Source organism: Pipistrellus kuhlii, unplaced genomic scaffold (genome assembly GCF_014108245.1).
Source record: "Pipistrellus kuhlii isolate mPipKuh1 unplaced genomic scaffold, mPipKuh1.p scaffold_m20_p_4, whole genome shotgun sequence".
NCBI classification, from domain to species: Eukaryota; Metazoa; Chordata; class Mammalia; order Chiroptera; family Vespertilionidae; genus Pipistrellus; species Pipistrellus kuhlii.
The window spans coordinates 7,614,833-7,744,326 of record NW_023425540.1 but is presented as its reverse complement, the minus strand read 5'-3'; the positions used below and the strand labels follow the sequence as shown (position 1 = coordinate 7,744,326).

Genomic DNA, 129,494 nt, shown 5'->3' with positions numbered 1-129,494 from the left:
TCCCAGAATCCTGAGCGGCGGGCTCCAGGGGCCGGTGTGCCGTCGGGACACGCCTCCGCCCCGCCCTCCTCTAAGCCAATCGGAGGCGTCCATGCCCCCCGCCTGAGCCAATGGGAAGCCAGCTCTCCCCGCCGCCGGGTGCTGGGAGGAGGTTGGCAGCAGATGGCTGGTGGATGCGGGCAGGTGGTGCGCGGCCCCTGGCTCAGGCCTCCCTACCCGGAGCTGCAGCTGCACTCAGCAGGGCCCCTAGGGAAGCCTGGAGATGTTGGTCTGGCAGTGAGGAGGATGCCTAATCAGACAGAAACTGAAAACGAAGCAATAAAACATAATCCGGTCACAAACGGAAAGCCCGATGGCCCCGTGGGAGCGCATCCTAGTCTCCCAGAGGTACTTGGGTGAGGAGCTCCCAACCCTACTGGAGGTTGAGTGTCGCTTTTCTAAATCTTCATTTTAGCAGCGGGGGATGTTTCATTTCTGATCTGCACTGGCTAGTTGACATGCAAAGTTCTTTAGCCGTCTCGCGTTCAATTGCATTTGCAGATACTCATTGTTATAGGTTTAGATTCGTTGTTATACATTGAAAGCGCCCACTGTGTGCAAAGTTCACCCTCCACTGTGAGTTTCAAAGCCCTTAGTCAACGAGTCTTTCATTTGGCATCCCCTGTTTCCAAGCCTATGATCAAACAAATCTTTGTTTTTTTCGTTTTGCTGTTTGACACCGGCGTACACCTTGAAAAATCTCCATTCTACTTTATTTCTTATGGAAGGTAGCGTTTTTATTTATTTATACTAGAAATAAGGGAATGGTGTATTGTGGTTTATAAGTGAATCACCACAATGCCTTTCTAACTGATGTTTATAACCCCAGTTTCCTCCTCCCATTGACCCTAAACATAGGGGACAGGAATCCTGTATTAATTCTGTGTCCTCGGTGCCTGGGACAGAATGTGTACCAGGAAAATGTTTACTAATTGAATAAAAACTCAACATTATATTATCAATATATTACTCTAATCAGGAAGCTGAAGGCCAGGAAAGTTGCATTATATGACAATGTGGACTAAGGAGTCAAAATTAATGAGCATTTGACACCTCAAAATGTCAAACCTCACTGTATATTTTAAATAAAATTTACAATTGTACTGATTCAATGGTGAGCTTTCAGCAGGAAACACACTTGGCACTGGGAATTATTGCTCAACTGAAGGCTCAAGTGTGTGCCTGTCCTCGGAGAGCTGGCAGGGACCTGTGAGTGTACAGTACAGCCCTCATTTCCAGATGAAGAAACTGGACAGAATGCGACTATTTTCTAAGAAGAAATTAACTTCTCAGGATGTTTAGAAGACACAAAATCTTTTAAAAATGAAGTTTTTGGTTGTCTCTGAGTTACTAGTACTTATAGCTTATGTCATTCTTTTGGAAACTTCCTTTTACCGCTTTATATTTTTTGTGTGGGTCTTGTTTTCTCATATAAATTTGTCATCCTCCTGTGAACAGGAATTGAGTTCGATTTTTTTTTAATTGCCACCAGCAACTTGCATATAATAAGACCTCATTAAAGATTCACCGCTCTTTTCATTTAATGACCATTGTTGGGTCGGGCACTATAACAGGCACTGGGATTACATCAGTAAATAAACATGATCACTATCCTCCTAGAGCTTATTATCAAGGGGGCAAGGCAAAGGCATAATGTCACACAAATTCATATGTAATTTTAGAATTGTGGAAGATGTTATGAATAAAAAGGAGAGGGATATGATTTGAGATGTGAGAAAATGATATTAACACCTAAAGGATGAGCAAAATTAGCCAGGTGAAAGTGGGGGTGTGTATCAGTCTGGGAATCCAATCAGGAGAGAGGAACCACATGTAATTGAAAGAGGGAAATTTGATAAAAAGAATTATTAACTATACATGGCGGAGGGGGACTGGAGTCACAATGGATTGCCTAGTAAGAAGTGACAGAGGAATAGCAGAGATAAGGAATACCCTTGAGCTAGAGATCCAGACCCCCTGGGAAGAGAGCTCATGGCTGTGGGTGGCTGGATGGCAGGGAGGTCCCTGCACTCTATATCTGTGGAACTTGCTGGAACTCCACCCTCTGGAACTTTCCAGAAATCTGCATCTCCAAGGTTCTGGGAAAAGCTGCTCGAGGTGAGGAGGCACTCTGTACACAATTGCCCAGGGGGTGCCAGGAAGCAGCATGTGTGCAGGAAGGAGCCTGATGCCAGAGGAGCAGCCCACAGACAGGAGCCGCCAAGAAAGGAAACCAGACACAGGAAGACCTTTTGCCTCCTGCGGTGTCTCTCTAGTTCCCTCTACTGACAACGCTTAGCATGGTGTCTGCTGACAAAGGAAATTAATTTAAAGGAACAGATAGATTTTCATAAAACAAGCCAAATGATGATGATGATGACGACGATGATGTTGATGTTGACGATGATGACGATGATGATGATGATGATAATAATAATAACAATAATTGGGAGCTGAGAAGCATTAAGTCTATAATCAGCACAGTGGAGAAGAAAGAGTATAGCAGGCACCGTGAACAGCATGTGCGAAGACTGCGTTTGGGGAGAGCTAGGAATTTGCAGGAATGAAAGAAGGCCTAAGGCCGCTGCTGGTGTGTGTGTGGAGGGGAGGGGAGGCGGGGAATTAGAGCAAGGTGAGGCTGAAGAGCACAGGTTATCTCCAGAGGTGAGCACCTCACTCCCAACCATGGAAATGAATCCATAGGGGCAGGGTGAGTCCCCATTGGCCACGTCCATATTAACGGATCCTGTCTTCTGGCCATGGCCAATTCAGTTATCCAATTAGGTGGTCACAGGGACAGTGGGAATGGAGAGAAGTGAATCAGTCTGATGCACTGCATGGGTAGAGCCAATAGCACTCACACAGGATTTTTTTAAAACAATTTTTGTGATGAGTTATTTATTGATTGATTTTATTGATTTTTTTTTTTTTTTTTTTTTTTTTTTTTTTTTTTTTTTTTTTTACAGAGAGGACAGGAGAGAGATAGAGAGTTTGATGTGAGAGGCGAGGGAGAGAGAGTGAGGATAACTTCTAGGTTTCTGTCAAGAGCTACTTGGCCAATGGCAGTCCATTTACTGACCCAGAGGAATCTGGAGGAGGAACACACTGGTGAGGGAGACAAGAATTGAGCCTTGCCGAAGCCGGTTTGGCTCAGTGGTAGAGCATCGGTCTGCGAACTGAAAGGTCCCAGGTTTGATTCTGGTCAAGGGCATGTACCTTGGTTGCGGGCACATCCCCGGTAGGGGGTGTGCAAGAGGCAGCTGGTCGATGTTTCTCTCTCATCAACATTTCTGGCTCTCTATCTCTCTCTCTTCCTCTCTGTAAAAAATCAATAAAATATATTTAAAAAAATACTTAAAAAAAAAAAAGAAAAGAATTGAGCCTTGCTGATTTCTAGAGGTCTTCATGTAAACCCCAGCTGAACAAAACTTTTATCTAATGTGACTTTTTACACTCATCTGAAAAAGCAATTGGCAATCCAGTTTTAAAAAAAACAACATAATTCTTTTATTGATTTCAGAGAGGAAGGGAGAGGGAGAGACAGAAACATCAATGATGAAAGAAAATCATTGATTGGCTGCCTCCTGTACACCCCCCACTGGGGATCAAGCCAGCAACCTGGGCATGTGCCCTTAGCAGGAATCGAACCTGGGACCCGTCAGTCTGCAGGCTGATGCTCTATCCACTGAGCCAAACTGACTAGGGCAGCAATCCAGTTTTTTAGTTTGGAGAGAGGGAGAGGGAGAGGGAGATGGGAGGGGAAGGGAGGAAGATGGCAGGGGTGTCTGAACCCCTCTAGGCAGGATGGTAATTAAGAGCTGATCTGTGTAAAAAGAGCTCAAAAAAGTAAAGGCATGATAATCAGAGGAGCCTTAAATAATGAGAACTATATATTTAAGCTCTAGAATAAATTCATCCAGGAACAGAACAGAAAGACAGTTGTGTCATTTAGGTTTTCCTGGTCTCATTTTATCTTACAAGAAACTATTTCTCCTCCTCTGCATCCCAGGGTGATTCATCTTTTTCCTTATTCCATAGGCAGCGTTGTTTTACTATTTCCTTCAGCATTTTTAAAAAATATATATTTTATTGATTTTTTACAGAGAGGAAGAGAGAGGGATAGAGAGTTAGAAACATCGATGAGAATCATCGATCAGCTGCCTCTTGCACACCCCCCACCGGGGATGTACCCGTAACCAAGGCACATGCCCCTGACCGGAATTGAACCTGGGACCCCTCAGTCCGCAGGCCAATGCTCTATCCACTGAGCCAAACCAGCTTCAGCTCCTTTAGCATTTTAAATACTATCCATATTACCTGCAAGATGTATCTGCCAAATAAACCAGTTCTAATAAGCACGCACTATTGCTGCAATACTTCCAAGCTTCCAAGCTGTGTGCTATGTTGGGAACACGACATTTAAAGATAGAGTACATTATTAGAAGTTCCAATCATGCCAACCTATCTTAATAATCCTAATACAAATTAGCAAAAAACATTACAAGTAATTGCTACTTGACTTGCAAAGAATCCATTAAAAGCTACACTTTGATTTACATTACCGTTTTAAATCCCTGATAAGCAAACATTTTAAAACCATATCCACACAAAACCTGGATCACAACAGATCAGCTGCACTCGCTGTCTTAATGAAAAGTTTTGTGTCAGGGGAAAACATTTGGCTGCAACTTAAATTTTGGCTGTGGTCAGAAAACAACTGAAACAGGGAGGAAGAACATGCTGTGGAACACAAATCCCAGAGGCAGCACAGGCTCCAGGGCTGACGTGAACCAGTGGCCCAGCTGCATTTCCCAGCAAGGCTCTGGGCTTTTCGTCCCTGCTGTGCTGGCTTTGTCCTTGGTCTGACAGTGAAGGGACGGCAGCCGTTCCAGGCCTCCTGGCTGAGGATACGATGTGAGAGGAGCAGAGAGGCAGTGACTGCCAGAAGCCCTCCTAGATTCATTAGGAGACCTTGTCCAGAATCCCAGATCAAACGTTGGTTTAATCTGGTTGAACACACCTGGCCCCAAACCAATTACTGATCCTGGGTCAAAATTGCCTTATGCTAATCAAATCTGCACCAGGCAGGATTCTCCAGAGAAAGGAACCAGTGGAGTGATTTTATACACACACACACACACACACACACACACGGCTAGTACTTGATTAGATGACTGAATACTACCGCCTAGCTGAGTTGACACATAAAACTAGGATAACTAGTTCCAGTTCCATGTCCGAACCTGTGCAGAGTGTGCTGAAGAAGGTTGGATACGGAAATCTGCACAAAATTGGGGTTCTGTTAACAGGTAGAGAAGTGGATGCCAAGTAGGCAAGCAAAAATCCCCACTACAAATATGTTGTAAATAAGCCCCATTACCTGTTATCTCTACTGTTCACCCCCAAATTGGTGACTTATTTTTATAACAAAGAGCATTTTCTCATGTTCAAATTGTGACCACATTAGAGAGTTGAGTTTGGAAAACTGAACTTAAAGGAGGTGTAATGTTTTGAGAGGCAAACACACCTTAAAAGGAGTTTCTTTCAATTAAACACTCATCAGTGAATTCGGATTAGATTAAACTGAGTTATAGAAAAACAAAAACAAAAAACAACCACCCTGAGGCTTAAACACAGAAAATGCTCATTTCTCTCTCCAATTCAAGAAGTCTGGAGGTGGTCCATCCAGTCACACAGCACTCCAAGGTGTCTGTTCCATTCCCAACACTTACTCTTGACCTCTAAGCCTTAGAGTCTAAGGGCTGGTGGAGCCACCACATTCATGTTCCGGTCAATGGGAAAGAAGAGAGGGAGATCAGGTTCTCTCCTTTCATGGAAGTTTCCCGGAACCTCAGTGACCCTTTGTACTTCTATCCCCCTGATCAGAGCTTAATCACAGGCCGTTCCAGGCCGGAAAATGTAGGCTGTCCTCCAGGCATGCCTCCCAAGTCTGTCCCGCTTTTCCCAGAACTAAGGGCTCTCATAACACAACTGCTGTGAAGCAGTTGGTTAGGGCAGTTTTCTTACTCTGGGATAGTAATAGGCAAACTCATTAGTTCACAGAGCCAAATATCAACAGTACAACGACTGAAATTTCTTTTGAGAGCCCATCTTTTTAAACTTAAACTTCTTCTAATGTCACTTCTTCAAAATAGACTCGCCCAGGCCGTGGTATTTTGTGGAAGAGCCACACTCACGAGCCGCAGTTTGCCCACCATGGCTCTGGGGAGGAAACAAGAATAGATGTTGGCCATCTCTGCCACAATCACCTGGGCTCTTTTATTGTAACGGACAGGAAATTAGACCTAAAATAGCTTAGGCTAAAAATATATGTGTAATCATTTGTTAGCTGATGTCACTGTCAAACTGAGACCAAAATAAAGTCATTAGAACAAGGTCCCTCAGAACTCCCTTTCCCCTGCCTCTGGCTGCTTCATCCCCTAGCAGACTGGGCTCCCAAGCTCACTCTTAGAAATTGTCAAGAAGGAAGAGCCTTTTCTGCCCTAACAATCAGAACCAAACGGAAGAGCCTGACCCTCACTCATCTGAATCCAATCACAGGCTTATTCCTGAGCCCATCACTGTCCCCGAGGCCAGGCCGAGGTCACTCACACCCTTGGAGCAGGTGGGTCCATCCCACCCAAACTATTCGACATGTGAGAAGAGAAAGAAAGGTCTTATTTAAGAAGTTGTGGGTACTATTGTCAGGAAAAGGGTGATGGGAGGCTGCTCAGTCGCAATAACACAAATGTCTGCTGCAGATGGTATCTGCCTGTCCCTAATCCCTTCCCCGTGGCTACCATGTCTGCATGCAGCAGTTCTGCCTGGTGTCCAAAGGTGCATTGTGCCCTTACACACCCTCCCCCCCACACACACACACCAGAAACCAGTTCCAAAAAGCCCCCCTGCCTGCTTCCCTCCTTCAGCCCCTCCCACCCAGTCCAGATGAGAACTGCAGATTCTTTAAGTTTCTCAGAGACGATTATCTGAAAGGCCAACACACTGTTGCCTGGTTAATCTGGCCTCATTTTATACTCTAGCATTCATGGTACCGTGCGGACAGTCTCTGTTGCCTTTCTCAGTCTCAGCAAATTAAATGTAAGCTAAGATACATGTGTGCATACATACATGATATCTTCAGTTCTTGGCAGTGCTCACTCAGCACAAATCATATGGTGCAAAATTGACATTCATTTTATGGGATACGTTAATGTTCGCGGTTTCCTAGCACTGAAGTGATGCTATTTTCATAGGGTATGTTCATTTTTCACTACACAGGATGTTTTTGCCATACACAAAAAAGATATCAGACACAGGAATAAGTTAGTATCTTATATGCTGATGTGTTTCTTGAATTTTTAAAAAATCCTCACATAAGGACATGCTTAGAGAAAGGGAGAAAGGGAGGGAGAGAGGGATTGAGGGAGAGAGGGAGAGAAGAAGAGGGAGAAGGAGAGAGACATTGATGTGAGAGCTTTTTGCTTTTTGGTGTACAGGACAATGCTCAACCAACTGAGCCACTCTGGCCGAGCAACAGGCTGCTATGCTTCAGTGAGGTGTGCCAGAGGTTCTTAAGGACATTCTGTTGTAAAGTCATTAGCTGATTGCTGAGGTAATCCACTTTTATTGTTAAATCAATATTTACTTATACAAATAACCTGGACTATTAGACTCGCTTTATCACAAATGGCTCCAATCATTTCTTATCAAGGCAATTGTACTGACTTACCTGAAAGGTGCACCGCATGACTCTCCAGGAAGCCTGAGCACTACGAGGAGGCCAGGATGGCTTAGAAAGACACAGGCCCTAACTTTTTCTCTCAGGTATTTAGCTGGAGGTGAACATTTTTAGAAAATAGACTTATTGCCCTTGTAAAACGATTTGTGCTCAGAATAAAATAATTCTGAAATACACAAAAAGGAAAGCTATTTTCACTCAATGTCTTACCACTGACAGATAACCACTATTAGCATTTTACACACCCATACATACATAGTCATACATTTCAATACACATTTAAACACATCTTCATAAACCTTTGTGTATATATATATATATATATATATATATCTCCACAATTTACTAATTTGCATAAATGGACTCATACCATATATGCTCTCTATAACCCTTTCTTTACTCAGCATTGCAGAGTACACAATTTTATGTGTCAATAAATGTAGGTCGTCACTTTAATGGTGTTAATGAAGAAAACCACAAATAGATAATTTTATAAATATCACAACTGGAGTGATATTTTATAAAGTTCAAGTCTGATCAATTTACCCTTTGGTTCAAAACTTCAATAGCTTTTTTGTTTTGTTTTATTTTTAGGTAAAGGACAATTCTTCCCACATGTTTCAAGGTCCTATACCCAATCTGTCTTCGGACCACCTTTACTCATTCTGGATTTTATTGTCAAACTAGAGTTTTGCTTACGTTGTTCTCTCTACCTATGCTCTTCTCCCCCTTCCCCCCTCCCTCAACTAGCTAACCTCTGCTGATTCTTAAGGTCCCAATTTAAAGACAATTCCTACAGAAAGTCTTTCTCGACACCCCTCTCCCCTTTATGTCTATTATACACTCTCAAAACTGTACTTCTCACTGTGTAAGAATGGATGAATTCTTGTTCATTCTTAATCTCTACCAAGAGATAAACTCCATGACGTCAGGAACCATTCTGTCTGTCTTACTCACAACTGAATCACTAGCCCTTAGGCAGTGCCACATGGAAGGAAGCATTAATGAGTATCCACAGACTAATTAGTCCAGAGGCCGATGACATAGCCAAATTTTATAGAACAGTCCCCTACTGACACTGTATTGTGCTTGTTGTGTTATAAAAATCAGCTTTTAATTTATAAAGAAATAAACACACATGCATAACATGTATGTGTTTATTGACGTTCATGTGGTTTTCAACTTTAAAATTCATTCAGGTGGCCCTAACTGGTTTGGCTCGGTGGATAGAGCATCAGCCTGCAGACTGAAAGGTCCCAGGTTTGATTCCAGTCAAGGGCAAGTACCTTGGTTGCGGGCACATCCTCAGTGGGAGGTGTGCAGGAGGCAGCTGATTAAAGTTTCTCTCCCATCAATGTTTCTAACTCTCTAACCCTCTCCCCTCCTCTCTGTAAAATAAAATAAAATAAAATAAAATAAAATAAAATAAAATAAAATAAAATAAAATAAAATAAATAAAATATATTTAAAAAATAAAATAAAACTCATTCGGGTGAATCACACACACAAATAAGTCTGTAGACCACTACTTTGGAACATGCAGAAAATAAAGACAGTGGGAAATCATAATGATCACAAGATCTTGCTAGGAAAACCATTTTTCTCCAAGGTCCTTATCCAAATCGGGAACTGAAGCTTGCCTGTTCAAGTCTCCGTGCCTTTCCCTGACGTGGGGTAGGTGCTAAGAGAGTTCCTCGCAGTACTCTCCTGAGTGCATTCCAGCGAGCAGCACGTCAGGGCTTTTCCGAGTGGCTATGTTCTAGAACTGGGCACTAGAGGAGGCGGTTCTCCCGTCATGCCCTCAGTCAGGAGTGTTTGCTCAGGCATCCCCGAGGGCAGCCAGAGGGCACGCCTGAGCAGAAAGCCACAGGTGTACCAGAGGCTGGACAGCGCTGTGTTTCAAGTCACCGCGCTGCTGGCTCATGCCCATTAGTGATTCACAAGTGTAGAGGAAGTAAAATAGTATCTTGATTACTTTGTTTGCCAACTGAAGAGTTCTACTTTCACTCTCATTCATCTATGGGTAAGTACATATTCCACGATTATTAGGGCTGCACCATTCTGAGCAGCCAAAGGGAAATATTAGTATGTGGTGTCAAACCCGGTACCTGCCAGGTCTTCCGAAACACTTCCTGGATTCCCAGATTGAGATTGGGGGCTGGGGGATGCTTGCTATTTTTACAAAATATAAAATAGTAATATTTTATATAGAAAAACATATTTTCTATATGAAATATATTTATGTCTATTTTGTGGTAAGGACACTTAACATGAGATCTATGATCTACCACATTTTTAATTTCTCGATACATCGTTGTTAACTCTAGGTACAGTGTTGTATAGCAGATCTCTGGAATTTACTCATCATGCATAACTGAAACTTCATACCTGTTGGATGCCAACTCCTCATTCCTCCTCCCCTGAGCCCCTGGGAACCACCATGCTACTCTATTTCTATAAGTTTGACTTTAAACAAAATAAATGTATCAAAAAATCCTTTGTTTTATTATATACTAGAGGCTAAGTGCATAATTTTCAGACCTGAGGGGGATGTCCCACTGCAGGCTTAGATCCACTCCACTGCCGGGTTAGGCCCACTCTCCCTGGAGTAGGCCTAAGCCAGCAGTCGGAAATCCCCCAAGAGGTCCTTAGGAAGGCTGTGGAGGCAGGAGAGGCTCCCACCACCACTGCTGCGCTAACCAGCTAATCTGGCTGAGCTGTGATTCCCCTGTGAGAGTGCACTGACCACCAGGGGGCAGCTCCTGCATTGTCTGCCCCCTGGTTTTCAATGAGTTGTCTCCCTGGTTCAGTCATTTTGCATATTAGGGTTTTATTATATAGGATTAACTAATCAAAAGAGTTTCAGATTGAATTCCTGTTTGACTATTTTAGATACCTCATATAAATGGAATCATCCAGTTTCTGTCCTTCTGTGGCTGGTTTATTTCACTTAGCATAATGACCTCAAGGTTCATTCTTGTTGCAACCCATGACAGGATTGCCTTCTTTTGCAAGGTATGATTGATTATATCCCATTTTCTTTATCCATTCATCCATGGGTAGGCATTCAGGTTACTTTGACATTTGGCTATTGTGACTAATACTACAATGAATGGAAATACCTCTGAAATCCTTTGAACTCACACTAAAACTATGTGATACTTCTTTTTAAAAGTTAATTAAAAGTTGTACAATATTTTAAACAATGCAGGAAAATACCCAAAGTCCTGCCCTAGTCATAATTTTTTCCTCTCTCATTGTTTGAATGGTCTTTTTCAGTTTGGGCCTAATGTAAAAATACATAACACATAGCTGTGATCACTACATAGCACAATTTAAATTCTGCCTTTTACAATTATCCTAAACATTTCCACACATACTTATTTTTTTATTTTTCAATGGTGGCATAATAATCTTTTAAAATATATTTAGTAACTCAATCAACCTGGGTTGTCTTTTATATTTATCCTGATAAATAAAAATCTATTATTTTTTCAAATTTTACAGCAAATTATCATAACCCCAATTTAGGGAGTAATTCATCTTTTTCTACTGCTTAAAAAGCCCATCTTTGCCATAAATTATTCTGAGGTCTGTTTTCCACCTGCATCATCTGGTAATCTTTAATATGTTAAAAATCAGAGCTACACCACAATTGAGTATACATGCTACTGCTTTGTTAGAGTTGATAGAATAGTTGAAACATAATTTCAAAACATAATATTTGTGGAACCCTAAAGTACTTCGGAAGGCCCTCACAGTTAGATGGTTTGCTGAGCCTGGGTTAGAAAGCTCTTGTCTATAATCAGATGCTTGATTTTGACTTGTAGCCTATGAGATTTCTCAAAAAATTTTAGGAAAGCATCTGAGAAGAGATTTGGACCTGGCCGGGTAGTTCACTTGGTTGGAGTGTCTTTCCGATGGGACAAGGTTGTGGGTTTAATTCCTGGTCAGGGCACATATAAGATTCAACCAATTAATGCACAAGTGGAACAACAAGTAGATTTTTTTATTTAAAAAAATATACATATTTTATTGATTTTTTTTTTTTTTTACAGAGAAGAAGGGAGAGGGATAGAGATCTAAAAACATCAATGAGAGAGAATCATTGATCAGCTGCCTCCTGCACACCTGCCACTGGGGATGTGCCTGCAACCAAGGTACATGCCCTTGACCGAAATTGAACTTGGGACCCTTCAGTCAGCAGGCCAACACTCTATCCACCGAGCCAATCTGGTTATGGCAACAACAAATAGATGTTTCTTTCTCTGTCCCTCTAAAATTAATCAATCAACAAATAAAAAAAAGATAAAAAGAAGACCAGATCTGTATTTGTGGAAATGATAATTTTAAGAGTGGTTAACTTAGGGGAGAAAGACAGTTCACTTAGGAAGCAACTGCAATAATCCCAACAAGAGAAATAAGATTGATGTCCTACATTAGGGCAGAATGAGAGAAACTGGGGAGCCGGCCAGACACCCATAAAGAGGAAGGCGGAAAGGTAAAAGCAGTCTTTAAAACCATTCAGAGCAGGCTTTGAATCCTGATCTTTTCCAGTTTATAAAAATATAGAAAGCATCTCAGAAATATAGGTGTCCCAAAAAATGTATAGGTGTCACACACTTTGAATAATTATTAATTCCAATGAGTTAAATCTGAAAAGAAAGAAACATCAATTGAGCTCTCAGAAAAAGGTATGTATTCTGGGACACACTGTATATGTGTTCACAAGGTAAACTCTTTAAAAATATTTTCAATTGCAGTTGACATTCAATATTACACTAGCTTCAGGCGTACAGCTTAGTGGTTGGAGATTAATATAACCTACAAAGTGATCTCCGGGATAAGTCTAGTATCCACCTGGGACTGCTCATATTACAATATTATGGAACTCTTTTCCCTATGCTGTATTGCTATACTTTACATCCCATGACTATTTTGTAACTGCCAATTTATATTTATTAATCTCTTTAGTTTTTTTCACCAGCATCCCCCCACCCCTCCACCGCCCCTCAATCAGACAACTATCAGTTTGGTCTCCGTATCTATAAGCCTGTTTCTGTTTGGCTTGGATAAAGGAGATGTGATACATATATACCATGGAATATTGCTGAGCCATAAAAAAAAAAAAATCTTACCATTTACAACAACATGCATGGACCTAGAGAATATTATGCTAAGTGAAATAGTCAGAGAAAGACAAATACCATATGATTTCATATTTATGAATGTGGAATCTAAAAAGCAAAATAAATGGACATACAAGGAATACTCTTTGAACACCGGACTAGCCCAAATGGATAATGAATCAGACATGACCTCACCACTGGCCAATCACAGCTCTCCTGAATGCAGCATCGCAGGAGGTCACAGGGCAGGGGATGGCAGAGCTAAGACCTGAACCCAGCGGCCTAGCTCTGGAGCCCATGTTCTTGGCCATTTTGCTGTCAGTGTTTGATCTTGATGTTGGGTAAATTCATCCTGTGAAAGACAAGAGGCAAATATAATTTGGAATATAAAGGTGGTGTGCAGAGAGGAGGGAAACCGGAAGAGAGGGTCCCTTTCTATGCCAGCAGAGAAGCATGGGAGTTAGATCTCCAAGGCAGTGGGGAAACCACTGAGAAGTGTCAAGTAGAAGGAACATGACTGAGCATCCTTCAATGCCTACAATATCATGAGGGTGTTTTTGCTCCTGTAAGTTTCCTTGGAGCAATGTTTACTTTCATTCCTTAACACAATGTTCATTTTCATTCCTGGAGTGGAGCCTTCTCCAACAATCTCATGCCCTTATTTTACTCCCCCCCCCCTAAGGAAAATACACAAACAATTCACTTTTTAATCCACTGAACAAATATTAAAAACATATGTTTTCCATACAAGGCAGTGCTTCAAAGGACTTATGAAAATACAATAACAAGCTTACAAAATAGGTATATTAGGGGATGATGATTTGCATTATTAAACAAATGCTTACATTTAGATACATGTAAAATTTTAAATTTATGTCTTTCAAATCCACTAGAGAAACATTATTTGCCCAAAGAAATTTCTTTTCCATATATTAAAGGACCATATTATGAAAGGGAGCATTCATACATCTTTTTATGACTCAGTTAAAAACTCCTATTACTAATTAAACCAGTCAAACCACATTTGAGAAATAAGCCTTTATATATCCTCTAAATCAACCTGGAGGAACACTTCACCAAATGTGAAGGCAAGATGTCCTTTTTTCTTTCTTCTTTTTTTTTTATGTCCTATTTTTCAATAATGAGAGATGATGCTAATTCATCATATTTTAGGAGAATTTAAGTAAAAAAGCCCGCAAGTAGAGAATGACAATTTACAATTGTACTAACTCTGGCACATTGCCTGTATTCATTTGATATAAATATATGTATATGTTTATAAACATATAAATTTATGTACATGTAAATATATTAGATATGCCATAATACATGTTACATATAAAATAATAAAAAAAATAAACCTTCCTCCTTGTCTGTCTGGAATCAGACCTTTTGCTTAAAAGCTTTGAATTCAATTCAATCATCCCACTTTTTAAAAATGTGGAAGTTAAGCTCTACATGATTACATAAAGAAAAGCTTCCAGATTATGCTCTACTTGCCACAGATTACTCTTCCAAGCAAGGAGGAACTATTCTTGCTAGTTCAGAAATATTCAGACAATTTTTAAAAATAGGTGTGTACCCAGATTACAATGGAAATGGCTTTGAGAAGCCAGGAGGGACAGAATCTGTACAGAAGATCTGTGCTGCCATTTGTTCAAGGTGAAGATACTCACATTCTACTTTAAAAAAAAAAAAATACAAAAAGAACTCATGAAGTCATCTGAGAACAGCGCAGCGTGTTTTGGGCATAGCACAAAGAGCCTGATTTTTCCAGGAGGCTTAGTCACACGGAGGGAGTACAGGCTGCAAACCTGGGTCTTTCCCTCTGGAGGAGCACAGTCAGAGCAGCCAAGAGCCAGTCATCTGACCAGGACCGGGCTGCCAAGGATAGTTTCCATGTCACGAGCTCTCTCTTGGGAAGGGCGAGTGGAGAGCGGACCCAGTTGGGATCATCAGCTTGGTCCCACTCTGTGCTGCGCCACATCCCTTACATGCTGTGGGAGGCCTCGCAAGGGGACTTTAGTTCGAATACCCGGATTTCCCTTCTAGCCAACTTCTGTTGAAAATATAGGACATTACTAGGTTAACTTCTTCTTATGTAATTAGTCTATCTTGGCATTCTGCTCCCTTAAATTAGATTGGCGGGGGGGTTTAGGAGGGGGGAGGGTGGGAGAGATCCGAATTAAAAGAATACTGGGAAAGGGAAGTGCTTTGATGGACACTTTAAGCTGGACTGTGCTTGGCCACTGCCTCAGTTTACCTGCTAAGGACGCTAAGGTCGCATTGAATGATCTTATTTGCTTTGCTTTGGTTCAAAACGGACAGCCACATTCCCAGGACTTGGTCCCCTTAAATAGAACATTCTCTGCGTTTCCTCTCTGTCCTCCCACTCTGAGTGCACACACAGAGGGCCCTGCAGAAACCAGACCGGCTCCTGTCCTCAAGGCGCCAGCGGAAAGGGGAAGCCAGGAGAGAAGCAAGTGCCAGGCCCGGTCACCACCGCCCCTGAGGACTCTTAGCAAGACGCCTCGCATTTGCTCACTGAGTGTTTAGAACGGAGCGGAAGCTTTGCATGAATTACTTCCCGTAAATCTTAATGCCAGTACTGAGAATAATAAGCAATCCGAACTCGGCTTAGAAAAGTTAGAGATCAGAGGAATCCACACCTGTAGGTTTGCATCTGCTGAGTAATCCCTGGGCTTTCTGGGACTCCAGGTTGGAAGATTCTGGAAAAAAGGAATCCACACCTGTAGGTTTGCATCTGCTGAGTAATCCCTGGGCTTTCTGGGACTCCAGGTTGGAAGATTCTGGAAAAAATAAATAAATAAACACAGACGTGGATGATGGGGCAGGGTGGGGAGATGTGCCAAAGGCCCAGTCCTACTCTTGTCCCCCTCGCCCAGGCCCGCCTGGTCGCACCGCACGGCAGAGGCTCTGGCCAGGTCCTCGGAGCACACTGGCTGCACAGACCAGGGCCGGTGCGGGGAGAGGGAATGAGAAACGGAGGACTGGAGGACGCTGCACAGACGGGGGAGGGCAAGCAGGGGGGCAGGGGGAGGAGGGCAAGCAGCGGGGGATGAGCCAGGCACTGACTGGGAAAAGCAGCAAGTGACCGTCCTGCGCCGCCCTTAACCCTGACCTTGGGAAAGCGGACACCGTGCCCCCCTCCAGGCTACACGGTGCACCGGGGGCTGGGGTGGCGGAGCGCCCGCCAACGAGCTGCTCACCCGGAAAAGCGCGCCGGGCCCTCCCGCCGCCCGGGGGGCGAGGCCGCCGCGGGAGGACCCGGACGTCAGTGACGCGCGGCCGAGCCTCCAGCCCGCCCCCCGCCGCTCCCGCCTTCCTCCGGCTCCAGCCCCAGCCCCGGCCTCCGGCTCCAGCCCCGGCTCCGGCCTCCAGCTCCAGCCCCGGCTCCAGCTCCAGCTCCAGCCCCGGCCCCCGGCCGCGCCGCCGCCGCCTCCCGCCGCTCAGCATGGCCCCCCTCCGCCTCCTCCGCGCCTGCCCGCGGCTCTGCGCCCCGGCGCGCCGCTCCTGGGGCCCCCGGTCCAAGGTAGAGCTGCCCCCCGCGGGCACCCGCCTGCCCAGCCCGGGCTGGCACCGGGCGCCGTGCCCGGGCCCCGGGATGGGCCGGCGCCTCCCCCTCGCTGCTCCCCCGGCCCCGCGGCCGATCGGTCCCCGGGCGCCCCCCGAGGGCGCGGGAGGCGGGAACGGGGAGCCGGCGCGCACCTCTGCCCCCGGCATCCGCCCAGTGGGGTCCGGCCGCGGCGGCGGGGAGGGGTGCGCCCTGCACCGGGGATCTGGGGGCCCGGGGCCCAGGGCCCACTTGGCCCCGGCTCGCTCGGGCGACTCCCGGCCAAGGGGCGGGTGCTGGGCGCGGCGGGGAGCCCACCGAGCCCGCCCGCACCTCCCAGGCCGGCCGCGCCGCCCGCGCCGGGGAAGCGGAGCCGCGTGGAGCGTCTCCCTGCCGAGCGGGGAAGGCGCCGCCGTGGCCCCGCGCTCCTCCGCGGGGAGAGATTTCCGCCTTCAAAGCCCTTCGGCATCCTCGTTCCGCCTCGGGTGTCCCCGCTGTCGCCTCCGGTGTGTTCGGGCCCCGAGCTCCGTCCCCGCGGGGAAGCCCCCGCCCGGGTGGGTGACTCCCGTCTGGAGTCCGGAGAGGCGGGAACCGGGCTGAGCGCTGGGTCCCGGGGCGGCTTCCTTCGCTATCTGGTAACCATGGGAACCGCTTTCTAGGAAGGCCAAGGAGAAGTGAGGTTTTTACTTTGTAGCCTGTGGAGTGAGGGCTCTGAGCTGGAAAGCGCGCTTTGCGCACTGAGAAGTCCCGCCCGGCCCTCGCCTCCTCTATCCTTCTCGCTTCCAGTATCCCAGAGCAGTGACTGCAGAGGGCGCTTAGCTAGATGCTGGGGATGATACAGGTCTGGAACGTTCTACCCACTGGATTCTCCTTGGGAAGCATTTTGGTCAGTGTGGATAGTTTCCGCTGTGTGAGGCATCTTCAAAGGGGACTCGTTGTTCAAAGGGGACTGACCTTCAGCCAGAGGGCTGGTGCGCTTTTTGGGTTTTTCCCTGAAAGTTCTTCCAAATGGAGAGCATTTTCATTAAGTTCTGGAGAACTGAGTGGCAGGAAAAAGGAGAAATTTAGGGGCAAGAAATATGGCAGAAGTGGTTAGAGAGGAAAAAGATTCTAGATTGGGAAGTCATGTGATAACGTTTAGGTTCAGCAGTGGAATCAAATCTCAAAGGTCAAGTGTAAAAAGGTCTGTGATGTAGAGGGCAAGAATGCAAACCTCTATAGGGAGATGCCTTGGGCCAAGGTCAATCACATTCCCCTCTCGAGGCAATTACTTATCTACCTAAGTGTAACTTACTCATTTTCTCACCTTTAGGTCTATCATTAAACCATGCCCACGCCCAGGAACCTCTGCTTAGGCCGGGGTTTTGCAGTATGTCATTGACAGTTGCTATGGAGATTCAGACTCCCAAGGTCCCTTTGAGTATCATGTTCTGACAACACCCGCTTCCCAGTGTTCCTCCCTCGCCTGGCACTTAGGAAGTGCCCGTTCTGCTTAAATCCTTGCCTCCGACTTCAGTTAAATTGTTACACGTTTACTTGCATAACTTCAGATGTGTGCATCGGCTTACCCGGATGCAAGTTTCTTTTTGGCAAGGAACTTTCCATGGATGCTTTATTCCCCTCCGCTTCCTGGAGCAGCAGGCGGGAAGCATCACTTGGGCTGCGCTCCTTTCGAGTGCCGGGCCTCGCCCCTGCATTGGAGGAGAGCACGGGTGTCCCCTTGAAGGCCAGGGTGCCCTGCTGGGAGAATTGCCTGGTGTTCGTGTCCCCCTGTGCGCGCATGCCTTGTGATGTATTCGTGTCGTAAGTGCGAACTCGGTGGTGTCTTGGGCACACTGGTGTTGTGCTGGACACTTGAGAGGAAGGAGAGCTTGCCACCCCATGTATGCCTTTTTGGGATATTGATTATTTGAAGCTGGCTATTTTTAAGCAAGGACTCAGGAAAAACCTTTGGCCTCCCGGCTAACTGGACCTGCTCCCGGAAGGGAGACATCAGACACAGCTATAATGTGAGCCAGTGTGTGATAGACAGGGACGTGGCCAGGCCTGTTTGGTCAATGTCCTCTGTGGGTCTCACTGTTTAAAGATGGCCCAGCAAACATTTACTTACCAAATATATGCTTTTCCACCTCCACGTGAATTGCCTTCTTGCCCCTAAATTTCTCTTTTTCCTGCCACTCAGTACTTCAGTACTTAATGAAAATGCACTCCATTTGGAAGACCTGAAAGGTAAAAACCCAAAAAGCACACTGCTTTTTCATTTTACAATACACTTTATCTTAATGATATGGAACTAAACACCCAGCTATTTACCTTGGCACCTTCCAGTTAAATAAGTCGGGAGGACATAGGAACATTGATACTGCCCTCTTCACTATCAGAGTTTGATTAACAGAGGCAGGGAAGAGAGGCCACATGGAGAGGTGAGGAGAGGCCTGTTAGAAGGACAGGCAGGAACACGCAGGAATACACACGCCCACAGACCTTCAAGGATGAGGATGGCCCTCGCCAAAGGAGGAGCCGATGTGTGCTGACATGCTTTAGCTGTGCAGGGGAGGGAAAATAATTCTCCTCCTACCCTTTTAGGTTCTTTTGACTGCTCTGATCATCAAATTGACACGAGACAGGAAAAAATGATCAGATTTATCACGTACATATGGGGGTTCCACTAGAATATGGGGTCCAAGGAAAAATTGGGCAGCTGAGTTCTTTTGACTGCTCTGATCATCAAATGGCAGAAGTGATTAGAGAGAAAAAAGATTCTGGATTGGGAAGTTATGTGATAACATTTAAGTTCAACAGTGGAATCAAACCTCCAAGGTCAAGTGTAAAAAGGTCATGTGATGTAGAGGGCAAAAACACGAGTTTTGAAAATTTGTAGACAAAAGTTATGATAAAGAGAAATGGATTAAATATAAAAAGGTTGTCCTGTAAGGGTTTTGATTACTTCTTACACTTCAGTACTGAGTCATTATTATTTTGCTCCCCCAATAGTATCAGCAGAAATAGTGGTAATAGCATGGAAATTTGTCGAAGGTAAGAGAGTGGAAAAACAAAACAACATACATTATGGGAACGTAAAGAAGGACTTGGGGATGGGGAGGATTATCTCACAATAAATAGATGTCAAAGCTGAACAGCTTATTCTTCATTCTTTTAGGTAACTTATGCACACTCAAAGGTTCTTTGTCTATTTAGCAGATAGCGCTTGGGTCCTTTCATATCATTGCTTTGGTATTAAAAATATATTAGAAGGTAGAGGTCAATATGAGAACAGCTCAGAGCTAAGGGGAAAGATAGGTAGATATTATTAGAGGCCTCCTCCCCCCGCCTAATCTTAGAAGGTGCTGGCAGTTCTGCCTTGACTCAGAGATGGGGAGTGTGGCCCGTTATGCCACACCATTGGTCTCTCAACCATCAGGTATCAAATGTCAGCATAACATGGACAATAAATGACAACAAATGCTGTCAAATGAATGTATGAAAAATGAAGGGAAAAAAAAAAAAAAGCAGCCCACAAATTTGAGTGCCTGTAGAGTCGTCATTGTCCTGAGCTCTCCTCACAGTCCTTGGAAACAGGAGTCACTTTTACTGCTTTTAAACTCTTGGTTATCAGGATAAATGTGAAACTCTTGGGTCTTTTCTAAAATACTTTCCAGGGCCCAGCCGGTGTGGACTCACAGAGGTTGAGCTTTGACCTATGAGCCAGGAGGTCCTGGTTCGATCCCCACCGGGTCAGGGCACATGCCTGGGTTGTGGATTTGATCCCCAGGAATGACAGTTCTGGGTTGTGGGCTTGATCCCCAGAGGCAGCTGATCAATGATTATCTCTCATACTTGATGTTTATCTCTCTTTTCCTTCCTCTCTGAAATAATTTAAAAAAAAAAAGATAAAAAATTAAAATAAAATACTTCTGGGGATCTTTCTGGGGGTGTGGGCCCAGCTCCTCGGTGATTTCTGTCTGGCATGAAGACATGATTATCCGCTGGAAGAAGGGACCAGAGGCCCTGTCCAGTCTGTGCTGCGTGCATCTGAAGTGCTCTCTGGGCCTCAGAAGACTTGAGTTTTCTTCTGACTTCCTCTCCACAGGACTCGTGTTTCTGCCCTGGATAAATAGTTCAGGGCGATGTCACCCCCTGCAGACATGTCTTTCATCTCCTTCCTCCCAGCTGCTAAGGCCAGACTCCTCACTGGAGATTGTCAGCAGACTTCTCTGTGAGAAAGCAGGACACTCAGAAAGGTTTGTTTGCATAAAGAGTGAAATAGAAGTAGAAGATGATCAGGGACTTGGAAAGACCACGCACAGAGCATTGTGGTGGTGGAAGGACCTTGTGTGAGAAGACACAAACCTGGGGCCTGGGCCTGCTTCACAAGTGCTGGGCACGTGGCAAGATCTTCCTGAGTTTCGGAAGCATGACCCGCAAGACGAGTTGGTTGGATTACATATCTATGTATTTTTCTCTCATTTCTAGGAGATACCCTCAACTCTTTTGTGCTCTGTTCACCTATTTATTCAGGCTCCAAAGTTTTAATTTCCAAGATTAAAATATATATTTGTGTATGTGTGTGTTTAAAACAGAATAAAAAAATTCCTTGCTACTTGAAGATAAGGAAGATAAGAAAGCCCCTTCCTTTCTGTCTCTGCCTCTACTTGCTCCCCGAGTTGGGTGATGTGCCAGCTCTACCTCATGCCCTACCTGACCTTGACCACGGTTGAAATTTAAAGGGACAAAAGTCATCTGTGTGACCTCTACCTCTGCAAATCTCATTTGACTTTCAGTATAGTTCTCTTAAATAGGCTTTTGTACAATTGACACTTCTTCTAAAAGGAGTTTTTAGAGGATGAAGAGAATGCTTTTTATGCTGTTTCCTTACCCCACCAGGATGTCTGTCTGGGAGGCTGATTGGCAGTGGACTTGTTAAGGTGACCACATGTCAGGAGTCAGGTGTCATTTTCTCTCCTTCCTCTTTTTAGGTTGAGTATATGATGAGACTGAAGGAGATCTTTTATATAGATCTAAGAAGAGATGTTGAGTATGAGTGATAGCTTGCAACATATGGGCTTCCCAACTTTTCCTGTCCCTATTGTGGATGAAGTTTAGAGACAGAAACAGTTTAAAATGGATTTTGAAAGCTGACGAGGTGATAGTAATTCTAGCCATGCCTCCCTTGCAGGTAATCATTTGCTGCTTTTTAACAGCATCTGGCACTCCAAGCCCCAGAGGGGGAGGAGTCATTTTGTGTGCTGTTCTTTACCTGTTCCTTTAGGTGAAAATATCCTCAAGTGAGGATTAATGTTACCCAACATTGTTGGACCAGATGGTATTGGTCATGCTGTACTTCCCTGAGAACGGCAATCATGTCTTAATCCTGACTAGGTTGCAGTCAATGCCACAGTAGTTGGCCTGCAGTAGGCTCTCAGCAAGTATTTGTGGGTTGAATGGAGGGTTAGGTTACTATTAGAAATCAGTGCTTGATGATGCCATTATTGGGAATTTGAGTGCTACTATCTGGGCCATCTATTTTTTGTGTGGCCACACATATCACAGCATTGTCCCTTGTATAATAGAAGACATGGATCCTGAGGGGACTCTGATGATAATCTGGATAGAGTATGTCTAGTCCACTCCTTTTTATTTACCAGTATTTATTTTAATTTTTAATTTTTATTGATTTCAGGGAGAGGAAGAGAGAGAGGGAGAGAGAGAGAAAACATCAATAATGAGAATCATTAATGGGCTGCCTTCTGCACACCCCCAACTGGGGATGGAGCCTGCAACTTCAGCAGGTGCCCTTGACTGGAATTGAACCTGGACCCTTCAGTCCACAGGCCAGTGTTCTATCCACTGAGCAAAACCGGCTAGGGCTTCATTCCACTCTTAAGATGAGCTACTTACAGCCCCACTCTTTTAAAGAGGCCATAGTGAAACTGTTCTTGCATATATAAAAATTGAATAAATTGCTATGCATGTAAAGTGAAGACATAGCTCCAAATGGCAATTCACTTCAAACGTTCTTTAATGTTTTAGGGAGGTGTTTGCTATTTTTCAACCAGCACGTGTCGCCATACCAAGTTTTACAAAGATCCCGTGGAAGCTGTAAAAGATATCCCTGATGGTGCAAAGATCCTGGTTGGTGGTGAGTAATAGTGTTTTTTCCTGTTGATGGTGACACCCTGACTGTATAGGGTCATGTGATCAAGTGGGACAGTAGACCATACGCAGTTAAGTGCAAGAAGAATGATGTGTAGTCGTATGATCACATCATGCTTGGCTTTATACTCATGAATTGAGGGCCGGACAGTGATGCCTGGTGCTGTGAATTGGTGTCAAACACTTGGGAACAGCTTCATGTCTATTTATTGAGTTGTTGGGATACTGTGCATTTTGCTTAGTAGGTCTCATATGTGCTTAGAGAGTGTCTTTTTTTTTTTATTATTAAAAGAGAATAACACACATTTCTCTGAAACAACCTTCCTCTCTTCACAAACGGTTGACCTTTTTGGCTTCTTTCAGGTTTTGGGCTGTGTGGCATTCCAGAGAACCTCATCGGAGCTTTGCTGAAGACCGGGGTCAAAGGGCTCACCGCAGTCAGCAACAATGCAGGGTGAGCGCACGTTTAAGACCATTGATGTGAAGGGAATGACAGTTCTCCATGATATTTACACAGAGAGTCTGTCAGCGAAATTAAAGTTTTCCCATTTAAATGAGCAATAGGCTCCCACATCAAAAGATAGTGTTTAGCCCTAGCTGGTTTGGCTCAGTGGGTAGAGTATTGGTCTGTGGACTGACAGGTCCTAGGTTTGACTCCAATCAAGGGCACATACCTCAGCTGTAGGCTCCTCCCCAGCCTGGGCCCTGGGCTTGAGCTTGTGCAGGAGGCTATCAATCAAAGTGTCTCTTCTACTCTCTCTAAAAATCAATGGAAAAATATCCTCAGGTGAGGATTAAAATAATAATAATAAATAAAGTAAAAAAAAAAAGATAGTGTTTAATAAGCTCAGGAGTCATGGTTCCATCTATTCAAATACTTTTGGTGTCATACTTTTTTTGTTGTTGTTGTCAATCCTCACCCGAGGATATTTTTCCATTGATTTTTAGAGAGAGTGGAAGGGAAGGGGAGAGACAGAGAGAAACACTAATGTGAGAGAGACACATTGATTGAGTGCCTCCCACATGTACTCAACTGTGGCCAAGAATTGAACCTGAGACCCTTCAGTCCGAAGGCCAATGCTCTATCCACTGAGCGAAACTGGCTAGGACAGCACCATACCTCTTAATCATAAGTAAAGGAGATTTACATAATTTTTGTATCTTAATCTGATGTGCTCCTATTTTAATTTCAAACATACTGTAAAGTTGAAATATATATATTTTAAGTTGACTCTTGCATTTTAAAAATTAGAGATATTCCTTTATGTTGTATGTTATTATGTTGTATGAGATGTTCCTTTAGGTTGTATGTTATTGTATGTTGTATCAGGAAAGGTGGGTGTCAATTTGCAAACTGTGTTAAGTCTTTCCATTGGATTATGCCACTGCTCTAGATGATATGTAAGGAATAAATATCATTAACCATTAAAAAGGTTGCTGGTCTTGGTGGAAGAAGGAGTGTATGCAGCCAGCACTTAAGACAGTACGATCGCATATCAAAACTGTCCACCCTAAGCCATAACATTTTAATAATGAATGACATGCACTTAAGGTATATTTAGTTATAAAGGAAAAAAGTTATTTTTATACAAAATGACAAATCATCAGCTCTCTGTCCATCATGAAAGACTAAAGATCTTAAACAATTTTTTAAAATTAACTAAGTCTGCAGTTTAGCCTATTATCATAAAGGCAGCTTCGAGCAAATAGCACAGGTTATTTAGGATACAAAACTGGTCCTACATTTGTGCTCCTTTTTCCCTTGCTGAGTTTCTTTATGCCATTGTTTTCATCTAGAAGGTTCTCCTTCCTTTTCTCTGTGTATCCACATCTTCCCCATTTTTCAGAATTGGATTTAAGTTACATATCTTCAAAGAAGCCCTATGCAAGTATAAAACTTCTCTTGCCCCTTTCTGAATTCCTTTGGAAACGCTTAGCCTTTCTTTGTATCCTCAATTGTATTTATCCTCTCCGATACACATTGATCCTGTTACTCAGAGCGGTTTTCTGTCCCTACTGTGTGCTCAGAGTCATTGAATGTCAGAGTGGGGCAGGGTTGTAGAGCTCAACTGTTCAGTTCCCTCATGTACAAAGGGAACTCCTCGGTAAATAGGGAAGTAATATTCCCGGTAAATTGATATTTCTTAAGCACATCCAGTGCCCTTTGAGCTGACTTTGTATTTCTTAAACATACTTTTGGTGACCAGTACTTTGTGGGTTTTCCAGACAGCTCAGTGCTTACAAGGTTGGTGTAATATGTGAATTCTTTTAAAATATATTTTTATTGATTTCAGAGAGGAAGGGAGGGGGGGGAACAGAAACATTAATGATGAGGGGAAATCATTGATCTGCTGCCTCCTGCTCGCCCTCTACTGGGATCGAGCCCACAAAATGGGCATGTACCCTGACTAGGTATCGAAACGTGACTCCACCACTGACCCACACCAGCCAGGGATGAGTTCTTGATGCACATACAGTACGTACTGATCACCTAATTCGTGGAACACGGAAGGCACTTCGCCGGCGCTCATGCTCCTGATTAGGGAGTGTAAACCCTTAGTCTGTAGCTGGGAGGGCTTTGGGCCTGAGGAAAGCTTAGCATTGCTCCAACGAGAGCCAGTGACATTGTTTGAAATATTGGGTAAATGGAGAGAACTTGGAATTAGAAGTAATCACCATTTTCCCATTTAGAAAAAGGCTCTTTTTATGGAAAGATCTGCCCAAATTGGAAATCTTTGCAAAGCGCAGGCCTCCTGATGATTTTTGTTTCATTTGTTTGTTTTTAAGGATCAGGAAGACCTGTTGCCCTGAGGCACCACTCACCTATTAGTCTAGATAAGATAAACCCTCTTTTGGGATCGGTTTGATGTGGATTGATTAGGAAGACTGGAAAGACTGACCATGTGCCTTCCATTGATTTTTGGAAGACTTTAACATAGGCATTGCAGGCCCCTGTGAACCCAAAGTTTCACAACCAACTGTATCAACCAATGATATCACAGCACCAAGGAAAGAATGCATGTGTCTTATTAGTCATGCCCTTTTCTTCATGACAAGGCTGTTTACCTGATTATTGTTCTTTTTTTTTTTTTTAATAATACATTTTATTGATTTTTTTTTACAGAGAGGAAGGGAGAAGGATAGAGAGCTAGAAACGTCGATGAGAGAAAAATATCAATCAGCTGCCTCTTGCACACCTCCTACTGGGGATGTGCCCTCAACCAAGGTACATGCCCTTGACTGGAAGCGAACCCGGGATCTTTCAGTCCACAGGCCTACGCTCTATCCACTGAGCCAAACTAGTTAGGGATGATTATTGTTTTTGAGAGGGGGGGACGTTAGACAAGTCCCAGACCAGCCCCACTTCCACGTGGGAGACGAACAAACAGTGCCTGGCGATAGCTGTGCCTGTGCTGGGAGGACAGTGCTGTCACCTGGGCAGAGCGCTGTCCTGGCTAGGGCGGGTGTTCTGTGAGGGCCTCTGCAGATAAGACGGCTGGCTCTGCACTGCTGACTTTGAACCAGGAGACCAACAGTGGCTCCTTTGCTTTCCCGGATCTTCTTTGTTGAGTCAGCTGTGTCTTTGGGGGGCTGAAGAGAGGTCTAGACCCCACTGGCTCATTGGAGGCATTCCCCTGGGGTGTGCCCTTGAACTTGTGTGCTTTGCTCACAGAAGATTTTATGTTTCTCATATAACTATGTCATCAATCAACCTTCTGTCTGAAGACAGCACTTTCTTTTCCTTTAATACTCTTGGGATGATCAGAGCAAGAATAACTTGTGTAATGAGACTTAAGGATGTCGAAAATTAGAGTAAACTAGGAGTAGTTTGGTAAATGATTGCAATGTCTTTCTTATTAGAGTTTCATTTTGACCAGAATAGCCAGTTCAATGAGATTTCAGAAAAGGAAAACCGGTTTCATAAATGTTTGCAGAACATGAATGTATCCCTTTAATTCATTCTTGGATTTGGACTCCTTTAATCACTCACATGCTGGGACCTGAATGTGCTGTGCTGGAGAGAAAAGGTCCATTCCCTCTGGGAAGGTATGCTGCTGGTTGCTAAGGGCAAGCAAGAATCATTCTGACAGTTCACCAAAATTAATCTTTACTACCAAGCTGCAAAATGCTTTAATGCACGTTTCTCTAGGAAAAGTAGCATGTTCCTCATTTGCAAAAGATCACGTGTGTCTCTCTTCTCTCTTATATTGTGAGGAGGAGGGGTCTTGACTTTTTCACTTTGTATCATAGGCAAGAAAGACACTTTTCTTGGCTGCCTAGCAGCGGGGTGGAGGCATGCACTCCAACTGTGCGCCCGGTGGGCGGTGGCCTGGCTGAGTATCTTGTGACCTGCTTAGTTGCTATGCCAGGTCCTCATCCAGAAACAAAGTAAAGAAAAAAAGAAACCGAAAAAACCAAAAAACCAATCCAACAAATACACACGGTTTCCAGAGCCAGAGTCAACAAATACGGAGAGGTCATCTCCATACGGGGCCAAGTTCAAGTGTGTAATGCATTGAAAAGCCAAACAGAGACCCATGGAGAAGTGGTTAGGAAAATCCCCAGGTCAATGAATGACTCAGTGTATTCTGGTTTAAGGTGTGGAGTTATGCGCTGGGAGAGAGTTCAGGTATTTAATGCTGCAGGAAGCAAGTGGGTTATTTTATCTTATGATGTAATTCAGACAGGGCTCCAGAGGGTGTCAGTGGGACGCTCATAATGGGTAACTGAGGAAAGCTTCCCAAAGGGACTGTGTTTAGGGGAATGGTCAGGACTTGGAAAGCAGCCCAAGTACTAGCAGCCTAGGTCCCAGCAGCCTGGATACCAGCAGCCTGGGTCCCAGCAGCCTGGGTGCCAACACCCTGGGTGCCAGCAGCCTGGATAAGCAGCAGAGCTCAGCAGCCCTGTGCCTGGTGGGAGGAGGGGAGGGAGCTGTTAGGACGTGGAACAAAGCTCTAGGGCACATGTGTCAAACACAAGGCCCGAGGGCCAAATCCGTCCTGCCAGGCCTTGCAATGTGGCCCGCACCGCACTGTCATCACTGCACTCCGCTGCGTTTCCATCACAATGACAGTTTATGACTGTTCAGTAAACCATTCGGCCCGCGATTTAGGCTGGATTTTAGATTTTGGCCCCTTCTCTGATTGAGTTCGACACCCCTACTCTAGGGAGAGGGCTATCCAGGGTTCTGCAGCTTCACCAGAGTGTGAGCCAGGGGAATACAGAACCTGACATCCTTCTCCTCCCACCCCATCCTCCTGATGGTCAGCCTCCCATCGCCTGGACCCCATCAGCAGTGGCTGACCCCAACCTGAAGCCAGAGGGCAGGGCCCAGGACTCAGTCCCCACAGGTCAGCCAGCCCTGGCTCAGGGCAGAATAGAAAATATCTGGTGTAAGGACTTGATGACTCTCATTTTTTTTTTTTTTAGAGAGGAGCCAGGGAGGAGGGGGAAGTGAAGCAAGCCAGCCGTTCATTTGTCAGCCATTAACAGTTGTTGCTCTAGTGCCCGCTGTGTATTGTGCATGCAGCCAGGTGCTGGGGGTGCAGCCTTGAACCTCACAGGACAAGTTCTCTGCCTTTGTGGACCTGACCTTCCAACAGACAGAGGCAGGCAATAGTAGTAAACAAAGCAAAATAAGGAAGTTTCCAGTGAGTGAGAAGGTTATAGTGCTCTGCAAAGAACAAGAGCAGGGGGATCGGGAGTATGAAGGTGGAGGGCAGGTTTTGGTATAAGATAGGTGATCCAGGCAGGACGCATGGAGGGGCAGCTGGCCAGATTTGTGAAGGACGGGGGATGGGGAGCATGTGTGAGCCATGCAGCGATCTGGGGGAGCAGTTCGGAGACACAGACAGGCCAGCGTGGGATCTAGGGCAGGATGTGAGTATAAGGAGGCCAGCAGAGGCAGGGCAGGAAGGACCTGGGAGGAGTGAGGTTGAGACAGGACTGGGCATCTCATCACACGGGGACTGGCCACCCCAGAGACCTTTGCTTGTTCTCTGAATAAGTGAATACCGTTGCAGGGGTTGAGCAGAGCATGACTTGACTAGACATTTTATTTTATGCCTGCATTTTTTGTCTGTAATCGGTGAGTAGAATCCTAGGGGCCAGGAGTAGCTGCTGGGTAGGTCACTGCCGTGTGCAGAGAAGCAGCAACAGTGTAGGCCACAGAGGGGGGAGAGAGACAGGCTCAGATGCTGCATAGATTTTGAAGGTAGAGTCAGGATGTCCCCAAAGTGTGTGGAAGTCAAAGATCACCCCTTAGTTTGTGCTGAAAATCTCTAAGGATGGGGTACTGCCATTATGTGAGATGGGGAAGGCTGCAGGTGGAGCTGAGTTTAAGGGAACAGAATTGTTATGTGAGGGCCTATTTAGGTGTTAATTAGGAGTAGTTTAAAAATAAACCAACAGCCCTGACCGGTTAGGCTCAGTGGATAGAGCATTAGCCTGCAGACTAAAGGGTCCCAGGTTGGATTCCGGTCAAGGGCATGTATGTACCTTGTTTGCAGGCACATCCCCAGTGGGGGGTATGCAGGAGGCAGCTGATGAATGTTTCTCTCTCATCGATGTTTCTCTCTATCCTTTCCCCTTCTTCTCTGTAAAAATCAATAAAATATATTAAAAAATAAACCAACCAAACAGCCTTATGTGTATGTGTGCCAAAGAACTAATTTTTCCAAGAGACACCTACTCTTTAGTGTTTGGGCTCCCTCTAGTGGACAAGCATATTATTAATCTTAAGGGAATTCTCCCCATATGGCAAAAGTACACTTGAAAACACTTGTTATTTAGGCTCTCGTTTTCTTTTAAAACAAGTGAGAATAAATCATGCGGCTGTTTGTTACGCCCATGAGGGGCGTGGGGGAGAATGTTATTGGATTCTGTATTGGAAGGCTGGGACTATGACACACGTTAGAAGAAGGTTGGCAGTTTCCTGTCTCCTGGATTATTTTGAAGTATTCAGCTGTCAGAACTGCCTGGGGGAGGTTAGGAGCTTGGAAGGGATACATTTTGAAAACGAGGAAATTGTCACTGAGCAGAACCGCCACTTGTGTATGTGAGGATGGAGAATGGAGTGAAGATGTCAGTGGTTTGTCATACGGGTACCATACCTATCTACTTACCTCCTTTCAAACAAGTGGATGCCACTAATGACCGATCATCAGACCTGTGCCCTTCCACTGGTCCCCATGCCAGGCCAGGATTCTGGAGCGGGTCTTCACCATTCACTCTGTATCTGTGATACGAGGAAAATACTCATCGTTGGTTATATAATTGAGTCCATATTTCAAGAGCCTGAAGTTCTGTCTTTTAAATATGAGAATGCTCCTGACCCTGTTCTTGGACAGAAAGATTTTCTCCATCTGAGCCTTCCTTTGGGGCCAGTGCAGGTTAGGGATAGTGGCATTGTATTTATGCTGGGTCTGAAGCATAGGGCAGGGACCAGTCCATCTCTTGCTCATCTTCTGACCAGGATCACTTTGGGGTAATGTAAAGAATGGGAGGGGTGGGGTTGGACAGTAGGATTGATGTGGGTTTGAGGACTGGCTAGTGTCACTACCTGAGATCTTGGGGGGAAAAAATCACTTAACAGTTTGGGGCTTCAGTTTCCTCAAATGTAAAATAAGGAAAGAATAGCCACCTGGCAGGGCTCTTTGGGTGGTGGGCGGCTGAGAGAGAAGGTGGGTTCAGTGCCTCGTAGATAGGATTCCTTTAAATTAATGCGATTTCATGCTTTTCAATGTAAACGACATTAGTGCTCGATCAGATGGCCCTTTAGTTGTAAGCTGCTTGTATTTTCCTTCCAGGGTTGACAACTTTGGCCTGGGCCTTTTGCTCCGAAGCAAGCAGATAAAGCGCATGATCTCTTCGTACGTGGGAGAAAATGCAGAATTTGAGCGACAGTACTTATCTGGTGAATTAGAGGTAGAGCTGACACCTCAGGTAAGAAGATTCCCTGCTTTTCTTTTACAATACTAACTTGTTTTACAATGTATCTTTTTCTTCCTAGAAATGTCTTTATGCAAGACGGGTAAGGCAGAGAGAATGATATTTTGTAGGTCCCCACCTATTGATTGCTGGAATTGAATGTTTTCTGTTTCTGTGCAACAGAAAAAGGAGGAATTTCTGATGAAAATCTCTAGGCAACAGGATAAATGTTCAAGTTTGGCATTAGAATGTGAATTATACCGGAAGCATGCAAAAGGACTTGCTAAAATGTTTGAGGATTGTCATAAAGGTCAACTCATATGGATCTTTACCTTATAGGCTGAGATACCTTAGCCTTCATTATTTTGGAGCTATTGAAAATTAGCCTTGTATATCTTTTGCATTCCTCCTTATTTTATCAGAGGGCAGTTACCTTGGTGTCACTGGGAGGAATGACCTCCAGGCCAATTGGCTGTGAGGACCAGCTGTGACTTCAGTGGGAGAGCTGCTATGTAGGACTTGCTTCAGGGGGATTTGAGGCTCACTGAGTCTGCCCCTTGAGTATGTTGCTTATGGATGTGTAGAATTGTAATCTGGTATGGTCCAACACTGACCACTGGGTGCTCTGGCTCTTGGGTCTCCAGGGAGGAGAAAAGTCAGCTACTTCCTGGAGCCACTCAGCAGGAGCTACAGAGAGATCTGCATATACCTGCTCTTTGTATCAGATTTGGAAGTGCCCACATGAGGCCCAGACGTGAAGCAAGGCAGGCTGATGCTGTGCCAAGGCTTGGGCCTTTTATTGATAGGTTTGGGGCTCTCTGACCCAGCTGCAGCTTGTTTGAGAGATTTTAGCATGAGCAAAGACAAATCATTCAAGTGCAACAACTGCTGCAACAGCTTGGGTGGGGTTGTAAATTGGATGAGGCGAAGTCTCAGGGAATCAACAAGGTGGAACAAACAGAAGCTGACAGTCAGCCCTGTGACCAGGGAAGTCCCAGCATAGAAACATTGATATCTGTAACACCTCTCTCTGGAAAAAAGCCCCCCCCCCCCGCCGAGTTCCTGCCTCAGTGTCAGACAATCCAGTTCCTCCTCATATGTGTCTGTGTTCCTCAGTGCCTCACCCTGGCACTGGAACTCAGAAGAAGCAAGACTCCAGTTTGTGGTGCTGGTCTTTTAGGAGGAGCAGTTGGGTCTCCAGCAGCCTTTGTGTCACTGAGCCCCAATTCACACTGGTTTTTACAGCCCGTAGTTCTTACTGCTTGTAGGGATTTCTTTTTCCCAGCTCTGGGACCCTGGGATGGGGGTCTGGTATGGAGCTGGGACTCCTTGCTCCTCCTGGTGGCCTCCGCAGAGACAATCTCTCTCCCGATTAAAAAAGTGGCACACGCAGGTACCCTACCAGCCTGTTCCATGCTTCCCCACCTCCTACCAGTCTCAGTGCTTTCTTCCTTACTTTTCTAGTTGTAGGGCTTCCATTCAGGCAGCTTTCTAGATGGTTCTAGATGATGGTTGTTCTGTATTTTAGTTGTAATTTTAATGTGGTTGTGGGAGGCGGTGAGTACAGGTATTAGCCTACTCTATCATCTTGGTCTGAAGTTTCCTTAATATTTATTTTCCATTCTTTCTTTAAGCTGAAGAGGTCAGGGTCTCCTTCCTCAATGTAGTGGCAACTTGTTTGGTGGCCTGAGAGTTAGGAGGGAGTGTCAATGAAGTGTTGGGGATCAGGGCTCCCTCAGGGGTGGATGTGGGGCTTCGTGGATCCTGCAGAAGTCCTGCCTGCAGAAACTTTCTATTTTCAAGCTCTTGCCCAGTGGGACACGGAAGGAGTGAAGAATTCAGGGTGGGTGGACATAAAACACATTCTAAACTAGGGCTGGCTTGAGGATTGAATTTTTGTGCACATTGGTAACTTAAATTACTCGGAACACAGAGTAGAGTCATCTCAGTCCTTTGGATAGGGTAGAAAAGAGTCTTATCTGTAAATGTTTTCAGTGAAGTCCCAAGGCGCTCCCCCCTCCCCCCGAATAGGCTACGTGCTTGATTGCCTCAGTGTATCAAATGCTAGTCATTAGTCCCTTCTTTGAGGTTAGGCCCCAGTTAAAGTAGAACATTGGTTTCAGGTTGGGACAACATTAACACCCTGCCATTAATACCTAACCTCATTCTTACTACTGATTAGCCATTTAGCTGTCCAGCGTGACCAGGATGTAGCTGGACCGTAACCACAGCCCTCAGTGGGTGGAGAGATTGTTGGAATGTGCTGCTGGAGGTTATTGCCCTCTGGCATACTCGGTGGGAAGGCAGTTGGAGGTGGGAGGGAACTGGGAAATCAGGTTTGACATCACTGGTACCCACCAGAGGGATGAAGGTGACCAATGGAAGGTACAAAGAAACTTTGTCTATAGCTGTTTCTCCTCTGAAACAAAATTTGAAGGACTCTTGGCTTTTAAAAACCAGTTTACAGAATAAGACCTGAAGCAGGGAGGCATGGAACACACTGACATACCTCGATGTGGGGATGGGGGGATAAGAAGAGAGAAACCAAAGAACTTATATACTTACAGGAGTAGCCCATGGACACGGGCAATAGCATAGTGAAAACATGTGGGGGAGGGGTAAGGAGGTGGGAGGAAAGAGTAAAGTGTGGAAAAGGCATGATATCTGTAATACTATCAATAATAAAAAGTATATTAAAAAATAAAATTAAAAACTAATTTACCTATATGTTGTACTTTGGATAATTCCTTAATTAGATAATATTGTAGGTCAATACTTAATGAGAATGGTTTAGAATAAATTCTAGATAAATTTGATCATTTTATATTATTCTACAATAATTATTTATCATTACTGGTGATAAGATTCAGGCCATGCCTACATATAGCACACAGCAAAACCCAGAATTTGTTTTTGTGTTTTTTAATATATATATATAGTTGTTACATGTGTCATATTTGAAAACTCATTTAAAAAGAGTACAAATAGACTGATGCTGGACATGTTGTCAAGAAGCCAGCAGGCAACATGGAAGCCTAAAGCGTGATTATGCAAATAAGCAGTTAACATGCTGTAGATTAAGAATAGAGAGGCTGCCCTAGCTGGTGTGGCTCAGTTGGTTGGGTATTATCCTGTGCACTGAAAGGTTGCCATTTGATTCCCTTATTGGACACATGCCTGGGTAGCAGGTTCAGTCCCCAACTGGGGAGTGTATAGGAGGCAACCCACTGATGTTGCTCTCACATTGATGTTTTGCTCTCTTCCTCTCCCCTCCTTACTCTCTAAAAATCAATGAAAAAAACACAAAAAGAAAAAAATAGAATAGAAAGGTTGTTATCAAGAGAAGCAGTAATTGTTTTAAATTAATCTCCTAGCATACGTTGTTAGTGAAATACACCAATTTACTATGCTAGGTACCGCTTGGAATGGGAATCCTTTAGAGCAGTGTTTCCCAAACTTTTGACATATGTGTACCCCTTCTATAATTTTCGTAACGCTCAGTACCCCTCGTGAAAAAAAGAAAAGAAAAAAAAATGGATGGCCAAAACCAGTTTGGCTCAGTGGATAGAGCTTCAGCCTGTGGACTGAAAGGTCCCAGGTTCGATTCCGGTCAAGGGCATGTACCTTGGTTGTGGGCACATCCCCAGTGGGAGGTGTGCAGGAGGCAGCTGATTGATGTTTCTCTCTCATCGATGTTTCTAGCTCTCTATCTCTCTTCCTTCCTTTCTGTGAAAAATCAATAAATAAAAAAAAATGGATGTATTAGGCACAGCTAAGCACGGTGCAGTGCATATCCCCACCAAATTCTGGTGCATCGCGTACCCCCTCCAAACTCTTCCTGTACCCCTGGGGGTACACGTACCACACTTTGGGAAACACTGCTTAGAGGGTAGGCACCGTGTCTAAATGCTCCGTGTCCACCTGCAGAGGGTGGGTACTGACCTTGGGTGTTGCTTGCTCCGCGCAGGGCACACTGGCAGAGCGGATTCGTGCTGGCGGCGCCGGAGTTCCTGCCTTTTACACCAGCACAGGCTATGGGACGCTGGTGCAGGAAGGAGGGGCGCCGATCAAGTACAACAAGGATGGCAGCGTCGCCATTGCCAGTAAGCCACGAGAGGTAGGACGCGGTCCTCCCGGTGATCCCCGATCCCACTGTGAGCACAGGGTTCTGGTGGCTCATTGGGGAAATCAGTATAAATATAAAATCACCTCTATGTGAGAACAAGCACTGTCATTCATTAGCATAAATACGTTAGGTATGACTTCCAGCTAAAACTGAGCATCTGCTCCTCATTCAGCTCACACAGAGAAGCCAGATGAAGGACATGAGGAAAAGCTGCATAAGATGTGCGCATTAAGATTCCATTTTTACCAATGTAGGGGCCTTTGTAGTTACTGATTATGCTTATGTGGAAAGTAGGGTAGCTACCTGATATAAATGCTATTGCAGTCTTCATGCTCAGGCCTCTTCTGCAATTGAAGGATGAGAAAAAGCCAAGGAAATCACAAGTTTACCCTCAATGTCAAAATATGGAATTCTGCACTGGAATGAAAGGGGAACTCCCATTATCACCTTCATTTTGTATACTGGACACACTTGAGCTTTCGGCTGAATAACTTCGTTTTGTGTCTAGTGCTGGATGGGGGTAACTTCACTCACATATTAGGAAACCATAGAACTTGAACAGGCTCTTAGTCCCTCAAGAACTTAATAAACAAACAATAAATTAATAATGATAATAATTTGGGACTAGATGAGTGGCTAGGGCTGGAAAGCAGAAAGAGAGCATCTAGCTCGCATATAAAGGCAGAGAGAGAGAACACCCAGTTCACATATTAAGGTAGGGAAGAGGCCCTGAGGGAGCAGGAAAGAAGATTGGAAAAGGGTCTAGTGAGGGAAGCGGAAACCCAGGGGAGTCTGGGGATTCGAAAGACGGGACATTTTACGAAGGAGCGTGTGACCCACTGTGTCAGAGAGTGTGCTGGGGTTGGGTAATGGAGTATTGGGAAGTGACATTGGGTCTGGACACAGAGGTCGTTGGTGACTTTATAAAGAGTAATTCTGTCAGAGTAGAGGGTTTTTCTGGAGTGATGACAGTTTGACTGGAGTGCATTGAAGCAAGGACGGGAAGATGCAGTTGAGGCCATGAAATGAGTATTGTAGCCAGTTGGACAAAACCAGTTCCTTCCCTGTTTTAAAATTTTAGAATAATAGCTAAAACATACCAACAACTAGTACATAGATCCATCAGGAAATGATACAATTAGAATTTTAAAAAGCCAATTTTTAAAAAATTTACTTTTCCCTGGGTTAGTATATATTTAGATCTATATGCAGTTTTCTAGGTCTGTATGTAAAATGCTCCATATATAAACACTATCATTGATGTTCACAGAAATGACTCTTAAATACATAATATCCTTAAAAAAAAACAACACACCTAGATATTGATATGTGCAGCTTACAAATATCTCTTATATAACTTGCCTAAATTTGTATTAAATAAGATCCTCATTGATTACTGATTCCATAAATTCAATATTTTGTAGAAGGAAGGTGGGATAATGTCTTTAGGGAAGCTGTTGTATAAGAAAGAATTTCAGTTTTAAGCCATAGTATGGTTAAAGACGTTAATGTACCCAAACTTTCTACAAGCATGCTGCTTGTCCACTAGGGGGAGCAGTAGGAATGGGAATGAAGTGCTGCGTGTGAATGGCTCCCATCCTCTTAGTGAGGGATGGAGCACAGCTTCCAAGTTCCCAGGTCCCTGGCATAGTTTTGCTTTAAGCTTCTTCCTTTCCTCACCCCGACCCCTCCATTCATAGTAGGACTAACGGCAGTAAACACACAAATCAATAGCATTCCACTAGACCAGAAGAGAAGGTGTAATAGAATAAAATATCACATTCATAGTAGTATCAAGAAACTATGAAGTACAAAGTATTTTGGACTGAAAAATTGCAAAATGATTGAAAGAAGTAAAAGAGACTTCAAAAAATATTATGCTTGTGGGTGGGACCATGTAGTGCGTCAGTTCTCTCTAAATTCCTCTATAGATTCTAGAAATTCCAATTAAAATCTCAAATCTCAGGTGATTAAAGATTAATTAGGAGAGATGAATGGACTTTAAAAAGCATTTCACTTTTTTTTGTTGTTTTTTTAAAATATATTTTTATTGATTTCAGAAAGGAAGGAAGAGGGAGAGAGAGATTGAAACATCAATGATGAGAATCCTTGATTGGCTGCCTCCTGCACACCCCCTAATGGGGATTGAGCCTGCAACCCAGGCATGTACCCTTGACCAGAATTGAACCTGGGACTCTTTAGTCCATAGGTCAACGTTCTATCCACTGAGCCAAACCAGGTAAGGCAAAACCATTTCACTTATATAAACAGTGCATTGTATAGTTTTTTCCCCTGGGGAACAGGGAAAGAGGGACAAGTTTTCATGTTCATTACGTAACCTATGCACACAGGTAATAAAATGAACACTAACATACATAGACCTAGCTCAGTTCCTCAGGTGGACTGAACTCTCACTTGTCACTGAGCTGTGCCCTCAGGTCCCCCTTCCAGCACTTTCACTCAGCGCCAGTTGCCTACCATACTCATCCTCTGGGTCTCTTTTTAGATTCTTCTCTCTCTGAGACACTTTTCCAGCTAATCTTGTGCCCTTCTCATCTGCCTTTATCAGAGCTCGTATCACAACCAAACAGCAGCTGTGCAAATACCTGACAGCGCCCCCCTTTGTCTCCTGCAGGTGAGGGAGTTTAATGGTCAACATTTCATTCTGGAGGAAGCCATTACAGGGGATTTTGCCTTGGTGAAAGCTTGGAAGGCAGACCGTGCAGGAAACATAATTTTCAGGTAGTATGATGGCCTTAAAAAAAAAAAAGATTAATGTAGTGCATTTCAGCAACTTAATATTTCAATATTTCCTAAGTTATGATTACAAAATGGATATCTCGATGTGTTTGGTATTTAAAATTTTATTTTAAAATGGCTGAAAATAAACAGTGCACATGTGTGTGTGTACGTGTGTGTATGTGTGTCGGTGTGTGAATGGACAGCGGTCTCACTGGTATGGAGTACTGGTGGGAGTCTGTTCTGATTGGTGGATGACCACATTGATCTGCTTGTTGAGTATTTGCACCTATATACCCTTGAATTTAGTCCCAAACAAATTACGTTTTCCTCTGTGTGTTTTAGTTGCCAAGACCCGTTACAATATTGACATGCTTACAAAACATGAGAAAAGCACACAATCACATTGTATTTTGATACTAGGGGCCCGATGCATGAAATTCGTGCAAGACTAGGCCTTCCTTCCCCTGGCTGCCAGCTCCGGCTTCCTTCTCAGCCCAGGCTTCGTCCGGAAGGCTGTCAGGTCAAATTAGCATATTACACTTTTATTATTGTAGATTGTTATGTACATGCACTGTCTTTAAATGCCCAAGTTACTTTGATGTTCTGGAAAGATATTGCTAGTAATTACTTAAGTCAGTCCTTTTCCGGTCCTACTGAAGTCCATTAGAAGTCTAACCTTAATTGTGCTCTTTTTCTATTCTCATTAACTGCATAGCCAAAGATACGCTTAATAGATTTGAAGATCTTTTGATTACTATCAATCAAAAGATTACTATAGGCTTGCTTAATACTAAGTATTTAATATTTTGGATTTATAGATTATATAGGTTTTTAAAATTTTTTACCACCTTTAAATATATGCATAAAGTTAAAAAAAATTTTTAAAAAATATTTGGAATTAACATTTTCACCTATTGGGTTATAGAAATCATCCCCCCCCCCTCATAATATTGTCATTTACTGCTTTTAGTGAGCAATATTTTATCTTTATCAAATGCAGCTTTTGTGCGATCACAGCTAAAGTCTCAGTGACCACTCTCATATTGTTTTTGTTCATTTTTTAAGAACTTAAAATATTTATACTATGTTTGATTTCTTGAATCCAATCAGTTTTTGGAGTTACAGCTAATTTTGGCCATTATAGAAGACATTCTGCGTCATATCTATCACACTTGACGCTTTGGTGTAGTGTTTGCAAAATTCAGTTGCTATTTTAAAAAAATGTAATGAAACTGTATAGCAGCAAATGGAGATGAATTATTTAAAATATTTCCACTAATTTATCACGTGCTCCATTGCCTGGCTCCGGGATCTAATCCCTGCACAGAGCTATTTTAAAACAGACTTTATGCTTGTGGCTCAAGTAAACATTAAGCTCTGATGTGAAATGAGAGCGCATATCACCAACGGTCAAGTCACTTTGATTCTTAAGATACTGATTTCAGAATAGTGGACACCTGGTGCAGAGGTCTGTCTAGGCCGATGTTAAAGTAGGGGTGCCCAGCACGCCCCCATCTTCCGTCACTGCTATTGGAGTACACAAGGAAGCACCTGTCCTTACACCTGTCCTCGAATCCAAGTGAAATTGGCATCGGTGGCTTGAAAGCTCCAGTTAACCATAGTGTGACTTAATGCGCTTCATCAAAGATTTTCTATCAACTTATGCTCTCAGAAACAAACACATATTTACATTTTTATGGTTAGAGGAAGTACACTGATGTAGGAACTTGGGAATGCAAAACCATCAGCAAAATTGGCACCTTCGTGACATTTTGATGCCTCCGTGTCTGATGTGGGTGTTGTACTTTCATTGGAAATTTGCCTTCCAGGATGATCTTTGCAGGTGACTCACATGTTACCAATGGATGTTTCACTTAATTTCAGCAGCAGGCTTCTCCTTAATAGAGAACATAATTACTGTACCCTGTCCTGTAAAGTACTTGCTTCTTTCCCTTAATATTTTAATAGAGCAAGTTTAGTGAACTCTTCAACTATAGGAACAAAGTAGCATCCCAATTAAAAGATTTAGAGAAATTAGTTTTAAATAGATGTATTAATATCCATTTTATTTTCCTGTGTAAAATCTACATGTTGAATATGAAAAATAGCCCCTCAACCTTATAAAAAGCTATGTAATTGAATGAAGTGAAGTGTGTATCATATTGTTCTTATTTAGGAAATAATTATAAAACTTTAATTGAAGGTAAACTATAATTGAAAAGAAAATTAAAAAGCAAAAAAAAAAGAGCTTTGTCAACAGAAGATATGGTACACTCTTTCCGAAAATATTCGCAGGTTCTAGTTTATAGACATTCCTTTAGTCTGTAATTAAAGTTAAAGGAGACATTTCTGATTTTTGGTCTTCTCTCCCCATTTCCTTATTCCCTTTGCCCCTGGTGTAGGAAAAGTGCACGGAATTTCAACCTGCCCATGTGCAAAGCTGCAGGAACCACAGTGGTGGAGGTAAGCGTGGAGATGACCGCTGCTTCCCTGGTGTTCATTTTCCACTTGATGTTGTGTTATTAGTAGTTCCAGAAAAAGCACAACAGTTCATTTTGTTGTTTGGAGGACACACAGAGACAGCCTTTCCGTTTGGGATGTGGGAGGATTCGATGGGAATATACGATAGCTGGAAGTTTGCTGTGATGGTTGCTTTCCGGCTGTGAGTCTCACCAGAATCCTTTCCTTGGGAAGCAGGCTGATATGGGACCAGCTCTTGAACGTCTCTGGTCCTTGGGTAAAACACAGCTTCTCGGGAGCAATCCCAATGTGACTCTTTGTAGACGGAACTCCCAGAAAGTAGTTATTTGTATCAGGAGAAGTTCCTTCTTACTGTGTTAGAAACTGGATTCTTTAGGGAAGATGGTGGTATTGTGTGTGGCATTCTTTGATTCCTGCGTACAGTGGCCAGAATGGTACCTCCTGGAGGCAGTGGCACTGTGGTATTTTCGACACAGTCGAATGGTACAGTTGCATTCCTCTTTTAGAAAGTGAAGTGTATTGTTTTCAAAGTGCTGGGGGATGTGGTACTTTCATCCCAGGCATGGTGGTTTCTTTAGCAGTGGCTTTGGTACAGTTCCTTCATTTAAAATAGATAATGTGGTTTGCTCTCTCTGTGTAATGTGTTTTTTTTTGTTTTTTTAATTATTATTACTTATTGAGTCATTTCGATGACCTGCTGTTGTGGCACACATCTGTAAATTACTGAAGAAAGGCCTATTACACAGCTTACAATAATTGATGGCTTAACCCTCTTGACTTTATATACTTTTGTAAAACTGTCCAAAGTCGATATTTCTCCTCTAAGTACTGAGGGCCATTACGTATTATCCTGGGTAAAGTCCTTTCTTTTAAAAAATAATCTGGTTCTTTTCAGCCAATCTTATTTCTTCCACGTGCAGAACATGACATTCAAGTATCTGAGAACCACTGCAGATGTCAGAAAGAGAGTTTCCCTCTGGGGAAGGAGATAGGAGGGCAACCCCTGTGACCTCGACTGCAAATATGATTAAGGCCTGTCCCTGGTCCTGAACACGTCTGATCTATCAACCACTCTAGTAGCAATAACGCAGCATTCCGATGAAAAGATCTGGGGAAATTAGTTTGAAATAGATGTGTTATATCCATTTTATTTTTTCCTGTCAGCACCAGGCTTTCATTAGGATCCCTTTAATATAGCCCTACTGACAGCCACTGCCAGGTGATTGACTAGCCTGCACTGTCCAACATGGGAGCCCCTGGCCACATGTGACCATTTAAATGGATGACAATGAAATAAAGTAAAAATTGGGTGTCCCTTCAGCAGCCACATACGGCTCCTGACTACGGTGTTGATCAGCAGAGGTAGGGAAAGTTTGGTGGGACAGCGCTCAGTTAGAAGGATCAAGGTGAACTCTAACGTGTCACGGTGGTTTAGAAATGTGAACAAAACTGCTCCCCGGACAGTAGATTGTTGTCGGATCAGCCGCATGCTCATGGTAGGAGGTTCACGTGCCAGTGGTAGAATTGTAAGAACTTGAAAATCAGACATGGTTTGGAATCTGGAATGGTGAGTAGATTGGGGTGTTTTCTGATAGGAAAAGTCTATTTTGACTTTGTGACTTTGGATTATTCTGAGCGAAGTGAACATCTTGGACCCCGGCTCCTTTTCCGTGCTATGTCCTGTGCACCCCAGGGTCGGCCTCCGGGGGTTCCATAACCTTTCCCTCTGGCCCTGTCCTGCTCTCCTTCACAGTGGCCCCGGCATGACGGTGATTCTGACCGGGTCTCCGAAGTGTGGTGTTTAAGAGGAATCTTCAGAGAGCATCAATTATACACATGTTCTTCTGCCTGCTAAATAGTAACAACAATAACAGCTGCTATCAGCAAGTATTTAGTATAGATTAGGCACTACTGTACTTTTTTGTGTGTACATTGTTATTTTAATCCCCACAATAGTCCTGTGAGGTAGGAGCTATTATTATCCCCAATTTACAGATGAGGACTTGAAAACACAGGAAGATTAAGTTACATACCTGATGTCACACAGCTGCATAGAGCTTGGCTGGAACCCTAGAAAGATTGATCCCAGGGTGTCTGCTTTTTTCCCATTTCTTTATGACATACTCTCACATCATCACAAATGGGTGATGTTTCAAACTTTCAAAAGATCAAAAATCTGGAGGTAGCCCGTTTCAATGCTAACTGTTGAAATCAAGCTGAGAGGGAGTTGTTTTTTTTTTTTTTTTTTTTATTTTTTTTTTTTTTTTTTGTTTTTTTTTTTTTTTTTTTTTTTTTTTTTTTTACAGAGAGGAAGGGAGAGGGATAGAGAGCTAGAAACATCTATTAGCTGCCTCCTGCACACCTCCTACTGGGGATGTACCCACAACCACGGTACATCTCAGACAGGCTTTGTTGTAGAGCTCTTAGCAGCGTATCTCCTTTCTCTTAGAGAGGAGGCCATGGAGGACTCTCGGGAGCAGATCTGGGGTAGAGCCTGTCTCCTGAGTCACTGCCACTCCACAGTGCTGCACCTTCCCACCTGCCCCTGTCACATCCTGTCACTTGAGCCTTAAGAAGATTAGCACTATAAATATATGGATATTAGTGATGATTCCCTTAGACATCTTAAGATGTTTTGGACTTAGAAGTAGGGTGTCAAAGGAGTATACGCTCTGTCTCTTGCTTTCAAAACATTGTTTTTATTTTATTTTTAAAAAATATATTTTATTGATTTCAGAGAGGGAGGGAGAGAGAGAGAGAGAGAGAGAGAGAGAGAGAGAAGCATCAATGATGAGAGAGAATCATTGATTGGTTGCTTTCTGCATGCGCCCCCTCCTCCCCACACTTCCCTCTTTCAGGCTTGGGGATCAAGCCTGAAACCTGGGCATGTGCCCTTGGCTGGAATCAAACCTGGGACTCTTTAGTCCACAGGCCGTTGCTCTATCCACTGAGCCAAACTGGCTAGGGCTAAAAACATTGTTTTTATTGATTTTAGAAAGGGGAAGGGAGAAGGAGAGGGAGAGGGAGGGAGAGAGAGAAACATCAATCTGTTGCTTTCCACATTCACCCCAACCAGGGACTGAATCCACAACCTGGGCAGGTGCTGTGACCAGGAATAGAACCAATAACCTTAACCAACTGAGCCATAGCGACCAGGGCTGTCTCTTAAAACCCGAGCCATCCGCACGCCTCGCCACAAGGTTGTGACATAGCGGATGCTGGCTGTAACTACCCCCCCTTTAAGGAAGCGGGTAGTTACTTGGGAGAAATAATGACAAGTGGGTGGTGGATACACGCCAGAAAGACGCTTCTCTTTTTAGGCCAGACAGTGCTATTTCTGGACCTCCCTCTGTGTGGGTGAGGTGTGCTGATGAACCTCAAAAGGCGCGGGAGCCACTTGAGAGCGTCTGGGTGTGTGATAAGGAGAGCCAGAGAGCCAAGTCTGCCCAGGGGAGTTCATTTGGCTTCGGGAGGGCTCCTGTTACCTACCCTCACTTCCTGCCCGTCTCCTGGGTGCATATTCTATCCTCCCCGCTTTCTTGGAGAAGCGATCTGTGTCTACATTTTTTATTAAAAAAGCAACTTACAGTAGAAAGCCTGCAGGGAGGGACGGGGTGCTTCGCTCAGCAGACTGTGGACACTGTGTCTCTCCTAGCAGCCTGTCCTGCCTCTGCTGTCAGCGGAGGTCGTCTGACTCCGCCACCTGACGCTGCGGAGGGCGCCGGCCACCAAACCAGCCAGCGGCTTCCTCCAGCTTGGGCCTGGCGGGTGGGAGAAGACAGCAAGATTTCCCCAAAGCCTTTTCATCATGAAAGTCAAAATTTTCCCAAGAGAGACACTAAGAGGGGGAAAAAAGTATAAGCAGGAAAACATTTCAAGCTTCTTTCTATACACTTAAAAGAAATACTTCCAGCCATGTCAGTAAACAGATTCATTTTCAAGCACACACATCCATTTTCAGGCAACTGCTGCTCATACCAGTACGGGATTTATTCACACACACGGTTCTCTGATTGGCATGTGGAGACACGGTATTTAAGAACTTAGCTGAAATGTCAAATTTGACCAAACTCATGCGGTAAAGCCCAATATGTTGAACACCCTTCATCTGGTAAAGCTCTCCACGTCAGTTAGTTAGCTAGCTGGTTAGAATGAGGAAGACAGCCCAGAAACCGTTTGTCCCAGTTCTCTCTACTTCATCCATGCGGGCCTGTGGAGTTCAGCACTCCCCAGTGTGTGTATGTGCGTGTGTGCGTGCGTGTGTGTATGTGTGTTTTAAGGGGTGAGAGCACTGTTTGATACAACACAAAAGGAAGAACACCCTCTTCCCACTAACCTTGGGAGTCCTTGATCCTAAGGCAGAATAAAGTCACCTTTTCAAGTGTTACATGTTGGGTGAGTGATGGATTTCATTTATAGTCAGATTTTTAAATCTGTTAACTTACGTATAATAATACCTTTAATTTACATTTCTTTGTCTTACTGTTTACCAATTATAAGATTTTATTCATGCTTTTTATTTTTTATTTATTTATTTATTTTAAAAATATATTTTATTGATTTTTTTACAGAGAGAAAGGGAGAGAGATAGAGAGCTAGAAACGTCGATGAGAGAGAAACATTGACCAGCTGCCTCTTGCACACCCACTACCGGGGATGTGCCCGCAACCAGTGTACATGACCTTGACCGGAATCGAACCTGGGACCTTTCAGTCTGCAGACCGACGCTCTACCGCTGAGCCAAACCGGTTTCGGCATTTTATTCATGCTTTTTAATTAATTACTTTGAAAAAGCAATCTATACATTGCTGTGCTATAAAGTTAACCAGACATAGGATTCTTCGAAAGATGATAATATCCTTATACAACCTAAAACTACATGAAATGATTGATTCTACTTATTTCAAAGTCTTGAAGTATTTAAAGACAATTTATTTCCTTAAATTTCCCATCACATGCAACATTGGTTTAAAACTATTTGAATGCTAATGAAGATGTTTTTAATGAAGACACATTGTAGTTGAGTGTTTTGGCAAAATGACCATATCAGTCATCATATTACTATGGTGTTGATGTTTACTATTGCTAACAAACAGCAGTAAATATAAAAAACATGGGCTTGGCGAGTGTCCAGTGTTAATCTTACTGCATTTTTTGAATACTCTTGTCGATTACTCAGTATAATTCTTGGCTTAGTGACCTTTTACATCCTGAATAATAGCAGAATAGAAATACGGTTATTGGTGATAAAAGTATATCAAATTAAGTACTAATCCTGACATTTTATTTCTTGTTGCTTGGTAACAATGCAGCAACTGTGTGAGAGATTTCCATTATCTCAGGTACAATGGACTCATTGCATTGTGAAGCAGAAATACCAATTACAGCAAGTCATTTGTATGCCATTATCCTTACAGAATTTTGGTGCTATTTTTCATTGTTAGTTCAGAGAACCTAAAAGAAAGCCTTTTTAATAACATACATCCCTCTCTTTTGATGGATTGGTGAATTTGATTCTAGCTATTTTTGGCTTTTGGCTTTGTATCTATAATTTTTGAGGTTTCACACATTTGTGTTTTGTCAACCGAATTGTATTAATTGAGGCTTCTAAATGTCATTATAAATATACATTATAAGTGATGCTTCATTAGTTTTTAGTGAATATCTTTTATCCTTGACCACCCAGGTTTGGAGCAGGAAAAATATCTGAGCAGAATTTTTTGCCTCATGAAAAATAGGGCCTATTACCCAGTCTCCTTGATATAGGCATTCCTGGTTTAGTACCTGCTTCAGGGAGAGGAAGTCTGTGGAATCAGTGTGATTTATTTGGAATGAAAGGCTTTCATGTTGTATGCAGCTCTATGTTCTGTATGTACTATTAGCTTGCAGTTGTTATTATTTATGAAGATGTCGGTAAATTATACCCCATGGCCTGCTTTTGTACTGCTTAAGAGCTAAGACTATGCCTCAGTGGTTAAGCATCAGCCCATGAACCGAGAGATCACTGGTTTGATTCCTGGTCAGGGCACATGCCTGGGTTTGAGACTCAGTAGGGCGTGTGCAGGAGGTGTCCAAGTAATGTTTTTTTTTCCTCTCACTGATATTTCTATCTCTCTAACCCTCTCCCTTATTCTCTTTCTAAAAATCTATAAAAACATGTTTTTTAAAGAGAAAAAAAGTATATATATATATATATATATATATATATATACACACACACACACACACACACACACAAAATAAAGCAAGCATGTAGCTCAGAGAGCTTAAAATATCATCTGGACCTTTATACAAAAACTTTATAGGTCCTTGATTTAAAGCTTAATTTTTTTTTCTGCAGTCTGAATAGATTAGATGTCAAAGCAGTGTTATTTTCTTTAAAGAACCAATGCACTTAAGTAGAACCAAAACAAAATAAGTAGAACCAACATAAAGCAAGTCGTTTGAAGAGAATGAAAAACTAAACCGAATAATAAAAGAAGAAAGGCTATAACACAAGTGAAATGATTACAATTTGGCGGGCTGTTTTGGGGGCACCCTTGAAGAAAGGAAGATTGTAGATTGCAAGTCGTTTGTGCACTCACACTTTCTTTAACTTCTCAGTGCCTTTGTGAATCATTCTGATTTTAATATAACTGCCCATTGATGGACATTTTATTAGAAGCATATTGCTTTTTCTTGCCTATGGAACTGATCTTGTACTTGAGAGCCATTCTTTCCTGTACACAAATGCTCAGCCAGGTGATGGAGGGTACCTGTGTGATGTGGCTGCAGTGCCTACTGGCTGCCGATTTCCAGAGGCAGCGAAGGGGTTCAGTGTTGGAATCATCCTATGTCCCTGGGGTTCGGAAGGACCCTGCAGTCCCGGTTTTCCTGACCTCTGAAGCTGTCCACTCCACATCCTGGAGAGAGGGAGGAAGAAGAGGAGTAGAGAGACTTTGGATTTGGTGAGCCTTCTAGACCATGGCTTTTAGAGTCCTATTTTCTTTTCCATCAGAAACACATTTGTAAGATTTACCTGGTTATTTTTTATTTGTTTTTACGGTAAAGCCTAAAATCGGGAAGTTAGCCATGGTCCCCAACCTAGCATGGCCCTCTTTTAGCATCAGTCCTCATGAGCACTACAAACCAGCTGGATGTGATGAGGAACAAAAGCTGATTATTTCGGCTAGATGCATTTAACTCCTCTTGTAAACAAAGGCTCAGAAAACGCCATACTTGAGCACCCTTTCTACGGTAGCATGCATTTTCTATTACTTCGTATAATGTGTTTCAAAGCATTTTTTTTTGGTATTATATTAACTCACTTGATTCTCTTAATCCTAAGGTGAGATGTGAGGAGAATCAGTTTTATCACAATATGTCAAAGTGAGAAAACGGAGACCTGGGAGAGTTTCTGGGAATAGGTCACTAGGAACCTTGAGTGGCTTAATGACCAGGACACCCGGAAGACCTGGTCAAGTTCTAACTCCATCTGCAAATGACATGCGCAGACAGCACCAGGGCTTCGTAGCTATGATGCTCATCAGTAAGAATTGCAAAACTCTGAACACGCAGGTAGGTAGTTCAGTGGGCTGTTACAGAAGCTTGGACTTTTTTTAGTGCAAATGAAAGGGTCATGATTTTCCGTTAGGTGTCTTTTGTGGGATGGGTTTTATCCTGGCCTGAGGGAGGACAGATGGCCAGTGGTCCAGGCCAGTGGGAATGGTGGCTTGGACTCGAGTGGAGTGGAGGTGAGGAAGGGCTGGCATTGAGGCATGCAGTACTTTGGAAGAGGACTCCATCAAACTTGCCCATGCCTTGGATGTGGATGTAGGGGTGGAGGAAGGGCAGAGATTAAAACGACTCCCAGGCCTGACTTGAGCAGTGCAGTGTCACTTACTGAGACGAGACCTGGGAGGAAGAGCCTTGCAGGAGAAGGGTAAGGGGAGCTCTCAGATACTCAAGTGATGATTCTGCAGGCCTAGACAGACATGCATGTGCAGTGCCTGGAAGAGGGGTCTGAAAGGGGTTATATAATTGGGACCAATCTGCATGTGTTTGGTAAGTTAGGGTCATGGAAGGGAAAAGACCACCTAGAGAAAGAGGTCCCAGGAGTGAGTCTGTAGGTCACTATATTTCTTTTTTTGTAAATAGAACTTGAGATGAATAATACCATTTTATTCACTAGAATTGTGACCTTGGGCAAAGTACTTTACTTTAGAATCCCAGCTTCTTTGTAGCACCTCTTATTTGCTTTTACTTCCCAGGTCTATTTTGAGCACCAGTGAGATAGGGCGTTTGAATGCATTTTCTAAAGCTCTGGAGTGCTGTGTTCTCACCTTGATCCCTCCCGCTGCTTTGGTTAATAAACCTCCGAGGACTGCTGTGGTTCTCACTGACCCAATAAGGATGACTGCAGAATGATGTAATGGGTGGCAGCTAGCAAGGCACACTCTCCCCAGCCTTTCCTGTCTTCCAAAGTTCTCCAGGTGCAAGGGAATGGAGATTCTATTACCCCCCCAAAAAAAAAAATCTATAAAATCTTACTGTTTTATATAAAAACTAACCTACATTATGTTTTAATATATTGTCAGCATTGTCAGTAAATTACCTAATATTTAAAACCCATCAAAATCAACCTAAACACGTTGAATCCTTACATTCTGCAAAAACTATGATGAGTTTTGAGGGTAGCATTATGACACCTTGTTCCTTCTTATATACTACTAGTAGCCCTGCACACGAATCTGTGGGCCAGTAGCTCGCCAGTAGCTTATTGCTGCCTCCACTAGCTCTGCGCCCACTGCCGTGCTCTTCTGTAGCTCCCCCCTCCCCCTGGCCTCCCCTTATAGTTTGCTGCCCTACCCCCTCCTGTAGCTCTCCGCCTCCCACTTGTAGCTCGCTGCCCAACCCTCCTGCTGATCCATGATTACGCTTCAAGGCATAACAATTATTTGCATATTAATATTACTACATCTTTAAAATATAGAATTTTCTTATACTATATATAAGCCTATGATAAAATTTAATTTTTAAGTTAAGCACAGTAAGAAGTTATCTTACTATAGAACAGTTATAACACTATACTGTAACAATATAATGTGTATATGTCATTATTAAGTAAAATAAGGGTGGCTTGAACACAAGTAGTGCGATACTGTGACTGTAGATCTGATCACCAGGACAGATACTAAGTGACTAGCAGGCAGCCAGCATATAAGGTGTGAGATTTCCTCATGCTACACAGAATGGCACTCAATTTAAATTTATTAGTTGTTTATTTCTGGAATTTTCTATTTAATATCTTCAGACCATGTACCTTAAAAAAATTTAATACCTCTCTGTTGTTATATTTAAAATGGATCACTATGTATTGTTTTTTGTTTTGTTTTGTTTGTTTTTTTGTACTTTGGTTTGAAAAATTCAGAGATTCTGGTTTGGGATGAAAACCAAAGTTTGTCCCCTCATGAAACCTGCTCCTGCTGCATATCCATCTTGACTTTATTGGAGTGAAAATAACATTTGTTCTTCTTTTGGGAACAAGAGAAATAAATGAACAAAGAGAGCCTCAGATATTCATTGATGATTTATGTTTAACCATTGGCACACCACCACCTGCAAACAAAGGGTCTAAAAATAGGTATTTTTCCATATTTCCTTAGGATGAAGCTCACTGTTACCCATAAACATGATCAGTCTGCAGATATGTTTTCATTGCTTCCTTATAAAGGCTTTGTCCCACTGAGTGTTTAGACTCATGAAAAAGGATGTTTTATTTTGTTTGTTTTTAGATGAAATAGTTTGAAATATGTGGTTAATTTGGGGAAAACAGTGAAAGATTAGAAGCCAAGAATGACTTAACTGTTAGGAAGTCATGGTCTTTGACTCTGTGGTTCATTCTATGAAGAAACCAAGACCATTCATATCCAAGAATATAGGTCACTCCTCCGATTTGGCTTCTGAAGTTTACCATTAATGCAGTGTCTGTGTCACTGAATGCTCAAGTCCACATTCAATTTCTTTGAAGAGAATTTTAAATCCAAGTCTCATAGAAGGGAAATTAAACAGAAATGTGAAGAAATCTAGTGCCTTTTCTATGCTTTATGTGAAAAGGAGCTGAGTCGTTCAAAGCAAAAGGAGGAGGAGCAGAAGGAGGAGAGTTAAAGAAGCTATTTAGTTTCCCTAATTTGCGAAAGAGATTAAAGTTTTGCCTTGCGTTGTAAAAAGATTCTTTTCAATTTATAATTTCATTAAAAAATTTTAAGCTGTGCTGGCACAGATAAAACTCAGGGAAGAAAAACCCATCATTACCAAACTCTGATGACTACAGGTTGACTAAAAAGCTATAGGATTAAGGATGTTGAGTTTGAAAATTTTCATAATTTCCATTTCTCTCAATTTGAAGAATTTGCAAAGCTTATTAATTTTGAGAATTGGTAAAAAATTATTTTTTAGCTAGTTTTATTTATAGATTTTTTTTTCTTAATGCTTTGGCAATATGTTTGCACCCAAGAAGTTCTCAGTTATTTTTCTTCTTTGTTCATATTTTTAGTCTACCAACTATTTTATATATGTATTAAAGAGGAGTAGGCTTTATAAAGAGATAGGAAAACTTTTCATGAAATTAATTCCCAGAAAATGGCAGTAAAATGCTCCAAGAATAATGGATTCAACTAAAGTGTACCATATCTAGAGTGCAAGAGACTCTACAAATTGAAATATTGGCGAGGTGAAAGATAATGAAAATAACAACAACAGTGACAAATCCTATTTATACCATGCACTATTATGCAAAGCATTTTAAGTCACGAATTATAATAATCCATGAGGTAGGTTTTATGCAACCCAGGCATATGCCCTGACCTGGAATTGAACCCATAATCTCCAGATTCATAGATCAACACTCAACCACTGAGCCATGCCAGCTGGGCATCTACTGTTGGACTTTTATGTTTGTTTGTTGTTGTTTTTTTATCTTTCACTATTATTAATAATGTTTTAGTGAGAATCCTTATTTCTGTGCATGTCTATTTTCTGTGACAGAATTTCTAGAAGTGGATTTTGAGATGTGTAAATCAACATTTTACAAACTTTTACTAAATATTGCTAAATTTTTCTCCACGAAGGTAATTTTAATTATAACCCTATAATAAAATATGAAAGTATATGGTCATTATACTTAATTATTTTTGGATAATTTGCTAGGTGAAAAATGCTGTCCTATGGTTTTAATTTGCATATCTTTGATGACCAAGGAAGTTAAATATTTATTGGCTGTTTGCATTTCTTTTTAAAAAATGTATCTTATTAATTTTTTACAGAGAGGAAGGGAGAGGGATAGAGAGTTAGAAACTTCGATTGGCTGCCTCTTGCACACTCCCTACTGGGGATGTGCCTGCAACCAAGATACATGCCCCCGACTGGAATCGAACCTGGGACCCTTCAGTCCGCAGGCTGGACACTCCATTCACTAAGCCAAACGGTTCAGGGCTGTTTGCATTTCTTTTGTGGTTTTATATGTTGCTATTCCTATTATCCAGTTATTTTTATAGGAATCAATGTCTCTAGTATTCACTCCCAAGTGTTCTTGAGTCTTCCTTGTAGGTGAGCAGCTGTGTGAGAGGGAAGAGGAGGATGGTGGTGATGTGTGCTCTGGAGCTAGACTCTCTGAGTTCGAACCCAGCCTCCTGGGGGGTTCTCTACCCTGGGCATGAACTTGATCGGCTGTGCTAGTAGACTAGATAAGGAAGAGCATTTTGAAACCCTCAGCCGGAACCCAGTTGAGGAAGTAGAGATGGTGAGGCTGCCAGAGAGAAGGTAACCATGATTGGCAGCTGTCCTCACAGAACCCATTCCTAAAATAAGGCGTGAGTCAGTTGCTCTGTTGATTCACTGCTTTGAGACAGCTCTTTCAAACTTGTGGTCACGATTTCCCACAAAATCCTCTCATTGCAAATGGGGACATAGATTCTGTTGAAAAAGAGAAGGGAGGAAAGGGCCAGAGGGCGATTCTAAGATAATATAATGGTTTTGGATTCTTTATCTGTGGTATTCTCTCCTGAAAGGTTATTGGATAATAAGGCATAGTAGACTGACATAAACCAAGGGGATGCTCTCGGAACAAAATTGTCTTCCTGTAAAAAGGACAAAGATTCTGTTCACTAATTTTGCTTTCTCCTTCAGTTTAACTGCCAACTTTTGACCTACTATGGATTTAATCCATGTTGGTGTTAAGAATTTAGCTTGTGATTTTAAAGTCACTCCCATGAAAATAACAGTGGCTTTCCTCACTCCCTTCAGAGACCTTGTCAAAGTGTTATTTTTTCCACTTCAAATATAGAGCAGCTAGTCTACCAATGCTGAAACGATAATTAAGGCTTATATAAGACTGTTCATTTTAAAAATTAGCTGCTATTTTTTTCTTTTCTAGGAGTTATTCCCTAAATCTTTCTGGTTCAAGACTATAACTCATAAAAATAAGGCATTTTCAGGTCCTGGCTTACATAGTGATTTAAAAAAGAAATGTGTGAGAGGAAAAATGGTCAACATTAGTCATTGACCCCTTTTGTGTTATTGGCTCTATTTCTTTTTAATTAAAAAATATTTTTTATTGATTTCAGAGTGGGAGGGAAGAGGGAGAAAGAGAAACATCACTGATGAGAGAGAATCATTGATTGGCTGCCTCTTGCATGCCCCACACTGGGGATCAAGCCCGCAGCCCGGGCACGTGCCCTGCCTGGTTATTGAACTGTGATCTCCTGGTTCATAGGCGGGCACTCTGCCGTGCTGGCTGGACTGGTTATATTTCTTATAAACACATTTCTGTAGTTTGATCCTATAGCATATGGCAGCCTCCTAAAATTAGAATATATTCAAATTTCCCAGGGGCCTTTTATTAGACCTCTAGAAAATCCAGGTGCACAACCAAATTAATAATAGAGAGAGGCTGTAATTGCCAAGCTGTTAATAGTGTTCTTTCTGGAGAGGAGCCACCATAATCAAAAGAAACTGCCCTGATAGCATTCGGGAAGGTGAACTCTCTTGGGAGTTTTTTGAAGAATGAAGGAAATCGCATTTCTTTTTCGATCAGGGTAGCTGTGGCTATTTCGGATAGCTTTTCCAAAATTAGATTCCTCATGCCATAACATAAAAATTTCTAACTTCTCTCTGCCTGCACACCCCCCCCCCTGCGACACCTGACTCCCCCATCCCCACCACCCCATTTATGTGTATTCTAAGTCCTCTCATGGGGGCCATCGCTTTATCCTCTCCCATAGATCACATCCTTCCTTGACTTCAGGCCATTCCTGATGCCTGGCATGCCTTCCCCTCCCATCTTATCTCATTTTCTGCTCGGTGGAAGCATTTATTACCATGTTATATTGTGATCAGCTGTTTACCTATCTCTTCCATTCGACTGAGCACCTCATGGGACCTTGTTCCACTCATCTTTGTATTTGCAGCCCCTGGCACAATGCCTGGGACATAATAGATGCTCAATAAATGATGTTGGAGTCATCGAGAGCTAGTAATTTTAAAATACAAGCGTCCCTTTGCAGGCTTAGAAATGTTCTGCCCATTCTAGTTGATTGACATCATTATCCTGCTGTGGTCTAAGAAAGCAAAAAAAAAAAAAAAAATGCCTTGTGCTTGGTGCTTGTTCCTTTATAGTTGAAGCCTTTGTTGGGCCCTGCATCGAGAGACTTGATAATCTGCCACCAGCTGTTCTGTAATTCCCTTCCTTATTACTGTGCCTCACTGCCTCTGACTTCTCCAGGATCCTTTTATCTCAAGGTGTGCCTTTGAATGCTGGCTGAAATAGTGTGTCTCATTCAGGAGGCTCTTATTACTCAGCTAGAGCAGAGCAAACCATGCGGTAGTTAACTAGACATGCAGAGGATTATAAAATTGGTGGCAATTAAACTGGTTCAGCAAATGCAACAGCCTGGTTAGTCAGAAAAGCAATAGCCTAGCAAACGCACAAGTTCAGAAGGGTAGTGAAGATACTAAGTGGCATGGAATTAAAATCATGTGTTTCATTTACCAAAATACACCCAGCAGGAGGGAATTGATCTAGCGGTCCACAACCTAGAATAATTAGAAAGATGCATGAATGTGTGGACTCTTAAGGTCTTGTTATAAAGCATGCAAGTGTTACCCAACCAAAGTCAGAGTGCCTGATGCTGCGAAATACCAAGGCTTAAAATGGCCACGTTTGGAGTTAGGAAAGTTTTATTGACCAGAGGTGCCAACCAAGAAGATGGGAGAACGAATGGTCCTCCAGAGCCATCTTGCTCACTGGACCAGGGTTTTTAAGGGGCTGGGGGAACAGGTAGTGGAAGTGCTTGTGGGCAAGGTTTAATCGGAGGACCTTGACACTTGGCCACTACGGTAAAGAGATGCCAACAGCAGATCTTCCCTAGACAACAGGCCCTTGGCTTCTGGAAGGGTTTAGGTGTTCTAGCTTCAATTATGTCCTGGTCCTTTTGTTCCTTTGGGGGAAAGGCATACAAGACTTTGGTTTCTGGTGCATCGGGAGGTCCAAGTTCTCTCCTTTGCACTTGCTTCTGCTGCATGACTTGCGGTTTTGGTCTGTGGTTTCTGAAACACAACTCACTATATTATTAAACAAGACAGGGTCATTGTGAGCTCTTACACAATGGCTGGGACGAATATTGGGCATCATTTAAACTTCCACATGTTAGAGATGAAATGATTGTGATTCACATAGGAACACAGTTCTAGATGATAATTAGGGCTCAGTCCTAAATCCAGTTCTCTGAAGCATGTTCTGTTATCTCATCTACACTAATAAAAAGATGCAAATTGACTGTATCTTTGTGACATCCACCAGCCAATCAGGAGTAAGTATGCAAATTTACCTAATAAAGATGACAGGTTAATTTGCATATGCAGGTGCTGAGCAATTGGGGGTGGGGCAGGAAGCAGGTATTCCGCATCACCCCAGCCGCTCCAGGCCTCTGGGCAGTATGAAAGTATGGAAGAAGTCAGTATGCCATTAGATTCAAAAGGACAAAAGTTACTCTCTTACAACATATTGGCATCAATAAATTATCTTTTCTATCAACCCTGTAACTTTTCTGTAATGGATAAATTCTGACCAAAAGATCAGGGCGCTTCTCTTAACTGTTATTCTTAGTTTTTTAAAATGTGTTGAGTTTTGGGGATGAGGTGTAAATGGCAAGAAGATGTTCTAGATTTGGGACCTCAATCAATTCTCTTCTCTGTAGGTTTCCATCATTGCTGTGACTGAGGGCCTTCCAGTTAGGACTGGCTCTGGTTTCCTAGTGAGGACTAGAGGCTGAAATTCAATTTGTTTTGAAAATCAGGAACCAAGTGATTCCAGCCTGATTGTGTGTCTGGTATGATGGAAAGGGCCATTTTATCTCAATTCTAAAATCACAGCAGAAAATGTGATATCAGGTATGAATTTCTTTAGACTTAAAGGGCTAGTCTGTGAAACTGAAGCACAGAGAGAAGAAAGAGGATATTTTGTTTTGAAGTTTATTCTTTTGTGTTATGCCTACCTTTCTTAGACTAAATCAGGGAAAACCAACATGGCATTTTAATTTGTAATGAAATAAATAGGGTTAGGATTCTGCTTTGCTTACTGCTTCATAGAAATGAAAACATATGGAGATGAAGTGAAAAAGGAAGTTCTTATCTGTTGCACATGGGAAGTGATTTTAAATTTAGGAATCATTGAGTCATTCCCAAGCTGAATTTGAGTCAATTTCTATTAAAGAGCCATTATCTATGTTCTGGAGATGTTAGAGTTTAACACAGTTCTCTTTGCAGTTTGTGTTAACTACTGTGTTCTTGCATAAGACAGAGCAGTGAGGATGATTAACAGCCTAAAATGGAAGGAAACGAGTCTTAAAGGGTAGTGTAACCGAACCCAGGTTTGACTGTCTGCAGCATCAAAAGCCAAACTCGTGAGTCAGTGCTGGTAAGAAGGAAAGGGGTTTATTCAAGTTGCTGGTGATTTGAGAAGATGTGTGGACCCTGTTCTCAAAAACCTCTCTTCACATCCCAGTGCAGGCAGAGGTTTTTATAAAGAGGGAGAGGGAAAGCAGAACAAAGAGGTCAGTTGGAGGGACTGTGCGAGCAGGCAATGTCCCTGAGCTGGCCATCTGGTTTTTGTCGGTGAATTCCTGTGTCTCTGCCGTCTGTGCCAGCCAGGGACTTGAAGGTCAGGCTACTCCTTAGGTTCACGCAGGAACTCCAACTGCTGGGTTGTGACGAATACTAAAAAAACAAAAAACAAAACAAAAAACTTTTAACATGCAAGCTCTAGTTTTGAGAGAAAAAACCGAGATTGGAGTAACAAGCTGGGCTTAACATATACTAAGATTAATATGTGTAGTTTTATATAAATAAGTATGGCACATTCATTCTCTGCCACATAGTAACCTTCTAACATTTTAGTTGGCATCACTAAGAGGCTGGGGCTGTAAAACCCAACACAAACTTTTCTTTTCTCCCTGTTTCTCCATAACTCTTCATTGAAAAATGTTCCTAGTTTAATTCTATTAATTATATCATGTCTTCCTGCTTTCCTGGGGGCATGTGATAATGGTATAGTGGTTTTTTTTTTTTTCGTTTTTTTTCTCTTACTATTATAGATAAGACTGGTGCTTCGAATTAACATGTTAGAAGTATTTTAATTCATTTGGGTGGATGTACTCACTTTAATTACTTCTCTGGATTTGCTATAGTTCTAATAAAATTTTCTTTTAGAAAAAAGATATGACATAAAATTGTATATTTGTAATACTTCCTGAATGTTATTTGAAGATTGAAATTTTGGGTCAAAGAAAATGTGTTATCAAAATACCAGCATGGGATGAACTGTTTGGATGTGGTATTAGTCTGTGGAAATGAAAACAATATTTACAATAAGCTGCTTTTAAGTTTGTTTAAACACACACACACACAAAAGTTCCCCACATTATGGAAACCATTGGGATAGTCTCTGAGTAAAGTAATATTTCTATTTCTTAAGGGGGGGCGGGAAAATCAATCTGTCCTACTTATTTTGCTGCTGGTCATAGTTTTAATAAATTGAGTTATTTTAGGTAAAGCTTTTCTTCTAAAGAGTTTCAACTGCATCATCATCCATTTCCCTTCTTATCCAGTGTTTCTAAATGAGACAATGGAGGGAGGAAGAACTGTTTTCATTTAGGAATAAGGGATGTTTGGTTGAAGATGATTATTGTGAACTCTGAAGAAGATTCTTTTGGAGTTTTTGGAGTATCTTCTACATTATAGTCTTTGAGCTGGTAGTTAGCTAAACCCTTTTATTTCCTTTTTATTTATTTATTTTTAAAAATATATTTTATTGATTTTTTCCAGAGAGGAGGGAGAAGGATAGAGAGTTAGAAACATTGATGATAGAAAAACATCAACCAACTGCCTTCTGCACACACACACCCCCCCACCACCGGGGATGAGCCCGCAACCAAGGTACATGCCTTTGACTGGAATCAAACCTGGGACCTTTCAGTCCACAGGCTGACGCTCTATCCACTGAGCCAAACCGGTTTCGGCTTTTATTTCCTTTTTTTTTTTTTTCTCTTCAAAAAACCTATTATATTGATATTTTTGTATCTTGACACTTGGTTATAAAGACAATTTTATTTTATTTTTTCTCCTTATTTATTAATTAAATTATTATCTGTGTACATATCTTACCATTGCCCCCACCCCTCTCCCATACTACCCTCTCTCCCCAGAGTTTTGTGTCTATTGGTTGTACTTATATGCATGTATACAAGTCCTTCAGTTGATCTATTATCTCCCCCAGATCTCCCTTCCCTCCCCACTGTAATTTGACAGTCTGCTTGTTGCTTTACTGTCTCTATATCTATCTTTTGGTTCATCAGTTTCTAATGTTCTTTATTATCCATAAATGAGTGAGGTCATGTGGTGTTTCTCTTTCATTGACTGGCTTATTTCACTCAGCATGATGGTCTCCAATTCCATCCAGGTTGCTGCAAATGATGAGAATTCCTTCTTTTTTATGGCAGCATAGTATTCCATTGTGTAGATGTACCATAGTTTTTGGATCCAATCATCTGCTGACGAGCACCTTTTATTTACTTTTAAAAAAATTATTAGGTCAGGTATTTAATTACATCATTAATTTCATTCACTTAGTACTGGCCTATTTTATTCTCCTAGCCAGCAGAAACCATTTTGTACCTTCATATGTTTTCACATCATTCTCTTTGTCATCAGGATGATCTGTTTGCACATGTCCACATGGGGTATGAGAGCCTGGCCAGCCCCATGGGTCACTAAGAGTTTCTGAGCACTCAACTTTTTGAAATCTGCTTTTCTTCCAAGATCTGGGTCCATTTTTATGTATGTCCAGGATTCAGTTTCTGGTCTCCTGCAAATTTCAATTTTACTTTGTCACTTTCTCTCAGGGTTTCTATCATTTCTACTTTACCAAGCAATTATCCTCATTGGTTGGAAGTCCAGAATCATGGTTTCTCTCTCACTGTTTCATTCTGAGAGATAAAACTTGTCAGAGGACAATAGAGGATTTATCAGCAGAATATCATGAACAGAAGGTGTTCGAAAACTGGTGTCTCATGATAGGACTGTCTTATTTCTGAGCCGATTTTATCATTTCTATAAAATATGTTATCTACCTCTTTAGGTTAGTGAGCACTCTGATTCCATAGCCATTGGTGTGATATTCTTTCTTCTTTGAAATCGCTTTAAATACACTTTCTCCCATTTCCACCCAGGTCGTGGCTTCCCGGACTTGTGCCCATTTCCTTTTCCGATCACACCCTTGGGCAGCTTATTTTCACTGCATGTGGTGGAATGTCCATGGGCATCAGATCCAGTCAACCAGGTTTCAGTAACGACTGTGCCATGTTTTTAAGGCTGCGGATTCTTCAATAGCCATTCGTGTTTTCAGTTTCCATGCCTTCCTGTGTGGACCTCTAAGTCCACATGCATGTGCTCCAAGCCTTTTTAGCTTTCTGCCATCTTCTCCTGTGTTCTGTACCAGTCATCTCATTTTCTCTGGCTTACATGGACATCCAGAGCACCTCTGCATCCAACGTGTACCTGGTTCTGTTATCGCTCATCACCTTCCTCTTCCATTTTCCTAGTTTTCAGCTTTCGCTAATTTGAGTTGGTGTTTCATAGGATTACAGACATCATTGCTGCTGCTTGTCTGCTTTTTTATTTCTTGGCAAAAGATGAATGTTCATTCTGAACCTTTTTTTATTTTTTCAATCTTCACCTGAGAATATGTTTATTGCTTTTAGAGAGAGAGAGAAAGGAGAAACAGAGAGGGAGAGAAACTTCGACCCGTATGCTCCCCAACCGGGCATTGAATCTGCAACCTTTTGGTGAATGGGACAATGCTCCAACCAACTGAGCAACCCAGGCAGGGTCATGCTAAACCTTGTTGAAAGTTAGAATGACTCAGGGAAAAAGTCTGCCGTGTGACTCCTCCCTCTTCCCCTCCCCACAGCCCTCACTTTGTGTCATGAAACCTCCGGGTTTGCAGGTGCATCTCCTTCTCCACTAGCGGCCTCCAGGGCCCGGCCATTTCTGCAGCTGTAACGGATGGAGGTTGTCAGTAAAAAATAAATAAATAAATGGAATAAAAATAAGGAAGTTATTGCCTGGCAGCTCCGCTGTTCCTTTGCCTGCGATATAAATAGTACTTGCCAAGTGGAAACAAAAACATTGTCACCCAAGGATGAATTCTGATCTTCCTCCGCTGAGCTTTATTATAAAACTTTTCAGAATTATCAAGTAGGATACGTGCAGGGCAGAGAAAGCAACCTTGGAAAACAAAGTTCAAATCAATAATAATTAACATTTCCCAGCCTCTCTTTTCCTGCTAATGACTGGAGACAAGTACTAATTAGAGAAGCCTCAAGTGTCTGAGTTTTTGAGATGGACCAGATGGTGCCACAGAAGAACTATGCATAGCGCCAAGGAGAAGTCTGGGTGGCTCCTAGCTCCCTTGCTTCCAACCTGACCTTGTCGGAGGACACCTGCGCTCGCCCATTGCTTTGCACTGAGGCCTCTTCTTTGTTCCTTTTTCTCTGTCTCACCCACTTGTGACTTCAGGTGGTGTGTCTCTGCCATCGTTCGTGAGCGCTCTTATACACATTTATTATTACTTTTCCCTAACAAGTGCATTTTATTCATTTTTTTTCCAATCCCTTTGACTCTTATGTTATTGCCTGATCTCACTAGACTCCCTCCAACACACACACACACACACACACACACACACACACACACACACACACACTCACACACACACTAGTTCTTTCTTACTGATCTTTCTTGGGATCACACAAAACCAGCCCAGAGGCCTCAGCCCCTTCCGTGGGTAGCATTGAGATGGTCCTGCCTCTTCAGTTTTTTCAAAACTCTTTTCACAGGTTGTCTGAAAACATGTTTTCTCCTGTTGGTTTGTGCTTCGCATTTTTTTCCTTCCTTTGCTGTGGAAGTCAACCAACCAACTTGGAGAAAGCATCGATTGCTGTAGAGATGTTTTCCACACTGTTGAGTGTGGATGAAGTTTGAACAGATGCTGCACGTACAGTTTACTGTATAGAAATCATCTGACCCAGAGAGCAGAGGTGGGCCCGATGGGGTGGTACCTGAGGCACACCTTCATCTGAGCTGTTTCACCGGTGTCTTCCTCTCGATTGCTGGGAAAGTCATGATGCATTTACTCTCAGTGAAGACACGTTGTCTTAATTTGGTGTGTGTGTGTGTGTGTGTGTGTGTGTGTGTGTGTGTGTACCTTTCTTTGGTGAACCGGAAGAGAACAGTGATTGGTTGCTATCAGCATTTATGGCTTAAGTGAGAAGTACTATTTTGTGTCCCTTTCCCCTGTATTTCTTGCCCTTGCTGAAGCATAAAGTCAGGGAGACCAGTGAGGGAGCTGCAGCAATGATGCAAGCAGCAGACAGAAGGCCCTGAGTTTTGGGAAGAGTGTTAGACATGGGGAATAATTCACATTATTTTAAAAAATGGAAGCAAAAAGGTTTTCTTAATATATTTCATAACCTTGTAAGTGCCTCAGAATTTAGAAACCACTGCTTTTCTTAGTGCTACTATTTTCTTTTTCACATGTGCTAGTTGGTACCTATCTAACTAATTAAAGAACATATCACATTTCTCACTTATGTACTTTCTCGTTTTGGAAAATTACGTACTTGATGTCTATTGCATCTTAAAAAAAAAAAACTGGAACATTGTAGGTTTTCCTTCATTATAAAAGTAGAAGGGAAATAAAAATAACTTGTCCTATCACCCGGAGATGATAATTATTAGTATTTCAGTGTATTCCCTTTCAGTTTTTGGTAGGTATAGAAATAACTTACATATAGGACCAACGAGCCAACATTGAATTATGAGCTGTCATTAACTATTCATTATGTGGATGCACCTGATATTGTTTACATCTGTCCTGTCATTAACCATTTAGGTTGTTTCCAACTCCTTCATAATTTAGCAAATGCTGTGGTAAATATCTTCACCAATAGGAAGTCTTCATGTTTATCCCCAGGATGATGGATTCATGTACTCATGAATTTTTAAAGTCAGGGCTGTCTTCAAAGGGTTGAATGGAATAAGTGTAAAGGTGGGCAGGAGCCCTAATGGCTGAGAGTCCTGTGAGGGAGGAGGTGGCAGGTGCTCAGTGCCCTGTCTGCCCCACCTCCACCACCTGGTCACCAGCTGGGGAGGAAATGCTGGAGCGTGGAGAGGTTCAGAGCACAGAGATGGGGTCCCCATGCCCCCCCCCCCCCCCAACTCATTCTCAGGTGGAAGTCGGTGCACATCTGTATCCACTATTTCAGTTTAGATGCCCCCATGTTTCTTAACTCTTCCTGGGGGTTTTTGTATGATTTGGGTCAAGATCCGTGTGTTTATCAAGGAAGATATCTTGTGTCTCCCATGTCCTGTTCCTTCCCAGCTGCTGGGCAGCAGGTGCACTGGCACTAAACAGTCTCTTGTGATCCCTGGTGCTTTCCTTGTCCACGGAGTGTGAGCAGGAGGAGGGTTCAGTTACTAGTTTAGGAGACTCATTTCATAGAACTCTCCACATACAAGTCAGTTCCTTTAAGAAAATAGCTGTTTGCCTTGGGTATGGTATCTACTAAGACAACGGTCGGCAAACTCATTAGTCAACAGAGACAAATAGCAACAGTACAACGATTGAAATTTCTTTTGAGAGCCCATTTTTTAAGACTTAAACTTCTTCTCATGCCACTTCTTTAAAATAGACTTGCCAAGGCCATGGTATTTTGTGGAAGAGCCACGCTCAGGGGGCCAAAGAGCCTCATGTGGCTCGTGAGCCACAGTTTGCCTACCACGGTACTAAGATAAGCACTTGGAGTCTTCAAGGTAATATTTATTCTTGGCACCAGGAAGATAATTCTTTGACCAGAACAACATTGACCACAGTCTGTCTGTCTTTCTTTCTTTCTTTCTTTTTTTTTTTTAAATATGTTTTTATTGATTTTTAGAGAGAGGGAGGGGTATGGAGAGAGAGATAGAAACATCAATGATGAGAGAGAATCACTGATCAGATGCCTCCTGCACACCCCCTACTGGGGATCAAGCTTACAATGCAGGTATGTGCCCTGACCAGGAATCGAACCATGACCTCTTGGTTCAGGGTCAAGGCTCAACCACAGAGCCACACTGGGCGACCATAGTTTTTCTTAATCCTTGTTATTCTCATATTTTATGATGATATAAGAATAAACATTTTTTCCTTTTTAAAAAAATTCTAAAATAGCTGGTTTTCTTAGGTCACTTCTTATTTTCATAAAACGTCCTTTTACCTTGTGAATGACTTTAAGTATAATTACATTGGATATTTCTAGTTTTTAGTTAATATTTGTTTTTTGAAATTTCCATATTGAAATCAATAGTCTGTCTGTAAGTAAAATGATTTCTGTTGTTGCATGTTGATCACGATCCTAGGAAGCTAACAGGAATAATTAAAATGTGTTACAAATAGCATTTGTATCTGCATTTAGAAAGCTCTCCAATGGGTGAGCAGATGTTGACACAGATTCTTGCCTTTGATATGATAAATTTCCCTTTACGTTTGGAAATCTGGTCTTGAGGGAGATGCTTTCAAGTGTGCAGAGTTGCGCTGCAGTGTGTGAGCGTGCAAGCGGTTGCACTGACAAACCATTTGACAGATTTGCAACTGAGTCTGTTTTAGGCGAAGACCGAGTTCTAGAGCTTTATGTTCTGTATTTTATGCTCAGACATGCATTTGAATTCTTTCTTTTGTATTTCCAGAAGGTCTGATAATAAATTACACACACACACACACACACACACACACACACACACACTCTCTTTTATTATTTTTATATATTTGAAAAATATATTTTTATTGATTTTAGAGAAGAAGTGAGAGGGAGAAAGAGGTAGAAACCTCAATGATGATAGGAATCATTGATCAGCTTCCTCCTGCATGCCCCCAACTGGGGATGGAGCCTGCAACCTGGCATGTGCCCTGACTAGGAATCAAACTTCCTAGATTATAGTTCAATGTTCAATGCTCAACCACTGAGCAACATGGGCCAGGCTACACACATATTCTCTTTTAGATGTAGGGTGCGCAAAAGTAGATTTGCAATTGTTTGTATGGAAAACAATACAATAATGAATAAATAATAAAACAAGAACAAACTGTTTTTGCATATTCACAACTGTAAACCTATTTTTGCCCATCCACCTGTGTGTGGTGTTATTACATTGTGTATGCAACCTAAGTTGGAAGTGAAAATGCATATACTTCTTTTTTTAAAAAAAAAATAAAAAGGATTCATTTTAAGCTTTCACTATTGAATTAAAAATTCTTTCTCTCTTTGTACAGGTTGAAGAAATTGTAGATGTTGGATCCTTCGCCCCAGAAGACATCCATATTCCTAAGATTTATGTCCATCGCCTTATAAAGGGAGAAAAATATGAGAAGAGAATTGAGGTAGTTGACTTAGCTTCATCATCAATATTTCAGAGACGTGTCCCTGGGCTCATTCCAGATAAGAGGGAATTAAAGCCTCGCAGAAACATCGCTTTGGATCTTAGGATGAGCTTCTCATGTATCCATCGTGAAGGGATATGGTCATCTGTGCTGTTGTCCAGCCCAGCAGTGCCTGGTGACCCTGGTTTCCAGGCTTCTGGAATGTTCTGACCTAAGATGCGTACCTTTCCACCTCCCCTGTCCCTGGGGTAGAGAAGGATAATCAGGTCTCCAAGGCTGTCCCCCTGCTGGACTGTCCATGTTTGATCATGCAGCAATGTCCGTCTATCTTAAAGTTGCTTTACAATTTACAGCGTCTGGCAAGAATGCCACTGCCCATTAGTGTTAGGCATCAGGCTCTAGGCAGCTGGTGGGTAGGAGATTGTGGCAAGGCATGGCTTACAGGAGCATTGGAGGTATTTCACATATACTCAGAGCTAGAAGAGTGACCATCTGGACCAGAATGGATACCAAGATTCGTAAGTGTCAAGGAATCAGCCGCAGAATAGACATGTATTGGGGGTATCAGGGAATCAGAGATAGGCTGTATCCTTTGAACAACAACAACAACAACAACAAAAAGTCATGCTGCGATTCACAGCTGGTGTCAGCCAGCTCGGGAGAAGTGATGGAGCATTTGAAAATAGGAACCAGAGTCTGTGTTAGGAGAATCAGCCTTGGAAATACTTTTCTGGCTACTTGCTGGATACGTCTGTGAGCCTGTGATGTGCTGGAAGCAAAACCAGCCCAGACTCTGCGGGTGGAAATAGGCTGTTGAGAGCAGCAACACCTGGTAAACACACTCTGGCAGCCCTGCGAAAGCAGAGGCCAAGTCTGTTCCTCTTCCTTTCGTTCTGCCTCAGCCCCGAGCACTGGAGGGGAAAGCAGTTGCCGGAGTCTTGGGAGGTGGCGGTAGGAGCAGTCAGCATGACCGTAGCAGGGGGATTAATTGCTTCAAAGAGACAGAGCAAGCATATCTTGCCCTTCAGAGAAATCTGACCTCTTTCCCTCATTTTCTAAAGAGCTGTTTGTGCCCTGGCCAGGTGGCTCTAGTGGCTGGAGTGTTGTCCTGTGCACCAAAAGGTTGTGGGTTCGATTTTGGGTCAGGGTTGGTTTGGTCCTTGCCGGGGTGCATAAGAGAGGCAGCCGATTGATGTTTCTCTCTCATATCAAAGTTTCTCTTGTTCTCTCTCTCCCTTCCTCTCTAAAAAAAAAAATCAATAACCATGTCCATGGGTGAGGATTAAAAAAAATGATTTCTGGGTATTGTCTTTTTAACACTGTTATATTGTAGATTTGCCTCATAATAGTAGTAGGAGAGAGTTTACATTTTTTTTTTTAGTAAACTTTTGTGCTTTTCCATGATAAAAATCCAAGGTGTACTTCAATGACGAATAATTTTTTCCCCTGTTTATCTTAAAGCGTTTATCAACCCGGAAGCCGGAAGATGTAAAAGCCAAATCCGGGAAAGCTGGAGATAATGTGAGGGAGCGCATCATCAAGCGGGCAGCTCTTGAATTTGAGGATGGCATGTATGGTATCCTTTATCTTTGTGGGGGCAAAGATGAGGCCCTTGCTTTTCCCATATTCCCAGGCTACCAGGCCTGCTGCATGGCGATTCTTTTATAGGCCTTTATAACTTTTAATGCAGCTGATCAGTTTTTACAAAATGTGGCACATAATCTACAGATATCAAACTATATGAAGTTGGCCTGCCCAAATCTGAGTTGATTAAAGTGTCGTCTTTATATGCCAAGGTTGCGGGTTTGATCCCCAGTCAGGGCACACACAAGAAGCAACCAATGAATGCATACAGTGGAATAACAAATTGATGTCTCTCTCCTCTCTCTCCCCCTCTTTTTCTCTCTCTCAAATCAATAAATAAAAATTATAAAAAAAGAAAGGATATATGAAATTGGAATTATAGTCCTTTTGCTTTCTTGAACAAAATGGTGACCAAAATTTTATTTAGCTATGTTCTCATATATTATAGACTTCAGTGCAATTTGTGGCATTTGGCTAAATATTGGGATTGGAGCTTACCCAAGATGAAGGTTTTAAACCTCAGAAGTACTAGTTATAGCCAGTGCTATTTACTTTCTCTATATTCTGATATTTACATATTCATTGAAACATAAAATCCAACTTTTTTTTAAAAGTCCAATCTCCTGTCACCATATATTTGACCCTGTCAAACTTTACCACCCTCCTTCTCCTTCCCCTCCTGTAACCACAATACTGTTGTCTGTGTTTATGAGTTTTTGTCTGCATATCGCTGATCTGTTCACACTGCTTGTACTGAGAGGCAAGACTGAACCCACACCATCTGGGTACATATTAAGATTTACCCTATTTTGATGTCTAATTAAGAAGATCCAACGCAGTTACTCTTTGATGCCTTAACCCAGCTACTGTTTATATGGTCTCAATTGTTTTCACTGAATTATATGGTCTCAATTGTTTTCACTCCAGTCCCCCCCACCCTCCCTTCCCCTTTGGGTTTTAGGGAAGACTCAGTAACCAGTGGATGTTATCTCAGTGATCCAAAGGAGACGAAACAATTTCATGCAGACATTTTGGTAATGTCAGAACATATTTAAAATTTAGAAATGGTAGCCCTTTTTAAGAATGTTAAGTCATCTTTGTTTTTAGTTGGAGTTTTATGAAGTCAAAATTGCTTTTAAACAAAGGTCAAGCCATGTTTAATAATATATCGGTCAAAAGTCATAATACAGCAGTCCACATTTGCTGAGCGTGTTAATGCAAACAGAATGTCTTACAGCGAAAATGACCTTTTGGCTAGTCTTCTGAAGCCACTGCTTTGATATATTGATGGGAAAGCATATCAGTGTTGTTGAAAAAGCTGTGATTAATTAGTGACTTTATTTATTTATTTTTTTAATTATAAAAGTGCCTAGAGGGTGACTGGAGAATGTGTTCAGTAATTACATTCAGAGCAAGTGTCTTTAAAGAAGGCTTCTCTTCGGGTTGATGTGTGTGGAAGATTTATGGCGTAAATCTCTCTACCTTTTCCACGTTCTACCTTAACATCTTCTTTTCCAGCTAATTTGGGCATAGGAATCCCACTTCTGGCCAGCAACTTTATCAGCCCAAATATGACTATCCATCTGCAGAGTGAAAATGGAATCTTGGGTTTGGTAAGATAGAAATTAAAGTTTTATTTATGCAGCCTTTCCCCCCCCCCTGCTCATCTTTAAAAAAAAAAAAAAAATCTTTATTGGTGAAAGTATTACATATGTCCCCTTCCCCACTCCCCCCCGTTGACCTCCTCTAGCCTACCCCAATCCCCCGCCCCTCCACCCCCCACCCCAGCCTTCATCATTGTCGGTGTCCATGGGCTATGCATATATGCATACAAGTTTTTTGATTGATCTCTTCCTACTCACTCCCCCACCCCTGCCATCCCTTTGAGATTCCGCAGTATGTTCCATGCTTCTATGAATTTATGCAGTCTTGATGGAGAACTAGCTATTCCATGTAGTGAAATCTTCTAATAACTGAACTATTAGCTTAAAGTTCCCAGGCTTTTCTATTTGCTTCTCATCACAATAACATATTTAACTTTCCCATACAGTGGTGCTCATTGTGAGTATGTAGTGTTATATTTGCTGCAGGAGATGCTTCCTGACTATGCACGTGTTTTCACTGCTCCTCCATCATCAGGGAATGGGTTTCTGTCTCCCCTGATGCCTGCTTCAGAGGATTTCACAGTTTGCTGTTTAGTTAACTACTTTTAACTCTTGTGTAGTCAGACAAGAATGAAGGTTAACAAGTCTCTGTGAAGTAAAATTCAGTAAGGCTCTGAGTGAAAACTGGAAAGTAAGGTTTTTATTTAGGCCTTGGTCTGGGCATCTATGGGAGGCAACCAATCATGTTTCTCTCTGTGTGTTTCTCCCCCCCTCCCCCCCTCTCTAAAATCAATGGGAAAATATCCTCTGGTGAAGCTTAACAAACAAACAAAACAAAAAAGAAGACTTGTATTGTTTGGGTACCTTAGGGATTATCTAGAGTGACCAGTTTCCTCAGTTAGAAGATAAGGGAAATAAGTGTATGTGAATTACCATGGTCAATGTGTAAAAGGAAATTTACATAGGTCTAAACATTGGTTACCACTTCAATTTACTTAAAAAATAAAATTTTGGTCCCATAGAAAGTCTGTTAAAATTTTACCAATATGTTCTTATTCTTGGTTCTATCTTCTACCTTTTTCTTTTCTGTTTTTTCCCTTTTTTATTAATATATATAATGTTCCAGAACTCTTTGCCTCATTCAAGTAGAGATATCTTATAAAAATGCATTCAAAATTTTTTAAAAACTTATTGAGAAAAAGTGGGCAAAGGGAAAACAAAGGTAGCAAAACTCAGATGTTTTGAACAATAAGGTTAGGATGCCAAATTCAAGTTTTTGGCTTTTGCATACCAAAAAGCTGAAACTTGGCCTCTGTTGGTCTTTCTAACCAAATAATGCAGCCATTTATTTAAATTTGCTAAGGGGAAGGTTTATGAATAACATTGCTGCATAGTAGGCCATGAATACTTTCTGTTTTATTGTCATATATTTCTAATAATTTAACATTACTTTCAAACTTTGATCATATTTAGAAAATATTTTTCATTTACCCAGTCATGATTATTAGTGTAGGAAAGACTAATCAAATATGAGAAACACAACCATGCACATACCAGAATTATCTTTTGAAGATTCACCTCAAGTCTTTTGAAGATGATTTCCTGGAGTGTTTAGAGACGGTATTTATATTACAGTATTAGTGTTCAGTTTCATGAGAAACTTCAGTTACTAATTGACGTTGACTCATTTGTTTTATTTGACAGGGTCCATATCCATTCGAAAATGAAGTTGATGCAGATCTAATCAATGCAGGTAAACTCACTCATTACGAGTTTCCCAGCGTTTTCCTTGCTGTTGATTTAGTTCTATTCCAGATACCAATACGGAGTTGAGCTTGCTTCTTTGCCTTTTCTTAGAGAGCAGTCACTGTATTTTTCACTGAGGAGGGGAGATGAGCTTTCCAAGCCCCATCTTTGCCTGGCTTCTTGTCAGAGAACTGTTATGAGGGAGACTAAGCTCAAGGCAAAATTCTAGGTGGAACTTCAGCCTATGGTGGGAGCTCTGGTGGTCTCATTAGTCAGAGTCCCGGCTATTACTGGGCGGACTGAGGAGCCTGAAGGGAGGGACAGTTGACAGGGGTGTGGACAGGATCAGGCAAACCAGGAAAGGATGGTAAGATACCATGGTACAGGGAGTTACTATTATTACCCCTAGGCAAGCCTCAGGGGGCAGCTGTCAGAGAGGGTCAGTCACCTAAGAGGAACTATGGCCTTCAGGTATGAAGAAGTAGGACTGCTTAAACAAAATTCTTGCTGAATATACATATCTGTGAAAAACTGCAACAAAGGTTAGGAAACGTAGCCAAGGACATCTCCCAGAAAGAACAAAAATGCAGAGAAGGGAAGGAGCACAAAAATGAGGTGGGGTCTCCTCCACGGGGTCTCCTGCCTGAACCTCCCCTTGGATAATCCCAGGTGGAAATAGGTCTGCACTCTCATGATGAGAAGAGTGTGGTGTGGATCCGTAGTGCCAAAAAGAAAAGATCTGGTGTGTGGGGGTTCCTGTCATAGGAGCCACTTCCTGTCCTCTAATCCTCATCAGAGTCAGAGAGCATCCTTCCAAGATTCAAGGGTGGTGCTGAAGAGTGTGTCTGCCACTAAGTATGACCCAGTGATATAAACAAGAGTTTCTTTGAATTAGGGACTCTGGTCTTGTCACCTCCTTGTTCCCACACTCAGATGCTTTACCTCTTATTGTTAGCTCTTTGTGCAACTAGAACCCTGAGTCCATGGATTAGCAACCTGAAGGAGGAAAGCAGGTTGGAGGCCCTGGCCAGTGTCACTGCCCATGCTGGAGGCACCCTGTTAGGCCCAATGATTATCCTTAGCATGGGACTGCCCCTGAGAAGATAATTTTTATGCTATTCTTAACCTGCTTGTCTTCACCCTTCTTTTACTCCTATTTACTCCATCCCTGAAAATGTATTATTCTTTTTAAAAAAATATATTTTATTGATTTTGTACAGAGAGGAAGGGAGAGAAATAGAGAGTTAGAAACATCGACGAGAGAGAGTCATCGATCAGCTGCCTCTTGCACATCCCCTACTGAGGATGTGCCTGCAACCAAGGTACATGCCCTTGACCGGAATCGAACCCCGGACCTTTCAGTCCCCAAGCCGATACTCTATCCATTGAGCCAAACCAGTTTCGGTGAAAACGTATTATTCTTATTCCACATTCAGACATAGTATGAGCCAATCTCAGAAGAGACGGGAAATGAGCTGAGCTTAAAGGCCAGATGCCGAGAAGAATTGATGTTTGATTCTTAGAGAATTTTTGGAAGTAAAACAGCTTCTGGTTGAATAGTTGAATTAGTTAACATGACTCAACGCTTGAAAGACCCACTGTGATAAAGCAATGACATTTAGCTCAGGCTGTAATTTAATTGTGCTGTACCCTTTAGCAGTAGTTCATTGATCTGTGAAAATATTTGCTTCTTGGCTTAATTAATTTATGATGTTAGTGAGTTATTTGCAAAACGAATAACTCCATTTTCTCAATTTCAGGCTTGAGTTCATGGAGCCCACTTTTTCCTTAGAAAAATAGTTACTCTTTTCTAATGACATTGTTGGGTGGTAGGCGTTTCTGATTGAGTTTAAAAGTAGCTCCATCCTAACAAAGCCACCAGTTTTATATTTCAACTTCTGAAATGTCATGTATAACCTTAAACTGCTTTGTACAACAGTAATTCGGTGCTTTTGGGAAGCCAGGCTGCAAACCAGTTTGATAATATTCTAACTCTTTCATCAAAGTCCTCTTTGGGATTTATGATGCTTTAGATTTTGGAGCTATCCAAATTAGGGAGGAAAAGCTTTGAGCTAGAGAACCCGGAATATAAATTGTCAGTTTCCTCAACTCCTCAAATTTGAAAATTACCTGAGAGATCAGCCCATTGTTTGTGTTAATTTGAAAGGATTTTTTTTTAAATACAAGTTCCTTGAAATGAATATAGAATGAAGTGTCTGGGTAAAATCAGTGCATGAAAATTTAAAACAATAATAGAGCTATTTCTAAGGATCCTTTTTTTCTTAATAATAACCTCATAACTATGTAAAAGCAAATCACCACTTCTATAGCACTACATAATTTACAGCGTGCTTTTTTACATGCATGATGTAGTTTGAACCTCAGGTGAAACCTCCTTATGCAGATGGGGCAGCTGAGCCCAGAAAAGTGAAGTGAGGTACTCCAGATCACATTGCCAGGGACTGGACACACACAGTCTTCCAGTCTTGGCTTCTGGCCTTTACCTCCTATACTCTGAGCCCTTTTTCTCTAAGGTATTGGTTATATTATTAGTTATAGTTCTTTCTTGACCCTATTTGATACTGGACTTGAAAAGCATGGATTCAACTTCAGAATATCTATTTGTTTAGCTATTGGGATGTTTAAAAATGCTGAAAATTAACTTGGCTTCTGAAGAAGGTAATTCGTAAGAGACCAGAATGTATTGGCAGGGGCCTGACAGCTCCCTGCAGGAGAGGTGCTGCCCGGGCTCTTTAATAAAACCGTGCTTCATAAATCACACAGGGAGAGCTGAAGCTCCGCACTGACCTCAGCGTCGCCTGTGAAGTGGTAAATAGCGCCCGGCTTGCACGTCAGCCAGTGGAAATTGCCACTGCAAAGTCATTGTGATTTAACACAGAGACCTGAGGAGCAGAGATGTTTATGTTCCTCTGCTTTACTGTCCTCCGACACAATCCTGCTTGTCCTCCACCTCACAGTGTTGGTGAGGAATGGAATTCGCTGGACATGAATTTGTGTCAGGATAAGGTTCAGTTGTATGAGGCCTGTCCTGAAACCTGCAGTCCATAGGCTGGCTGTATGACCCACAATAACAGTCATGCTTAGTCTGGTAGCAGTGATTTCTTGAGGGGCGACAGCCCTTGTTCGGAGAGGGGAGTGTCAGGGCTAACGTTTTATGGAGCCCTTTCTGTGTACCAGGCATTAGGCTGAGGACATTGCGTGCATCATCTCATTTTATCTCTCAACTCTTATGTGCTGTCTAAAAGCTCCTACGAACCACACTGGAAAGTATTTTCTAAAGCTTTTCAGCTTTATGGTACTTTGAAAGACGTGAAAATGTTTTCGTTGTTTAGCATCCAACGCTTTTGGGGGATAAATATTTCAGCATGATATAGTCTTCCTCTTTTTTTATATCCGAGCTCAAATGGAGAGGGATATAGATGGAGGAGTGAGCTTTTGGGCAAGACTTGAGAAGCTGGGTACAGCTGTGCTGCACAGCGGGGCAGGGTCAGACTCCTCTGGTCCTATTGTGTCCAGGAGCCTTTCTCTATTCCAATCTTGGAACGGCAACTTTCCTTTCCTTTCTTTTCCCCTGTCCTATTACACTGGGGTATGCATGGCAGGTCATACAGTTGACTTACCATTGGCAAAGGGCCTGTGAATACTATTCTGGTTGAGACCAGAAGCTTTTCCTGGGCACCCGAAGCTCCTGAACAGACAGGAAATTGATCACAAGAAGAAAGGAGCTTAGACGTAAATCAGATGAGACTATTAGATGAAGATCTTGCACAGTTCTATTATGAGATGTAAGTTTTGAGAGCGGTCCTCTTGAGGATTCCATTAAATATGTTGGCAGTATTAGGATGTTATTCCCTATTTTCATCAAAGTCCTAGGGGTTTTAATAGAAACTTTCGGGGTCAAGAGAGGAAAGATGAAAGGGAGAGGGAGAGGGAGATTGAGATGGAAAGAGAAGATTCAGCCCTAATGATGTTAAAGAATCTTTCTAGATTGCTCATTATTGTTTTGTTTTTTTTTTTAAATATTTGAGATGCATCTCCTGTGGTGTTTACTCCAGAGATGCATTTCTTCATGGCTCTTCCACAATCTCTTTGCTCCAGTGACCACGGTGGAACTGGATTCTTTCCTCCTCAGTCCTGTTCACATATAGCACCTGCTGGTGAGGGGAGTGGGGCTGCTGGGGGACCTGCAAAGGTATTGAATTGTCTGTAGAGGTTGCATTGTCTGTAGAGAACCTCAGGACGATGATAAAATGAAAAAAATGGTTTGCTCTTTATTATCACCATGCAAATGTGAACAGTGCTAGGGACAGAATGCTCCTCTCTGCAGGGCAGACAGTTTCCAGTGTCCCCCACACTCCTGAATACCACTGCATTTTATCTTCATTCCTCCGGAACAGAGAAGGAATAGACCCCTCTCTCCGCCACAGTATCCTTAGAAATCTAATACTCTTTTTTCCCCCTCTTTCTTGTGTGTGTGTATGTGTGTGTGTGTGTGTGTGCACGTGTGCGCATAGGCAAGGAAACAGTTACTGTGCTTCCAGGAGCCTCTTACTTCTCCAGCGATGAGTCATTCGCGATGATTAGAGGGTATGTAATGACAGAGCCGCTCACGTTTCACAGAGGAACGAGCTGAGTCACCGGCTGAGCGTGTCAGCCAGCCTCTGAACATAGACACGTTTCCCCGCCAGAAACCCATCCTGGGCTTGTTCGGCTGCACACAGAGATGTGAAATTATTCACATTGGATGTCAGGAATGGGAACAGCCAAACTGCTGTTATTAAAAGAGCCCCCCGAATGGAATTTCTATCTGTGTGCCAGCTATCACGAAGAAGACATTTTTAAGAAGTTCTTTCTGAGGCCCTTGACATTTTCTGCAAACTGTGTTCATTTCCTAGCTCCTGCTCGCCTTCCAGTCAAACCACATTCTCCCTCACTGAAGGCAGCAAGCTCCCTGTACACGCCTGTATTAATGTGTCTTTTGGAAGCAATATGGGCTGTAATTTTTAAAAAAGAACTCTTAGTGGTTCTTTCTCTACCTCAGCTTGAGCTGATGTATTTGGAAATCAGGTGTTGGGTGGGGAAAAGCAATTGCATTTTGGGGAATACAGAGTTATTTATTTTTAATTGCTGGCAATTTCCAGCGAAGGGACGTGAAACTTGTGAAGTTTGCCTGTTAATTCCTCTTTCTCTTTCTCAGAGGACATGTCAACCTGACCATGCTAGGAGCCATGCAGGTTTCCAAATATGGCGACCTGGCGAACTGGATGATCCCTGTAAGTGGACGTTTTCCTTTGGAATTATGCTTGGGTCAGAATATATATGTATATATTGGAACATTAAGGAAAATCCTGTCAGATTCCCATGAGAGTACAAAATAATGATTTTAACAATAAAGAAATATTGTATCATGTTTTCTTATTTGAATCAAATTTTAATTAAGCAAACCCTGAGAAATATTCAGCTTTGCCAGTTTATTATGTAGCTGGGACTAAAAATAGGCAAGATCTGGGCCAAAGTAGAATTTTCCATAAAGAAAGAGGTAAGGAAGATTAAAAAATGGTATAATAAAACTAAGAAATACAAATGTTTATCAACTAACTCCTTATAACTAGAAAGAGCACTGAACAAGTTTATAAATTTTATATTAATCCTATTATTTTATTATTCACAGTGAGTGATTAAAGTCCCCTTTTTTAAAAAAAATATTTGTATTCATTTCAGAGAGGAAGGGAGAGGAGAGAGAGAGAGAGAGAGAGAGAGAGAGAGAGAGAGAGAGAGAGAGAGAGAGAGAGAGAGAGAAACATCAATGATGAGAGAGAATCATTGATTGGCTGCCTCCTGCACGCCCCCTACTCAGGATTGAGCCTGCGACTGAGCATGTGCCCTTGAGCAGGGAAAAGCATCCATTATTGGGAACAGAGGCAATAGAGTTTTAAATCTGTTTTGTTGACCTGTTATTGAGTTTTGAAATAATTTTGCTTCAATCCTGGGTATGGGGCAGAAAGGACTCTCTATTTAATACACTTTTGCCTTCAGGGAGCTTGGCATCTTCAAAAGTCGGTCCATTTATATTGTGGTTTAGCAGGCAGTGAGGCTGGATGCTCCCACTGTGACCGAGTGCTTTATGTGGGTGTTATTTGTAGAAACGATTTTCCAACGTGTATCCCGATTCTACATACCCGTCTGGGATTCCTGTGAATGATTAAAACACCAGTGTGTCTTCCTTTATAAATTTCTTAATACAATCTTGCGCTAATGTGTTTCCAAAGAACTGGACCTAGTCGGTTGGCAATTGGGAACTGGAGTTCTGAAGGAATGCTGAGGAAAATTAAACATAAAAAGCATCCTTGTGTAGGGCCTACTTTTTGATAATGGAAGTTGGCAGTGTCATTTCTTCTTTTCTTCCTGAGAACTTTTATGAGTTTATTTGAGCCAAACTGATGACATGCCGGGAAGCAAGATCTCAAACGCTCCCTGTAGTGCCATTTCTGGTGAGCATTTCCTTTGTTCTTTTAGTAGCTGATAATTATTTCTTGGGTTCTTTGTATGTGATACACACAGTGTGTATATTTAATTCTTTTGGATGCAAGATAGCTTAAGAATCCAAGACCGTGGCCTTTAATTTGGAAGAAATCTAATTTGAATTTCAGCTCTACCCCTTACAAATGATACAATCTGGAGTATATAGGATTCGGATACAGATTTTTTATTAGGATAAGTGAGAAAAAAATGAAAAGTGAACACTAAAAGTGTTCCATAAATAATGGCTATTGCTTTCATCTTCTTTCATGCTCTATTGCTTAATGTTAAAGAAGGAACGTTTGCCTTAAAATACATTGATATAACAGGATTATATTTTACAGTAACTAGTACATCACACTCATCCCAAATTCATGTTTAAGTACCCCAAATTAGACTCTTTGAGGACAGATTTCCTGCTCTGAATTGGTTATGAATGAGGTACAGTTTAGCCTTCTTACTCAGTTTCAGTGAGCAATCTATTTGCCCCAAAGATTTACTAGTATGTTGATTTATAAAATGTAGATATATTTTTATTGCAAGATATATTTTTATTGCAAGATCTGGCAGTCAAGCATCTGCAAAGTTCAGCTTTATTACATCATTTTTCATTAACTTTTATCTTCTTACTGGATTTAATAATCTTTTCAGTTGTTGCAAAGCCTTGAGTTTTTCTGCATCATGGCATGCCCATTAATCACTGCATGTCAGATGCATTAAGTTTTAAGGCAGGAGAGTGGTGTTGGATGCTCTTTGTCTTATTCTTTAATAGCTTCTTAGTATGCAGCATTGGTCCCTTACACAGATTTTTTTAAAATTCTGCCCTGAGCGCCTGAAGAGAGAAAATTGAACAAAACAGCAAGTTGGCTCCTTCCAGTTCCCTGATTATCATGTTGATTGTAAAACCCAGGCAAGTTACAAAAATGTAGAAAGACGTGCAATCGCAGAATCTATATTCAGAATGGCTCTGGCTTTCCTAATATCTATTTTTGAAAAACAGCTGCCATGGGTTATTGACTTGTGAAGGGAAGAAGATGTGTGTGATCAGCTCTGGGAACTGGTTGTTGAAAGAATGCAGCTGTGGCCCATGGGGCAGGGATGCTGTGCATGAACCATGTCTCAGCCAAGGGCCTGCTCCTTCTACGTGGAGAGCTGAAATGAGAGACCTGTAAGGCGGAGAAGAATGGGATGCTTTGGTGTTTGTTTTTTCCTTACATTTTTTAAAAAGAATAAAAATGAATGTCATACTCATGTATGCTACATGTATGAGTGCACAAAATTGATTTGGTCTGTTTTAAAGAAGCTAGCTTTCTTGTCTTTCTTACTTATATATTATAATTAAAGGGTTTGTGTCCAAGATTCAATCTAGGGGTTTTGTTGTATCAATTGTAGTATAAATATTAAATCTGCAGATATAGATATAGAAATAGAAAGATTGTGGGATAAATGTATATATGGTTTTAACATTATGATACCTGTTGATTTGGTATTAATTCTGAGGAAACTACAAGCTATGGGTAAGGGAAAAGGACAGTTAGAGAATATGTATTTTACAGTTTGAAGCTTTTATAATTATTCAGTGGTGCTTTTGCTGTATCTGTATACTGGAGGGGAAAGTGCACAGAACTTTGGAATTAGGCCTGTGCTTAAATGCTGGTTCTGTCACTTACTGGTAGTGTGACACATTATTTCATTTTAGTATACATTAATATACATGTTTATAAAATGATAATACTTAACTCACATGCCTGTTCTGTAGGTTAGTTTGTTTGTTCAACAGATATTTATTAGGCATATATTAAAGGCCATGCACTGGTTGAAAGTGCAGCAGGCAACAAAATTAAATTCTCCACATTTATGAAGCTAATATTCTAGTGGGGATCAGCAAATATGCCCATTTTTATAAATAAAGTTTTATTGAAATACAGCCACTTTACATATTACCCATAGTTGTTTTTGTGCTGCAACAGCAGAGTTGAGTAGTTGCAATGGAAACCATATGACCTGCAAAACCTAAAACCTTTACCATTGAGCTCTTTTCAGAAAAGTTTGCCAATTTCTGCCATAGATTGTTGATTGGAAACCTTTTATTTTCTAATGTAACTTAGTAATGCTGTAAATTTCTCTGTTTTTATATGTTGTGTTTTCTGTTGATTCTCTTCCAAATATTTCTAAATTCCCTTGTGAGTTTTTTGTGACCTATCTGTTATTTAGAAGTATGTCATTAAATTTCCAAATATTTGGTGATTTAAAAAACAAACAAACCTCTGTGTTTAAGGAGCAGGAAGTGTGCCTTCCTCCTCTGGAGGGTCCCTTAATCCTCTTCCTTTCTTTTCTGGAGACTCTGCTTTGGGCTCTTAGCCGCTATTATTTCTTATCAACATTGTTCCAGCGCTGCTATTTTTGGTCACTTTAAGAGACAGCGTTGATGGTGACTTTTCTTTGTGTTAGTGGATGTCTTAAGACACCAGCTGTTAACAAGCATGTGTGTGATCCTGTTTTCCGTATCCAATATGTTGAACACGCTCCACGTGGGATGGAATCAAAACACAGCTATTTTTATCTCGTGCGGTGCCTTTAACTTTATGCAGTGAGGGAAGCTCTCCCTCTGCGCGGCGTTTCAGCTCATTCGAGATAATCAACTGTCACCGGGTCACTTTAATTCACAAACTCAGTCTTCATTCAAGCACTAAAGGGTCCAGTCCAAGGGAGCGAACCTGCCGTAATATGCATTCCACGGCAGCGCGTGTCCTTTCACTTACACTCCCCAGCCTGGTCAGGGCAGGCTGCCCACGTTAGCGGAAGGTTGTATGGAGTTCTTTTTTCTCTTCATTCACTGCCTCCCTCAACTCACTGTTTAGCACCCACAAGAGACAGAATTCAGGAGAATGGGAAGGGGAGGACGCAGGACAGGAAAGTTCTCACATGGCTGGACAGTGGTCATGATATAAGCTGGTTCCATGCACCCTGGTCTTTTCAAGCTAGTGGTTTGAAAGGTGCTGTGTGGACCATGTGCACGTTCTGCATTTTATAATTTTTTAAGCTGTCAGATTCTAAAGTCTCCACTGCCTAATCAGGTATAATTTATATACTTTCATATGTGAAGTATTTGATGTGTTTTAAACATTTTATTTATCCTCCCCCCCCCCCCTTTTTTTTAAATAATTGAACAAAGATATTGAACCAGCAGGAGAGTTCTTTGCGAGAGTTCGTGTCCTCTACTATAATTTTTATATACTTAGCTTTCAATGCTTCTTAAATGGAAAACGGTGAAACGGAAGGTAGGAACATGGGAATCATTACAAAGGAGGATGCTGAATTGAGGTTAAAAAAAGATTAAAATTAAGATCAGAAAGAAACAATAGCAAAGCCATTAGCAAGTCAGCTCACTCTGCCGAGGGTCCCACAAATGTTAATATTTTAGCTAGCAAAGGGGTATGAGACAGTGAAATAGACTTTTTTTTGTGTGTGAGGAATATCTCAGTTCTCAGCAGTCTTAAAGAGCTTTGTCTTTTGATTACTGTCTCAGTCTGTTTTTGCTCTGAAGGGAAGAAATATTTTTCTCCTTACTGTGCTTCATGTGATGTGTTTGTGACGGAATGCTTAGCTCTATGAACTCGATCCACTGGAGCTCAGATGTATCCAAACCCGAGGCTGAAAGGAAGGTGACCTACACACCTGATTGACTCCCAGGCATGGTGCTCCATGCCCCCAGCACAGGTGCTCCCCATCTCCCCCTTGCTGTCAGAAGAGACAGAACAGACTTCTATACATAGAATGGGCATTTGGTCATTTTTTAAAAAGCAAGCAACCAATCAACCAATTTCTTTATTTTCTCTTCCCTCCTTTCCCATCATCTCTTCTCTTCTCTCCTCCTTTACAGAGAGAATGAGCATTTGATGTTTTCAGTAACTATCCCTTTGGCTAATGATGTGTTTGTATGACAATAGCCGCCCTTTCTCATTAAAACGAGGGGAGGAAACATTAAAAATGATAGATGAGGTCTACTAGAAATCCATTATTAGCAATTTCACAAATAATGGTGCTGCTGATATGACTTAGCAGGGAACGAAGCCAAAGCACCAATGACAGTGTGACCCAGCAGCTAAAGGCTAATGAATCTTGAAGACCCAATCTTATTAGAAGATGAAATCTGGCATTTCCAGTTGATGAAATCTTTACATCTTACTTTACTCCTTTAGTTTAGAGAGAGTTTTTATTGATTGCTTTTAGAGAGAGGTGAACTGAGTGGGGAGGGAGAGAGGAGAAGCAACATCAATTTGTTGTTTCACTTATTTATGAACTCATTGGTTTATTCTTGTATGTGCCCAGACTAGGGATCGAACCTACAACCTTGGCATATCAGGCCAACGCTCTAACCAACTAAACTACTTGACCCAGGGCTAGAGATAATTAGAAAAAGAAAAAAAATTCCTGGACATTGTTTATGTCTTTTAAAATTAGTGCAATCATATAACTTGTTGTCTAAACCAAATCATTTTGAGAACATGGTAACAGATATACATATAAATTCTATTAGAGAAATAGTTTGTATAGCCAATTTACTTATAATCCCTAACTCATATCACTATTAGTAAGACTTGTTTTTTACTATAAAGAATCCCACACAGACATTTTTTTTTAAATCAAGGGATATTTAGTTCTTATTAGAAAAACTGGAAGTAACGAAGATTTTAAATTTATGTCTCAAATTCAATATATATTGGAGGATTAGGCAAATTCAACATTTCTTATTTCTTCCTATTCAAGAACAATTCTATTTTAAAATTCATAGAATAAATCACAAGTTCTATATGTATTATGCATTTTTCTGTCCTAAGCACTATGCTGTGAACTTCTCATCAATTATTATTTTTATTATTTTTAATTCTTTATTGTTTAAAGTATTACCTATGTCTCCTTTTCCCCTCATTGACCTCTCCCCAGCTGGTCCCACCCCCCAGTACATGCCCTCACCCCCCTACTGTCTGTGTCCATAGGTTAGGCTTATATGCGTGCATACAAGGCCTTTGGTTGATCTCTTCCCCCTTTCCCCTCCCTTCCCTCTGAGGTTTGATGGTCTGTTCAATGCTTCTATGTTTCTGGATCTACTTTTTTGTTCATCAGTTTATGTTGTTCATTATATTTCACAAATGAGTGAGATCATGTGATATTTTTCTTTCGCTGCCTGGCTTATTTCACTTAGCATAATGTTCTCCAGTTCTATCCAGGCTGTTACAAATGGTAATTCCTTTTTTTTTTTTTTTTTTTTTTACCACAGCATAGTATTCCATTGTGTAGATATACCGCAGTTTTCTAATCCACTCAATCTGCTGATGGGCACTTAGGCTGTTTCTAAATCTTAGCTGTTGTAAATTGTGCTGCTGTGAATATAGGGGTGCATATATTCTTTCTGATTGGTGTTTCTAATTTCTTGGGATATATTCCTAGAAGTGGGATTACTGGGTCAAATGTGAGTTCCATTTTTAATTTTTTGAGGAAACTCCATTGTTTTCCACAGTATCTACACCAGCGTGCATTCTCTGCAGCAGTGCAAAGGGGTCCTTTTTCTCTGTATCCTCGCCAGCACTTGTCATTTGTTGATTTGTTGATGTTAGCCATTCTGACAGGTGTGAAATGGTATCTCATTGTTCTTTTGATTTGCATCTCTCAGATTATTAGTGATTTAGATCATATTTTCATATGTCTCTTGGCTCTCTGTATATCCTCTTTCAAAAAGGATCTATTTAGGTTCTTTGTCCATTTGTGATTAGATTGTTTATCTTTCTTTGTTAAGATGGTGTGGTTTTCTTTGTTTTGTTTGTTTGTTTTTTAGTTTCCTATAAATTTTGGAGGTTAAACTCTTATCGGATATAATATTGGCAAATATTATCCCATGCAGTTGGTTTTCTTATTGTTTTGTTGATGGTTTCTTTTGCTGTGCAGAAGCTTTTTATTTTTATGTAGTTCGATTTGTTTTTCTCCTTAGTTTCCATTGTCTTATGAGCTGTATCAGTAAAGATATTGCTATGACATATGTCTGATGTTTTGCTGCCTACGGATTCTTCTAAGATTTTTATGGTTCCCATCTTATGTTTTAAGTCCTTTATCCATTTTGAGTTTATTTTTTGTGTATGGTGTAAGTTGGTGTTCTAGTTTCACTTTTTTTTAATATATCTGTCCAGATTTCCCAACACCATTTATTAAAGAGATTGTCTTGTCTCCATAGTATGCCTTTGCCTCCTTTTCAAATATTAATTGAGCATAATGGCTTAGGTCAATTTCTTGGGTTAATTTCTGTTCCATTGGTCTATATGTCTGTTTTTGTGTCAGAGCAGGCAGTTTTAAGAGCAGTGGCTTTATGATATAGCTTAATATCTGGTATTGCAATCCCTCCAACTTTGTTCTTCTTTCTCAGGATTGCTGTGGTTATTTGTGATCTTTTTTTTATTCCATATGAATTTTTGGAGAGTTTGTTCAAGGTTTGTGAAATATGCCGTTGGTATTTTAATGAGGATTGCATTCAACCTATAGATTGCTTTGGGTAGTATGAACATTTTAATGATGTGGATCCTACCAGTCCATGAACATGGTATATGCTTTCATTTGTTTATGTCTTCATCTGTTTCTTTTTTTAACATCCTGTAGTTTTCTGAGTATAGAGATAATTTTTGATAATTACTTTTATTGACAAAATAACTTTACTAGGGAAAATTTAAAATATATATAGATCTAGAAACTTTGAATTACTGAGCCTCTGGTAATCCAAAGGTTTCAAAATGCAAGTAGTTATTTTTATGGATGGTAACTTTCTAAAAGTCAATCCCTAGGTGAAAATCACATTATTCAAATTATACTGAAAAGTGTGTTTTACTTCTTGTTAAAGGTTGGGAAACCATAAAATCTGTCACACATTCTTTTCTCATAGGACACTGAATAAAAAAGGAAATCCTACCTGAAATTACGAATTACTTAGGAATTAATTAAATGAGAACTTTATTTCAAAACTTGTGGCATACAAGTAAAATGATACTCAGAAGAAATAGAGAGCCCTAAATGCTTGTATTATTTGCAGAATCCATGCTTGCATTGCTGCTTCTGGCTCATTTGCATTCCTTTCCAGTGTAATGCATATGGGTGGCTGTGTTGAAGGACCTCCAGTACTTGGTTATATCCGGCACTGGGATGTGTAAGACCCTCAGGAACAGTCCTAGATCAGTTCACCAATATTATTTTTTAAAAATATATATTTTATTGATTTTGTACAGAGAGGAAGGGAGATAGAGAGTTAGAAATATCGATGAGAGAGAGTCATCTATCAGCTGCCTCTTGCACATCCCCTACTGGGGTTATGCCCGCAACCAAGGTACATGCCCTTGACCAGAATCAAACCCGGGACCCTTTAGTCCCCATGCCGATGCTCTATCCATTGAGCCAAACCGGTCTCGGCAGCTCACTAATATTATTAAGGACCCAATATAGCATATGGCTTTCATTTGGGATCATATGATATGGCAACATATGTCTTTAGACCCTAGAGTCATATTGATAAGTTCAAATTCCGAGAAGTATATGGAATTGAGCTGAGCAAACATCAGTTTTCCATTTCTCATCTTATCTTCTTTCCAGACCATCGCTATCTAAGTAATGACAGGAAAGATCATCAGAATTTTACACTGAGTTTTCTTTCTCCTTTCCCCCCCTACTCAGCCAGTATAGTGGACTTTTTCTAAGTAAAAGGCAGCTCTCTCTCCCCCATTGATTTTTAGGGAGAGTAGAAGGGAGGTAGGGAGAGAAAGAGAAGGAGAGTGAGAGAGGGAGGGAAACATTGATGTGAGAGAGACACATTGATTGGTTGCCTCCTTGAAAGTGCTCCGACTGGGGACAGTGATCGAACTGCAACCCTGGTACGTGCTCTTGATGGGGAATTGAATTTACAACCCCTCTGCACTGGGGTTGGCACTCTAACCACTGAGCAACATCAATCAGGGGTAAGGCAGATAGCATTATTTTTTTTTTTTACCTTGATTGTACCCAATAAGTTCACCATTGCCCAATTTATCATGTAGTAACTGAAGTAGATTATTGGAGTATTTGAAATACTACATATATAGAGAATTATTGTAAAATAGCATATTACTTTTTCAGATTATCTAAATTTAGCTAAGTGCCAATTTTTCGGTATAATTTTGGATGGAAAACAAGATTACTCACCTTGTTACAATTATGAATAAAAACAATAAATCTGTTTTTGCATGAAGGACTAATACAGATCCCTTTAGGAGAGGCTCCTACACTTTAATTCAAGTACAAAAGATTTGATGTATTTTAGCCACTCATCTTTTTTGCATATTTCTGAGTTATAGTTTAGCCTAAAACATTTATAGTACAGAATAAGGGAATTTTGGATTGGGCAGCTATTTCTGTGATTTGGGTATTATCTCTGCTTTTGGAACTACCATCTTTTGGTAGGTATTGTATTTATTATAAAATAATAAAGGGCCAAAAATGTATATTAGACTGGAGACAAATAAACATATTATCTAAATAATCAGACCCTGAAAACCTAATCTATAAATAATATAGAAATAGCTTCCTTAAAAAAAACCCAATATTTTTCTTATTGCCAGAATTTCATATACAATAAACTTATTACTCTGGCATGTAGAGGCTTTATCAGCTAACATTTCTATCCTGAATGTAACTAATGCTCGTAATCATATGTTTTTTAGGAAATTTAATTTTCTTACATCATGGTTTCAGGTTGGTGAAAGATGCATGGTTTGTTGATAAACACATTTGGAAAATTTTGTAATTTTAGGCCTAGAGGATCTGACTGCATTTTTAGAAGTTGTCTAGACGGAAGCTACAAAAGACATCTGTGGGCTTACTGTTTGTCTCCCAACTAAATTAGCACCATCCAGCAGATCAGGAGCAATAATAAAGAAAAATGCTGCAATAAGTTCAGCATAATGGACATTTTAAAATAGGAAGCATCTTCTTTGGGGATTCAATTACCTCTTTCTGGATACTAGGAACAGACTTCATCCAATTGTTTTTCTGACTTGTTTTAGAACTTCAGGTAATATGCTTAGTTTTTCCTTATATTTTCTTTCTTTCTTTCTTTCTTTCTTCTTTCTTTCTTTCTTTCTTTCTTCTTCCCTTCCTTCCTTCCCTTCCTTCCGTCCGTCCTTCCTTCCTTTCTTCCTGCCTTCCTGCCTCCTTCCTCCTTTTCCTTTCTTCCTTTCTTTCCTTTTCCTTTCCTTTCCTTTCCTTTCCTTTCCTTTACCTTTCCTTTCCTTTCCTTCCTTTCCTTTCCTTTCCTTCTTTTCCTTCCTTCCTTCCTTCCTTCCTTCTTCCTCTTCCTTCCTTCTTCTCCTTCCTTCCTTCCTTCCTTCTTCCTTCCTTCCTTCCTTCCTTCAGATAATATGCTTAGCTTTTCCTTATATTTCCACCCTTCCTTCCTTCCTTCCTTCCTTCTTTCCTTCCTTCCTTCCTTCCTTCCTTCCTTCCTTCCTTCCTTCCTTCCTTCCTTCCTTCCTTCCTTCCTTCAGATAATATGCTTAGCTTTTCCTTATATTTCCACCCTTCCTTCCTTCCTTCCTTCCTCCCTTCCTTCCTTCCTTCCTTCCTTCCTTCCTTCCTTCCTTCCTTCCTTCCTTCCTTCCTTATATAAAGGAAAGCTTGTTATATCTACTTGCTCTCTGCAAGTAAGGTAGTATTTACCAGGTTTGTTCACTATAAAGTTACTATTTCCTTTCCCTACCTTATTCTTTAGAAATAAGTCAATAGATTTAGTCCACCCTCAAAAGTGTCTTATAGGAGGGATATTATTATCTGAAGTTCATGTAAGGAGAAGGTCTACCTGGCATTTATTTATTTAATCATTTGTTTAGCAGTATGGACTCATGGATATTTTATACTTTTAATTATAATCCAATACCATGTTAATTTATTTTTGTGCTCAAATTGTTCCAGATGTAGCCATTGGGAGCTCTCTCAATTTGGTTCCTGTTCACTTCCATTAACAATTTTTGTTGTTGTTGTTGAGTGTTTCTTACTTTGTTATTAAAAGATGCTTGTGTTATATTTTTCCTGCTCCTAGAATCAGTTATTTCTGCAAGGAGCCCTGTTTTCTTTTATTTTAGGATAGTATTTGAAACCTTGAGTGTTAGGTCTGCTTGTTGCTACTTATATGTCATTACATGTAGGCCTGCTCAGTGGACAGAGCTAAGTACTGTGTACATACACACTAACCCACACCTATTCTGTTTTTAAAAAAAATTAATTTTCAGTTAGTTTATATACATTATTATATTAGTTTCAGGTATACAACATAATGAGCATTTATATAACTTATGAAGTGATCACCCCAATAAGTCTAGTACCCATCTGACACCATACACAGTTTTTACATTATCATTGACTGTATTTCCTCTGCTGTACTTTATATCCCATGCCATTCAGTTTTGAATAATAAAAGTCAACAACTTCCTGATTTAGATCTGTTCACAGAGGTTAGGGAAAACAGAAATTCCTTGCTGAATAGCTTTGCCTCAAGGTGATTATCAAGATAATCATTTCCTTCTAAATATTAGGCCTACAAATGGCACTCTTGGGAATAAAAGTAGCTCATTTTTAGTGCTTGCCATGCTTGAGTGTCAAGAGAATGTGAGCACAGCCATGTCTGCCACAGGGTGATGTAACAGAGATAGGAACACATCCATTCACTGCAGCTATTGATCCTCGCCTGCATAGGTATCAAGGTTAAAGGTACCTTAACTTGGGCTCCATATGAAGTGGACCTGGAATTATTAAGTTTGTTTACTTAGACATTGATTTTTAATACTGCTTTTCATGCATGTAACGTCCATCTCTGGTGTTATAGGCGCTACATAAAGTTATTGAGAATTTCAAGTTCAGAAACTTAAATGGTCACTTACAAAGTTAGGACACTGGCAAATCAAGAAATGAACTAAAGTTTTATGTTTCTATATATTTCTGCTTCTTCTGGTCTTTGTCTTTTACTTCAAAATGATATCTTTCTTTTTTTTTTCATTCTATCTTCAGTATTTTGATTTTTATGTGATCAAGACCTTCACCTTAAGTTTTTTTAGCTTGTTACTTTTCATGTTTATTCCCAACCCTAGAGGCCCAGTGCTTGAAAATTCGTGCACTCAGGGGGATCCCGCAGCTTGGCCTCACCCTCTCACAGTCTGGGAGATGTTGGGGGGTGTCTGACTGAAAGCTTAGCGTGGGGAGTGGGCCTAAGCCACAGTCTGGTTTCCCTCTGCAGGAGGTGCAAGTGGGCCAACCGGGAGCCTGCTCCACCCTCCTCCCACGATTGCCCTTCCATTGCCACCAGTTGCTGCCACGCCCCGATTGCTGTCCCCTCCCTCTGCCCACTGGCACCCACCTTGGATGGCCTGGCCCTACCCACTCATTGGCCCCATCTCCCTGCCAGTTGTTCTGCTGTCCGGTTGATTTGCATATTAGGCTTTATTATATAGGATGATAGAGTGGCTTTGTGTGTGTGTGTGTGTGTGTGTGTGTGTGTGTGTGTGTGTGTGTGTGATTCAAGAGTTTGCTCTGGTGATACTGACTTGAAAAGATAAGAAGAAAGAAATTAACATTCTCTCAGTTTTCCTCGTTGTGTACCTGAAATAATTATTCTAACCCCATGGTCGGCAAACTGCAGCTCGCAAGCCACATGCAGCTGGCTCTTTGGCCCCTTGAGTGTGGCTCTTTCACATAATACCATGGCCTGGGCGAGTCTATTTTGAAGAAGTGGCGCTTGAAGAAGTTTAAGTTTAAAAAATTTGGCTCTCAAAAGAAATGTCAATCGTTGTACTGTTGATATTTGGCTCTGTTGACTAATGAGTTTGCCAGCCACTGTTCTAACCCATTTCAGTATTTGAAGAAGTTTGTCTCTTTCCCTCATCCCCCCTCTGAGGGAAGGAGCCATTGTACCTTCACTGCACTTTCAGCTTCCACTCTTCAGAAGAGAGCCTGATATCAGCCCGTGTCCTGAGGACTCCCACAGGGACGTTGCCCTTACTGGTCTCTGTGGCTCCGGAGGTGGGTCATTGTCACCAGAAATACCTGCTTTTCCCTCCTGAGCTCAGACCTCACACTGGTCCAGGATGTGAACCTCCATGGAAAGATGCTGCTCATGGTTCTCTTAGTCCCCAAAGTGGCTTGTGCTTTCTTAGCAACCCGTGGCTGGGACTGGCTTCACATGGAGAGGCGCTGGTCCCCCTTTTACAAGTTAGGACATGCGCAGGTGAAAACAAATCAAAACTCAAACAGTGACCAAAGGTTTGTCAATTGGCCATTAATGTTCATACCTGTTAACCCCCCGTGGGAGGTACTTAGCAGTCATTAAACTCCGTGAAGCCCAGAGGACGTCTTGGGAATAAACAGTACTTATTAACAGTGTGGAATCAAAATGGTTTTATTCCTTCCACCTCAGCCTTTGACACTTGCTCAGTAGGGCAACCACATTTGGTAGACCTAGCATTCTTGCACAGTTGTACTTAAGTGAGTGTTTTGTTTCTCTGTGTTTTTTTACTTTAAAATTTTCTGCTACATTATTTTTTGGTCTTTCTGTTGTGGATAAAAACACTAGTAATGATTTCAATGTATTCCTTAATAATGTTCTTTCAGCCCCTGTGTCTCTCGGTGAAAATTCAATCCAGCGATGGCAGCATAATTATAATAATTCTGTCATTTGCTCTTTAGAGCTTTGCAGATGATGGGAGGCAGTGATGGAGCAAGCGTGCTCCTGCCTGTCATTCTAATCCTCACATCCTCCTTCTTTATCCCAACCAACCCTGCCCTCTTTAAAAGAATCAGAAAAATCGAATTTCTGAGAACGACTATTTCCTGTGTGTTTCTTTTAAGTAATAATTTAACATGCAATGTGAATGTGTTGTTGAGGGGATTGATTTATTTTAGTACATGGAGACATAAAAATAATTGGTACCTTTCCATTTGTATTGTAGCTGTCATTTTTGTTGTGATTATCTAGGGATCTCCTAAAAAATAATATAAACCTTAAAAAATTTTGTAATAACAAGTGAGATCTGTTTTCCTACCATTAGAATATTAATTCGATCCAACCATGTTCGATCCTACAGACACATGGTCACATGTGGCCAACTTCATAAAATCCTCATACATTTCTCTCAGTGACCAATGGGAGGGAGAGGTTATTAATGCAGAAAATAACTTACCCTTGGATTTTAGAAGATTGTACTTATTCTATTTTGGATAATGGAAAAGACCAGAAGCTCAAGTGTTTAGTTATATTTCATAAACTTAATTAAATAACTTATTTATTGTATCCTACTACTTTAATCATATTAAGTTGTGTGTCCTGGAGCGGTATTTGATGTCTGGGAACAGGTACCCGAGGGGGCCTAATAAAGCAAACTGAGCTTCCCAGGCCAGGCTGATCTGTTTCCTCTCTGCAGAATTATGAATAGACTCTGCACACTGAAACTGCAGCTTCTCAACAGAGCTAAGAATAGCACAGATTTTCTTCCCGCTGTCCATTTCATTAACCCAGCACATAGAAAGTGTGGAGTGTTGGTTGGTTTGACCCTGCACAAAGAGGCTCACCTCTTTGAAGTGCCTCATTTATAAACACAAACTTCATCATACATTGATTGTACCTTAGGAGAACATGAAAGTTGCATGCGTCTAACTATTAACTTAATAGATGCTTATTAATTTCCTGTTCAAAGTAGAGTTAATGACCTATCATCAATTTTATGCACCCTGGGGCTTTTTCTTTACTCGGAGAGATGAGGTTTCATAAGTGAACCAGGAAGACATTATTGAATGTATTTATACTTTTATAAATGCGATAATCGGTGTTAATAGCCAGGAAGAGAGCTCATTTTTGCCGGGTGACATTAAGTGATTGCTTTAGGGCACAAGGACTCATGAGCCAGGCTAGATGTGATCAGTCAGCACCGATGTCAGCCGTGGCTGGAGGGGGCCTTGGAGGCTCGGTGGTATTCTCAGTTTCCAGATGACGGCAGAGGGGGCAGGTTGATTGCAGAGGGAAAAGGGTGCCTCTCAAGAGGAGAATTTCAATTATAACCACCTGTGTGGCCTTGCCACTATCTGCCAGTGGCTGTCAGCCCTGATCTCAGACAAGCCAAGTGGTAAATCCTAAAATGGTGACAAGCAGAGATGCTGTGAGAGTAGCCGGAAGAGGTTCTGATCTAATCTTGATGCTGGGATGGTACAGGAGCACATGACCTTTTCCTGGAAAAATGGTCATGGTTTGATGCGTAAAAGATAAGCCGGTGGACATGATGGAGTGAAGGTGGGAGGGACTTTGTGACACAGTGAAGCCATATGCTGTGTACAAGCAACTTCTTGGCAGAGAAGTGGGTGCTGGGCTGTGAGGAAAGAGCATGTGGAGACCAGGTTCTCACAGGCCTGAATGTCAGGCTGAGGCACTTGGACTTGACCCTGAAGGATCAAGTTGGAAGGATTTGAGAAGGTCAAGGCTGGACAGAGGTTCCATATTAGGGATGTTGTTATAATACTCAACGGGGAAATCACAGGATCTTAGCTAGGGTGAGAAAAGGTCAAGTTCAAGAAATATTGGGAAAGTTAGAGTTCTTTGTGGTTGGATGACTGGTTGATTGTACATAGATAGCGACAGAGAGGCAAGAGACAGAAAGCTTCTGATTTGGAACTTGAGGTGATTGATGGCCACCAGGGGGTGGGACTGTAGGGATTAGATTTGCAAAAAAAGATGCTTAATTTGGTTTGGTCCACACTGAGCTGAGCCAAGCAATGATTAACACAATATTCCAGAAGTTTTTATTTCTCACTGACATGGAACCGAAGCGAGTGGCCGTTCTCCTCTGTGCAGTACGTACCTCAGTGGCCAAGATTCCTTTTATCCCGTGGCTTTGCCATCTTCAAAAGTTTGCAGAAAGGAGAGGAGCATGGAGCATTGTTCTTGGGTAGTTTTATGATCCAGCTCTGTTCTGTGTTCCTTTCACCCACTTCCCATCGGCCAGAGCTTATTCCTATGACTGTCTCCAGCTGCACGCGAGGCTGGACAATGTGGCCTCATTGCGTGCCCACCAACAAGAAGGGGCAGTTTGGGGAAGCAGCTAACCGACTGTGTGGCAGGGTGACCAGGAGGCTTTGAAAATTGATATCTGAAGCTTGGGAACAGAGAGCTGAGCTGGGAATGTGGCTTTAGGTATCATCAGAGTCAGGGTAAGGTTATAAGTAACTCAGAAGTTACTCTCTGAGAACAAGAAGAACCAAGAACAGGAGGCCAAGAACAGAGCTTTTAAGTCGGCCGGCACCCAAAGGTGGTGTGGAAGACGGATACTAGGAGTTCGCCTGAGAGCCTCGAGGAGGGAGGTATTGTACCACGATATCCAGGAGTGGGCAGTTTTGAGGAGTTGGTAGAAAATAGTGAGAATGTACTAGAAAGACTCACAAAGTGTCTACTGAATCAGATTAAATATGAGAGGCCTGATTGAGTTGTCTTCACTGCAAGACCACAATCAAGGCAGAAATCGATTCAGGGCGTTGAGAGATCAACAGAGAGGAGCTACTGAGACAGGGAGAGGGAGAACCAGGTGGGAGGGGTCATTGATGAAACAAGGTCCCCGAGAGAACAAGGACAAAGGAGAACTTACTGAAATGAATTCTGAGTTCACCCAAGTACTGCTTTTTTGACACCTTATGAGCCCACATTATGATTGATGACATATTTGTTATGAGCAATTTTGTTAACTTACCTAGCAGGAGACTATAATTATATTTCCAGTTCCCTATCAGTTAGTTTATGTTCTCAATGCACCTCTCTTGGGACGTGCAATTCCTTTTTGAATGAAAACTTGCATTTTTCTTGGTTTCGAGTTCAAAGTATAACAAATAAAAAAGAAATAGTCCGCTGTAACTTGGTCATAACTTTGTTAAACTAATGCAGATTGTACATCTTTTATTTTCCCTAATAAATGGAGTTATAGCCTATCTCTCTGTGTTTAAATGTTATTGTGTGTCCTAGTTTCCCTCATCCTTACTGTAGCTAGAAACCTGTTTAGAGGTCCTTTTTTTTCCTAGAGCATTTTTTAATAATGAGGAAGTGAGATGGAAATCAAGAGGCTTACATGTGGATTGCGGTGTGTAATATTGAGCAAGCCCAGGTTTTATTAATAGATCACTGCATAGCTATCTTTCCATTTTACCTCCAATCGATTCACATTTTCCAGTGAAGCACATAACATTAGTTTAAGATGCTTTAAAATTTGTTTCTATATTGTAACTTGTTTCTAACTTAAGACCAGAATATTTAGAAGGAAAAATAATCTTCATATAACTATTATTATTTATATATCAAGCATAAAGGTGATGGCAAGAATGATTTTTGGTATGTTTATTTTAAACAGCACTTCACAGAACAGTTCGATTGTATTAAAACCTTAAAATGCTACTAAAGGTCATATTTAGAATTTGAATGACTATTTCTTTGGAAGTACAATTTAATGTTTGTACTTTGATGGTCTGAGGCTTTTTAAAAAATATATTTTTTATTGATTTTTTACAGAGAGGAAGGGAGAGGGATAGAGAGTTAAAAGCATTGATGAGAGAGAAACATCCATCAGCTGCCTCCTGCCCACTCCCTATTGGGTACGTGCCCGCAACCAAGGTACATGCCCTTGACTGGAATCGGACCTGGGACCCTTGAGTGCGAAGGCCGACACTCTATCCACTGAACCAAACCGGTTAGGGCGCTCTGAGGTTTTTTTATGTTATTGCTTTACTAGTATCAGTTAGGAAGTAGTGTTAAATTAAGTAGAATATATTTAAAATAATTACTTTATTTTTTATTTTTTAGAAAAAGGTAGGTAATTATATTTATCTTATCTTGGTACCTGGTTTATAATAAACCCTCAATAAATATTTATGATTTAATGATGATACTTGAGTTACTATTTTTTTCCCCCAGAAAAGACGTGTATCTGTTATAATAACACATGCAGCATTTCTAGCTCTCTCTCTTTGTCTCTCTCTCTTTTTCTCTTTTTTGTGCAGTATTCTTTCTATCATTCTATCTTTGATATCAGTCAGGGTCAGCCCTTTACTGCAAAAAGATGAGTTGGCTGTGAAATGAGTATCCAGCAATCATCTCTCCATTATTCTAGGCAGAATACATTTCAGAAAGAAAGTGGCACCATTCAAGAATTGCATGTTTGCTGATGAGATTTAGAGAAAACCAACACATTGTGTCACTCTGGTCCAAGGCTCCAAGCATGCCCCGAAAACCTCGTCATTATCGGCCTATTTTTCTCCAAGTGTCACTTTCTCTCTTGTGATTTATTTGAAGGCGTGTTTTAACCTCCTTAACCCCTCTGTTTTACCAGCTTCTTGTTTTGTATGTAGAATAGGGAGAAGGAAAATAAAATGGAGCTGAGGTCAGCATCTTGTGTACAATGCCAAGCAGTGTGTTGGACATTTGAATAGAGGTGCCTTACAGTGCCTACCTCAGTATTTGGCATATACCCACTCCCACGTATGCCCCTTAAGAGGCCTGCTCCGGGACCCTGCTCTGTTGAATTGAGGTAGCATTTGGCTTTAATTCTACACTGAATTCTCACCCTCCACAGAACTCATTTGGGCACCACATCATCATATCACTCATGCTGCCTGCTGTAACAAATGAGCCTCTCAATTTCAGTGGCTCAGCACCCCTATATGTTTTTGTCTCTTCTCCTTCCACTCCCCACACTCATATTGAACAATGCAGTGTGGTTCTGAGTAGGTGGGCTTTGTTACACACAATCTTTAAGGACTGAAACTGAAGAAAGCTCAGTATTTTCCAAGGTTACCTTGGAGGTCAAGTGTCCAGATTGCAGAAAGCAAAAAAGATTGAGGATTTAATGTGAGAGGATTTTATGGGCCAGTGCCTGGAGCTCTCTGTGAGTAGGGTAAAATGCTTCCATTTATTTGTGTCTTTTTCAATTGCTTTTTTCTGTATCTTATAATTTTTTTTAATACGGGTCTTTTACTCCCTTGGTTAAATTTATTCCTAGGTGTTTTGTTGCTTGTTTGTCTTGCAGTTGTAAATAGGATTGTTTTTTTTTTTTTTTTTTAGTTTCCTTTTATGATAATTCATTTTGGTGTATAAAAATTCAACCGAGCCCTCACTGGTTTGGGTCAGTGGATAGAGCATTGGCCTGCAGACTCAAGGGTCAGGTTCTATTCCAGTCAAGGGCATGAATCTTGGTTGTAGGCACATACCAGTAGGGGATGTGCAGGAGGCAGCTGATTGATGTTTCTCTCTCATCAATGTTTCTATGATAATTCTCTATTATTCTCCCTTCCTCTCTGTAAAAAATCATATATATGACAACAAAAATTTTCTATCTATCTATCTATCTATCTATCTATCTATCTATCTATCTATCTCAACAAAAATTCACCTGAGCCCCAGCCAGTTTGGCTGAGTAGATAGAGCATCAGCCTATGGAGTGAAGGGTACTCGTTTTAATTCCAGTCAAGGGCTCATACTTGTTTGAAGGTAGGAGGCAACCGATCCGTGTATCTCTCTCACATCAATGTTTCTCTTTCTCTGTCTTTCCCTGTCCCTTTCACTCTTCTCTAAAAATCAACGGAAAAATATCCTCAGGTGAAGATTAACACAACACCAATAACAACAACAAAAGCAACCAATTCCAGGATATTTTTGTATCCTCCTACTTTAGTGAATATCAGTTCCAATAGTTTTTTGGTAGAATTTTTAGGGTTCTCTCTACATAGTAATCATATCATCTGCAAATAATGACAGTTTTACTTCTTTCTTTTCTATTCCGATGCCTTTTACTACTTATCTGATTCCTGTGTACTATGTTCAATAAGAGTGGTGAATGCAGACATCCCTGTCTTGTTCTCGATCTTGCTTTTATGAATATGATGTTAGATAAGGGTACGTCACTTGTGGCCTTTAAAATGTTCCCTCTATTTCCACTTTTCTGAGAGTTTTTATCATAAATGGGTGCTAGATTTGTCAAAAGCTTTTTCTGCATCTATTGATATGATCATATGATTTTTATCCTTCATTTTGTTTATGTGATGTTTCACGTTAATTGATTTGTGGATATTGTGCCAACCTTGTATCCCAGGAATAAATCCCACTTAATCATGGTGTATAATCTTTTTATTATTTATTTTTTATTAATATTTTATTTTAATATATTTTATTGATTTTTTTACAGAGAGGAAGGGAGAGGGATAGAGCGTTAGAAACACCGATGAGAGAGAAACATCAATCAGCTGCCTTCTACACACCTTCTATTTGGGATGTGCCCACAACCAAGTATATGCCCTTGACTGGAATCGAACCTGGGACCCTTGAGTCTGAAGGCCGATGCTCTATCCACTGAGCCAAACCAGTGAGGGCATGATCTCTTAAATGTATCTCTCAATTCAGTTTGCTAACGTTTTGCTGAGGATTTTAGCATCTTGTTCATCAGGAATATTGGCCTATAATTTTATTTTTATATTTATCTGGTTTTGGAATTAGGATAATACTGGCCTCATAAAATAAAATTGGGAGTCTTCCCTCATCTTGAATACTTTGGAATAGTTTGAGAAGGATAGGCGTTAGTTCCTCTTTAAATGTTTAGTAAAATTCACCTGAGAAGCTGTCTGGTCTGGGACTTCTGTCTATTGGAAGTTTTTGATTATTGCTCCAATTTCATTAGTTTAAATTGGTCTGCTCAGATTTTCTGTTTCTTCTTGATTTGGTGTTGAAAGATTGTATGTTTCTAGGAATTGATTCATTTTCTTTCAGATTACCCAATTTGTTGTATATAGGTTTTGTATGGAAACAACAACCCTGTGTTGTTTTTTTCCTGCTGGTATAAATAGAGTGAATTGTTTCCCTTTAGACATTGATTCTGTTTCAGAAATCATTTGGGAATCCAAATGGAGGGAAATGTTTTCTTTTCTTTTCCCAATACAATGAACAAAGTAATAGAAAAACAAAATATTTGAAGGCTTCCTGGAAATGCTTTGTAGGAGATGGTACTGCTATTTTCTTTCCTGCCTGGAAGACTACTTTTGTAAATCACTCTCTCTGGGAAGTCCCCAGCCTCTTTCTTTCGTCTCTGTTTCCAGATAGGTGCATTTCCTGTGTTCTGCCAGATGGGAACATACCTCTGTTAGTTTAATCTGTGTGTCCATCCACTCATTCATCAAGCACTTACAATGTAAAAAAGGAAAAAGAAGAGGAAAGAGAAAAGGTTGAAATTTACTGTGATAGAATGACATACTGAATAGGACAAGGATCTGCGGGAAAGGGTCTTAGTTTTACCTTGTGGGTGAGGGAGAGGTGGAGTGTGCTTCTTTTGGGGGAAGGAAATTGGATCAAGTCTTTTGAATTACTCGTGGATACTTTCCTTCCCTCAGATAAGGTTTATGAAACCTGGTTTGATAATCTCTTAACTCCAGCACCTCGTATGGGGCCAGGCTCAGATTAGACATTCAGTAAACTAATTTGACTGATGAAGATTTATGTCAACACATTTATAAACTTTATATAATACACAATTTCTATACATATGTCTCATGCACTCCTCTCAATAGATCTGCCACTGGGCAGATATGCTTATTCCTGGCTTATAGATAATGAGCCCAAAGTCAGAGATTTGGTGTTTTGTCAACGGGCTAGTAGAATAGACTCAGGTTCTGTACCTAACCTTGACTGTTTTGCACTCTTGGAAATCAGTATTTAAATATGAAAATTGTGCTTTGAAATCTGTAGCATGTGCTTTGAGGTGAGACATTAGATTACCTGACTCTCTGAGTAATGAAGGTTGTTCATTTACATTGGGTCAAACAAGAATTTATTTTTAACCGAAACAAAATATTTCTTCCACCATGTTTTAGAGTTCCTTATACTCCTGCCAGCACTGTGTTTGCACCCAGTAGGCATTCTATAACCATCCTGTGTAATAAAGAGGGAATATGCAAATTGACTGTCACTCTGCCACAAAAGATGGCAGTGTCCATAGCCACAAGATGGTGGTTCCCCAGTCCTCTCAGCCCCTCTGGAGTCCTCTAGTCCCAGGGGGTGACTGCTGAGAGCAGGCAACGTGAGCAGCCTAGTAAAATACTTGCTTTGTCACTGTGGCAACAAGGCAAGCATTCCTCACCCAGCTGTGGGGTCCTCTGGCTGGGGAGGGCAGTTGGGGGCCATGAGGCCAGCAGGGGAGGACATTTGGGGGTGATCAGGTTGGCAGGGGAGGGCATTTGGGAGCGATCAGGCCAGCAGGGAGGGGGCAGTTGGGGACAAGCAGGCTGGCAGGCAGAGTGGTTAGGGGCAGTTGGGCAAGCAGGCAGGTGAGCAGTTAGGAGCCAGCAGTCCTTGATTACGAGAGGGATGTTGACTGCTTTTTAGGCCTGATACCATGGGGACATCTCCAAAGGGTCACAGATTGGAGAGGGTGCAGGCTGGGCTGAGGGACACCCTTCCCCTTGCACAAATTTTGTGCACTGGGCCTCTAGTTTCTGAAATAATTGACAATGGTTTAAAATGTGTAATTCAGATTCACCTAAATTGGCCAGAGTCCGAGTCTTTCATAAGTTTCTATCTATATTCATTGTGCCAGAGGGAACAAAATTTGCCTGTGGTATATTCACATTCAGGAATACTTTTTTTTTTTTTTTTTTTTTTTTTTTTAATGCAAAGACTTTTAACACACTAGCTTGGTTTTCTAGGTATTATTATTATTATTATTATTATTATTATTATTTGGCTTCATCATTCTTCTAGCACTTACACTCTTAGAGCCTGCCTTAGGACATAGTCTGTGGATGCTGAGACTGGCTGGATGTTCTTAGCACAGCAGGTTGAGATATTTGAAAATGGACTTGCTTTTGTGTCATTTGATGCTTTGAAAATCCCAAACTTCCTTAGTATTGGAGTTTATGCTAGGCATTTATTTCTTCCCTCTCTGACTTATCCATGAGTCATTCCACAGGATATAAGTGTTGTCCACAGAAATAGCATGACCTGGTGCCTACCATAGTAAAATTGCTGCTGACTGGGGATGAAGGTGTGGCTGATAGAAGTATAAAATTACACATTTCCACATGGATTTGGCTTCACTTCAGACTTACCTGTGTCCGAAGACTCATTTTGTACCTTCCACTCCTTCCCTGCTTCCTGCTCTTTACGCCTTCCCAGCTGCTACCCATCTCATGGAATGGTGCCTGCTAACCACGAAAACTTCTAGACTGCTTGTTCCTCCCCTTTATACTGCACATGGAATTCACGTTCATGCTGTGATGAATTGACCTCTAAAATATTTCTGAAAGCAGGGGATTTGAGACTGTTTTAAAACCAGGTGTGAGTGTGTTGCCAAATTTCCTTATAGCTATGAAATTATGGGAAAGGAGCCAAGAGCCCTGAAAGTGTTTACTATCAAATCAGCAAAAGCATTTGGAGTTAAAAAAAAAAAAAATTTTTTTTAAGGCGCTTTCAATGTTAGAAGACGTTCCTCTATATACTAGCGTGCAAATTTATTTCATCATCTCTGGAAACACTCGCTTTTTCCAAAACTCTGCAACCACAAGAGAAAAGAGAGTGGGAATTATTCAGAGTGTGGCACATACCAGGTGGTTGCAAAATGTTTAATGAATGAGGACATGGACAGATGGACAAAAATAGAGTGGTAATGGCGAAAGGATCCTGAACTCTGTGCCTGTTTTCTGTTTTTGCTGAGCAGGAATCTATTTTTTCTTTTGCTTTGGTTTGCTTTTCTAAGAGCAAGACAAATGTCATTTTAGAAACAGACCCACCTTTAATATTAATCATTACTAGGGAAACACCATGAGCGTCTCAGGATACCACTGAATGGCATTTTATTCTGCAGAATATCCAAGGGAGAGATTTAGACAGGGTCTGTAATTAAAGACTCAGTAGTGACGGGTATGTGCTTAAAGTGAAAGAAAAACGGAATAATAAGGTTGTAAACCTTCATGTAGTAAGCAATGAAGGTCAATGATTTTTTTCTCTCATCAATTATTCCAGAGGCTTATTCTTGCAAGTTACTTTTGTTCTGCCACATACTAAAGAAATGAAAGTTAGAGAATTACTTCTTATTTTCTGTTTCTGTTTTGCAGGGGAAGATGGTGAAAGGAATGGGAGGTGCTATGGATCTGGTGTCCAGTGCCAAAACCAAGGTGGTGGTTACCATGGAACATTCTGCAAAGGTAACTCTTGCTGCCTTTTGGAAATTCTCAATAGGCCACAATCCTGTACTGTGGTCTTTTTTTTTTTTTTTTTTTTTTTTTTTTTTTTTTTTTTTTTTTTTTTTTTTTTTTTTTTTTTTTTTTTTTTTTTTTTTTTTTTTTCTTATTCAAGTTGATAGCATTTCTACTTTGAGGGGGAAATTATAAATAAAGGCGGTTACTTATTATCATTTACTACATGGTTGTTTAACTTTGAATGAAGCACAAACATCAGAACCTTCTTCGATTGTTTGCCTTGTAGACACATCAAAGTAAAAGGTATAACACCTTCAAAGCAATGAAAAGATGTCAAGGCAGATGTGTTGATTCCATTTTAAAGATGATTATAGTGGCTGCTATCCATGTGAAAAATGAAAAACATAGCAGAACATAGGTCTTTGAACAACAGTTATTTTCAGATGTACAATATGGCCTCTTACCAAGACTGTGAGGTGCCATTTGGAGAAGGTGTTAGAAAACTGTGGACTGGATGGCAGAAAGCATCGTGATTCTGAAAAGTATCATACTTTTATTTTAATAAATCATCAAATACTTATTGAGTGCCGGTTAAGTGCTAGGCACTGACCAAAAGTAGACAAAAACCATTGACCTCATGGAGCTTACATTTGATGATGATGGCAGTGGTGGGGGTGTGATAATGATGTTGGTGGTAATGATGATGAAGATGATGATGATGATAATGATGATGATAGTTTCCATGTATTGAGCTCACTGAGTGCCAACAGCACACTAAGCACTTGTTGAGTGTGCTAGCACATGAACTTGATCATAGGCATCTTTCATGTTTCCAGAATCAGCTTCAGACAAATTAAGTAATTTACCTGAGTTCACATAATTTGCTGATATTAGACTTGGGGGTCTCTGACTCTGAAACCCAGTGTTCTAACTTCAGAGCAATCCATGTAACTTTCTTCCTTGTTTCCAACTCAATGTGTTTGGACCAGCTGAGCATAACCGCTTTGCTGACCTGAATCCATGGACTTTGGATGATTTGAAATGTTGCTATTGGGTGGGACTCTCTTTGTTTTCTGTGCCCTTTGTCCATTTCCATTTATTCTTGAAAATTCTTAGCTTTAAAGCAAATGCTGCCTGTTCTACCTTGAGACCTGCTAGTCTGAGAGGAAGTGGTAGTTAGCCCTGTTTTCATTGAGCAACGCAGCACAGGGGGAGATCACAGAGCTGCAAGATTGGCTTCTGACTCTTTTGCCATGGGGACCTTCTGCTATAGGGAGATGTGTGCTGTGAAATGGCTCTGTGATAAAAACTGTAATAAATGTGGGATTATCATAAACTGTTTAGTAAACAGTGGGAAGTGAGCAGTGGAGCATAAATATGAAACATTGGAAATGAAACCAGCACAGGTTGCTTCTAAGAGATGCCTTGCAGAAGCATCCAAAGTACCTCGTTTCAGAGGCAGAAGGAAGCCAAGCATGCAAATGTAGTCCAATTTTCTGGAACATCATGTCTATTTGGACAACACTTTTTCTACTTTGCTTTTGTTGTTACTTCCCAACTCATTTTAAGTTATTTTGGTGCAGTTGTTTTCAAAACATTAGGCCTGTATTTAGAAATTCTCTTTGTTTTAAATGTGTTTTTTCTCCTCCGCTAGAAATTTTTGATAGAGGAAAAGAAATAGTATTTCAAATTTCTGACTAGAAATCCCTTCTAAAGCTTTGCACAGAAGCAAGGTAGTTTTTTGTTACTATTTCTTCTCTCAGTGGGAAATGGCCTTGGTTTTAGGACAGAACTGATGTTAGATATTTTTTCCTAGATACTTTCACTTGAATAAACTAACGAAAATATATTTATGATTAAAGTAATAACAGTGATTTGTCCACACTTAAGATCTTAAAAACTAACCAAGAGAGGTGTCTTGTCTTGCCAGCTTCACTTTCTTTTTAAAAAAAAATATATATTTTTTTTTATTAATTTTTTACAGAGAGAAAGGGAAAGGGATAGAGATTTAGAAACATCGATCAGCTTTTTCATGCACACTCCCTACTGGGTATATGCCTGCAATCAGGGTACATGCCCTTAACCAGAATCGAAACTGGTACCCTTGAATCTGCAGGCCGATGCTCTATCCACTGAGCCAAATTGGTCAGGGCCAGCTTCACTTTCTATCCGTGGTCCAGGATGTGTGGTTGCTCCTTTCTATTGTTCACCTGGACTCATTGTTACTGGCCCAGCTCCAGGCAACACCAAGACCTCCTGCTTCTCTTGTGCATCTTTTACTCTGGCCAAACAGTTGGTAGAGGCTGGAAAGGAGATGGAGGGGAGGCAGGTTTTTCCCTCCTGAAAGCCTCTCCAGATAACCATCTGTTCTGGTAGACATGCCAGGTAACTTCAGCCTAATGATTAAGTGAACAGCATAGGGGAGAACTCCCGTGAGTTTTGTAAGACACAAGAGTGAAAATTTTGCCACGAAGGATTAAAACTTTCATTGTCATGAAAAGACATGTCATCTCATATTCTGAGCAGCCCGTTTTTTTGAGAGGGTGGAGCTGTCAGGTGGTTTTCAGCTTTGTCAGAGGGGAGCAGAGGCAGGTGGCTCATAAATATAGCATTACCTGACCTTTAGAAGCATGCCTGTGCTGCTGTTGCTCTAACAAAACAAAGGAAACTCTTTCCTTGCCAGCCTTTGCACGCAGCCAGCAGCTGCTGGTGTTGGAACCCGGCTGCCTGCCAGGGCTGCTCTAGAAGAACCTTCCCAACGCTTCCCTGCCTTAAAATTGCCTCTGGAGACCCCACGGGAGGCACTTGTGTGCACCTGGCATTGCGGCATGATTTCCGTAGAAGCTTAGACATCAGGGTTGTAGGCAACATGGTAAAGTAGGCCAAGTTTTGTGGTGTCCAGCCACCTATTTTCTTGAACTTCTTTTCCTCTCTTGACATGTCCTTCTTATGCATTCTAAGAATGGGAAGAAACAAATGAAATTAGTATCAGTTTGAGTTTTCACTAGGTGCAGGGCCCTCTGCTTGGCATTACACATTCTGAATCTCATGAGCTTCTCAGTGACCCTGTGAAGGAAGACTGAGACAAGGGCAAGTGAGAAACTTGCCTGGGTAAGTGGTGGAGGTAGGAATTTCCCTCAGTGTCATCCAGCCTGTGTTCATCATAGCATACCTGTCACATCCTCACCAAAGCTACCTCTTCACTAGCATCCCACCCACACCTGCCCTTTATTTGAAGCTTTAAGTTTCAGAATTTCCTCTTATTCTTTTTCCATTTTAGCGAGTCAAAACACGCTTTGCTTTGGTGAGATAGGTATCAGCAAAGTACGTAAGGCAACCTGAAAATCAAATTATGTCTCTTAGCATCCATCTCCCCTTCTTTTCTTCTGTATTGGAACTCTCCAAGTTTTACCTGTGCACATACATATTAGCCCAGGGACAGACTACATTTCTCAGAGTCCGTTGCATGTAGATGCACCAATGTGACCAAGTTTGGGTCAATGGCGTTTGAGTATTTGCAACGTGTGTAATTTTTAGCCATGTCCTTAATGGTAAAGCAGATTTCATTGGACTTTCTTTTTCCTCCTTCTGGCTATCTGCAGCAGTAGTGTTGGGCCCAAGGCTGTAGTGTAAAGCATATGCTAGGTTCACCAAGCTGCCCCACCATCCTGGATCCCTAGGTGCCCTGCCTCCTTCTTCATGGGTTCCTGTCAGGATTCCACATAACTCCATCCTTGCCTCTATGCTTTTCTCATCCTCTACATCTTTCTTAGCTGCTATTTAATTTTTTAGCACCAACTACTATTTTTCATTCTGGACTCCTTATTTTCACACTGAAATTGTACTGGAACTCTGATGAACTCTAGAACTGTCTTTTTTCCTTAGTAGACACCTCCACAACTCCACCTGATTGTTCCACACCCACCTCAACAGCAGCACACACACAAGTGACATCATTCTCATTTCCCTGAAACTTTCCTTCTGCTTAGACCCCCTCGAGCAATACCACACCCTTGGTATTTACTGTTCCTACCCCTGCAGCAGGCACTGTCAGAACTGTGTCCACCAGACCCCTGTAATCTTGTTATCTGTCTCACTCCTACCTCTGCACAGTCACACCTGAGTGAGTCAGTGTTTTATGAATTTGTTGGCTTAGTGCCTCCCATCTCTGGATATTATGAATGACCAAAGGAATATTCTTTGATGCTTTGCTTGAAATTTGGTAGAATTACCTTGTGTGAGTATGTTGATTTACCTACTTATTCAGGCACCAAATATTTACTGAGGACCAGGCACCAAGCATCCTAATCGGGTCTGAGGAAAGAAACATTGGAAAGATGTGTCTTTTCTTTAGGCAGCTCAGAGTCTCATGGGGAGGGAGTCATTGAAACCAACACTTAAAACAGAAGAGGGTATAAAGTACAGTGTACAGTGTGGAGCATCTAGTTCCTTTATAAGGGAGCTAGTTGTCCATGGGATGCAGCATCTGCCTGGAGACCTGAAAGATGGGCCAGAGCTTGGTCCCAGTGTTGCAGGTTGAGGGAATGGGCACTGGGCTGCAGGAAGACAGTGCCTGTTGAGGCATTAACAATTAGGTTCCTGTTGTCAAAGAGCACACAGAAGAGTTGGGTGGAAACACACATGCGTGTGAGTGGTCTGTTTTTCATACAGTGCTCAGAGTGACGTTTATAAAAATAGAAATCAATCACTTTACTTATTGCTCATCACAGAAACCCTCCATGGCTTTCCATCTCACTTAAATTCAAGTTCAGAGTCCTTACTGTTGTCTCTAAGGTACTCCATGATCTGTTGACTTCATCCCCCTCTCTGATTCTATCTACTACCATTCTCCCTCTCATCCTCTGAGATTTAGCCATGCTCCTTTTCTATAAGTTTCTGGAACATTCCAAACATCCTCTTGCCTCAGGGGCCTTACCTTGTTATTCTCTGTGCCTGGAATGCTCCTCCTTAGGTACCTGTGTGGCTCTCTCTCTCTCTCTCTCTCTCTCTCTCAGTTCACTCAGATCTTTGCTCAAACACCAGAGAAGCTTTTCCCAATTACTGTGTTGTATAAAACACGAGCCCCACTTCTTCATCTGCCTTCTTCACTAGAATGTCAGTTCCATGGGGACCCGTCTATCCTAACAGCCCAGGAGAATCATGCCTGATGCACAGTAGGACTTGTGGAACTCATTAATTTGTTAAATCATAATGCTGCTTTGAACACATAGGACATCTTTCACTCTTTCCAACAATTTTCTGCTTACTGCCTTTATGTTATCATGGCAGTACTCTTGAGAAATAAGTCTTATTGTTTTCCTTTCAAAGACAAAACACATTTCATGAATGTTAAATATTCTGATAAAAGTCAAGTGCAAAATTAAGAGCAAAACCGAGCTGAGAATCTGTGTATTCTGCCTCTGGGCCTCCATGTTCTTTTGCTAAAAGTTTCTGTCTGGCCAGTACTATCACCAAGAACAGTGGGAAGGAAAGTATTCTGTTCTCAGCATCAGTGCTGGGGGTGTATTCCTAAGGGTATAGCTTTCCGAGCGCAAAAGCAAAGAAGTGCAGTCATAGTTGTCACTTACTGGAAGCAAGCAATGCTTGGGTTCCTGTTTTAAAGAACATAAATGAAAGCTTTGTTTCTAAAACAGGTTTGGGTTTTATTTTTATTACAGTAGGAGATCTGCCTTCTGAAGCGATCAAAAGAATTGTAATTATATTGTCATGAAAAGTTGAGAATAAATCTTTGTGAACACTGTTTTTATGAAGCTCAGTTTGTGTTTGGTAGTGAAGGTGTCACATGGAAACCTTGGATGCTGTTGTACTTGTCTTTACTCTTTTTTGGGACAGGAATTATAAAATGCAAATGAGGCTTACTAATCCTATTAATTTTGGGCCAAATGTGTTACCAAAAGCCAACTTATGAAGGATATTTTTAAGAAACTCTTTACTGGGAAACATTTTTGAGGTAATTTTCAGCAACATTGAAAAGAATCATCAGATAAACCTTCTTTTGTTAGGATAAATGATACTTAACATAGTTCCAGCTGGTTTAATTATTTTCCATTCATAAAAGCTTGTCAATATTTTATAATTTGTTAATAATTCATGGCTGGATCTGTTTGGAAAAGAATATTCACCTTTAAAAAATGCAAATGCCTCTTTATTTCTCCCGGAATTATGGAAATGCCTGCAAATCATGTTAAAATGCGGAAAAACAGTGGAACTCAATCCAACAACCAACAAGCCCATTTAAAATGCCTTTTAGATTTAATTAAACTAATTCTTTAAATTCTATGACTACATGTGCATAGTTCTTAAAGGGAAAGGTGATGCTAAGAGAAGCTTTCTGTTGCCAGGAGAATTCATGAGTGGAAAGAGAAAATGGTTCCTGGTCATCCCTGGGCTCTGCGTCCTTAGGCCAGAGATTGTACCATGCAGTAGTAGAGAGAACAAAAGGCCGTGATACAGACTTCTGTGTTATATGGAAGAACAATGGCCTTCTGTTCTAAGATCTCATAGCCCTGAAGACTGTTCTCAGGGAAATGGGTTGCTATGTGTGTTGTCTCATTTGGCGAGTCCTCCCCTTGAGAACGTGCCTGTAACCACAAACAGTTACTACATCTGCCTTATAGAAACCATTTATTTGTCAGAGCAACCGCCCTACACGTGAGTGCCCGCCAAGTCTCTAGTGAAGTCCCATGTCGATTGTTGGAAACCCTATGGAATTAGGGGTGAAGGCCACAGATAGCCCATGAGGGTTAACTCAATGTGAGTAACAGCACCCTCTTGTCCTGTTATTCCGTGTACCTTGATTTCCTTTATTTGGCAAATCTCACTTTTCTATGTAGCACATCAGCCACCGCAGTGATTTGACAGTCACATGTTTGGAATACAGAGGCCCTGACCTTTTATATCTGTGAGTGTGCATGGGAGCTGTTTCACTTGGTTTAGGCATTGAGACCAGCAGGAAGAAGGAAGACTCCAGGGCGGTGACATCCAAGCCTCTTTCAGCATAGGTGGCAAGCCCAGAGAGGCTGTGGTAGATTTTATTGTGCCACCAGACAAGGCACTGAGTCTTCTCTTGCCAAGTTCTGCCCTTGTAACCCCTCTTTTCAGGGGATGGATGCAGCCTTGATGCTTTAGGAGGAGCAGCAGAGGTGGCGGAGGGACTGTCATTTACTGTTTCTTTGAGTGTAAAGCTGCACGTGTCATTCTGCAGTCATGAGATGTCTGTGCTTCTTCCCTTGATCATGCCTTTATCTTTCTTTCAGTCTGACAAGTCCTTTCTCCCTCTCTCTCTCTCTCTCTCTCTCTCTCTCTCTCTCTCTCTCTCTCACACACACACACACACACACACACACACACTCACACACACACACACACACACACACACTCACACACACACACACACACACACATACACACTCACACACACACACACTCCTTCTAGCTGTTTTTTCCTAGTGATCTCAGAGGTGCTGGTATGGTACAGACATGTGTCTTAGGACCAGAAAGCAGCCTCTAGTGGTCTCTAACCCTGAGTCACATAGTGGTATACAGCTCTGACTTTGAGGACTCTGAGTTCCTCAAATCAAAATGATAGTATTCAGACAGCAGTTTTGATCACTGTGGCTGCCTGGCACTCCACTCATTGCACAGATGTGGATGTAAATCATCTCAGCATTCAGTGAGCTGGAGTCTAGTGTTGGGGTGTGTGTGTGAAGGGAGATCAACGGTGACAGCCAGTGCGGTGAGGGAGGGAAGCACTGGGGTATCTGTGGACACTGGAGCAGGGGCATTGGAGAGGGAGATGACACCTGAGCCAAGTCCTGAAGGATAGGCAGGTGTGGCCATTTGAATGTGGGGTGATGGGGAGCACGGTGATGTGTGTTTCATGAACAGAGGCTTCAAGACCTGGTCTCTTAAGGAACAACCAACTTCTAGAATTTACCTTCACCTTATTACGAGGGCATTCCCAAAGAAGGTGCCTCCAAGGGGACATTAGGAGGCACTGAACGGAAAATGTGGGCATAAAGTGGGGTTTGATGTAAAGCAGGCTCTTACAGAGTGGGAATGCTCTGCTGCCTCAGGTGAAAGAAATCTTGTCATCAAGTGCAAAGAGCTTGTTTTTCAGGACTAAGTTTATCGGGATACCATGGAGCTTTTGCAATGATAACAAGGGGATTTATTATCATTTAACCAGAATTGTCTTCTACTAAAGTGTTAAGCCGAGATCACCATGAAGCTAGTAATAGAAGTACTGAGGCCCCAAGTTATTTAAAGTCAAGAGGGTGAACTCCTGGGTCTTGCACGAGGCCTATCAGTGACAAAAGGGGAGAAAGAGAAAAGCTGGAGAAGCAGGTGGAGGAAGGAGACTCCGCTCCTCACTGAGGTTATGAGGGAGCTGGCACAGAGGGGCACATTGAGGTCAGGAGCCCTCAACATTTTCAATGCTACACTTCACATCCTCTGCCTCATCTGGCATCGCCTTGTGGGGAAAGAAGCAGAATGATCAGGATGAACAAGGCCCGCTAACCTTAGGACTTTGCATGTAGCTCAACCCCTCCTGGTTCCTGCACCGCACTGTCTCCAACAGTTCATTTGATTTCTATGGTGATCGAGTCAGAAAGACAAGGCGGTGGAAGAAAACTATAGCACGAGGAATTTCAGGGGCCAAATGACTATGAAATGGCAGAGTGGAGAAAAACTGGGTCTTCGGGTTTCTAATGTATAGTGTTCTTTGCTACCAACTACACTGCATCTCTTTTTTATGATTTATTTTTAAATGTGAAAAACTCAGCTATGATTCCTCCATTGTGAATCATTAATCTATGCAAATGCCATGCCACAGTGCAGGGCCCAGTCTGGTGTGGAGGGACTTGAGCCCCAGAGTGGGAGTGAGTCATGTTGGCTTCCTAGCTAACCTATTGTTGAATATGGATATTGTGACACTCCACAAGCTTTCTGCTTTTCGTTTTCTCCTTTTCCTTGGTCTGTGTTACATCTTGGAGCTAAATGTCAAGGCATCACCTTGTAGGGTCACACTTGGTGCAGTTTTCTAGGCAGCCATATGGTCTGCCCGACTGTCATGGTTTCATTAGTTTTGTGGGTCCCAGGAATTGTGTTCAGGCCATTTTCTGTGTAATTACATGTCCAACTTTATATGGGAATTTAAGAGCTGGCAGATTGTAATGTGTTCAATGTAAGTACCAGCAAACATTATTGAAAAATATTTTTATTGGGTTTTAGAGAGAAGGGAAAGGAGAGGGAGAGAAACATCAATGTGAAAGCTTTCACATCCATCTGCTGCCTCCTGCACGCCCCTTATCTGAAACCTGGGCATGTGCCCTGAAGGGGAATAGAGCTGGCAAGCTGTAGTACACGGGATGATCCTGACCAATTGAGCCCCAGCAGCCAGGGCAGCAGTAGTTAACATTCATTGAGCACTTGCTGAGTGCCTGACACTTGCATCTGTCTCATCACACTAGATGTAGATTTGGCTCAAATAATGAGAATAGATTGAGAGCTCCCTGCAGAGAACATTTTTCAGAGGCTCACAGATTGTTCACGTCACTCACAGACAGATATGGATTAATTGTGGTGGGCCTTATTCAGTTACATTAAATGTAAAGAGACCTGCCCAGCCCGGGTGACTCAGTGGTTGAGCATTGACCCATAAAGCAAGAGGTCATTGGTTCGATTCCCAGACAAAGCACATGCCCGGGTTGGGAGCTTGATCCCCAGTAGGGGTATGTGGGAGGCAGCCAGTCAATGTTTCTCTCTCATGGATGTTTCTATCTCTCTATCCCTCTCCCTTCCCCTCTCTCTAAAATCAATAAAAAGATACTTTTAAAAAGTGTAAGGAGACCTGATAACTGTAGGAGTTCACACATTTATCGTTAACTTCAACTCTTTAATTAAGTTTCTATGACATGTGCATACTTCCATTGAAACTGGGAAAGGAAAATAGGTAATTAAGAATGAAGTGAAAATGAGGTTTTATTTCTACAGTTATAAATTTTATTATACAGTAAGATCCACAAGCATGTAACTTGTTATTAAAGGTAGAATGTCTAACCACTTTATATGTATTTAGCACTAGTTTTGAGTAAATTAAAGTAATAGAGCTTTTTTTCTTTCTTTTAAATCCATCCAAGATTCACAACAGACTTCCCTTTTCTATCTCATTAATTCATTCAAAAGTATTGAATTCCTTCTGTGCCACATATTGGATTTAGTACACTAAACCCTGTTAATTACTGGTGTGTTAATGCCTTGGCAGGTTATCACAAGGAGTCAGAGCTTCTTAATTAGGCCATTGCCTCCGAACAACACATCCTTGGTCTGAGCAGTGTTCAGAGAGTTATAAACCAGGTAGCAGGTACACGTTGTAGTAGATAAACATTAAGATGGTTCAGGATGCTGATGACATCATGTGTGGTGCTTTTAGACCCCAAAAAAGGAGTGTGCCCCATTGACCTCCCCCAGCCTCCCTATGCCTAGCACATGCTCTCACCACACTAGTGTCTTTGTCCATTGGTTATGCTCATATGCATGCATACAAGACCTTTGACAAGCTATTTTTAAGTATTTTTTAATATATTTTATTGATTTTTCACAGAGAGGAAGAGAGAGGGATAGAGAATTAGAAACATCGATAAGAGAGAATCATTGATCAGCTGCCTCTTGCACACCCCCCACTGGGATGTGCCCGAAACCAAGGTACATGCCCTTGCCCGGAATCGAACCCGGGACCTTTCAGTCCACAGGCCGACGCTCTATCCACTGAGCCAAACCAGTCCCGGCTGACAAGCTATTTTCAATAGATGTTCTAGGTCAGCCTTCAGCCTCAAGGGAAAGATTAGTCTGGGCTCCTGATGCTTGCTACTTAGAAAGGAAACTGATACAATCAGAAGGACTGATGTTTCCACTGTGCCCCACGGATGTGCCTCAGGGGCCACAGGGGCGGGAGGGGGGGGGCTGTAGGGGGAAAAGGGAATTTGGGAATTGTGGGCAGGGAAGCTAATGGGCAAAAACCACACTGAATCCCTCTTTTATTTTATGTTTGAAGAAAGTGTACTGTGGCTAAAGGAAATTTGGGGGGAAATGTGGATGTGGCCAGTTCACACATTTTACCAGTGAACAAAAGCAAATGTTTGCTTATCAGGAAAAGCAAATGGCTGTATAAGAAAGAGAATCTAATCATGGTTTATTACACTGCCTGGCCTAACAATGAGCAGTTTGACATGGTCGTTTTGTCAGTGTGATGTAAATTCTGACCATAAGTTTTACCTACAAGTTGCAATAGCTGGGTAGAAACTGAAAGAAAATGATGGAGGTTGGGGTTTTGTGGAAGTGTTAAGTCTTCATATGCCCCAATAAGAAGTTAGTAGATAATAACTAATATTGATTAAACCATAAAAATTTCATGGCCAACATTATATTTTAAAATACTGAGTTAAGAAGAAAATTTATAGAAGTATAAAAGACAATGCTAAAAATTATTGAAATTGATTCCTATTGATTTAAGAAAACTGAACGAGATAAGGACTGCTGTTTTCTGCTGATATATTAATTTTTTAACAAATAAAAAACTTCAAAGGGGATAGTATGCATTTGCAACTCCGTGTATGCTTCCAACCTGCCCTTGGTAAATAAATAAAGCTCATGTTTGACAAGGAGACCATTCTCTGGAGGAGAAAAAGAAGCAGGATACTAGAAGTGAAATTTCTTGCTCCGTGACGTAAGGACCAGGGCGTGAGAAGTAAAGTTCATGCAGGGTGTTTTCCAAGGAATTGATGTAAGCCTTTGGCTATTCTTTGGGTGTTGTCCCTGAATTATTTTAGGGACAGAAATGAAAGTGGCAGCCTGAGAGTGCAGAGATATGGAATCAGCCTGCACTTGTGGGGCAGTTCCTATTTGTCCTGCAGATATATCAATTCCAGATGAGCATCAATCGTAACTTCTCTCTTTGATGTTTCTTTTTGAAAACAGGGAAATACACATAAAATCATGGAGAAATGTACATTGCCATTGACTGGAAAGCAGTGCGTCAACCGCATCATCACTGAAAAGGTAAATGCCTTCCTTTCTCCTCCTATTCCCTCTAATGTCTGCCTCCACCTTTATTTTGATAAGCATTTTTACAGGTTTTTTTGTTACGCTCTGAAAGTGATTTACATTGATAGTCATAGGATTAGCTTAATACATAGTATAGTTCCTGAGTAGACTAAATAGGAAATGTATCAAGTCAATGTTTCAAAATGTAGAATTCTTAATGTGCAACTCTCTAGAAATGGACATAGGCACGCAGAATTGAACTGCTGACCTTTGTAATTTTGACTGTGATGTAATCCAACGAGAGTTTTATTGCTCATTATGCTTGGACTGCTGAGACGGGTGATATATGCAAAGTTAAGACTATATTTATCCTTTCTACCTTTCTTCTTTGCTTTCCCAAACCACATGTACAAATGGTTGGCTTTTATTCTAGGAAGCTCAGAAAAAAAATAGATTTTAGATATTTGGATGCACATCACAGTACAGGCCCCACCGTGAACCTCATCTGTGGTTCCTGCATGTCCTAGCCCCTGTCAGAGAGCGGACTGCCGCATTTCAATGCCTCCAACATTGATTTCTTCTTAGACGGAGCGTTGGGCAGGGGTGCCGCTGGAAGCTGTTCTGATCAGTGGGCAGCCTCCTGGGCAGGTGTCTGCCCCCCTCTTTCTGACTCAGAGTTGAGCCGAGGGTGTGGGAAGACATCATTCTCATAAGTGAGCAAGGAGGGTGTCATCTTCTCGATTCTGTGTCTTGATGAAGCCACCTTCTCTGAACCAGACTGCCCCCAGCATTAGCCTCAGAAGGCGGAGTGTGGTCTCGGCAGCAGCGGCAGGTAGAATGTAAACCTGGAACAGCTGTGAGAGATGCACACCAGATGCTGACGAGGGAACATCCAGGAAGGCTGCCCGACAGCCTGGGAGGGTGTCAAGGAAAGCTTTAGGTGGTAAAATATAAGCTTTAACGTGTTTTGCAAGGAATTTTACAGTTTGTACCTTTTCTCCTCCAGTTTCAGTTTCCCACTTTCTGCCTTAGCATGGTCCCCACTTCAGCCATACGAAATGCTTCCAACTGTGTACATCCCCCCACCGCGTTTTTCTGGTACTTTGCCCCGTCTCTGTCCTTGGAATGCTCTCTCCAACCCATCCATCTGGCTCATTGCTGCTCATCTCTATGTCTCAGCTATTTTTTCTTTCTCTGACAAGTCTTCACTGTCCCTCCCCAAGTCTTCCAGGAGCTTCTCTGAATCCCAGTACTTACTCTGATTAGCACTGACCACTGTATTGACATGACCTCCAGGCTCTGCCATCTCACTCATCACTGTTTATTCAGCACTCAGTATGGTGCTTGCTGGACACAGTGAATGCTTGTTAAATCAATGTATTATATTTTCCTTGATGAGAAAACTGATAGATTGAATGGTGAGTCTTGAAAGATAACTAGAGGTTGCTTTTTAAAAAAATATATATTTTTTATTGACTTTTTACAGAGAGGAAGGGAGAGTGACTGAGAGCTAGAAACACCAATGAGAGAGAAACATCAATCAGCTGCCCCTTGCACACCCCGTACTGGGGATGTGCCTGCAACCAAGGTACATGCCCTTGACCGGAATTGAACCTGGGACCCTTAAGTCTGCACGCTGACGCTCTATCCACTGAGCCAAACCGGTTTTGGTGATAACTAGGAGTTTTTTAATATGAGAATAAAATCAAAGAAGCACTTCTAGACAAAGGAAAGAAAGTAGGTAAAGCCTGGGAGGTGTTAAGAAAACACAGCCTAGGTGAGGACCCGCTGATGGAATAGCATGGAGTGAAGGCTGATGTTGAAAAGACAGTGAGGGGCTGCATTATGAAGGAATGCGAATGCTTTGCTAGGAAATTTGGGTTTTATCTGGAAGGCAGTTGGGAGCCTTTCAGCAATTTTTAGTGGCTGGGGACACAGTTGACCAAGTTTGCATTTTAGAAAGAGCACTGTAGCTTTCGGGTAGAGGAAGCAGAGAAGAGATGAGTCAGAGGCCAGTCACACGTCCCCTCCACTCCCCTGGGCCAGAAATGCAGGTCCTAAACCACAGGACAGGAACATATCTGAGAGATTTATGAGGATCTCAGCCTAACTCGACGATGTGGACATAGACACTAAAGCAGAGGAGATTTCTACATTCTCTGGCTGGAGTGGGTGGTTGACCTGTTTAGTGACGTCTGGAACTGTAGGAGGAGAAAGGGCGGAGCAATGGGAGGCAGGAAAAGAATAGGCTTAGGTTGGACATTCTCAAGTTAATATTCTTGAACAGTTAGCATCCAGTCAGGTATTTCTGACAAACGATTGTAGATGTGGATCTAGAGTGCGGAAGAGAAATCACTATCTGAACAGGTTTGTGGAAGCCATTAGCATGCAGGGATCATTGGAGCCTTAACTGTAGGTGACAGTGTGTAGCAGAAATGAGCTGAGTGACAGGCAGCCAGGTATGGAATATTGGGTACCTCAGGGGAGAGTGGTACATGTTTACCCCTGTGCTCTACACAGTAGTCACCCAGTAAATGTCTGTTGAATAAGTATGAGAATGCAGTGCCACTGAGGATGATATATGTGTGCAGCCCTGCGGAGCAGACTTGGGGCTAGAATTCTGTTTTCAGCTCTTATGGAAAATTTCATTCATTTTGTTACAGAGAAACCAGAGAAGAACCAAGCAACGCTTAGAGAGATGGAGTTACATTTATTATTATTATTATTATTATTATTATTATTATTACACACGGGCCCAGAGAAAAATGTCCTCAAATTCTGGGCAAAAAACATGGAGGAAGTTTTCCTATTTATATCTTTTTACCCTCTTTGTCTCCCAAATATGGGGTTTTCTGGTCCCCTTTGCAAGTTCTTAAAGAGCCCTATGTGCTGGGGCTTTGAGACCTCACTAAAGGTCTGGCCTGGCACCAGCACTGATAACTTCGTCTGGAGAAGGTTTATGGCCTCTCTGGAATGGGAGTAGTCTTATTTCCTTATTATTTAAGCAAGCAAGCGTGTACAGAAGCTAAAACAATAGGGTTAAAATTTCAAACAGCAGTTTTTATATAAGATGGATGCTTCAGTTTGCCATTTGAAAGAAGCCATGGCTATGTTATGACCCTGATTTCTAAGTTTCCTGTTTCTAGAAGAAGGTTATGAAAGGTGCCTTCCTCCCAGCACCCAGACTGTGATTAATTTCTTTATCCATAATGGAGCCTTTTATGGTGGTGGTAAAATAATTAATTTATTTATATGCCATGTGAATAAAGCAGTTGCAGTATTATCCTTGACACTTGGATAATTAATTGCATAGTTCTTAGGTTTTAGTCTCTATTTTTTATCAAGTATTTTGTTTTGTTTACACTTTATATCTCTAGATGGGAATCTTTCTAAATCTTTCCAAGGTAAATTTTTTTCTTTTTAATAGCAGATACTTGGTTTTTCAATATATGAACCTGAGAGCTAATTGTGGTTTGATGAAAGTTTTAATAAAAGTTTTTTAGAAGCAATAATTCACTTTACCGTATGTTTATCTGCCTGGTCACAACGCCACAGTTATCTTCTCCCCCTTCTCTTCCCTGCCTGTTCTCAATAACAGTGCCATCCAGATGCTTTGTTTCTCCAATTTCTTCCATTTGGATAAATTGACAGTTGTTCATAATACAGATAAAAATAAATCTGTATGAACAGCACTCCCGACTCAGTTTCTGTGAAGGAAAAATCCATTACAATTTTTTAATTGTCAATTTGGAGTTAAACTATTGCAGCATGCAGACACATTCCTAAATGAGCCTTTTCCCCTTCTCAAAACAAATATTTCTACTGATAAAAAGTTTTTTTTAGAAACATAAAAATGAGTAAACAAAGAGCAAGCCTACTGAAATATTTTCTCTTAACTTAATCTACCTTTCCACCAAAATCAACTGTTATCTGTGAATTCATCACACAAATAGAGAATGTATTACTGGTTGCCTTGATATTGTGCTTTAGGGGAGAAATGTCCATTAACTGGAGATAAATAAGTGTTTGGGGGTTTTGATTTGGGTTCACACACAGGTGACAATAAGGTAAGCTGTTAAGGAGAAATGGCATTCCAGTAGCAGCCCCTGTGACATCCTGCTGTGTCCAGGCAGGATGCCAGGTATGTAGTGTGTGATTAGTTTGTATCTTTGACCTATATGACAGTCTTGAGAAGCAGCGTTTTTTTGATATCCATCTTCAGAGGTGAAGATAGCATCACCAAAGATTGCAAAGTTCTAAGCCAAGGTTCTTCCTTCTACACACTGTGTGTTCAGATTAGCCTTCTAACCAGGAGCATGTTTCAAAGTTACAAGTGTAGAGTTTACTTCCAAGCTAGCTGAAAGTAAAGATCCGAACCCTCAAATAATAGCTGAACTTAAGGTCAGTTTATAGAAGAGGAATGATCTGTACCGCCTAATGCTTAAGTTTGAGGAAGAGGAAGCTAATCATGAAAACCCCAAGAGGAAATGCCTGCTGAAGGAAGCAGCTTGGCTCTCCCTTCCCATCCATAGACATCTATCTGCCTTGAGCAGGTGACTTCTACTCAGAGCTTCCCATCCATGTAGGCTTCTGCCTGAGCCAGTGAGCCTCCTGCCACTGGAAGTTCCTAAGCAGAGCCCTGGCAGCCATTTCAGAAGAATGTTTTGAAGAATTCTTGGGTGGGAAGTTATAGTAGATGACTTTGTGGGCCGCTTTCACTCCGGTTGTCATAGAACCCAGTGTGACAACATGTGTTTGAAATCAGATACAACAGGTTGAGTCTACCTGCAGAGTTCAAGCTTTACCAATGTTACCTTGTGTTACCAACCAAAGCATTGCAAAGGAATGCTTAGGGTGAGTTTGGCCTACTCTTGTTCTGAGCATAAGCATCTTCATTTGATTTGCAGTCTAGATGGATTCTCACACTATGCTGTCTGTCCTCTTGGACCTGTGTGCTTCTACTAGGACTTACAGGGAAAGGTTTAGTATTTTCGTGGGAATGGAGGTCTTTCAGGCCAGGGCAGCTCTTTGCTTTAATTACTCTGAGTCATTTCCGAGCACCTTTTTTTGTTTCCTATGACTCTTAACCCAGGAGCATCCATCGGCTTTTCCCTCTCATTCCTGTGCTTTCACCTTCCAAATATCTCCTCCCTCCTTACTTTCCCCCATTCCTTTCTTCCTTCAAATTATTATTAATCATTGAATTGAAATTTTGACCAAAACTGTTAGACCTAACCAAAGTAAAGTAATTATTTAAGAAAATAAAAGAAAGAAAGAAAGAAAGAAAGAAAGAAGAAAAGAAAAGAAAATTGGTTATGCCTGGCTGGCATGGTTCAGTGATTGAGCATTCATCAATGAACCAGGAGGTCACAGTTTGATTCTAGGTCAGGGCATATACCCAGGTTGCAGGCTCAATCCCTAGTTGGGGGTATGTAAGAGGCAGCCAATCAATGATTCTCTCTCATTATTGATGTTTCTATCTCTCTTTCCCTCTCCCTTCCTCTTTGAAATCAATAAAATGTATTTAAAAAAAACCAAAAACCTGGTTTAATAATAGCAAATGACATCAATAGTCAACACTCCTTTGGTTCCTGGCATCAATGGTGCTCCACAGCTAATTGCCAATTAGGGAGCTGGCATTTGTTCCCCCCAAGATGTAAGAATCCCGGTTGACATTTTATCATGGCTGATTTTCAGAATCTTTGATCCTGGGTCTTGTCTCTCATTTAAGAACTTGAGAGCTTGTTTCTGTTTTGTGTTATAAAATAATCACTGTGGCAGCCATCGTTATTGTCATGTTCTTGGCCCCGACAGGCTGTGTTTGATGTGGACAGCAAGAAGGGGCTGACTCTGATTGAACTCTGGGAAGGCCTGACAGTGGACGACATCAAAAAGAGCACTGGGTGTGACTTCGAAGTAAGTGTTTCTGTGAACAATCCAGCTGCTTACCCCAGGTCACCAGCTGGATGAATGGGTATTTACGGGACATAAACCATTCATTTATGATCATTTGCAGAGAACAGGAGTGGAGGGAAGAGGGCCTTCAGATGAGAGCAGGTTGGAGCAGGAAAAAGCTGTGACTTATGAGCTTGAACTCTAAGCTACTCTCTGTAAAGTCCTCTGCAGTCCTCCCTTGTTGGGTTACACATCAGCCATAGCTAAACTTAATTGACTGAACAATATGAGCTGCACACAGAGAATTGGTACTTCCTTATTTTTAAGCCCATCTGTGGCTTAAGAATTTCTCTTTGAGTAGCTTCTATGCCTGATTATTCCATCTGTTGATGTTATTAGAATGTTGGGATTCTCACACTGCCAGATTATAGTCACAAAATAGGCAGATCCTACATCTGACTTACAAAGTAGATACGGTCTTCGGGGAGTATCCATTTAAGAAATCTCCAAATCCCCTCTTGAAACAATGAGAATAACACTGCAATATAAATAATTGTCCTATAGTATAAGTGCTTATTTATCAATCACCTACCTAGTGGGAGTTGAGGGGATGGCTCTGAAGAAAATGAAGGAAAAGAATTTGCCTCTTACATACTATTTTAAGGATAGATCTACTAGTTAAAAGGAAATATATTTATAATGAGGGGAAATGTCACAGCTACAGATCCTGGAGAAAGTAGTTTAACAAAACATATTTGACAAGTCATGTAGATAGCTCATACATTTCTTCCTTGGGTGCTACATGCCTGACCAGTACCTATCCATGCATAACAGATTTCCATAAAAACAATTTTGCTGTATAGTTAATTATCCACACTTACCTGCTTCTGCTACTGTATGAAGGTCTTTGTCTATTAACCTTTTTTAAATTTCTCTTGGGAGAAAAGAAGTCTGCCAGCAATACCTTACACAAAAGGCACATGTTTAATTACCTTTTCAATAACCTCAGGGGGTAAAAATGGGATTTGCCTATATTTTAACTATTTAAAATGCCTTAATCCAATGGTAAAAGCAAACCATTCGTACTTAATGAACTTTTGTTCATTTTTTTTTATGTGTGGATGTCTTAGCCCCTGTTCAGCAGGTAGCATATTTGAGATTCATACAGTGTTCACTTCTCCGCTGCCAAAGAGAATATACAAAGGAAAAGCCTATTTTTAAGACCTGTTCATAAATCAGGAATGAAAAAGATGGATTTTTAGTATTGTTGTTGTTTTTTTTTTTTAAGTACCAGTTTCCATGCCTTTATACATTGAAAAATATATCAGGGGTTCCTTTTTTATTATAGTATCATCCCTCCATCTCTTTTGACATTGACATGTCATCTTGTGTCCTCCAAATTAGGCCATTGAGATGAAATGCTAATTTGTATGTCAGTGTTGTCCTGAAAATGAAAAGGTATAGCATCGCTGGGCCACCTGACAAAGAACTAGCTTCTGAGGATCTGATGATCTATGGCATGGCGTTAGATCCTGGCAGGTGAAATCACATGTAGAGGATTGTTTATCTAGGGACTGGACACTCTAATTAATATAACATTCTGCTTAATAGCTGAGTTATCAGATACTTTTAATAATAAAAGGATTCTAAGCATAGCATTTCTTTATTTGATAATTCTGTGTTATAATTCACAAGCTACCCATGTGATTATGATAGTATAGGTAGCATTCTGGCCCACACGGGATTATGTGTGCGTTACTCAAGGTTTCTGTTTGAGAAAAAGCCCACTCGGCCTTCACTGTATAAATGAAAGTGAATGTTCTAGAAGGGAATAGCCAAGTTGCTAATAAAGGAAAAAAAGGTAAAAACTGAGATCAAAGTAATTATGAAAATGTGTTGCTAAAATGTTTTATATCTAATAAGAATTTGGGCAAGTGAGTGGCCAAATATACAGAATGTGGCTATAAGCCACATGAGAAAATACTGAGAATTTCAAAGAAAAAGACAATATATGGGAGTACCAGATAATAGAATATAATAAAATTGTAGTTTCTGGTATTAAAAAAATAATCAATATAATGAAATATTTGCCTATTTTTAACAAAGTATTACTAAAGCTTTGCTGTATACCACAATACAGTTAGCAGCACAGAAATTATGGAAGAAAATTGCATCTTACCTGTGTTACCTGAAACAGCTTTCATAAAAAAAATTGTTCAAGACCAAAAAAAATGTACGATGAGTTATATTCATGATATTGTCATCCAAAAGGAAGAATTTGCTTTTCAATTGGTAGGGAAGCTTCTTAAGGGTCGTATATGTCTGGAACACTAAAGGAGGCTGTGGAAGGTTTGTTATAGAAATGCAAATAATTGGCTCTATTTCTGGAACTTGCATCACACTCCAAAAATAATATTCTGGTCAATAGTGGTTCACAGCAAGAGAAGGCAATTCATAATGGACAGAGACCTTGTTCCATATGATTCCTCTCCTTCACAATGCAATCGTTGTAAAGAAAGGGACTTCCCTCTGTGTTTCTTGGAGATTTGAGTTCCGAATCTATTGAGAGAGATAAAGGAGCCGGGCAGGGAGAGATGAAAATATTACTGCTATGATTGAGGCTGGACTGGAGAATGTGGCTGAGGTAGAAAGCCACACAGGCATTTTAAAATTGCCTGTGTGGCTTTCCACCTCAGCCATACTCTCTATTCCAGCCGATATATATATATATATATATATATATATATATATATATATATATATATATATATATACACACACACACACACACACATACACGTATATGATTTCAGAGAGAAAGGGAGAGAGGGAAGGAAAGGGAGAAAGATGGAAGCAGAAAGGATGAGAGAATCATTGATTCTCCTGCCTGTCCCACACTGGGGATAGAGCTTGAAACCTGGGCACGTGCCCTGACCAGAATGGAACTGTGACCTCCTGGTTCTTAGGTCGATGCTCAGCCACTGAGTCATTACCCTCTGGGCCACAGCTGGCTTTTCAGATAGGAGCTCTAGAGGCGAGAGAGATGTCAGCTCCCAGTTACAGGCAGCCTTGGAGAACCATAGGCTTTCTTCACAGGCGAGCCTTTACATCTGAGCTGCTCTCCACATGGCCGAGAGCAAAGCAGTACATGCTCCCTGCAGAAGGCCATGACATGTGAATGAGACAGAACAAATTGGCACAGTTCCGACTCCCAAGGATCTCGGTCTTGTTCTCCAGGCAGAAATACATTGAAACTACCCGTAGCATAACCTTACATGAGACTACTACTTATTTTATGTGTGCAGTGGGATCTGAAAGAAGCCAGCTGCAGACATTCTTTGCCCCATTGAATAAATTTATGTTCTTAATATCTATTATGAACTGGCATTATACCAGAATTAAACGGTATGCTCTTGGGATTTCAGTGGACGGGGAAGACAAATCATTGTCTTATCTTCTGCACTAAAATCATGTAGTCTTATGCTTAGCCCATGTATCACCGTGGCAGGATAATCTGCTTCAGCTTGCATGGGCTTTCAATGCTGATGAGATTGTGAGAGAACATAATAAAAAATGATTGTTTAGTAGACATTTCCATTAAAAAACACCACAGAGGCTACGTCACAGTGTATAAAGTTTCATCTTCTCATAAAAGTCAGTCTCCACATTGAGCATATAAATGAAATTAAGAGCTCAAAATAGGGCCAACATGACAAGAAAAAGGATCAGATGTTTAAGAAATTACTAATACAGAAATAATTTATAAATGAACTAAAAATATTAAACTCATCAAGCCCAAATAATTGTCTACTCCTATTTTTAATACTGATTTAACCTCTGTTAGAAACCTTTCTTCCAGTTCTTTGAAGTTTACTTAATCCACTCACTCATTCCTTCATTTGTTTATTCCTCAATTTAACAAAAATATTAAGTATTTATTCTGGAAGGCAAAAGGCTTTCTTTGGCTCTAATTCAAGGCCAACAGGAACCCTTAATTTGGAGTGCTGCGGAGAAGGAAACTTGATTCAGTGCAAAATACCTCAATTGTGATACAGCAGGGCCTGAGGCAGCCCTGGAGTCAGGCCCCTCTCCAGCTAGACAGCCTTGCTCTACTTCTTTATGGTCTGCTTTGTGCCCTGCTGCTCTGCTGTTCTTTCGTTTTCTCTGGCTAGTGCTGGTCTATTCTACTCTGCTCTGGTGAAACATCTTACGTGTTTCAGCTTAGCTAGGGATACAGAACCTTAGGAAGAAAAAATGCACTCCCGGAGCCAGAATGGAGCTGTTCTGATGCAAATGGGGGATCCAAAACCTTGCAGTTTGATTGCTTCAAAAGGCACTGCCCGGATTGATCAGAATAGAGCCACTCTGGTTGGTCAGAGCTGTGCAACTCTTGATTGGATGAGGAAAGCCTCAGTCCTATTGGTTAAAATAGGAGTCTTCGAAAGAGGACATAAAGAAGGCCGAGAGACTTATGAAACATGCTCAAAGCCACTAATCATCCGAGAGATGCAAATCAAAGCAATAATGAGGTACCGTCTCACACATGTCAGAATGGCTATCATCAACAAATCAACAAATGACATGCTAGAGAGGATACAGAGAAAAAGGAACCCTCTTGCATTTCTGGTGGAATGCAGACTGGTGCAGCCACTATGGAGAACAGTATGGAGTTTCCTCAAAAAATTAAAAATGGAACTGCCATTTGACCCAGTAATTCCACTTTTAGGAATATATCACAAGATATCAGAAACACCAATCAGAAAGGATATATGCACCTCTATGTTCATAGCAGCACAATTTACCATAGCTAAGATATGGAAACAGCCTAAGTGCCCATCAGCAGATGAATGGATTAGAAAACTATGGTACATCTACACAAAGGAATACTATGCTACTATAAAAAGGAAGGAACTCATCATTTGCAACAGCATGGGTGGACCTGGAGAGCATCATGATAAGTGGAATCAGCTAGTCGGAGAAAGATAAATATCACTCATTTGTGGAATATAATGAACAACATAAACTGATGAACAAAAATAGAACCGGGGGAGAAGAGGGAATATTTTAGAATATAATAGAAGTTATCCTATTATTTGCAGATTTTTAATATTTCCTACAACTTTTGTGATACCATAGTATGTTAGTACAGTTTTGATATATTTAAAATCCCTTTTTTCTTGAAATATTAATGTTTATTGCATAAATATTTTTATAGTTAAGCCCTACCTGGTTTGGCTCAGTGGACAGAGCATTGGTCTGCAGACTGAAGGGTCCCAGGTTCAATTCTAGTCAAGGACATATATCTTGGTTGTGGGTTTGATCCCCAGTGGAGGGTGTGCAGGAGGCAGCCGATCAATGATTCTCTTGTGTCATTGATGTTTCTATCTCTCTCTCCCCTCTCCCTTCCTTTCTAAAATCAATAAAAATACATTTTAAAACATTATTATATTTAAGATATTTTTTTCTTGAATAAAAATAAGTAGGAGTCCATGAACTCCTTTCTGCTCAGATTGCAGAAGCACTGGCGAACAGCCAATTCAGTGCACAGGTAGGTAGTTTCATGCAGTTTTCTCTCTACAGTGCAGTTTGTGTGATAGATACCTGTGTAGAAATGGCTGCTAGGCTCTGTGATTTTTGTTGTTGTTGTTTATTTGTTTGTTTGTTTAGCCCAGTTAGCTAACAGGAGCCCTTCTTAGTGGGCATCTTCTTTCTCAAGGCCCACACTAGTTAGGCCCACTTCGATCTCCACATCCTTGAGGGGCTCAAAAAAATCACCTACATTTTAATATTTTCTATTGTGCATTCCATGAGGACTGCTGTTTACTAGGACTTGGTGGATATTTGCCAGGTTGAATGAAGAAATCTGTACCTGGCATTACTTCTGTGAAAAGGAAACCAGACCACCTACATTGAGGTTTCTTCTCCCATCATTAAATGTAGACCTGTGCTTATGTTCCTCTGCTTCAAGACTCCTAGGGATGCATTTGCTGTTGTGCACATTGAACATAAATACAGTCAAGATTTGATATTTTTAATGCTATTACCTTTTTTTGTAATAACTTGGAATCTTTTTACTGCTTTATTGTCATTTCCATTCTGATTATGAACATTCTGATAAAAAACTTTTTCATTGACTGTACATCTCTTTATTAGTTCAAGGTGGGACCAAAGTAGATTTACAGTTGTGAGTACACGAAACACAGTTTATTCTTACATTATCCTTTATTAATTGTATTTTTTCCCATACGAACAACTGTAAACCTGCTTTTGTCCACCCTGTGTGTACCCAGTTAATCAAAGACTATGTTAACTGAACAAATCTGTGGATTGATTGGACCTGTTCTGAAGATTTTGAGAAGTGTGCCTGAATGTCAGTTTTAAGTGAGGTCTCAGAGATAGTAGTCTCAGAGTGCAGTGATTCATTTAGTACAGAGCTTGGTTATCTGGACCCTTTATTTGTCTCCCTCTGCTCCTCCTTCACCCCCTTGTTTCGATCTTAATAGTCCTTAATTTAAGAGCTATTGTGGAAGAGCTATTAAGAATCACTGTACACAACATGGAAGCAGAAAAGGAGTTCTCTGTCTCGGCTCAGGGTGGAAAAATGAAGAAATTCTAGGTGATGTTCATGGAAAGGCAATGTTCAGTGTTGTTTATATCCTTCATGTTTGGAAACTGAAAGGAAAGATGTGTGTACTGTGAGGTTTTTCATAATTTGGTTATTTTTTTTCTCTTTCTTTTACCAGGTTTCACCAAAACTCATGCCAATGCAGCAGATCACAATTTGAAACATGGAATAAACATTTGTCCCAGGCTGTGTGTTTTTTCATTTTAACCACATAGGGTTTCATTAAGCATAACTGTATACTGAACGAGCAGCTTTTGACTAGATTTTTCTAGCATTTTATGCCTTATACAACCTATTTTCTCAAGCATGCTATGACATTTTAATGAACAAAAGGAAAAAACATATGCACTGAGTGGCCATATTATGTTGATCTCTGAACACAAAATAATCTGGCCACTCAGTGTGTGTGTGTGTGTTTGTGTATGTGTGTATTATTACATATATATTAGAAGCCTGGTGCATGAATCCAGCCAACCTGGCCAGGGGAGAGGACATGAGTGGTTGGCTTGCCTGCCTGCTGGTTGAACTCCTGGTCGAGGGGACAGTTTGCATATTAGCCTTTTATTACATAGGATGTACACTAAGTATCCAGATTATTATGTGTTCAGAGATCGTAATAATCTGGTCATTCAGTGTATATGATTATAATATTTGTTTATAAGTGCTTAGAAGAATATCTTTACAATTGGTGCTCACATTGAATTTTTCTCCATCTAATGTGGTACATACACTGAGTTGCATGCAGTTGCATCAAGATGGGCCCGTAGGAAGAGTTTCATTCACGTGAAATTGTGAATAAAAAGTGAAGGAGAAAAGTGACCCCTCCTGCAGGGTAACCAAGGCAGCATTGTACCGGGTCCTGAAGATAACATGCAAGTGAATTTTGATTGGGAGGAATGCTGTCTTAATTGATTTTCCTATGGCCTCCTCTGACTTCTTTTTTGGATCCTCTGATTATGTGATTCCATCTTGTTTTCCTAGAGCATCTGTCTTCTTCCCACACTTTCTGTAACTAGGCAGATCCCTAGTTAGTTACGGTGCAGGGCCTGTTGGTGCTGACATCCTACCTAAGGTTGCCTTGACCAACCAGCCAACCAACCAACCATCTGTGTTTTGCCAGTGCCTCACTCATTTAGTCAGTTTCCTCATTGTGAAGCAGTGCAGTATTCATATATCAATATATCCAGATGGTCCTTAAGAGTCTTTCTCTATGTTATTGAGGACCAGTGGGCTACTTGAACAATACTGCTCTTAAGCCAAGAAGGGTTGTGGGATAATTTATCATGAATCCATGGTCACAGTGAACACACAGGTGTGATTTTTGTTTGTTTGTTTGTTTGTTTGTTTTTAATTCTTTTCAGGCTTTCTTATTTCTGGTCAGAAATTTTTCTAAATTTAGTGCCTTTTCCTACAGAACAATGTTTTCTTCTGACCAGTACTTTTAATTCAACGCTATGCAAGTAGGGGAAAAAAGGATAAGCAAATCCAGGATTTGAAGAGCAGTGATTGAATTTCTATTGTTAGAAAATAAACATAGTGGATTAGGTTTTGTAAGAAATAACTTCTCAGAGGTATTCTTAGTACCAAACAGTTGCCCCAGGGGTAACCCAGCAAAAAATAGGGTGAAAAGTCTGGGCACCCTGAAGACAGGCCAGACTGTTTGCCGGACAGAGGCAGGCATAGCAGAGGGCACTGTGTTGTTCCTCTGGCTCCAGACATAGGGATTTATTCATGTTTTTTGGGTGATAGTTGTCATTGAAAGTCACTTTCTCTTCATATACAGCTATTGTTGCGTCATGCACGGTATTAGAGGGAAGACAGAGGCTTTTTTTTTTTGAAGCACACTCCATATATAAAATAGTTTTTCCTACCAGCTTCATGGTTGAAAGCATATTCCTAGTACTGGTAAAATGGATTCTTTAGAATTTGTGAAGTCTAGAGAATAATATATATCTATGTTAGAGTTATGATTGCAAAAAATGTATGATATTGATGATTGTTTTATTTGCAAGCTTATTTGCTTATCATTCCAGTCTGTTACTTTAAGATAATGTGTTTCTGAGAATGTTCTCAACTTTAAAAGGCAAAACCTAAGTAGATGACTTTATATTCTTGATTAAAGAGTGCTATGGATATTAAGAAATACAATAAATATTTTAAGTTTATATATATTGGTGTGATTGTCTTTTTTCTTTTTCTCTTTTGGGAATGGTGTGACTACATAACAGAAACTATATAACAGAAATTGCTAGAATGGCCAACAGTAATCACACTTTCCTGCTTCAAATCAAATTGTTGCTTTTCTTTAAAAAAAATATTGTCTCTTATGAAAGAACAAATGAAATGTTTACCTAAATGAATTTTGTACTCTGTTCCTTATCAGAGCCAATTATTTGTCTATAAAAATTGGCTATTCCTAGCTTCATATATATCTTTTGCTTTGATCTGACATTTCGTTAGAATACACATACATTGGTTAGTTTTCTAGTGGTGTGTTAAGTTTGCTTGCATTTTACACTGGTTCCAGTGCTAGTCTGCCCAGCATCTGTGTTACTCCTCTGGTAAGAGGCTCTCCCCTAGCCAAGAATTGGGTGTGTGCCTGGGACATGCCTATTTGGTACCTGTCTTCTGTCCACAGTTGTTATACCCAGGGGTATATGACCCAGGATGTCCCAGTCAGGTTGTTTCTCCCATGTTTAAACACTGAAAATGAAAGAGAAGTCAATTGACTTATTTCTTTCTAGTCACTAAGCCATAAGAATGTTAGTCTGATGCCAATATCCCTTCTTCCTTCTGCATCCCCAATCCCAACACGCACCCCACCAGCTGAGCTCTGGCAGGAGAGAAGGAAGCCGAAGTACAAAGACCAATGTCTTTGGAGCAGTAGGGAGAGAGTGTCCTGAGGGTATTTGGGTTCCTGGTTCTGGATGTGCCAAAGACCAGCTTCCCTTTGTATGTGAGCCCATTTCCCTGAGCTGGGTCTTTGTCACTTAAAACCAGAGTGTGATCTCAAACAACTTTTGTAATTCCTGAGTCTTAGGAAGATGTGGTCTCCTGTAGGAGTTAGGCAGAATATGAGCAAAACTGCTTATACCTGGGCCCAGAGATGATGTGGTAAGACCATTTCGAGGTGGGTAGTAAGGCTGTGGCTAGAGGTTTTCTTTCTCTTGCACTTTTAGTATTGTAAGCACAGCTTTGAAAATTACTCCAATGGAAGTAAAGGAGAGATTTATTCAATGGATAGGTTTGTTTGCACTAACTTTCTTCCTTTCCTCATGGGTTGTAGTCTTGAGTTTCTTAAGCTTATTTTCAGATTATCCATCTTTAAAATGGAGAGAGTATACTATTTCCTATCATGGTTCTCTAAGATGTGATTAATACATCTGGTTGTAAAATACTGATAAATCTTTAAAATGCTGAACCAAAATAGTACCTTGGACCAGAATTGTCAGTCTTTCTTGTCCTTCTAAAGACAATCTTGAACTCTAGTATTTCTGAAATATGCTGTTCAAGGAAATTGCTATTGGCTTGATCATCTGGATCCTCTTTGCTTATTTATCAACTCTCATTATCCCAAGAAATCTATTTGTGTGTGCTTGGCAAACTAGTTGTTCAATAAATTTTTAGTAAAGGAGTGAATATTAAAGAACAGATGAATTAATTCAGTGGCATGGGATCATAGTCATACACAATTCAATTTTCCCTTTTCAATATGTAACTCTAAATAATAACAGCAAATAAATACAAAATTGGTTTGATGATATGCCAGTAACCATTTAGGTTCCCCTCCCCCTTTCAAATTGGTAAATATATTTTTTAAAGAAATATTAATTATAATGGGATTGGAGTGATGCAGAATTGGGAAGTCAGAAACCAAGAGAACTTGAAATAACATGAATAGTGGATGTAAGGTCCAGCCACACCCTCAGTGCTGACATAGAGCATCCAAAGACTAGGTCTCCAGGACTAAGATCCAGACACGTGGGGAGGCGCACAGCAGCTGGGCTTGCTGGATCGCAGAGGAGTCAGTCATGTGATGCTGGGCCAACAAAACTTGTGGGAAATCTGCCTCTGAGGTGCCAGAAAAGCTGGCCCCTGAGGGAGAGCCACATTTCAGTAGTTGCCACAAAGCCTCCTGGGATGATTCCCGGGTAGCTGCTCACAGGGAGGTGTCTCTTGGGGATGCTCACTGCAGAGCCATCCCAGGGAGTGCTGGGGGGAGCTGCCGGCCCTGGACCCCCGTTGGTCACCAGGCACAGCAGGAGCCGGACCTGGAGAAGCAGATTGGGCAGCAGTTTCTGGATGCTGGAGAAGCCATGTGTGCTGCTGGGGCTGGACAATTAGAAACCAAGAGCTGCAGCATTCTTTTGAGAGAGCAGCACCATACCAGGAGGAGAAATTTCCTCCTCACCGTCTCTCCAGCACCTTCTGACAGCGCTTAGCATCCTGCCAGGTGGCAATGAAGGGTGGATTTGGAGCTGGAAGGCAATAAATTGATAGCTGCATAACCACCTGCTAGAGCAAGCAGCACACAAGGTACCAGGGGTATGGAGTGGAGAGAAATTAGCTCTTAATCAAATAAATGCATTTAAGAGTAAACTCATAATTGTGTTGAGTTTTCTTTTATGTGAAGGAAAATATGTCTCTCATGAAAGACTGACTGTTCAGAGGATCTTGAAATTAGGTTTCATACTATCCTCTGCTCAGAACATTTTTAAATAGGCTACAGGTTGTTCAGTAAAATGTTTAGAAAAAAAGTAGCTTTTAAATGAATCAAAAAAAAAAAAAAGCAAAACATTGAGACCAAGTAATTTATGAATTATTATGATCTGTACAAAGGAATTCTACCATGAACAATGCCATACTCTTGGTAAGGACTGGTTGGAGGACAATCTCTTATTCATGGTTTGAGAAAATATGAAGTTTCCATGAGATAGAGTTATTGAAAGGATACAAAGTAGAACAATCCTACTCCAGAGAAAGGGGCACACCAATCAAAGACCATTGTCATTTGAGTGTAGAAGTCTTATTGTGGAAGGCTATTACATAGATGCAATCTGTTCTGAAGGGGTCAATTGAAATACTGTGGTGACTCAGGAAATGCAGCCATGAAACTCGATGACTAGACTGAGCCAGCTGTGTATTTCAGAAAAGAAGCAAGTGGGAAATGACCTCATTGTCATCTATAGAATCCATGAGAGGTGGAACTGTTTCAGGGACACCGAGCTGGTGGTGGAACTGGACATGTTTCAGAAGTTAACTTGGGCATAAACTGAAAAGTCACTTCTTACGGTGGAAGGGCAAAAAAATGAGGACTTAAACTCAGAAAAATAACTGGCCCTTGTGTTTATCTCATATGACTTGAAAAAAGAATGTAGCATCTTTCTCATTTTATGGAGGCCATAGCACAAAAGGTCATTCTGCCTATCTGTATAGTGGCATCTAGAAAAAATAATTCAATAAAACATTTTAAGAAATACACCTGCCTAATAGATCATGTTCTGCAAGCACTGATCCCCTCCCCCCACTATACAAAAAGGGATCATTTTTGAACCTTTGTTCCACATTCAATTTATGTCTTCAGCTTAGACAATTTCATGACTTGACTTTGTCAAGGAAAGGTATTGATTCATGAGTAAAGTTATATGACATAGAGATTTGCTTAAAAATACCCTGGCAAATAATAAAAGATGAGAAAAATAAATGAAATAATATTGACAAAATTTGGGTAATTATTGAAGCTGGGGGCAATGGGTACAAGATAGTTCACTATACTATTCACACTAGTTTATGTTTAAAGTTTTTTATATTAAAAAGTTTTCAGAGGAAATTTATAAATGCAATATCCATTTCAGCATCTTTGTAATAATCACAGTTACGAATAAGAAGATTTGGTGATTGTCCATTGGATTTTGAATAAGAGATCTAAGTAAGAGGAAGTGGAGTCTCAAAGGAGGAGAGACTAAGGGGATGGATTTTAAAAATCAAGTTTATTTTATTTTTTAATCATTAATAAGGTACATATCAGTTTAAATAGGAGAATTAAAAGAAGGGCCAAAAGTATGTAAAGACAACATCATTAGCCATCCGGGAAATACAAATTAAAACCACAATGAGATATTGCCACACACCTATCAGAATAACTACAATAAAATACAGTGGCAATGCCAAATTCTGGATGTGAACACTACATAAATCCCATATTGCTGTTGGGAAAGTAAGATGGTACAGCCACTTGGGAGAGCAGTAGGCAGTTT

General features: G+C 41.2%; 1 protein-coding gene across 3 annotated transcripts; it reads left to right on the top strand.

Annotated features, from left to right (window-relative positions):
• Nucleotides 1-16,314: 16,314 nt before the first annotated feature.
• OXCT1 (3-oxoacid CoA-transferase 1) lies at nucleotides 16,315-123,423 on the top strand. Of its 3 annotated transcripts, XM_036409790.2 has the most exons (17): nucleotides 16,315-16,459; nucleotides 22,511-22,619; nucleotides 22,997-23,087; nucleotides 30,442-30,577; nucleotides 34,530-34,679; nucleotides 37,324-37,430; nucleotides 39,833-39,893; nucleotides 63,811-63,918; nucleotides 65,380-65,494; nucleotides 67,021-67,115; nucleotides 68,811-68,859; nucleotides 73,388-73,460; nucleotides 74,071-74,146; nucleotides 98,568-98,657; nucleotides 110,652-110,732; nucleotides 116,532-116,633; nucleotides 123,356-123,423. In XM_036409790.2, the coding sequence occupies exons 1-17, from the start codon at nucleotides 16,382-16,384 to the stop codon at nucleotides 123,395-123,397; spliced, it is 1,563 nt and encodes a 520-aa protein (XP_036265683.1). In that variant the 5' UTR covers nucleotides 16,315-16,381; the 3' UTR covers nucleotides 123,398-123,423. The 3 variants fall into 3 exon arrangements, with proteins under 3 accessions (XP_036265683.1, XP_036265684.1, XP_036265685.1); XM_036409791.2 differs by lacking the exon at nucleotides 110,652-110,732; XM_036409792.2 differs by lacking the exons at nucleotides 98,568-98,657; nucleotides 110,652-110,732; nucleotides 116,532-116,633; nucleotides 123,356-123,423 and adding an exon at nucleotides 84,156-84,178 and having other exon boundaries at nucleotides 74,071-74,156.
• Nucleotides 123,424-129,494: the final 6,071 nt, after the last annotated feature.

Excerpts from the sequence above, each read along its gene's own strand:
- OXCT1 (XM_036409790.2), top strand. The coding sequence starts at position 16,382 with ATGGCCCCCCTCCGCCTCCTCCGCGCCTGCCCGCGGCTCTGCGCCCCG. Across the intron at positions 16,460-22,510 it reads CCTGGGGCCCCCGGTCCAAG|GGAGGTGTTTGCTATTTTTC; the intron begins GTAGAGCTGCCC and ends TTAATGTTTTAG. Across the intron at positions 30,578-34,529 it reads AGGTAGAGCTGACACCTCAG|GGCACACTGGCAGAGCGGAT; the intron begins GTAAGAAGATTC and ends TGCTCCGCGCAG.